This window comes from Mus caroli, unplaced genomic scaffold (assembly GCF_978045245.1).
Source record: "Mus caroli unplaced genomic scaffold, Mus_caroli_1 scaffold_14, whole genome shotgun sequence".
In the NCBI taxonomy this organism is placed as follows: domain Eukaryota; kingdom Metazoa; phylum Chordata; class Mammalia; order Rodentia; family Muridae; genus Mus; species Mus caroli.
The window spans coordinates 85,596,672-85,712,951 of record NW_028227269.1 but is presented as its reverse complement, the minus strand read 5'-3'; the positions used below and the strand labels follow the sequence as shown (position 1 = coordinate 85,712,951).

General features: G+C 48.5%; 2 protein-coding genes across 6 annotated transcripts; one reads left to right on the top strand and one right to left on the bottom strand.

Annotated features, from left to right (window-relative positions):
• Window positions 1-205: 205 nt before the first annotated feature.
• On the top strand, window positions 206-5,183 carry Ngb (neuroglobin). Its single transcript, XM_021179599.2, has 4 exons — window positions 206-551; window positions 1,965-2,076; window positions 2,646-2,765; window positions 4,237-5,183. Exons 1-4 carry the CDS (start codon window positions 463-465, stop codon window positions 4,369-4,371), a joined length of 456 nt encoding a protein of 151 aa, XP_021035258.1. The 5' UTR covers window positions 206-462; the 3' UTR covers window positions 4,372-5,183.
• Window positions 5,184-11,185: 6,002 nt separating this feature from the next.
• On the bottom strand, window positions 11,186-79,243 carry Tmem63c (transmembrane protein 63C). 5 transcript variants are annotated; one of them, XM_029484268.2, is made up of 25 exons: window positions 78,872-79,243; window positions 66,892-67,039; window positions 52,818-52,880; window positions 49,261-49,470; window positions 48,657-48,736; window positions 48,148-48,229; window positions 44,264-44,301; window positions 37,142-37,284; window positions 35,796-35,844; window positions 33,687-33,795; window positions 31,630-31,703; window positions 30,988-31,068; window positions 30,752-30,875; window positions 29,990-30,123; window positions 27,662-27,784; window positions 27,098-27,251; window positions 26,362-26,468; window positions 25,583-25,669; window positions 24,913-24,978; window positions 21,041-21,203; window positions 20,697-20,802; window positions 20,149-20,316; window positions 18,402-18,511; window positions 16,499-16,570; window positions 11,186-13,702 (listed from the first exon to the last, which is right to left on the bottom strand). In XM_029484268.2, exons 4-25 carry the CDS (start codon window positions 49,402-49,404, stop codon window positions 13,508-13,510), a joined length of 2,409 nt encoding a protein of 802 aa, XP_029340128.1. In that variant the 5' UTR covers window positions 49,405-49,470; window positions 52,818-52,880; window positions 66,892-67,039; window positions 78,872-79,243; the 3' UTR covers window positions 11,186-13,507. The 5 variants fall into 5 exon arrangements, with proteins under 5 accessions (XP_029340128.1, XP_021035085.1, XP_029340130.1 ...); XM_021179426.3 differs by having other exon boundaries at window positions 78,952-79,243; XM_029484270.2 differs by having other exon boundaries at window positions 16,499-16,567; window positions 78,952-79,243.
• Between the last annotated feature and the right edge of the window lie 37,037 nt (window positions 79,244-116,280).

Genomic DNA, 116,280 nt, shown 5'->3' with positions numbered 1-116,280 from the left:
TGTGGCACAAGCCAGTCCAGAGAAGCAGTCATATCATTACTTTTCAAGAGTAAAACAAGCCCAGAGGCTCGGCAATTTTGTGTTAGACTCTGAAGCCTGGACATTTCCCAGGCCTCGGGAAGTACCTTCCTAAGGCGGGTGTAGAGGGAGCGCGCAAGCCTCCCTGGGCCAGAGTGGGTGGGAGCCACCGTAGCTTTAATGGGCGGTTCTCTGGGAGCTTTGGGGTGTAGGGCGCAGCTGCCCAAGCGGGGTCCCCGGAAGCGCCCGAGGCCAAGCTGGCCGTGCGCATCCTCTGGGCTGGACCAGTAAAGGCGCAGTTGCTGGGCCCCACCCAACTAAGGCACTGGGCCTGGAGGGGGGCTCCCCCGCGTCGCCGAGGAGATGGCGCTGCATGTGCGTTGACTGCGCCCACGCCTCGAGGGTCCCATCACTGCGTCCTTCGACTCTCCTGGGAGAGAGAGCATGGAGCGCCCGGAGTCAGAGCTGATCCGGCAGAGCTGGCGGGTGGTGAGCCGCAGCCCTCTGGAACATGGCACTGTCTTGTTCGCCAGGTGAGAGCTGCGGGGCACTGGGGTGCGAGTGAAGGGGTGCCTAACCGTAGTGGGCTCGAGATTGCTTGGCTTGTCACTGATGGAGGAGAAACTGCCCGCCTGCTGTGGTGCTTCTGAGAGAGGGGTGTGTGCTCAGCGACAGGTGGTGCTGTCCCGGATAGCAGTAGCTCTTATCTGAACTGGTTGAGGTCCGATGGGGTCCTTTACCAGCACCCACAGTGTGGACAGGTAGATGCAATGCCCCGACTCTCCTCCCGTTATTATCTCAGTGTCCCGGGGCTAGTAAATGCAGGGCCACTCACAGGAGCTGGTCCGGTAGGAGGAAATGAGTGACTCAAAGGGCTAGTTAGGGTATGCAGGCACGTAGAACGGTAGAAGGGACCCCGTTCCCGCTCGAATGGAAGGAGACCATGTAGTCCTGGCCCAGGATAACTCAAGTCCAGCTACCAGTAAGATGAGAAAGCACAGGCTTAGGACCAGAGAAGCTCCAGGAGGGAGGCATCCAGTCTCACCCCCCCCCCCTCCGAGGGAGGGAGGGAGGGAGGGAGGGAGGGAGAGAGAGAGAGAGAGAGAGAGAGAGAGAGAGAGAGAGAGAGAGAGAGAGAGAGAGAGAGAGAGCCCACCCCACAGAAAGCCTGCTGGTTTTCAGCCTCACCTCAGGCTCTGTCACCAAAGGGCCACACTCCCTCATCGCAGCTCCCTAGGCCAGCTCAAAACTTTCAAACAGGACTTTACAAAGCCTCTCCCACATGGAAAGGGAATAAATTCAGTGACAAAAGAGTTACACAAAAATGCAAGCTCTCCCCAGCGAGGCTGAAGTTTTTTGGTTGTGCCAACTGTATTTTTCTAAACTCATTCCCCTGGATTCTGATACCCACTGTGGCTTTACTGTGTAACTTAAGGCAGCTTGCTTAACAAACTCTCTGAGCTTCTGTTTCCTCCTTTGAACTCACTGCTTAAATGTATGGGGGTGTGTGTGTGTGTGTGTGCTCAATCACAGTTAACCACATGGGAAATACTTAGTGCTCAGTAGTTCAAGGAGTGTGTTCTTGATGCTATTGCCCGTTTAAGCCGCCTTAGATACAAGGGCATTGAGAAGTTTTGATCCAAAAGGGAAGGTTCCTCCTAGATTTTGGTTTGAGATGCCTACCTGTCCCAAACTCAGCCTTCAATTGTTTAGGGAGGAGCTACTGTCTGCCAGGTAATGTGAGAGTCTGGGGACATAAGTGTGCTCTGTCTCTGGTCCTAAGCCTGTGCTTTCTCATCTGAGCTCTGAAGAGTGCTCAGAGAGAGGGGGGCATTGACTAAGCTGGTAGTGCCAGGCTGGGGGTGCACTGTGGCTTTCCTCTGGCCAGCCAGGGTCTGCTGCAGTTGCCGCTCACTGTGCTGATGACCTCTGCTCCTAACCCACAGGCTCTTCGCCCTGGAACCCAGCCTGCTGCCTCTCTTCCAGTACAATGGCCGCCAGTTCTCCAGCTCTGAGGACTGTCTCTCCTCTCCAGAATTCCTGGACCACATTAGGAAGGTGAGGGAGGGAGAGCCATGAGGTTTCAGATCTGCAGATCATTGTCTTAGCATAGAAAGAGGGACTTGGGATTAGCTTCTACACACACACACACACACACACACACACACACACACACACTGTGCCCTTTTCTCTGGGTTGGACCCAGCCTCCTCCCCAACCCTGTCTTCGAGCCAGCTGGACCCAGTCTAGTACTTTGCTCTCAGCCTTATCCTCTGGCTCCCATTGTATTGGTAGATCTTGACCCCTTTTGGGCTACCATCCTATGAAAAGTAGGCTGGGCTCATGATCCTCAAAGCACCTTAGTTTATCTTTGTTCCATGCAGGCAATATTGTTCTGCAGATATATCAAAGATTTTAAGATCCTCAAAAGAGAAGGGCTTCATGGGTGGGATTTCAGTAGTGAAGCCAGCACATACCGAACGCCTACTGTTTACAGACACTGGCCACCTGCCACCCTCTGATCCTGGACATCAGTGCTCTGAAAGCCTCCCTTGTTGAGAAGCCTGGGTGCTAGCCTGTGGTAGTAAGCAGGTAGGACTGTGCTGGGCCCTCTGTGTCCTTGACAGGTGATGCTAGTGATTGATGCTGCAGTGACCAACGTGGAGGACCTGTCTTCATTGGAGGAGTACCTGACCAGCTTGGGCAGGAAGCATCGGGCAGTGGGAGTGAGGCTCAGCTCCTTCTCGGTGGGTAGTGGGGTACTTTCTCATTCCAGAGCTCCAGACCTGCAGCTGCTGCTCTCTCCCAGTCCCAACCCATTGCCCCCTACCTCACGGCTGAGAGAAATACAGGGCTGTTCTAGTTACGTGCCCGTTATGTGACTGACTCAGACTTAACCTCTTTGAGCCTCAGAGTTCCCTTTAACATGGCTCCTTGAAGAACCATGAAGGCAGCTGGGTGGTGGTGGTGGTGATAGCAGTGACAGTGGCTGCTTTAATCCCAGACAGATGAACGTGTGAGTTTGAGGCCAGCCCGGTCTGCAGAGTGAGTTCCAAGACAGTCAGGGCTACCCAGAGAGACCTTGTCTTGCAAAAAGAAAAACCAAACCAAACCAAAACGACAACAATAACAACCACCACCACCAAAAGGGACCATGAAGGCTTAGCAGCCCTTGGCATCAGTTGGTTTGGTCAGCCTTCCATAGGTATCAAACTACCCTGAAAGTCCTCCCTTAAAGCAGTTTCTGAGTTCTGGTGGCTGGGCTCAGTTGGGCAGAACTTTTTTCTCTGGAGTCTGGTTGGAGTCATGTTTGTGTTGAGGTCAACTCCACCAGGGCTAGGATGTCTAAGGCGACCTGTGAGCTTTTAAACCTTCCTCATGCTAGCTAGGTCTCAGCAAGGAGTGCTACTCAGGCTGCTAACATGGAACATGAACCCCAGTGTTATAAAGCCTCTGCTGGCAACGCTGGCATTAATGTTCTTTTAATCAGAGCTGGTCACAAAGGTGACACATGTCACAGACAGCATCCTACCTCAGTCCCCTTATATTCTAGGCATGGCTTATGGGGAGCCCCTGCCTCGAAAGTCCCTAACCCCACTGTAGGAAATCTCTGTGTGTGGATGGTCCTGATTGCCTCTCCATCTGGGCATTTACACAATGCCTGGTGCTTAGGGGATATTCAGTAATATGTGTGGGATAAATAAACCTTGTGTGATAAGTCCTACTGTGTGTAGCTGCTACACTAAGTGCTTTTAACCAAAGCCAGAGTTTTGTTTTCTCTGTTTAGCTTATGAATCAGCTCAGAGGGGTAGGGTAAACTACTCCAGGTCATCCAGGATACGGAGTATTGGTTATAATCTTAACTCACACCTAGCTGGCTCCACAGCATGGGAGTTTTGATCTCATGACTGCTACTTTGCAATAAGGGAATCGGAGATCTGCAAGCACTGAGTTGGTTAAGTTGAGCAGACAGTATCCAGACAATGCGTAGGCCCCTCTCCTGAGGTAGTCACAAGTATCCACTGTACGTTATTTTCATATTAAGAGGGAAAGGTGGGCACAAGGGTGGCACTCAGGGCTTGCTTAACCAGCATGAGCCCTGCAAGGGAGAGAAAAGAACCCGTGTCCCTTTACTGGCATAGGGCTTCAGCTTTCTCACCTGAAAACGGAGTGATGCCGTCCTGCCTTCAGATGACTAGGTACCTCTTACCTCTGCAGACAGTTGGTGAGTCCCTGCTCTACATGCTGGAGAAGTGCCTGGGTCCCGACTTTACACCAGCTACAAGGACCGCCTGGAGCCAACTCTACGGAGCTGTGGTGCAAGCCATGAGCCGAGGCTGGGATGGGGAGTAAGAGACAAGCCAGTGCCCCTATCTATGTGTGTCTGTCTGTGATCTGCCTGTTGTAGTCTTAGCCTCTCCCTCAGGGTCTCTCTGTACCTTGGTCTTCATCCCCTTGGCCATCCTAGAGAGGTGATGGGAGAGGGTTCTGTCTCAGCTTCTGGTCAGCTGCAGGGAGGTGGATTTCCTTCCCTCATCCCCATAGATGTCCTGCTGCATGCCTGGTTAGCTCTCCCCAGGAGGCAGAACAATTTGGGTAGTGAGGTGGCATGGGGGTTCTTCTCGGAGAAGCTTTCTGCCAAGGTGAGGGAAAAGTGACTAGGCTTCTAGAATTTTCCACCTTGCCTGCCCAGTCTCTCTGATACTTCCCTGCCAAGCTGTTTACTTTCCAACAATGAAGAGGAGAGACTTTTTAGTGTTTCTGGGGATCTCAGGCAAGGGAAGCATAGAAGATGGCGTTCTTCAGTGGCATTGGGGCTCCCTGCTCAGACACCCCATACAAAACCTCTTGTGCTCTTGGTTCAGCATTTCTGGTGGAAGCACCCCAATATTCTTTTGGGGGAAACCTAACTGGCCAGCCATAATGGAGAGCCCAGAGGGCAAGGAGGAGGAGTGACCTCATCCCACATGGCCTGGAATTCTGGGGCTCTTCCTGCCACCTTATTGTAGCAGGGCTGAATCCTGTCTTCCCACCCTCTTCTGCTCACCCACCGCTCTCCAGCTGTGGGCCCCTAGCTCTGTGTTTAATGCTTGAGGTGGACTCGTGCCTGGGATGATGAGTGGGAGAGAATAGAGTAGGGAGGGCCCTTGTCCCCATCCCCACCCACCCACACTTTCTTGCTCTGTGCTGTGGCTTTATAAACTCACAAGAAATAAACATGTTCTGTGTGCTGACCCTACATGACTGGACCTTCTGTGGGCCTTGACCTGTGACCAGATGAAGCTACAAAGCACTGGGGCTAAGAACAAGATGGAGGAGGTGTAGGGTCAGCAGGCCCAAGGCCTGAGTGGGTGGGAAAGGAGGGGCTGGGAAGGGAGGCCGGGGCAATGGTGGTGGAGGAGCTGGGTACCTTGGGTCCAGACTAGCTACGAGGCCACCAGATCCAGTTCTTTTCTCTGGGCACACACCTGGACCAGCTTCCCTTGGAACATGTGGGACAGGGGACAGTTCCAACCTGGAGTCTGTGTGGCTCTTGAGACCATTTCCACACCTGCCACACGGATCTCCAGATAGCCACATGTTCCCCATGCTCAGACGTTCTCCATTAATGCAGAGTTCACAGTGACCTTGAACACGAGAAAATAGCCCTGGCCCTAAGTCGCCACTTAGAGAAGTCTCCCAGTCCCCAGCACTACCCATTTAGAACTTAAACGGGATCTAACCTTTTCTTGTGTTTGTGCTTGGGTGGTCAGTGCTGTGGTTTGAATGGGCTAGTTTTGAATGCCTGTTGCTAAGTCTACAGCAACTATTTTGAAGGCTGTGGGATCTGTAGAAAGTAGGGTCTGATTTGCCAAGGTAGGCACTAAGGGGTGGGCCTTTGTAGGTGGGAGCCTGCTCCCTAGTTCTGGTCCCACCCTTCCTGCTCACCACCTTCTGGTCACCACCTTCCTGGTCACCACCACCATATGAAGAAGCACCAGGACACGTACCATGGCCGTGAACTCTGCCATGATGGTCTGAAATCCTCCCGAATCAGGAGGCGGAATAAACCTCTCCTCCCGTGTTGTTTTTGTCAACAGAGTAACACAAAGATAATGAGCTATGACTGACAAACAGCACGTATTCCTTGAGGGAGTAATCCATGGGTCTAGGGTGTGAGACCCCACAGACCAGTGGTGACAGTGACAGCCTAGGGCATGACAGAGCAGCACAGCGTGAAAAATGACCATTGTCTGAGCACGTCGGTTAGTTCCCTAGAGGCTTCAAGGCTCCATGGATGGGCCTATAACTGACCTGGGAACAGAGTCTTAGGGTAGCTACCCTGGCTTGGGGGCTTCTCAGTGTAGATGGGTGGCAAGCTGGTGGCAGCTGGATTTGGTGGCAGCTGGGTTTTGCATGCTCTCAGCTGGGCAGTTTTTTCTGTTCAGCCTGGATGGCAGGGATTGGGGGCAGCGGGGCTGCAGACATTGTTCAGCAGCCTGCTAGGAATGTTGTATGCACTGTTACGCAGAAAGCATTTTCTCCAGCCAGCAGGCTGCAGCAGGGTGGGATATCGTCCCGTCATATAACTTAATGACAGCTTAGACTCTGTGATCTATGCGGGCCTAATGCTCCCAGGCATCTGATGCCCACACAGGTGACTGGGGTAACCCGCTTGGTAAAAAAACACCCTTCTCTGGCCCATGTCTTGAGCCACCATGTATATATAGGTGCTCTGCTTCAAATATATTACTATTCTCTCTCTCTCTCTCTCTCTCTCTCTCTCTCTCTCTCTCTCTCTCTCTCTCTCTCTGTGTGTGTGTGAGAGAGAGAGAGGGAGGGAGAGAGAGAGAGAGAGATAACTATCCCTCTTCCTTCTTTCTCCGGCTCCCACTCCTTTTTGGTTCCTTAGTTAGCAAAATTCTTCAAAAGAATAGCCTTCCAGCTGCTGAGTGGGACTCTACCATGGGCAGATTTTGTCTCCACTCTGCTCTGATGGAAGCCACCAGTGACTTCCATCTTCCTCGGTTTAGGAGCCATGCCTTCCGTAGCCTTCAGCTAGCTCTTCCTCTCAGCGGGACTGAGGGTTGATCACTTCTTCATGTTTAAACTTCTTAGGGAAAAATCACAACCAGCTGTGAAAAGCGGAGTCTCAAGTCCACAGGGACCTCATCTGGCATCACCTCGAGGTTGGCCTTGCCCTGCTTTCTCTTTGCTAGAGAGTCTCTAAGCAAGGGTCTGGGTTCTTCACCTTGCTGATCTTCCTTAGGTGTTTCTAGATAGACTGTTTACATTTGGACTCCAGAATATGAGAGCATCACCTCCTCCAGACCAGATTGGGATTCCAGGTCCCCTGAGGTCTCAGAGTCATGGCTCTGCATCTGGTCCATACTTTGCATTTGTCTAAGCCTTTTAAGTCTTTCCATCTCTGCCAGATCCTTCCCCTCTTTTCTATTCCATTGTCTCATGGGAGAACTCTGTTGTCTGTTGACAATAGGACCAGCATCCTCTACTTGGCTGATGCCCTGGGGTTCTCTGCTGTGAGTGGTGAGCCCTGAGGTTCCCTCCTTCCTCTCTGAGGCCCTTCTGGTACTCACTATTGCTTCTTCCATCTCCTTGTAGATGCTTCACTCCTCCTCCTGTTGGCTCAGCTTCCGAGCCTCCTCCTCATCTGAGCTTGCTCCCTTTCCAGTCTTGGTCTTTTCCTTGCTTAAATATCATCCCAACTGCCCCTGAGGTTTATTTATTTATTTATTTATTTGAGACAGGGTTTCTCTGTATAGCCCTGGCTGTCCTGGAACTCACTTTGTAGACCAGGCTGGCCTCGAACTCAGAAATCCGCCTACCTCTGCCTCCCAAGTGCTGGGATTAAAGGCGTGCGCCACCACGCCAGGCTGCCCCTGAGGTTTAAAGGTTCCCAGCCTAACTTCCTCATCCACCAAGTGGTATCTCAGATGCAGCATGAGAAGATGCAGCATGCTCCAGGCATCTATTCCCAGCCTTCTTTACTGCCTATGTCACTATTGCCAAGTATTCTGGCTAACATCTTAGAGCTGTCCTGGCTTCTGGATTTCTCTCTGACTCACCTCTCTCCACACATGAATCTTCAGCCCCGATGATGGCACATTATACCACTTTTCTCTTTATTCTCGGCTCTATCCTAGTTAAGTTACTATATCTCCTCCCACAGAGAGTCCCAGTTGGGATTTCTGCCCCCTGAGGTCCACAGTAGTCACCTCAGAACACGAGGGCAGCCTTGGTGACCTTGGAGCTGAGAAGGGGAAGAGGAGATACTGTTCTGTGGGTGCAGAGATGAAAGGTTGTGAATATGGCTGGAGTGATGGCTGTACATTATGGTAAATCTATTTGACAGCGCCTAGGTGTATACTTAAAGAGTGATTAAGATAGCAGGGCTTGGTGGCACACACTGGCAATCCTAGAGCTCAGAAGACTGAAGAGCTGAACTACAGAGCTGGGCCAATTGGAAAATAAAAAATGTGGGCTGGAGAGATGGCTCAGTGGTTAAGAGCACTGTTTGCTTTTTCAGAGGTCCTGAGTTCAATTCCCAGCAACCGCATGGTGGTTCACAACCATCTGAAATGGGGTCTGATGCCCTCTTCTGCCATGCAGGTGAACACGCAGATATACAGATTTTTTTTTAAAAAATGTGTATCTTATCTGATAAAATTAAAAATTACAAAAGATCACTCTTCTCAGAATCCCTGGTAGCCTCCCACATCACCAGGAAAAAGTCTGAAGTCCTAACAGAATCCCACAAGGACCCCTGCCCTCTCAGAACCTGCCTTGGCCCTCTCCTTCCTTGCTCGCTCTGCTCCCGCCCCTCCAGCCTTCTCACTACTCTTTGAGCCCTGTGCTTTGTCTTGTAGACCCCATACTCTTCCTACACCCCGTCCCCAGGAGCTTACCCTGGATTCCATAAGGGCAAAAATACCCTCCCGTCTCCAGTCAGTCCCTTCTCTCATCTTGTTCTGTTCTTTCTTCAAAGCACTTATCCCTGCCTGACATCCCATTATGTAACAGGTTTGTTTATTGCGCTTGGAACCTTCTATTGCCTAGGAATGGGCAGGCTGTCATGAAAACCACTCTGGGCTGTGTTTAGAGAAGAGAGAAGAGGCGATTCCTTAAACAGTTGCTGAAGCTGACAAAGTAGAAGGGGCCCTGAGGCCCAGGATGGGGCTCTTGGGACCAAATAACAGTCATATTTATTGCAGAGTAAGATCCACACGACAGGATTTGTGCCCTTCACTCACTCCTAGCCTGGGCTAATGAGGTCTGCAGGAGTATGCGGTGCCTGATACACTCAGCTAGGGTTTCTGTAACACAGAGGTCACCAGGGACCACCCCAGAACCTTTGGTCCATCTAGGAGACTCCCACTTGTAGCTGGCACGAAGGCTTGGGTGATGCTGAACTGCGCGTTGTCAGTGCCAAGGGGCTGGCAGATGTTCAGAAACAGTTTCGGTTGGGCAGAGCTGGGAGTTTGTCTTCTTGGAATCCCTGCTCCCCCATGTCCCAGGGCCTCCCACAGAGTGACCTAGAAGCCTGCAGCTGAGCCAGCAGGGATGTTCCTTAGGACAGACCTGAAGCGCCTGCAGAGAGACAGCAGGGGTAGGGTGGTCAAGAGCTGCTTCTACCTGTTCTGGGTTTGACAGCTTCTAGGTCTTCCTGCTCCTCTCAGGCTGATGGTGCCCAGTATGGCATGTGCCTGGGTGCTACAGTGCCCTGTGGGCACAGCCCAGTGACTGGCATTCTAGGTACCAAGCCTCCTCCCTCTTCCCTTGTTCTTAGTCCCACCCCTAGTCAGATACACCCATCGCCCAGGCCCCTCACCCCATCCCCCGCCCCGTCCTCTATGCCTGCTAAGTAAGATGATCTGATCTCGCACCCAAGCATCCCCCCCACTTTGGGCTACTCATCCCCCTCCATGCAATCTGTCTTCTAGTCTTTTGGTGTCCATCTAAGCAATGCCCCCTGAAAGGGTGGCAGACTCACCGAATGCCCCAATGTCTGCAAGCTGGAGGTTTGTAGTCCCCAAGAAGAGACCTCTGAGAAACAGTTGACACTACAGGAGTTTGTGGGATGCAGGTCCCTCTCTTGCAGCAGCTCAAGCCCACTAAGCATAGTCATCAGGCTCTGCCCCTCCTGCCCTTAACACCCCCTTTTCCTGAAATAGCCTTGAAAGCACTTGGTACACAAGGGATGGACAGGGACAGCAGGAGAGGGCCTAGACTCATGCCCTGACTCATGCTGCAGTGGGCTTTGAACCCACACCCACAGGTGGGTCAAGTGCTTAAGGAGATGGCTCTGTAGGAGTGGTGGCAGTGAACAGCTAACCTGAGATGGCTATAGTCTGTCTCCACGGGGAGCTGCCATGGGAGAGGCCTTCTCACCCCAACCTACCCTTGTCCTACCACAGTTGATTCTGCTCTACACAGCATGCTGAACTCAGGTCTTCCTCCTGGGAATGAAGTGACTCCCTAGTGTCAGCCACATGGGAGAAGAAGAGCAGCACTCATGTCTCCTAGCCCAGAGGTATGTTGCCTGGCAGGGAACTCTTCTTGTCACAAGTGCAAGAGCTTTACTTAAGCCACGGCTTGTCCTCTCCAGGCCTGCATGACTGCCTCCAACTCTCCCTGAAACCCACCATCTCTATAGATTACCTCTCTTCTGTATCCCCAGGTATATAGGCCTGAGCCCTGCTTGTGATTCTACCTGGGGGTGTCCACCTGAAATCTAACCTATCTGTTGGCCCAGCTCAGCCCTCAGCCAGGTGTATGACTGCTTCAGTGGTCTCTGGGGTGGCATTCACTTGCTGCACAGGAAGGAGGCAGAGTCACTTCCTGTCTCTCTCCAACCAACTGGCAAGTTATCAGTCCTTCCCTTCCTTCCACCCCCTCCACCTTGAGCTGGTGTCAGGAAGGTCCTGGGGCGGGTAAAGGGATCCCAGCAGAGTCAGCAATAGACTAAGGTAAGAGTGTAACCAACAGTGAGGTGTGTGCTGCCTCAGCCTGGTGACGTCGGGGTTATCCCTTAACAACTCTGGTTCCCTGTAGGTGGAGAAGGCCCTGTGGGCCCTGAGGCAGAGGCACAGGCCAGCAGAGGTTAGGAGGACTTGTTTATTCAAGGCACAGTCATACATTAATAACAAGAAGGTTCAGTATTCTGGCACATTCCTTTAGTGGTAGTAGCTGTGATTAGTCCACATCCTTCCAGGCCCCCCAGCCCCCCAAGGATGCAATGCTGTTGATAGGCACTTTGCTTCCAGAGGCAGCTTAGGGACAGGCAGGCAGGGGTGAGGCTGCTCTAAGCCTGGTAAGAGTCCCCACTCTGAGAGGCTCTGTGTCATTCTGGGTCTCCTGGGAGACATCACCCTCCAGAAGGGATCAAAGTGATGGACTGAGCATGGGGCCAGGGTGTGGTGATGACCAATAGGCTGGGATAGCAGATGCTGAGGAGAGCCTCTAGTGACCTTGCAAACTCAAGGTCTAGCCAGGTGGACACTCCTGGAAGAGCAGAGTGGGATCTACCACTTGCCCAACATTGGCATCAGAACCAGGCTGCATCTGACCCAGATTCAGAGGGGAAAGGCCCTCCAGCCATCCTGCCCTACTGTCTACAGGATCCCTTGTACCTGAAGCTTTCATGGACTACAGTGGGTCAGGGTAGGAGGGAGGGCCAGCAGCAGCAGAGAGGGCTGCAGGGATCTGGGGCAGGTGCCAGCAAGCAGCACCCAGAGAAGAGGCCCCGATCTAGGTTCTGGTTGCATTCCAAATCACTACATGCCAAATACACAATGTGGGGTGTGGGGGTGGACTCCCCACTTTGAGCAGAGCTAGATGTTGGGCCTGACCACTCAGCTATGAAGAAGTTCTTTCCCTCATTGATGAAATCCCCGGGGTGAGGGCCTCGGCATACTGGAGTGCATAAGGGCCTGGCTGAACATAGTTCTATCTTTATTCCAAGTTTGACACGGACTGGAGGTAGCCTCTTTCCCAGCTGACTCAAGCTCTCAGCAAAGATCACCCATGCTAGCGTGTGGGGCCAAGAACTGCGGTATGACTCTACCTGCTCCTTGAGCAACTGTTTCTGCTCTGGAGTGAAGCTTGGAACTGCCTACATGGCTGGAGTGGGAGCAGAGACCAGGCCAAGTGATCTGTTTTCAGGGCAGCCATGGGTGGAGACACTTGGAGCTGAATGAGTCTGGACGCACCTGCAGTGAATAGGCAGCAAGGAGGAACCCAGATATCTGGGGAGGAACTTCAGGGGCGACAGACCCCTTGGTTCAGGTGGCTCAGGCTCCATGGCGGTCCTGACAATGCTTTATTTCAAGAGGCAGAAGTTGGAACACCTCAGGAGGGGGCCGAGGTGCTGAGCATTTCCGGGGCTTGCTCCTCCAGCCAGAGGCTTGCCTATCAGAAGGGTCTTCTCTGTAGGGGGGGTGGGGTCATCCATCACTCCTCCCCTGAATAACCCTGGTAGGCCTGGGGTGACACCACCTCTGTGCGAAGCATCCATAATTCCTGAGCCAATATCACACTAGAGGCCAGGCATGGCAGCGTGAAAGAGGAAGAATCCTTCTGAGGGTAGGGGATGGCCAGTGCTTTCAGTTTGCAGCCTGTGCTGTCACCACTCTTGGCCATGCTAGAGCACAACACTCACATACATGGGGCAGAGGGTGTCTTGATGGCTACCTCTAGGCTCTGGGATCTTTTCATTTATCCTTGGGACAGAGAGATGTGTGTCTGATTTCCATGGCCCAGTTTTGGAGAGAAGACCTTGCTTCCTGAACTCCTCGATGCCACCCCTACACACACACACACACACACACACACACACACACCCTTAAATCAACCAGCAAGGATTCAGCATGGTTTTCTTTACCACATGCATGTAGGTCTCCTTTAATGAGCCTGAGTAGCTGTCCCAGCTACCATGATCAGTAGATAGCAGAGCAGAGAAACAGAGAAGGCCTCAGGCACTTCCCAGGCTTGTCCCAGCGGCCCCTTGATCAGAGGGTGAAGTAGAGTTTCTAGATGCTCTGTAGGGAAACCTGTGACGAGACAGCCACCGGTGCCTTGTTCACAAGGCCCAGTGCACATACCTTTTTCTGCTCAGACTGCAGTGGAGGATAGGGGTCTGGAGCAATCCTTGATGGGCAGCTGGAGTGGGGTAGGGATGGTGAACCCCCAGGAAGCTGTCAGTGGGCTTCATCCTACCTCTTCCCGTACGCACACTCTCATCAGCTTGACCCCAGCAAGACACACAGCAGACAATCTCTTGTGTCCTGGGCTTTAGATACCACTCCCAGAAACATGGTATAAGCCCCCTTCACCCCATTCTTCCCTTTCCGGCTGGTCAGCAGATTAGGCTCTGCACAGGACCACAGGGTGGCAGATGTCTCCATCAGGAGCTGCCCAAAGTCTGTGGAAGGAAACTCCTTACTGCCTCCCCCTGTCAGGCTCTCCCCTTGACCCCGGACTGGAGTCCTCATCAGTGACTCTGGCCCTCCAGTTCCAGCCCTTCCTGGAACTGGGCTGAGTCCAGCTCCCTTGCAAAGCCCCTCAGACCGCTCTCTTCTTCTCCCTCTTCTGGCTGGCTGTTGATGGTGCCGTAGGTGTGCCGGGCTGGGGAGGAGGCGGGGGTCAGGTTCAGCTCTGGCTCCTGTAGCACGGTGGCCACGTACAGCTGCTCGGGACAGAGAAAGGAAGGGGAGATGAGGCACTGTCATAGCAGAATCAAGGGTAGGGTACACCCTCTCTCCTCATATCCTACCTGGTCACCTCTTCCTGCCCTGCCCCCAGCAGGTTTGTTCTTTCTCTGCCTTGTTCTTTATCATTGAATGAACTCCAAGAGATGAAGCCTGTTCGCTACCTTGGAGTTGCCAGGGTTAGTTTAGTGGCAGGCAGGCTTCTTGACTCCTCATTTACACATTATCTGTTCCCAGGAGAAAATAGCCTCCATTGACCAGCTAGAATGTTTTGTTGCAGCTGCATGTCAGAGATTCAAAACTGAGTGTGCTAGCTGGCTAGTGTCACATTGAAGGCTGGTTTCAGGAATGCCAGGGAAGGCATCTGATTAGAGAGACACAGGGAGTACCAGGGGAAGGAAGGGGCATCCTGTCGCCTCTTGCAATGGCTTTTAATCTCCTCTCTACTTTTAAAATTCAGTAATTACAAGATAGACTGAAACTTTTTCCATACTCCAGTATAAACAGACAGCTTCAGGTGGTGAGGGGACAGTCCTGTGAAACACCTAGACACATGCATAGTGCCAAAGCACACACACCGTAGACATTTTGACTATAAAAAAGGAAATGGTAGCTGAACAGTGGAAAAAACCAGGTGGCATACCCAGTGGTCTCATCAGCGCCACCCACAGGAATGAATGGGATATTACATATCTCCAAGTTGACGCACTGGACTTTAGGATACATTATAGCTCCAGCATTGAACTTGGAGCCTCTCAAGCATCCAGCTTTCAGGGAATGGGGAAGGGAGGGAAAGGTGGGGGCATTCTGCAGGGCTGGCTGTAGTCTTTCCGAGTCCTAATCTAGCATAGATACTCAACAGGTTCTGGATCTAGGCCAGTTATAAAAGATGAGTAACGAGGGCTATGTGAATACGGGTAGTCAAAAAGATCAAAATTCATACATGTGGCAGCACACTGCCCATTGCACAGGTTATAAAATTGTATGTACAATGGAATTTCATTTTAACAAAAAATCCACATATACATATAGAATTTCATATGTGTATATATAAGCACAAACTATTTGGAAGAGATACACGCATCTATAGGTATCTCGAAAAATGTACAGCAGTGTCTCAGTGTGCATCCCTGGGTGATGGAGTCTGAACATTTGATTTCATTAGTCTTGCTCCTCAGGTTCCTCATCCCCACGGTTGCCTACCATGTCCCTATACCACTGTCGAAAGCATAAAGGATTTTTAAGAGTCTAAGTCTGGCACGGTAGCATATGCCTGTGTAGTCCCTGGACTCTGGAAACTGAAGTGGGAGAATCACTTGTGCTTGAAGATCGAGACCAGGCTGCCCACATGGAAACCCTGTCTCAAAAAATAAATACATGCATAAATAATAAGTTCTATCATTCTTTCTTTCTTTCTTTCTTTTTCTTTAAGCACAAATTTTATAGTCAAATGGACCTGGCTCAAACTCTGACCACACCCTAGCACAGGAGTGTAGTAGGTTCCTGGGGTGCTTATGCATAAGGCCGTGTGCTCAATCTCCTACACAGCAGCCACACAGAAAAATGGTAAGAATTAAGCTTGGGGGGGGGGGATGAAAAAAATCCCTAACGATAGGAGTTTATTCATCCAGAGAGGGAAAAACAGCAAGCCTTCCAGTTCTTATATTCCCCAGCCCCCCCCCCCCCGCGCCACCCCCCTAATAGCGAGAGCGATCCTATTGGCCAGAGAAAGTCTTCCCTGATTGGTTCTTCTCAAAGACAATTTGTCATTGGCTGTAAGGGTTTGGCTTTGGGTTTGGTTAATCCTTTCAAGTGAAGCCCAACCAGGGTTCAGACACATCTATTGTCTGTCTGTGTACATGGCCAGGTGAGGCCGCTGATGTCAACTCTGCCTACCCTGAATATCCATGTTGAACACTCTTCTTTTTTCCCCACAAACTCCAGATCTCTTCTGGCCTTTGCCCAGCCTCTTCCTCTTGCTCCAAAGCTCTTCCCGCACCCCGTTTCACCTGGCAACTTTGCCTCCCATTCCTCCGGTTGCATGATATGGTCACTTCCCCACTTGGGGAAGCTTCCCCAAGTGCCCAGGTCCACTGGCACCCTTCTTCAGTGCTTGTTGGAGGTGCCTAGCACTGGGGTATGAAGGACCCTGTGCCCAGCTTCAAATATGCATAGGTGATTGCATGGGCACATGTGGTAAGGATGAGGGCAAGGGCTCCTGCAATCCAGGCAAGCCAAAGGGCATGGGAGCCTCTACCCAGTCCACTGGTCACAGACTCTGGGGTCCAGCCTTGGCTCTTGGCAGGCTAGGGCTGACTCATCGATCGGGTGCTGCCCCTGCCTTACCATTCACTGGGTCCATCAATAGCTCCCTGCAGCTCTGTCTGCACCGCTCTGGAGGTGCAGCCTGTGCCCAGGAGGCAGCCTTGGGTCCTGAGGCCGAGCCCCAGCATGGCCCTGCGTCTACACGATTGAGGAGTCTGAGATCTGGCTCTCACTGATTGATCGAGTACGACAACTCTGGCTCTCTCCTCTCTGGGTGACTTCTATTGACTGTTGTTTTCACCCCACTCTTCAGCCAGGGCCACGGAAGCATTTGGACCTGGGCCAAGTCCTGCTGTATCAGAACAGGGAACCCAGGGGTCCCAGCTCCTCCCCAGTACCCAGGGCAAGCACTAAACACTGGTGCCCACCCCTCCCACATCATTGGAGTGTACCAGCCCTGCAAGGCCCCACCCTCCTAACTTGTCCCCAGGGTGGAGGCAGAAACTCACAAGGGAGGTGGGAGTGGAGGTGGTGCTGCTTGGTTCCACATCAAACACAGTCTCTGTTTCTTCCTCAGGCTGCTGTGGAGAGAGGAAGAATGGTCTGTCTCGGAATGGGGGCTGCCCTTTGCCCCCTCCCACCCTCTGTCCATACCATACCAGGGCCTCTGGCTTGCCACCATGGCCCCTCAACTTCTTTTTCCTTTTTCCTTTTTCCTTTTTCCTTTTTCCTTTTTCCTTTTCCCCTTTCCCCTTTCCCCTTTTCCCTTCCCTCTTTTCTTTTCTTTTCTTTTCTTTTTTTCTCTTTTCCTTCCTTCCTTCCTTCCTTCCTTCCTTCCTTCCTTCCTTCCTTCCTTCCTTCCTTCCTTCCTTCCTTCCTTCTTTCTCTCTCTCTTCCTGTCTGTCCATCCATCTGCCCTTCCTTTTTCCTTCCTTCCTCCACTTTCTTCCTCTCTCTCTCCCCCTCTCTCTCTCTCTCCCTCCCTCCCTCCCTCCCTCCCTCACTCCCTCCCTCCCTCCCTCCCTCCTTACTATTCACCCAAATTCTGTTTGCCATAGAACACACACTAAGCCACATTCTAAACTGGCCTCCTCCCTCCCTTCTTCCCTCTCTCCCTCTCCCCTCTTTTTCTTTTGGTGTTTGGAGATAGGGTTTCTCTGTGTAGTTCTGGCTCTCGTGGAACTTGCTCTGTAGACCAGGCTAGCCTCAAACTCACGGAGATCTGCCTGCCTCTGCCTCCCAACTGTGGGACTAAAGGTGTGCACCACCACCACCACCTGGTCAACTCTTTTTCTTTCTAGAAATTCAGACCAGCAGGCAGGGCAGAAAGCTCGGATTTATAAACAAAAACAAAAACCAGAAAGAGTTGGGATGCCAAGAATTCTTTCTGGAATGTTCTGTTCCCAAAACCACAAAGGGGGAAACAATTATAATAGGAATGGGTTTTAGAAATGAGTCTGCGCTGGCTGCTGTCTTTGTGTAGGGACCTCAATGAATCTTATCTATGTTCTACATGTGTGTTAGAGAAAAATTAGTTGTGGCCCTCCTCTAGCCTGGTACTCCAACCAGCAATAGTGATGGGTGCCTGTGCTCCAACCAGGTCCCAGATACAGACAGAGGGAGCAAGAAGAAATGCTTCCAAGAAGGCTTCCTCTGCGGGGTGTTGTGCCGCTTATTGTTCTTTCTTTCTTTCTTTCTTTCTTTCTTTCTTTCTTTCTTTCTTTCTTTCTTTCTTTCTTTCTTTCTTCCTTTCTTTCTTTCCATCATTCAGAAAGGAAACCCTTTACTGCTATAAACAAGTAGTTACTATAAAAAGTCATTTGGGGGAGATGAGTATAAAATCATGAAGTGCAAAAATTATGTTTTATCCATTGGAAATCATTCCAGTGTCGCAGCATGGATGTTTACTCTGAGAAATGCTGGCACAGATACTCAGCATTGCTGGCAGGGCTCTGACTTGGTGTGGGATGACTCTTATCTCCAGAGCCTGATGATTACACTGGGTACCCCTGCCAAAAAGCCAGAGGACTCACTAAGGGTACCTCTAAACAGACAGCCTTCAGTGCCCCATAGCCCAGGCTCCATTCACCACTATCCCATCCCCCTCTCTGTTTCTCCCTCCTCCCCACTCTCTGAGACCTTGCAATGGTGCTTACAGTGACTGGACCTGACTCATGTGGTGGGAGATATTGGCCAACATCAGCCTGTTGTTTGGAAGAAGTGTTGGAGAGTGGCAGGGAGCAGCGTCTTTGGATGGCATATGAACCCATTGAGCCCACAAACCTTGGGCTAAGGAAAAGGACACCCCCCCTCTTGTCCTGTGGTATTCTAGGTGCCTCTACCAGGATATCTCAAAGTTATGTTCTTAGAACCTGAAGCATCAGTAGTGTGAAGGGTAAACTGACGACTTACCTCATACCGTTGGGCAATCCGGAGCTTCCCCAGAAAAATGCCAGAAAAGGCAATGACCACAGAGATGATGAGGGAAGACATGGAGAATAAGGTGATGCTGTGGAGGGAACCTGTCAGGGATAAGAGAAGGCTGTGGGCATGCTGCTGGAAAGCTGCAGTGAGGTGGAGGCGGGGCAACAGAGCTGCTTTGCAGATGCCTGGGTCCACCTGCTTCAGAACCTCCATGGGACCACTGAGCTAGGGCAGAGAAACCCCTGCCCTCCCCCCAACAACGAGGAAGGAGCCTGACATAAGGTCAACCCTCCCTTCTTTTTGGCCAGTTTAGAATGTGGCTTAGTGTGTGTTCTATGGGAAACAGAATTTGGGTGAATCTAAATTACCCACGCCAACATCCAGTAAACAAGTCTCTCTTGATCTGTCAACTACCTGTTTCCATGGTTTCTCAAAGGAATCTTCAAGTTACTAGTTCTGCCTCCAGTCTCTTTTTCCTGCTGGCCTACTGCTAACCACACTAAAAGGCAACCCAACATTCAAAAGTCATTTACATATTTAACTCCTGAGCAGATCTCCATAAAAGCTGGTAACAGCTTTTTAACAGGGTCGGTATGGAAAATTAACTCTCTAGTCTCAGGTGACTGCCAAATGATGCTTACCGGTGCACGCCTACGCAATAGCACAAACCAGTAAACAGCCCCAACACCATCCAGCCACCGAGGGCTAACAAAAGCTGTAGCCCTCAATGTGTCTGTGAAAGGCATGCATTCAAACAGACTCTTGATACGTGAAGCCAGTCAGAGCAGAATGCACAGAAGAAAACCCAGGATACAAGACTGCAGGTTACAATGTGGATGGTCACGATTTTATAAACAGCAATAAACTAACACAGGCCCCCACTTTGCTCCCTCCTCTAAGCAAATGCCTAGCTAGAGTCAGGAACAAGACAAAAAACAAAAACAAAAAACAAACATTAAAATAAAAAAACAGCTCTAGATGGAATGAATTATGGGTAACAGCTTTTGGTCCCTGTAAACTTTTTTTTTTTTTTAGAAAAAGGCATTGAAGAGGGAAAAAAATGCCTTCCAGGTGGCAGGAGATGATATTAACAAATGAATATGCTGTGAATATAATGGAAGGTGTCACTCTGCTACAGAGCAAGAAAAACACACCACAGGGGATACGGTAAGTTACCACGGGAGGGAGGGCAGTGGGGCTGGGAACACTCTAGTGACATGAGTGACCCAGATGGGAGAGAGCTGAGGAGTACCCAGACTGGGACGGTGCCTCTGGGAGTACCCAGACTGGGACGGTGCCTCTGGGCTCCCCAAGACAGCAGAAGCACCTGTGTTGAACCAAAGTGCGAGGAAAGGCTAGCCACCGTTGCGGAATCTGACTCCCTTTTCTGGGTTCTGGCAAACCCGTGGAAGCAGGCTCCTGTACGGGCTCCCGGAGGAAATGTCATGGGAATCGAGTCCCAAGAGCTGTTCTTCTATTTTCTGCCCATCTACATTTAGAATGAAGGAATGTGACATTTTATACTCGAAGCCAAATCCACATCATTTGGACTTCGCCTTTGTCTCAAAGTTCTGCCAAGGCTAATGCATGCACAGTGGCCCAGGGCAGTCACTGGACTTGGCCAAATCCCTTGAGCAATTGCTAAGCTCTCCTCTTCTATCAGAGGCAGTCTCGGGGGACTCACAGGATGGAGGTCAGGCAGAGGAGGGACCAAAAAGCCAGGCTGGGCACCCACCTACTCGCAGGATGGAGAAGAAGAGCATCCAGAAGAGCCCCAAGAGTGGGGCAAAAATGGCCTGGTAGACAGCGGCCATGTGGATCTGCGCGTTGAGTTTGGTGGGCGCATAGGAGTAGTACATGTTATAGCGGTCTGTAATGTGCTTCATGCACAGATACAGCAGCCCTGGGGACCAGAAGACAGAGGATACACTTATTGGCTGCTCTAACCTAGCAGATCTGTGCTGCTCTCAGGTCCCCAGCACTGTTAGGGCAACAAGGACCCAGGATGGGCTGTGAAAGACCTATAAACATGATTTCTGTCACCTCTAGAACTGATTCTGCCAGCTAAGCGATGTCATTCATTCACACATGCATTCAACCGATACTCCCTGTTAGCAGCCATCCAAACAGTCCCATGGCTGGGCCCTGTTCCTCCCACCTCCCTGCCACAGTCAGTCCCAGATCGCCTCATGCTCTAGAAGGTAGCCTGATGCTATGGAGAGTGTTTCCCCCTCCTATTTAAGAATGTGTATCTCTGGGGTGGGTACCTTGTAGATGACTTACCAAACGGGACAATGATAGGGCACGTGATGCTATACGCCATCACCACGCTGAAGACGTTCAACATCCATGCATACTCTCGTCCAAACTGGAAATCCGTGGCTTGGTTCTAAGGCAGAAGGCAGGGGTCACCCTCAGCTTGCCCAGATTCCCCTTGTCTTGCATGCTTCTGGAATTCCTCTAGAGAGCCCCTGGCAGCTCAGTCCTAGAGGTAACCTTTCTTCCCACCTTGGAGTCCAAGAAACAGCCACCTATGGTCACAGGCCTCCACTGTGGGTCCTAGCACCCACCATGACCCTTTCCTTTCCCTCCCAGAAGACTATGCTTAGAGAAGGGCTGGTCCTCACCTTTCTGATGTGAACTCTTTCTGGCTCTGATTTGGATAAGAAGAGGCGGGTACAATATGTGCAGAGTGACCCCAGGCGCATCAGCTCCATGCCTGTCCCGAGCAGAGCCGCTGTGATCACGTAGTTGATGAAGAATGCACCGTTGTCTGGGAGGAACACGCACCTGGGCAGTGGAGGAAGGTGGGAGGTGGTGGGAGGACAGAGGGAAGAGATGTTGGGGGAGAAAAAGACAAACAGTAGGGAGAGAGTGAAGGACAGAGAGAATAAAGATCCATAAACAGACAACACCAGCTATCTCTCAAAGTCTTGCCAGAATCATTCTATGCACTAAGGGTTTTCGCAGGACAAAGGTTGCTTGGACATAGCCATACTTTGGACAAAGACTATGAAGATCTAAAAGATCCATGCTTCTCCAATCTCCACCAAGGAATTGCTGCTTGGGTGACTACCCCGGGAAAAAGGGGTTTCCTGTGCCAAGGTCCTCCTGGGTACAGTGGGCTGACCTATGACACTGCCACTAATTCCTGCGGAGGGAATGCCTGCCAACATGGAGGAAGCTACCATAAAGACCCCGAGCATCCCGCCTGGATCTGCCCTGCTGGATCTGCTGGAAGGTTCTGTGAGAGGGATCACAATGAGTGTGCTTCCAGCCCTTGCCACAGTGGGGCTGCGTGACGGGATGGAATCAATGGCTACTCCTGCGTCTGCGTGCCTGGATACCAAGGTGGTCATGGTGACTTGGAAGTGGAGGAGAGTGTTTCTGATCCCCGAGTGAAGGAGGCAGTCGGTATGCCTCAATGAGATAAGATACACCCATGTCTGTCCTCAGGAGTGTTCTGGTGGGAACTGTGAGCTGGAAATTCATAAATAGGGTTCTCAGCCATGTCTACATGGTGCCACTTGTCAGGATGCTCTTGGGGCTTACTTCTATGACTGTGAACCTGGATTCCTTGGCGACCACTGTGAACTCAACTTTGATGAGTGTGCCAGTCAGCCTCATCTCCATGGAGATCTATGTGTGGATGGAGGAGACAACTTCTACTGTGCCTGCACAGAAGTGAATGCACTGTGAGACTTATGAAAAAGTCACATGCACATTTGATGCCCCTTTGTTGGTCAAAGCCCTGTCATAATGCACAACATGTGAAGACACTGTTGACAGCTATATTTGTCACTACTGGTCTGGATACACAGGTGACCTGTGTGACATGGACATACATGACTGCAGTAGCAAGCCCTGACAATTTGGGGGTTGGGGTGGGGAATGTGCTGAGCCATGTGAAGGAGGCATCAACTACCTTGGAGTCCCAGGCTATGCTTGTATCTGTCATCTGGATTCACACACAGACAGGAACCTAGAATAACTGTTCTCTGAGAGGCTCCAGCCAGCAGCTGACCAAAATGGATGCAGAGACCACAGCCAAACATTACACAGAGCTCGAGAAGTCTTGTGGAAGAGTTGGGGGAAGGACTGAGGAGCCCAGAGGAGATGGAAAGACAAACAGAGTCAACTAACCTGGACCCTTGGGACTCTCAGAGACTGAACCACCAACCAAAGAGAATACAATGGCTAGACTGAGGCCCCACTGCTATATGTAACAGATGTGCAGCTTGGTCTTCATGCAGATCCCCAACAACTAGAGTGGGGACTTACCCTGACTGTTGCCTGCCTGTGGATCCTGTTCCGCTAATGGGCTGTCTTGCCTGGCCTTAGTGGGAGAGGATGTGCCTAGTCCTGCAGTCACTTGAGGTGTGAGGATGGGTTGAGATGCCAAGGAACACCTCCCCCTTCTCATAGGTGAAGGGAAAAAGGGGTAGAGAGAGGTGCCATAGAGGGAGAGACTGGTGGTGGTGGGTGGCTGCAATCTGGATGTAAAATGAATAAATAAATAAACAAACAAATGGAAAAGATCCATAAACAGCCACTCCGCATAACGGCATTTTTATCAATGATGGATCACATATAAGATGATAGTTTGTAGACTGCATGCCCTAGTGAAGTAGTGGGCACTTTACTCTGCAGGGACACCTAGAGGTGCAGTTCTCATGCAGACACATGAATATAAATGCATAGATACCAAGAACCCAAATTTAACAAGCAGCCTTTGTGAGCAGACATATGGATGGACTACATAAAATATGGTCTAGAGTGGACCAATTAGATGTTCAGCATCCAGATAGATGTGGAATTCTGAAGACATGTGGTCTTAGAAGAGAAAATATGACATCTTTTTTTAAAAATTAGGGATTTGTTTTTATTACTTTAAATACACTTAAGGTATATGTGTTTGTGTGTAAAGATGTGCCCATGAGTCCTCTGCAAGAATGATACATGATCTTGACAGCTGAGCTATCTCTTCAGCCCACATGTGACATCTTTAGTTTCACCAATCTCTAATTGAAATTTGCCATTTCTTTCCTTGGAAAACATCAGCAAAAAAACAACAACAACAACAACAACAAAAAAAACACAGGTCTTCACACACCTTCACACACACCACACACACACACACACACACACACAATTTTTAAAAAGGGGAACTTAAGTATGTCTGGCATTTCTCAGCATCCCCATCTACACAATTGTGCTATTGTTCTTGTAGAGAGAACTGTGAGCCTCTGGGCACGTTTCAGAATTTCTTCAAACACTATCTTAAGAGGTAGAACTGGCTCAGTGGTAGAAGGTTTACCTAGTGAGCACAAGATGGGGGTGTGGTTCCTATAGGAAGCCAAGGCAGGAGAATCTTGAGTCTAGTAGGATCTGTGTCTAAAAGCAACACTCTTCACGTACATTCTTCATAGTATTGAAGCTGCTTTCTAATTAAATAAACTGTATTGAAGACATGTGCCTAGCCAAAGATGGACCCATTCATGTTAGGAAAGACAGCTTTCTATGACTAAAATGTCAGTTTAACTATAGATAACTTGGAGGATCTTGGTCCTTGCCTCAAAGAGCAATATGTGGAAAGATAAAGTCATTTGTAATGTGTCTTTGAAAACTGGAGTTTTTAAATCCTATAACTATGAAAACCAAAACCAAAACCAAAACCACAACAGGACAGATTTTCAACATGATACACACATTGTCATAGATCCTGTCACCCCCAATTTTAATGTTCTTATTCAGTAGTTAGTCAGCCTTCACACTGATGTCTGCGAAAATAAACAAAAAACGTAACATTATATTGCTTCTATTTAGAACGTATTATCTTATTGATGGGTTAACGAAGACTGACACGAACTGTAAAGCATTTTGATAACTGTCTTTATTTTACTTTCAAGTGATGTGTGTGTCCACATGTGGGTCTGTACAGGGAAGTACAGTGTTCAAGGAGGCCAGAAAAGGGATCCCTTGGAGCTAGAGTTACAGACAGTTTTGAACTACTTAATGGGAATTGAACTCTGATCCTTGGGAAAATACTATATACACTCTGAATATGTAACCACTGAGCCATCTCTCTTGCCTCTGATAACAATGCAATCCATGTATGTTACACACTTATATATACCACTTAGTGGGTGGAAACTGGAGGCAACTTGATCAGCTTCGTGTATTGTACCAACACGAGGTTCCTGGGTCTTATATTACACTAGATTCATGCAAAATATTACCAGTGAGAAAAACTATTTGAAGACAGGTAGGGATCTCTTATTCTGTACACTTTTGTGGTAACTTCTTGTGAAACTACAGTGATTTCAAGAAAAGGTCCCTGGTCTTTACTGGATTGCCAAAGGGGACCACGACATAGGTTAATTCCTTCATCTGCATGTACCGGCTCCTGGGTGTCACTGATGCAGGGTTGGACTAGAAGGGTACACATACCCATGCCAGTGCAGACACACAGAAAACCCTGGGACCCAAGAATACTCACTGGAACCTGATGGTCGCATGTTCAAGATAGTAGATGTCAAAGAGCCATCGTAAAAACACATGCAGACTGGAATGAAGAACAAAACCAGGCCTTCAGTTACAATGTCATGTGCTACAGTGTAGAGTTCGATTCCTCTGACCAACTTCCTACTTTATGCTCTCCCTCAACAATCCTGAGTCCCTGGCTTGGTGCTAGCTGGCCAGTCACCCTGTCCCCTTGATCTTAATGCCAGGTCATCTGTGTCCCTCATTCTTGGCCTTACAGGTCAAGACCACTTTTTGCAACAGATCTTTGCCAACTATCTGTACAAGTGAGCTCTCTCTCTCTCTCTCTCTCTCTCTCTCTCTCTCTCTCTCTCTCTCTCTCTCTCTCTCTCTCTCCCTGCCTCCTCCCTCCCTCTCCTCCTTCCCTTCAACTTTCTATTTATGTTGGCTTCATTCTCCCCCCTTGGGCTGCCAGTCCACTGGCAAGGACATCTTGTCTTTCAAACTGGGGCAGAATTCACTTTATAGTTTGCATGATACCTGGCTCAAGCAATGCTTGTGACAGGCACAGGATTGTCATTTGAGGAGACTTTCAGCAACCATGGGAGGCCTATGGTATCTGAAAGAAGGTTTCTACTCTAGGCTGATCCTGGATGACACAAAAGGGATAACTGAAAGTGAGGTACCTGGTCAGCCCCATGGAGGGAAGAATGACCACCATAAACACCAGGAAGATGTAGCATTTGTGCACTATGATCAGGTTCTGACTTGATCTACAAGGAAATGAAGAGAAACACTTACCATGGTGTGAGACAGAATAACGATCAAAGATCTGAGGTGGGTATGGTAGCACATGTCTTTAATCCTAGCACTGGGGAGGCAGAGGTGGGTGGATCTGTGTGAGTGTAAGGTCAGCCTGGTCTACATAGGGAGCTCCAGGATACCCAGGACCATCTTTGTAAAGATCCTGTCTCAAAACAAAACAAAAAACAAGCAAAGAGAGAAGAAAGCAAGTTGGATGGACAGGGATCTATGGAGTGTCGTCCAATGCCCTTTTCACAGAACACTGTGAGTTAGCTGTGCTGTATCTAAGAACAGCAGGAACAAACAGTGTGATCAACTAGTAATGTCTGTCCTGAGCACAGGAAGGAAATGTGATCAACTAGTAATGTCTGTCCTGAGCACAGGAAGGAAATACAAAGCACACCAAATATTTGACATCTCTGTATCCAAAACACATTACCAATGATACTCAAATCTTGGGAACTTCAACAACCAACATGAGCCTTATCCTTGCCTATAGGACAAGTAAAGATTTCTATTATTAAGTATATAGTAAAGATTTCTATTATTTTAACCCTTAGGGTAGATAGAAGGCCCAAGTGGCAGGCAGAAAGGAAAGGAGAAGAGTCTAGGGAGAGAGACACATAGGGGAGGAGAGGAGTCGCTGACATCCCCAGCTCACCTTGTCCAGTGGGCCTCTAGGAAGGCTGATAAGTAGACCAGCAGAGGCATTGTCACAGTGAAGGCCCAGAGCAGTACAGAGGGGAAGAACTGAGTCACGATTGGGCTCTGGAAGGGGAAGGAGAGTAGGAAAGGCAGGAATTATCAGTACAGAAGCCCCTTCCCCATACAGGCTGCCCTGCATCTCCCAGCCCACTCAAGAACTAACTTGCTTTCCCTGAGGTTACAGAGTAGGTCTGACCTTCCTTTGGTGCCTTCCTGGCCAGATGTTCACCTAGCTAGAGGAGGCATGAGGGGCATCTATGCTCAGGAGGCAGACATAACACTGAAGGGTCCTTCTTTCTTCCCATGTCTGTGTTAGGGCTCATCCTACTCTTCCGTACCTACACTTACCAAGAACCAAAGAAGCCTGGTGAGAACAGAATGGTTCGTGCCTGCTGTGTCTTCCAAACCCCGTTTGAGTGAAAGGATCTAAAAGTACCTTCTAAGCCCACACTGGCTGGACCACTCATCCTCAGTCTCTCCGGAAGAACCTACCTGCATACTCTCTTTCCTCTCTAGCCTGTCCCTGAGATGGGCATGCCCCCCAGTCATCCTATTTAGAACCCAGGACACACAATGCCACCTGTGTCACCATGTAATCTCCACCATGCTGTTGATGTAAAAGTTCTAGATCCAGGAGTCCTGTCCCAGTACACCCCCCAACCCCACAGGCCCAGCCTGAGCAGAAGAGGCACCTGCAATTTCTCAATGGGGCGGGTGACATTGTATATGTCGATGGTGTTGATGATGATGGCAGGCGTGGTGAGAAAGAAGAAGAGGAAGAACAGGAAGGTATTGATGGCGATAAAGCGAGTCCACCAACTGAAGCGGCGGATGGACAGGTGCTTCCTGGAAAGGGAGGGAGAAGAGGGGCACACTTAAGCCAAGCCTCAGTCCACAGAGAAACCAATACTTTTTCCTGCATGCCAGCTGTGGGTCTGGGCCTATGCGCAGTGCTCACTGGGCTCTTTCCTTGACACCATCTGTAAAAGCTCAGGCTATGTCTCAGAGGCTAGAGAGACACTACAGTGAAAACTTTCCCCACGGTTGGTCCCTTCCATGCATATGGGGAAGGTAGGCATGGGGTGGGCAGGTACTATGATGAAAGTACATGGCAGAACCCAGCAGGAGCTGGGTTAGACAGTTCTGAATCTACTCCCCATGGACACTCTGTTGGGCAATAAAGTAGAGAGGGGAGGCTCTGTCCTGTGGCCTTCTTCAATCTCAGAGACAGAGATGGGGACACATAGAAAGCTTACCAGATGATGTCTTTGGGGTGAGGGGCATGAGCAACCCTCCAGTGGTAGTTTTTGACGATGGTTGTGACTGAAGACTGCTTGGGGTGTCTACCACAATGGATGTACTTGTAATCATCATAGATGCTGCAGAGATGGATCAGAGAGAAGATAGAGGTCAGGAGTAGGAGGAAAGTTTCAGAGAATTAGATACCCAGGATCCCAGGACCACCACAACATCTCGCCTTTGGGGACATTCCTCTTCTTGAGGAGTCTCAAAGCCTTTGTTAAGTCCCCCAGAACCTCAGAAATGGATACATCCTAAAGTACAGTATCTGGAGGGAAAGGGGGTACTGGAAGGGTCTACACTATCCAAGAAGAGGAGCAGGACACAGGGTCCTGAGCTCCTGTCCTCTCTTAGTGGCAGTAACAATACACAAATGAGCTCGTCCTTTGGGGTTGGAGAAGGGGTTAGGTTTAACTCATGTTAGCATCATAACTAGAGGTTCTGGAGTTCTTCCTGTCAACTTGGATCTGCGCTTGCTGGTGAGAAGATTCCTACATTGAATGCAATCTAGAAATAGTCTTGAAATGCAACTGGACAGGGGTACATGCTGGTGCGAGAGCCCAGTCTATGACCTCCTAATAACACATGCTGCTGAAAGGAAGGCTCATATCTTTGCCAACTGGTCGATGTTTTTAAGAAATAAACAGTCTTGCCTTGTATAAGGGTATTGCTTTATACAATGTACACTGATAACAACAACAACAACAACAACAACAGTTCCTTGTCAACCCACTGGGGAGTGAACAAAGCAGATATCAGTAACCAAACTGGACACTCAAGAAATTTGAAGGTTGCGGGTAGTCTTGCTTTTTATCTCAGCAGTTGGGAGGCAGAGACAGGCAAATCCCTGAGTTCAGGCCAGACAGGTCAACAGAGGAAGTTCCAGGACAGCAGAACTACACAGAGAAACTTGGCATCAAAACAAAGAGATAAGAGCGGAGGGGAGGGAAGGAGGGGAGGAGGGGAGGAGGGGAGGAGGGGAGGAGGGGAGGAGGGGAGGAGGGGAGGAGGGGAGGAGGAGGGGAGGAGGGTAGGAGGAGGGGAGGAGGGGAGGAGGGGAGGAGGGGAGGAGGAGAGAAGAGAAGAGAAGAGAAGAGAAGAGAAGAGAAGAGAAGAGAAGAGAAGAGAAGAGAAGAGAAGAGAAGAGAAGAGAAGAGAAGAGAAGAGAAGAGAAGAGTTGTTCATTGTTTGAAGGGCTGGAGAGATGGCTCAGTATTTAGGAACACTAGTTGCTCTTTCAGAGGACTATGGTTCAATTCCCAGCACCCACACATCACCCTCTGTAACTCTAGTCCCAGAAGATCTGATGCTCTCTGCTGGCCTCTTTGAGCACCAGACATATAGATGGTACACAAGACATATATGCAAGCAAAACACCCATACACATGAAATAATATAAATCTTTTAAAAAAGAAGTTTGAGGGTTTAAGTGACTTGGAAAATTGTGTAGCATTGTTTGTTACTAAAATCTAGGTTATAGATTTTTTGTTTGTTTTTTTGAGACAGAATTTCTCTGTATAGCCCTGGCTGTCCTGAAACTCACTTTGTAGACCAGGCTGGCCTCAAACTCAGAAATCCGCCTACCTCTGCCTCCCAAGTGCTGGGATTAAAGGCGTGTGCCACTAGGCCCGGCTAGGTTATAGATTCTTTTGTAGGGTTAGGTGGAAGAAGGGCACTCCACATAACACCTATGCATTATAAGGTTCCCACTGTGGAGAGGGGACCCCACAGTCCTTTAGAGGCCAGTTCTGTAGTTCCCATATAATTTTATTTTGGCACTGAAAAATCCTTCTAGAACATTCTAAATTGATTGGAATTGATTCCTTTGTTGAGATGAGACTGTTAAAGGCCAGGACAGAATACACAGGAGGCTTTATGGGAGGCCTACAACCGAAGGGAAGGAAGGTCAAAATGGCCTTCTCTCTCTTGGCTTTCTCACTTGTAGTGGTGGGGGGACACTATGTGTGTATGGGATGACGGAAAATGGCTATCATTCTTGGCAATAGATCATAGGCTATGCTGATACCCCTATACTAAGGTAAGTGAGGATAATTCCCAGAGAGCAGTTGAGGCCCACTATCTGGGGAACTGGTACAGCTATGTTGGGAACAGCAACGTGGAAGCTCCCAGAAAGGAGGGGAGAGCCACCGGTGTAGAACACAGCAGCTGGAGGGAGGCCTGATCCCCTTTTCCCTTAAGGTAGATGAGGATAAGGAAGTGGCATATACCCTTCCCCTTAGGATGAGCTACACTCTAAGTTTGAACCCTGGTCATCCAGCACCCACCGTCTCACTGTCCTGGCATCCTGGAAGGTGACAAAGATCAGGTCAAGCCTCTTCAGCTGGACACGATTAAGCTCAGCATTGAACTCGTCTGTCAGCTGCTCCTCCAGCTCACTGTAGTACTGCTCCGCATCTACCTGGGACAAGAGGAGGCCCTCAGAGCAGGAGAGGCCAGGGCCAAGGAGGCCTGGCTGGGCCCCAGGACTCTCTCATGCAGCAGCTCTTCACCCCCATAACAGCTACACGCCAAGTCTGTAATTCACCTCCTTGCCCTTGGATCTGGGGACACTGAGGCACAATGTGGTTAGTAGATGCTTCAGACCCAAGTGAACTTCAGAAAGACAAAAGAATGTCCATTTGTGCCAAAGGCTGAGCACTCTTTTTTAGTCTGGCTGAAAGAGGAGTCCAAGTGATCGAGACCCCTCTAGCTACAGTGGTCAGGGGACAAGGTGGATTCTGTTTCAAGTCTTTCTGCCCTGATGGCTTTGGAAGCCTGAGGCTTGGATGCCTCCTGCAGCCTACCATGTCCCCTCTGGTGTCTTCTAGAACCAGAAAGCAAACAAGAGCAAGCCTCCATGGTTGCCCTGGAGGGGGACCCAAGAAAGGTTTTAGCTCTTCTTTATATCTGCAAAGATAAAGGGTATAGCCTAGATGACCAGGCTAGACCTGAATGGGCCCTGAAGATTTGGACTCAGGCAAGGGACCATCCTGGAGCATATCTTCCCCCACCCTTTCTCCAGTGTTCCCAACAGCCTTGTCAGTTACCTCCTTGAAGCAAGTCCAACATTTGCAGAAGCACAGGCGGGAACAGGGATGTGTCTTGATCATCACCTTCCCAGTCTTCTTAGCCTTGGCCGTGTAGTAGAGCCTGCCCCGCATGGCATGGCGCCTGTCAGTGGTGGACAACAGAAGGAAAATATTCTAGTCATAACAAACAGAAAGCACTATCCTTTCCTTGTACCCCCCACCCCAGATGCCAGCAGGCCCCTCTGTGGGCTCACCTTTGATCATCCAAGTCAATCAGGTTCCTGACATCATAGCAGAAATGGACTCTGGTCACCACACACCCAGGATAGGCCTCACTGCAGTCACAAACAAGGATGCTGAACCAGCCTGTAGGGCTACTTGGAATCACAGTCCATGGGAATGGGACTCCTGAACTATCCTTGGGGCGTTTAAATCCTGGTCATCTGAGACTCACAACATCTTTTATAGATGATTCAGAACAGGGTATGGGTATGCTCCAAACTTTGGGGGCCTAGGATGAAGCTACTTTTGAGAGACAAGGAGTAGCATATCTGTGTCCAGAGACTTGGGGGACACCAAAGAGGTCTGGAGACACTGTACCTGAGATAGTTGGGAAGTAGGGTCTCCTTGGGCTGAGTAGCTGAAGCCACAAGAAAAAGTTAAATGGCCCTTCTTGCCTCTTACCCATGTTATATAAGGGCCTTTACAACTCGGCTGTAGCCTTGTGTGGGGGGGCGTCCTCTCCATTCTGAAAAGCTGATTCTGAGCTGACTCCAGAGAGGTCACCACCAGGAATGTTCATAGCCCCCACATCCTATGCCAACTCACTCATATGAGAACCCAGAAGGGGATCCTGGGAGGAGAGGATGCTAGACACAGCCCACCCTCCCACTTACTGGAAGTGCTTGCTGATGATCTCGGGATCCTGGATTTCAGTGGGTACATAGGTGATCATCAGAGTCCTCGTGAACTGGAGTTGGGAGAGACAAGGCTGTGCTTCCACAGGAGTGGTGGATATGTGGGTTCTTAGTGGCCCAGAGGCCTTCTGCTCATACTAGGCTGCTGGCTACCAAAAGCTTCCCTGCTAAGTGAACTGCTTGCCAGCTTCCTGGAGCCCAGAGATCAGCAAACCAGGTCTTAGTTATTCTCTGTGCTCTAGCTAGGGGCCCCTGTCAGACATCTGAGGTCAGGAAGGGAGGGCCAGAGCCAACGTGAAGGATCACATCTCCCCTTCTAAAAAAGGTCATGCCCACTTGTAGCTGGTACAGCACCACAGTGACTTCTAGTCTCCTTGAACTACCTTTTTGGTGTAAAACCTCACATTGCCAGAGAAATCCCTAGTATTCTAGGAGCCTGAAGCTGGGAGCAAGAGCAATGCTCTCAATCCAGGATATTTCCTAAAGGTCCCAGTGCCAGGTGGAAAAAGAGACTTTGAGAGGAGGCTTAGTGAGCGATCACAGGCAGCTGACAATGTGCCCTTACAGGGCACTGTGGCATGCCAACCTTCCTCTTCCTCTTTATTCGTTCATCTGCCACCTGGCGGTGAGTAACCTTCTCAAGACACATGCTCCTGTCAGTATGAACTGTCTCACCACAGGCCCCAAAGCAATGGAGCCAACTGAATATTTAATAAAACCAAAACCATGAGACAAAAACAAAAAACCCTTTCCTCCGTTTAGGTTGATTCCCTCAGGAACATTGTTACAGTGACAAAACGTGGCCTAAGACAGCAAGATTGAAGAGAAGCTGGGGGTGGAAGGGGTCCTTGCCCAAACTCCCTGTTAGACTCTTTGGGTGGCTGATGTTTTTCTGATCCATCAATTTCAAGATGACGGTCTAATAAACTACAAGAGACGAGTGACATCAGAATCAGCATCTGGTATCAAGGAAAGCAGAAGCGAATGGGTGTTCCGGTCTCTGTGCTTGCAGTGGCTTCAGGGTATAGGATCTACATCCTGAGGTAGGTTAAAGTGAGTCTGTCTTGGATAGGGTAGGCTCAGAGGAGTAGATCCTGCTGCCCCACTAAACAATGGCAGGCTAGGATGAAGCCACGGATGGTTATCCCCATGGGTGCTCTTTCCCCACAGATCACAGATAACTCAACACAGCTGTCCACTCATGGCTCCTCAGCCATGAACACTGCGTACCAGAGGCTATGCTCTACCTCAACACTAAGATTGCCAAATATTCTTCCCTGGCCTTGAAGGTATGAGTAGGTCAAGAGATGAAGACTCAGGCTGTGGGAAGAGGGGCTCAATGGGTTAAGAACACTTGCTGCCCAAGAATGAAGACGTGAGTTCAACTTCCTAGTACCTGCGTCAAAAAGGCAGTTGTGGCCAAGTCTGCCTGCAACCTCAGTGCAATAGGAGTCAGAGACAGGAGGATCACGGGGGCTTGCTGGTAGCCAGGTTGGTCAATGAGAGACCTTGTCTCAAGGGAGTAAGGTGGAGATGGAAAAATCAGGATACGTTATGTTCTGTTTTGGACTCTGTGTGGGCAAGTATACATATACGTATACATACATGTGAGCATACATGGCATACATCACACACACACTCACACACACTTAAAGGCAAGGAAATATTAAAAAAGGAGAGGTGAAGTTCCCAAGTGTAGCCCTGAGCCAGGGAGTTGGACAAGGGTAGAAATTATCCCCAGTTGCTCATACCCCTACACTGGGAAAACTTTAGGGTACACATTCTAACACAGCCCCTAGGCCAGAGTTTCTAGGGCAGCAGAGACAAAGGATGAGAGCAGCTACTTACCAGCCAGTGTGAGGAGCTCTCACCTTAGCAAGTGGGATACTAGAGCAGGGGGAAGTGAAGCAGAGAGCACCCACGGGCAAGGCAGCCAGGGGCTGGCTCCTGCTGCAGGCAGACACCCCTTCCTGCATGCAGGATGAACCAAGATGGTCCTTCTGTGACGCTGGGGAGAGGGTCCTCCACACACTTACGTGGAGGCTCTTCTTTGGCACAAATCCCAAGCAGTGATGACCCATGAAGGCGAGGTTGATGAGGAAGTACAAGAACGCAAAGAAGCTATGCAGCCACAGGAACTTGCTCCTGCGGAGAGAATGGAGCACAAGACTCATATTGCTGCAGGCCTCCGGAGCTCTACCCCCATCATGCCATCAGTATTCCTAGCCATCCCTCCCATGGAGACCATGTCTCTAGACTCACTCCCCCACAATAGGACTCCCAGGGAACCAGATCCAGGGGTGGGGGTGGGGGAGGGGTACTAAGCTCTTTTGTTTGTTTGTTTGTTTTTTGCATCTTCTCACCAGACCCTCAGGGTGGTTCTCTGACCACCCACTCTCATTTTATCCATAGGGAAAGGGGGGCCAGAAGAGTGGCTAACCTGCCTAAGGCCACAGGGAGAGGAGCCATAGTTGCCCATATACATAGACAGCCATCTGTCACCCACGGATGCCCAGTAGGCTGAGTGAGGAAGTACTGGGTCGTATGTAGAGAGACAAGGGCCACACAATCTCACTGCCTTAGAGTAGAGGGCTGGTGACCACTGGGCTCTGTGTCTACCCTTGCATGCACCTCACAGGATGCTGTCTCAAGGTATCTGAGCAGAATTACCATTTGGAAGCTTGAGTGTCAAGACTTGAGGAGAGCAAACCAGGTCTACTCCTTCTGTCTCAGTGCCTGACCAGCCACAGGCGTCCACCTATCTAAATAGATGGCTAGCCACTCAAATCCTGCACTGAGACAAGGGCAGGTTCTTCAAAGAGTCTGTCAGCACTGTGCAGTGTGGAACTGTGCGCGCCGAAGGCTCTATACTGCTTTATAGGATTCCAGTTCTTGGGAAGAGGCACGAGACACTTCAGAATGGCTCAGGGAGGTGCTGGTAGCTCTGGTTCTACCGATAACACTGAGTTGGGTAGAGTTGGCTGGTGGAGGAGGGGAAAGGCTTCCACAGCTACCTTCTGCTGACCAGAGAGCTCTAGCAAGGCTAGTCTGTTCTGAGGCCATAGGCAGGATGGGGTGGAGATGGGAGACAGGTGGGGATGGGGTGGGATGGATTCCACTGACACCTCCGGGAATGGCTTCTGAAGTTTGGTCAGGAATTTGGCCAAGCCACTTAGTGAACCTTAACACACACAGGCAGGGCCACATCTGGCTTAGTTCAGGTTGGTGTAGCTACCAGCTGGGCGGGTGGGGTCCTGGCTTGAGAATGGATATTACCCATGCTTAAGGACTGAATCTGGGGTGAGGCTTTCCTGAGATGCAGAAGCAGTAGGTGGCAAACCTATCCTCTGATTCTTCTGTCCTGCTGTGGACACCAGAAGTGCAGTCTGGTGGGTGGGTGAGTCACTCCATTAGTTGAGGGATGTCTTGTCAAGGATACTGCATCCTGAATACTCCACTCCCACCCTGCTCCAGGGTCTTCCCAGACACAGATTCACTAAGTGTGGTTGATTTTATGTCAACTTGACACAAGCTAGAGTCATCTGAGAGGAGGAAACTTCAAGGGAGGAAATGCCTCCATAAGATTCAGCTGTAGGGCATTTTCTTAATTAATGATTGATGGGGGAGGGCCCAGCCCATTGTGGGCAGTACCATCCCTAGGCTAGTGATCCTGAGCACGCCATGATGAGCAGCAAGCCAGTAAGCAGCCCTCCTCCATGGACTCTGCATCTGGTCCTGCCTCCAGGTTCCTTGCCTGTTTGAGTTCCTGCCCTGACTTCCTTCAATGATAGTGGAAGCATAAGCCAAATAAACCGTTTCCTCTCCAATGTGCTTCTTTGGTTGTGGTCTTGGTCCCAGCAATAGAAACCCTAACTAGGACACTATGCAAATAGGACCATTTCTATAGTCCTCAGGAATGGTCAGTATGGGTACTTCCACTCATGACAGATGGGGAAACTGAGGCATTACGAGCCCTGCCCCACCAGGAGAATGTAACTTCTGGCATCCCACTCGGGCCCTGGATTCCACAGACACCAGGCTTGCCTCGTCAGCACAGAGCTACTCAAGCCGGGCACCACACTGTGGCCCTTCTTTCCCTGCTAGCACCCAGCCAGTAGAATGGGAGTGAAAAATCAGGTACCTACTCTGTAGAGACATTGACAATGGTGGTCCGACCAAAGTGACTGTTCCAGTCTGAAAGCAAGAAGAAAGGGATAACCTTAGTCCTGGCCTCTACACTGCCGGCAGTTACGGTGGGGACAGAACTCAAGGTTTTGAACAAATGCCAAAGACGCAGAGAGACATAAAGCCTACATCTGCTTTTCCTTCTGGTCCCCAGACTTGTCTCCAACTTCCAGCAAAAACATTGTCCCCCCAGGGGGTGCTGACTTGGGCTCTCATCTGTGGGACCAAGTGTCTGTGGGGAATCCCCACAGCACAGCTGGCATGGAACAGACACCCGGCAAATTAGCTTTGAGGGAACCAGCTGGCTGATGACATTAGCAATGCTGGCCACAGTCCCAACAAGAGGCCTAAATTCCAGAAAATGGGACGTTGTCACATTGGAACAAAGTAGATCCTTTTGGCTACATGTATTACTCTGTCTGTCCAGACAGATCCAGGCTTCATAGACAATATAGGAATCCTGCATTACACTGTCACCGCCACGTTCGTGCTTGGGATGAGAGTCTCTTGTGTCAGGGACACCCCCTCTGGTGCTGCAATCCAGGGCATACTCAAAATGCTACCGTGGACTCATTCAGGTCTGCCTCTGGTTGAAGAGAAACAGGGCAAACCCAAGGAATGAGGTAAAATTGGCTTCCATCTGGACATCAAAGGAACCACCGGACACCGGCCTTCCCACAGCTTCATCCCTCCCACAGTTCTAAGGAAGACCCAGTTGCTGTTCCGTGAGCTTCCACCGAGTACTAGGTACTTGGAATACCTCTCTCTCCGTGTCTAAAACAGTGGAAGGAACAGATTCCAAGGGTGAGATACTTGGTTAGCTTGGGAGAAGGTATTTTTGTGGGCAGTAGATATGGGGAAAGGTGTGGAACCAGGCAGGGTCTTTCTAACTTAGGACCCAAGCCCTCACTCACAATGCTGCCCTGTTACAATGAGTGTGGGCAGAGGTCCTACCAGACAAATTCTACATGTACAGGGCTCTGTGTGTCCACCAGGGTACACGTGAGGAGAAGCAGGGTCTCAGAAGCTTCTCCAGTGAGCCACGCATCCTCCAAAGGCACGGGGGCCATTTATAGACAGCTCTAGGCTGAACTGTGAGCTTGTGCTCTCCCGGGCCTTGGATCAGACAAGGCTCCAGTCTGCACATGGGAGAACTGATGCATGGTTTGCCTAAGGACACATGACAGCTGCCTTCCAGGGAAAGAACTAAAAGCCAGACTTCTAGGCCCGTGGGGCCCAAGTTTTATCCACCAGCCTACTAAGCCATGAGTGGCTCAGGGCCAACATCCTGCTGAGCTCTGCCTACCCAGAACAGTTCCAATGTAGTTAATAGGCAAAATGATGCCCAGGGAGGGAATGCAGAGGATGAGCACAAAGATGATGAGGTGGTACTGGAACGTGATGTAAATGCGCGCATCATCCCCGCATTTGTTGATCAGGTCCCGGTCCCTGCGAGAGACAGAAACAAGAGCATTCCTCAGGTACCAGGGAGACCACTGCTTGTGTGGGGGTAGGCAGAGGAAACAGTGGGAAGAAGACCATCTATTCCCAAGTTTTCATCTTGGGGAAGATATTGCCCTTCTTCTCAATGCCTCAAGAGCGCCTGGAGGGTATGTCAGATCACAGGTGCATCAGAAAGAGACTGTGCTATAGGCACAGGAGGCAACCCAGAGCCCTGTGAACTCAAGAGGCAGACAGCCCTCGAATCCTTCTGCAAACACTCCAGGCTTGTGCTGCTGGCAATGGACACAGCACTACCCATGACGCAGGTGTGTCCCTTCAAAAAAAAGTTCTCTGTTTCTCAGTTCCTTCACCTCAAAGGCAATACCTAAAAATGACACTGCTAGGCTGGCCAAAAGAAGAAAGTAGACAGTGACCAAATGTAGGTGAGGGCAAGGGTGTTGGGGACGTTCCTCTATGGAAACTGAGTATATACATGAGCCAGAGAGCAGCTGGCCTTAGCTACTGAAAGAGAATGCACGTACTCTCTAGGACCTAGCAATTTTACTCCCAGGAGGCATCCAACAAAGATACAGCACACTTATCAAGGGCTATGGGTAAGAATCTATAGATTCATGATTTATAACTGCCCTGCCTGCCTGGATGTGATGTCAGAGCACTGTAGATGTTTTCTTGTCATCTCTGCAATTAGGAGGTAGAGGCAAGAGGATTAGGGGCTCATGGTTATCCTAAACTACATCGTGAGTTCAAGGTCAACCTGGGCTACAAGAGACCCTGTCTCAAAAAGAAATAGTAAGGACTAGAGAGATGGCTCTGACGTTAAGAGCACTTGCTGTTCTCCTAGGGAGCCAGGGCTCAATTCCCAGCACCCAAATGGCAGTTCATAATTGTCTGTAACTCCTGTCCCAGGGGATATGATGCCCTCATACAGATGTACATGGAGGCAAAATACCACATAAAAATAAATAAATCATTTTTTAAAGCAGAAGGATAAAAGCAACAAGTGCTTAAGTTGGAAAATATAAAGGAGAAAGAAGCTTCTACAATCTTATCAAACCTAAAATGATTTATAAAGATTTATTCATTGTGTGTATGTATGCATGTCTACATGAGTTTGTGTGTGGGGGTGTCCTTGGAATCGAGAGGAGTTGGGTCACCTAAAACTAGAGTTTGATGGGGAGTACTGGGTACCAAACCTGGGTCCCTTACAAAAAACAGCAGGTGCTATGATGTTAATTAAGCATTTTGGATGATTTCCCTTTGTTTCTTGTGCAAAGTTTTCTTAGTGACAGTTATGGTTTGAAGATGGTTTGTCCCCTCAAAAGTTGCTATGGAGTTTGGTGACCACCATGAATATGAAGAGTGGAGACTTGATAATACTGTTATAGTCGGGGCCTTTAGAGCAGGTGAGGAGCTCAGGGTATAAAACCATGGTAAAGTGGTCACAAGACACACCCATGTGGGTAGGTATGGGCATGAACCCCCACACATGCAAACATACTCCCAACCATGTGATCTCCTCGTTCATGGGTTCCCCACACCTACCTTCTAGGCAGGCTCATTGGTTCCTTTCAATTTCAAACATTCTAGTTTGAAGAACATTCTAGAATATCTAGCGCAGGATGCAGATTTTTTTTTTCAAACATTATGACAAAAAAAAAAAATGTACGAGCACCTCTTTGAGGTTTTCAGTATCTCAATTTAGAGACTTCCTCAGAGCTTCTGACTCTCTATCTGTGACTCCTTGCCCTAGACTTGAGAATTAAGTCCTAAGAATGGGGTCTTTGAGAACTGATGAGAAGCCATGGGAGAACGGGGACCTGCCCTGCTTCAGGCTTGAGATGCCAGATCTGATCTTGTGAAAGAAAATTGTATCTGAACTGTGGATACAGTGGGGGAGGGAAATGGAAGGGGGAGTATCCAGGACTTTCCCCCACCCCCGCAAAGGTGGACAGAGTGGAGGGCTGGACTGGACAGGACTAACAAGATTCTCCTTCCTGGGTCAATCATCCTGCCTCCAGCTCAGGGGCTGCCTTTATTCTTTCTATTACTCACCCAGTACGAGCTCCCATGCCTTTCTCCCATGCAGTTAATTCTGTCTGCTTTAATATCTTTCCTCCTTTCCACTGGTCTTGAAGACTTGCAGCCTCTACTGTCACCTCTTCTGACATTCTCCTCTCTCTACACCCACCCACACCTTACTCCTTACACTCCCACCAGGTTCAAGCCTGTGTATGTCACTGTAAAATAAACCAAGCAACTCCCTCAAGCACCCCATCTTGTCCCCCCCCCCCGTTCTCTATACTATCTTATTTCCCTCCTCTCACATGCCTCTTGGGAAGTAGGCTCTGATCTCCATTTCCACACTTCAAACATCTGCTTACTCTAGAAATGCCTCCTCAAGACAGACCCAGATCACTAAGGTCAACAGCCTCCTCTGACGGTTGTCAGCCATGCCTGTGTGGACTTGTGTGATCTCATAGCCTACAAGAGTCCCCTTCCTCTTCCCCTCTCACTGAGGCCTCGAGGAACCTTTGCTGATCCTGTCCCTTAGGTGATCCAGCTGTTTCTGTCACTTCAACTTCAATCTCTAAGGCTCCATCTGTCAAGGCTAAAGCCTCCATTCTGACAGCTTTCCTAAGCTTTACTGCTGTTGTTTCAACAGCTGGCTGGTCACCTCACATGCTTGCCTGGGCCACAGGCCCTTGTTTTCCTTCTCCCATCCTCTCCACACAAACGAGACCTCCAAATCTCCCTTTAAAAGCAGGCCATGGGGGCTGGAGAGATGGCTGTTAGGTTAAGAGCACTGACTGCTTTTCCAAGAGGACCTGGGTTTGATTCCCAGCATCCACATGGCAGCTCACAAGTGTCTGTAATTCATGTGTGTGGTGCACAGATACATATATACATATACATATACATATACATACACATACACATACACATACACATACACATACACATACACATACACATACACATATACATACACACATATATATTATATTATATATATATAATATACATATGCAGGCAAAACAATACACATAAAATAAACGGGTTTAAAAAAAAACCTTGGCATTTTAAGCTGGGTGTGGTGGTGCATGCCTTTGATCCCAGCACTTAGGAGGCAGAGGCAGGAGGCTATGGCTAGCTTGATCTACAGAGTGAGTTCCAGAACATCTAGGGCTATGGAGAGAGACCCTACCTCAAATAAACAAACAAACAAACAAACAAACAAATAAATACTGATAAATAATAAATAAATAAATTTAAACTTGGTATTTAAGCTAGATGTGGTGATGCATGCTTTTAATCCCAGCAGTTTGGGAGGCAGAACAGAGGCAGGAGGATCTCTGTGAGTTCAAGGCCAACTTGGTGAGGTCTACATAGTGAGTTCCAGAACAGCCAGAGCTATGTAGAGAGACCCTACTTCAAACAAACAAACAAACAAACAAACAAACAAACAAATAAGATTAATCCAGCCATCGCCTACTGGCTGTCACCAGGTGATTCCCTCCTGTGTCCCTGACCACTTTCCCAATCCAAGTCATGGCCACCTTTTACCTGGGCCACTGCAGTAGCTTCCTTAGCGCCTTGACTGTGGACTCTTTCTGCTGCTGTGCCCTCTCACATGTCTGCCTGTGGATCAGTCCCCAGAGACTCCATACCCAGGCACAGTTCCTCCGGATCCTTTGGCACTGTTCTCTTCCTGCTAACGTTACCATGGAGCCCTGCTCTTAGCTACACCAGAAGATTCCCCAGTACCAGTCACTCTCTACTCACCTCTGTCCCCAACCTGGCTCACATTGTCCTCTCCTTTTCATGTGACCTCCACAATTGCTTCTTTGGAGATTTTTTTTCTATCCTTCAAATCCCAGCTCAAAAGCCACACTTTTCCTGAACCCGTTGGTGAGACTTCCTTCTCCTTTTTCCAAATGTTCCTTTGCCTGGCAGATGGCAAGCACCCATTATAAAGGAGACAGAGAACTCTGCTGGCCTTTGCTTCTCTGAGTAGAGTAGACTGCACAGGAGGCAGCACTCAGGGACTCTGGCTGAGCTATCGCTGCTCAGTGAAATGTCTAACTGTCATCTACTGCTCCCGTGGGTGTTAGATGTGATACAAAGCCTCACTTTCCTGCCTTCATTGATGCTGTGATCCCTGTGATCCTACATTCCTCTGGTAGGAGCCTTGGGGTGGGGTGGGGTGGGGTGGGGGTCAAGATGAACATGAATACACAGAGCTTGCACAGTGACCTGCAGGCTCAGGCACTCAAAAGCTACACATAGGAGTGCAGTAGCACAGTGACTGTACACACAGATGTGCAGCAGCACCATGCCCTGAATCTTGCGCTCTCACTGACGCCACAGAGACACCCACCATGTGAAATCTTGTTGTTTTACCAATACTCCATCTTCCCATCACTTTCTCTTTCCCTATACATACCCATTGTATTTGTGATGGTCAGTTTGATACAATCTAGACTCCTCTGGGAAGGGAGTCCCAAAGACGGACTGTCTAGATTGAGTTTAGGCAAGAGCATGTCTAAGATTGTCTTGATCACATTGATTAGGCGGAGAGACATGCCCTCTTTAGGTGGCACCATTCCTTAGGCAGGGGATCCTGGACTGTATAAGACTGAATAAAACAAGCTGAGCATTAGCCTGCAGCATCAATTCACTGCTTCCTGCTCTTACTGTGGGTGTGATATGACTAACTGCTTCAAGTTCCAGTTGCCTCCACTTCCCAGCTGTCACCTGAAATTGGGAAACAAATTAACCCTTTCTCCCTCAAGTTGCTTTGGCAGGGTACTTCAGGTTTGTTAGGAAACAATCCCAAGATTACATGCCAGCAATAGAGAAAATCCAGAAAGTTGACTTCAAAGTCCCTCTGGGGGTTTCCTCTCTCCATCCCTGAGGATGTGGTCAGTTGAGTGAACCTACCCATCCCACCTCTCTTCCTTTCATTCCCATGCATAGGAATGACAAATGTCCCACGATGCTTCTGCCTGTGAATTTGCCAAACCTACAGACCTACATCTAGTATGCACTGCCTGCCGGGGGAACAGATGTTCAGACATGAGCTATGGTTTGGATGTGGTTTGTTCTCCTGAGGGTTCCTGTGTTAGATGCCCGGTCTCCACTATGTTAAAAAGTGGTAGAGCTATTAAGAGAAATCTGGGAAGTATTGCTTCCAGAAGGCAGCTCTCACTGGAACCCATACATTATTTCTTGCAAGGATCAGTTATAAAAGCTTGTCTCTGGGGCTGGAGGGGCTCAGTGGCAGGATGAATGCTGCACAGGGCTCTGGGCTGGACTCCCAGAACGATTTTCTAAAAAGAAGGCAAACCTGCACCAGACTTCTGCCTTGTGGTCTGGCTTCCTGCCTTAAGACATGATCTTGCCAATGTGTGTGACACCATCCACACAGGGGCCACACCAGAGCTCAGCAATGCCAGCACCATGCCTTTGAATTATCAGAATTTCTAACTTCATATGCCTCTTTTTTTTTTTTTCTTTAAAGTTACCTGGCCTTCAGTATTTCATTATAGGAACAAGAAATATATTGATTAAAATACAAAAGAAAGCTAGGCATGATACAGGTGCAAAATTGTAATCTCAGCAATTAGGCAACTGAAACAGGAGGATCATAAGTTGAAGGCCAGCCTGGGCTACACAGTGAGGCCTTGTCCTTAAAATATGTCTATATCTATATCTATATCTATATCTATATCTATATCTATCTATATCTGTATCTATAATAAAGATCCAGATCTTTGAGGTGGGAAAATCCACCTTTAATCTGCTTTAATCTGATTAAATTAATCTGATTAAATTTATATAGGCTGCTGACAGCCTATATAAAGGATATGGAAGAAGGAAGCTTTCTGTCTGTATGCTTTAGTGCTTGCTAGCCAGCCCATTCCTTCATTGGTGTTAGAGCCTACTTCTTCAGGATTCCAGCATATACTGAAGTCCAGCAGAGAGATCTAGCCTCATGGACTGAACAACTACTGGGTTCTTAGACTTTCCATTCATAGGGATCCATTTTTGGATTAGCTGGACCACAGTCTGTCAGTCATTCCAATAAAGCCCCTTTATATAGAGAGATTCACTCTATAAGTCCTGTTACTTTAAAGAATCCTGGCTAATGCAGTCTTTAAGGAGTGGTGAGGCTGCACCAGGTATAGCAGGTGTCACCTGGCAAGAAAACATACTGGCGGAGGATCAGGAGATGGGCAATATTTAGAGAGAGCCTGGAATTATATATGGCTCAACACAGAGGCAAGGAAAGGCTGAGTACATGCATGCATGTGTGTAAGTATGAATAAGTATACATGTCAGTGCATATGTGTGTGTATCTGTGTGTGTATATGAATGAGTCTTAATGAGTGCACTGCCTCTATGCATGATTGTACATGCCTGTACACATGAGAACACATATGTGTGCCTGCATGTCTTTGCACTAAGGGTGTAGCCAAGGCTCACTCTAATAAATGTTTGGCATTGGAGAAGTGAGAGAGAACACGTGTCTTGTGGTCTGGTTGTACAGAAATCCAGAAGGTGAGGTGGGCAAGGTCCTGCTTTTGCCACCCAGGCTCAGGGAAGGGACATCTGACCTTCTGCTCCAGGTATTTGATCCTTCTTCACAAATATGGTGTATGGTGAGCACAGAGACCAAGCGGGTGTGCAACAATAGCTTTTCCTGGAGTCCACAGACTTGCTTTTGTATTCATGGGAATAGTGGTTCTGCTTTAACATGGGGTCCTTCCCCAAGGGGGAAGACAGGAGTCAGGGGCAGAGTGCTGTGCTCAGTACTCATGTACTGAGCTACAACTTGGGAAAGGACTCTGCCTACACTAGGAGAGGCTGTCCTCCAAGGAGGGTCTACCGATCTCTGCAGCCCCTTCCTATCTCACCTCAAACCCTGGACAACACTTTCCGAATCTCCAAGAGTGGCACTTACCTCATGGTTAGGCTGTTGAAGAACCAGGAAGAGAAGCCCTGGGGGAAAAGGAGAGAAACTGAGAAAATGCCAGCTTGGGCTACTTTGCCCAGTTATGGGGACCCAGAGAGCAAAGGATATGTCAGAGGTCTCCTCCCATAGAGGGGACTTTCTGGCATGGGGTAAATACTGAGGGACATGTCTCCATGGAAGTGAGCGGACATCTTTGCCATTCTGATACAGGGAATGGAGCCTGGAAGGAGGGCTGGACAGACTCCTGGATGGATGGGTGCTGCTCCTTTCTGTCACTGTGGCTTCCTCCTGAGAAGTCCCCGTCCCCCTACACATGAGGTCCAGTGCTGTTCATCATTGAGTTTACCTTCAATGATCAACTGGCCAATGGGGAAATGATGCAAAAGGAGCTACTTAAAATTCTCTTAAGACGATGGATATGGGTGTTGGCAGAGAACTCTGCAGTGTCTTAGCGCCATCTCTGGTGCCACATGCAGACAGCATGAGAACAAGGCCAGCTCAGATGAGAGTGGACTCCAGAGGGGCCCTATTGGCAATGCTGGACTTCTGGTATCTAGGTGTACCCGAAGCAGCTGTTTCTCTTGAATTCCCCTAAAATTGGGCCTTAAATGAGCCCTTCATTGTAAAAACAGTTTGAGTGAGCCTGGGCTCTTGCACCTCAGTGTCTTGTTTCGTTGAAGAGGCCTTTCTCCTGGATCTTGCTGTCTGGAGTTTCTAGGTATCAGGGGGAAACAGCCTTAGCTGCAGGGAGGTTGTGGGGAGCCCCAAGAGGAGATTCAGATTGGGAAGGGTGTCTGTGAGGGTGCTCTGAGGTCTATGGCTCTCAGTTGGCAGAGGTGATAAGTGCCTTCATGTGTTTAAGTCCCTCCAGGGTCACAGAAGGTTAACAAAAGCTTGGACACGGTTGCATCTCTGGACTGGCTCTGTTTTGGTTGTGTATATCTTTTCTGTGGCAGGCCCGCTTGACAAGCAGATCTCTAGAACCAAGGGAGTGGAGAAAGATCTTCCCTAAAAGGGAGCAGAAGGACAGGCCAAAAGAAAGTCCATTGTTCCCTTGGCACAAGGCCCAACTTCTAAGTTTGAGTATAAAGTGACATTCCCCTCCCTTTTAAAGACTCCTGCGTTGAAGGCTTGGTCCCAGCTGGTGACACTACAAAGATGTGAGCATGATAACATCATTCATGGCTCAGTCCATTGCTGGTCACAGGTGAATGAGCTGTTACCAGGTGCGGAGAAAGTAGGTCAGTGGGGCACACTTTTGAAGAGTGCATCTTTTTCCTCACTTCTCTGTCTCCTGCTCCTCAGTAGGGCAGTCAGCTGAGCACACATTTGAGCCCTCTGACTCTGAGCCTGAACAAACCTTTCCCCCTGTGGGTTGTCAAGCTGTGACTAACACGATGTCCTTGAATCCAACACCTTGCAGAAATGTCAGTAACTGAAATGCAGCCAGTGAACAAGACGCTTCCTCTCTTCTTAGCCCACCCTACAGGGAAGGGCCACCAGCTGCCAGGAGCCCACTCAGCTGATGAGACTGAGTGACAGCTTAGCACAGTGGATATGACTCTGTCCCTATCCTCCACATCCTACGACATAGGGGTAATAACAAATGCCTGGTTTGCATGAGCACTCCAGGGGGACCCACTTGGCTGAGAACCTTCACTGCTGTAATGATCACCTCCGTGCGCCTGCTCCCCTCCTGCATAATGATTGCCTTCTTACTTTTTCTTTTTTTCTTGTTTATTTAAGATAAAGTCTTACTATAGTTCTGGGTGGCTTAGAACTTACTGGGGTGTCTAGACCGATGGCATGCTTCTTAGTTTTTTAAGAAAGAAAAATAATCTTTTTAGCATTGCAAAGCATACACACATAGGCACAGGGCAGCATGTCGGGAAATAGCCTGTGTACAATGCAAGGCCAGTGCCACTGTCCCCTTTGACCCTGAGCCTCCCCTGAGGATTGACACATTGGATGGGGCACAGCCTGACAAGAGGAAGACCTGGTCTCTTGAAGGGGTGGGCCACAGAAGAAATGTGCTTCCACCTACCACGCACAACAGGTTGGTATTTACAACATGGGCTTGACTGGGATGCAGGGGTCACTAGGGGAAGCAGACACCGAGAGCTGGTTATGCAGGTGAGGGGGTCATTCCAGACAGGGTTAGGGATGTTAAAGGAACGCTTTCTCCTTGAGCAGAAAACACAAGTTCTGGACCTACACAGGTTGGTCAGGATGCCGAGGTGAGGAGACTCAGAAAAGGGCCACTGGAGAAGGAGAGGGAGGAAATACACAGGAGGTTCTGAGATGGGAAAGAAGCAACATCCACCACTGTGGAGACACAGATGGGATACGGGGCAAGGGAGCAAACCGCCAGGCCATGGAAAAGAGACATCTGCAATGGATTGCAAAAGCATTAGGAAAAACTGAAAGCAGGCCTAGGAGAACCTGTGTCTCAGTTCACAGGCGTGGCTCTGGATGCAGATGGGAGATGGATGAGATGGGAACAAGGGAGGATCTCAAGGGATCACTTAGAGCCGCTGAAGCCACCCAGGCAAGAGGCTGGGGGAGTTGGGCAGGGCTGGTTGGGTTGAGATGATCAAAGCAATGTAATTCAGGAAAGGAACCGGTCATGCTCAGGTGCCTGGGTAAGAGCGAGGTGGGGCAAGGAAGGGCTGAGCTCAGGGATTAGAATGGGGTGAAGGGTGTCCTGGGACTCTTTGAGCGTATCAAATTCCTGCAGGGTATTTGTGCTACCTTGAAGGTCACTGAAGAGGACAGGCTAGAGAGGCCTTCAGGACTAGCGGGAAGGAAACGTTTAGAGGTAGCAGTGTGGTGATGTCAGCCAAGGTTGGAGAATGGAAGTCATGTCTCAGAGACAGAGAACATGGAGGGGACTTGGGATAGACAGGGGACTACAACATTGGAGGACTCTGCAAATCAGAGGTAGGAGAAAAATAAAACAGCATGCCATAGACCCAACTGGATCAACCTGCTGAAGGCAGAAAGATCCAGCACGTGTGACAACCTCTTTTGACACTGTGGTAGAGCACTGCCATCTACAAATCAGCCGGGCCATATTCATAGCTACCCGGGGACACGTGCGACCCTCAGTCCACAGTTTGGACACGCCTCTCTTTCTGAGAGACAGGCTAGGATGAGGACTGAAGAGAGACCAAAGGACTTAGAGGCAGTGGCCGAGGGCCACGATTGGGCTAGGGGCGCTGGTGGCGTCAGGGGGTGATGAGGTATTTGAGGAGTTGGGGAGGACAGAGAGGGGAGGGAAAGGCTGCTGTCCGATGATGATGCTGATCACACAGACAGTGTGGTGGCCCTGAGGGATAGAGTTGTCCGTTGCTTCTTCTCTTCTCTACCAGGTTTTTGCTCAGATGTCATGTTCTGTCCAGCACCATCCCTGACCACCAACCACAATGCTGCTCTCACCCTGCACTATTGTAAGCCTCTCCTGTCCCCCTTTCCCACCATGCATTCGTCCATGTCCTGTATACTAACTACCTGCTTGTCTCCCAGCCCTGGAAGAAAATACCATGAGGCACCACTTGGTCCATGGTGTCTATTGTCCATCTCCTGGTCCCACATACCACAGGTACCCACAGAAACTGGTCAAATGAACGGCAAGGTCGGAAGGCCACAGAAAAGAGAAAACAGGACACAGGCTATGTTGGGCAGGGCTGGACAAGATTGAGAATCCCCGCATGATGAACGGAAGGCATTCTAGGATCTAGGGGTGGTTAATATTTCCATATTTCTGGTGGGAAAACTGAATCTGGGAGGGTGAAGAAGCAGTTACTACCCTGAGCCATGACTGCCTGACCAGTCTGGGGTCCCTTGGGGTCCAGACCACTCTCAGCACTCACCCTGTCCCTGCGTTCCGCCTCCAAGGAAACCTCTGAGGGAGATGACTTCTCACTTTGCTCCCCGTAGATCAGCGAGGTCAGGCTGGCCGCCAGGAAGGGAGGCAGGGAGATAGAAAGAGAGAGATGAGGTTCTCAGGCACCTGCCCAGCTCCCTATAGGTTCTCGCCGTGAGGGACAGCGGCTGCTCTTTCCCATAGCTGTGAGCCACAGGCCTTAGCTTTAAGCTGAATGAGCAGATCTGGGTATAGACAGAATCCCTGCTGTCAGGTGTATAATGAACTTTGGGAGTCGAGCCATGGGTTCCAGAAAGTCAAAGACCAGACACAAACATGGCTTTGTGCCCAGTGATGGCTGTCCTTCACAGTCCTGTGCCCTCCTCGTGGTCAGTGCAGGGGCAAAGGCAAGGGACAGGATGCCACTCGCTGATGAGACACTTCCTGCAGCTTCGGCAGGAGACCAGGCAGTGTCTCCTAGGGGAGTGGGGCTCCCACCATCGTGCCCCACTTTACCTGTCATTGTGTATCAGCAGTGCCAGCCTCCCGTAGTCCCACGCAGCTTTCCGGAGGAAGGAATAGAGCAGGACAACGAACTGCAGACCCGAAAAAGCAAGCGGAACGGGAGACTTCGCTCACATACGCCTTCTTCTGCACCCCCCCCTTCATTCCCATGGCAGGGGGAGAAACACCCTATCCCTAAAATCTACAGAGCCCACCATATCAGATAATAAGCTGTCTTGGGAGGAACTGTCCCTTTGAGCTGGGCATCTCCTGGCACAGAGTAGATAGATGGTCAGCTTGTTGAATGGAGGAGCTGAGGGTGTGTCTGGCGTAATTAAAACGAGAATACCCCCCACCCCCGTGAGAGAACCAACAAGGGGACAGAGAAGGAAGGTCCAAAGGAAATAGACTTTTCTCCGATGGTGTAGAGGGAGCCTCAGAAATTCTGCCTGCCTTCCAACCCCAAAGCCCTCCCACCTGGGCCACCTAGGCTGCACCATTACTGTGGCTGGTGTGCTTTGAACTGGGACTCCCTACTGTATCCCTTGTCAGAGCTGCACAGCGTGGATCCTGTCTTAGACCTCCCCGTGTCTCTCCCATGGCACCCAAGACTTACCACCCATAAGATGATGTTGAGTACGAGCACGGTGGGGATCCCCCCAAAGGGCTGCCCCTGGAGGACAGTGCTCCGCGACTGGAAGCACTCATTCACCGTCATGTTATGAAACTTCTGGTCCACGCTGTCTGGAAAGGCAGACATCCTGGGCACACGGAGGCTCCCAGCCAGGCAGAAGGTCTCAGTCAGACTCTGGGACTGCTCCCCACTCTGCAAAACACACAAAGCTGCTGGGGAGTATGGGGGCACGCACCATGGATGCCAGCCAATCAGACTGGGGGACATGTGGAAACCCAGGGGCCAATGCTAGATTTAGAACTATCAAGGGAGAAGAGCTGGCCCATTCAGTGGCACCAGCCATCTACCATGAGGTTACAACAGTCTAAACTTCATGGCTGTGCAAACAGAGTAGTTCCAACTCCCCGGGTGATTCCTTATTTTGTACTGCTTGACCTAGGAAAAAGAGGACCCTGGGGATGCAGAATGCCCAGTGCAGGGGATGGCTCAATAACTCCCTGTCTAATGTAATTTATTATGTGTGTGTATATTGGTTGGTGTGTATGTGCGCATGTTTGAGTGTGTGCGTGCCCGCAAACACACAAGCACATGCCAGTGGACAACCTTAAGTGTCATTCTCAGGAATGGTTTGTATCTTTTGAGACAGGGTCTCTCACTGGCTTAGAGCCCATCAATTAGGCTAAACAGGCTATCCAGCACATCCCACGGGTTTCCCGTTTCTGCCTCTCCAGCGTGGGGATTGCAACCACAGGTCACCACACCTGACACTCTTATGTGGGTCCTGAAGATTAAACTTGCGTCCTCACGCTTTCTAGGCAAACACTTTGCTGACTGAGCCATCTCCCTAGCTGGTAAGCTCCCTGTCCTACCTTGTCTTGGAACCAAGAAGACCAGCAACTGCTGGGGTCCACACTCATTCAGTGAAGCTGGGCGTCCTGGTAAGCCCTAGATACAAAGCCAGTTACAAGCAGACCTTACCCTACCCAGAGTCTTTTGGCTCTCGTTCAAGAGAAGGCATAATTAATTAATTAATTAATTAACTCAAATACTTTGTGATCAACTGCCTTGTGCCACACTCGTACTGGCTGTATGACTCCTCGGTGACTGTGGAGAATAAAGAGCACTCCTTCCTTGTAGCCTAGTGGGGAGACGCATACAAGGGGAGGATCAGTAACCACTGTAGGTACAAGTCACCTTTCGCGTGTGTTGGAAAGCACTCTCCTAAACAGAGGCAAAGGTCTCCCAATGTGTTGAGGGACAGACTCTGTGGCTGGGCAAGGGATGAAGAGGAGAGGTCCTAGAGGCAGGAGGTCACCTAAGTTTTAAAGAATCCTTTTAATTGAGGATACAGTGATAGAGTAGGGACAAATAAGCAAAGAGAGGACCCTTGGGGTCCAGATGGTGGGAATCTGGGCAGGGCTGGCCTCGGGAGGGTTGTGAGGGGCAGCTGGACACTTTGAACACCGAGTCAGTAAGAGTTCCTAGCCAACTGGATGGTGAAGATAAAAGGTGGTGAGAAGCCAGGATGATCTTGAGGGTTCTAGCTCAAGAAACTGGAAAAAATAGAATGGAGTGTCGGTCATTGGCTGGAAAGATGGGGAAGAGGGCTGGCAGCAATAGTTTGGCTGGATGAGTTAAGACAGTGGGTGCAGATCCAGAAGACAACTTGGAGGTATCAGCATGAGACAAAGGCTGTCAGCATGAGCAGCTCTCAGAAGCAAAGGACCAGATCACTGAAGGAGAGAAGAGACAAGAGAGGGGTCAGGGCAGAAGCCAGTGACTGGGCAACAGTGGGTAACTGTCCCGAGGAAAGGTACCACAACCCAAGACAGGGCTTCAGTGGGACCAAGGAAGGGCCAGGGAGCTGTAAGGAAGAATGCAAAGGATTGCTGTCCACCACAGGCCACTGCTGGGGAGAAACAGCTGCTCTGAGGGGCTGCTCAGGAACTCCAGGAGATGAGGAGGCTGAGGGACTGGGGCATCGTTGCACTCTGCAGGTTCTGTGACACCAGAGCTCAGCTCTGACAATTACTCCATGCCCAGTGATCTTCAGTAAGGCACCAGAGGTCTCCATGCCTTGGTTTCCCCGTCTGTCACATGAGGATGGTGACAGCAACTGCCACGCTCTGCGGCGCTGTTGGGAGTCTAGAGAGATGAGATTCGTGGGCCCTACAGAGCAATGACTGGAACGTGGGAAGCGGCTTGTAAAGTCTGTAACAGGAGCTGTGGATGTGAAGTCCCTGGAGGTCCAGGGCTGTCATCTCAGGAGCCAGGAAGGATGGGAGGTGGGGATGAAGGAGAAAAGAGAGCAGAAGATGAGGTGGTCTGGGAACTGAGCTGACTAGCAAAAGTAGCTGCAGACCATAGATCAGTGCTACTCTGAACCTAGGGGGAGAAGCTTCCTTTTGCAGTGGGCAGCAGGCAGCGCGGCCAGAGTGCTGCTGGCCACTGAGCCCTAAACGGGACATTTATATCAACTAACCCACCCCTCAAGGTTCAGGAAGCATTGTAGAAGATGGGATGGAAAAAGTAAGAGCCAGAGGATGGGAAGGGGGCTGCAAGATGGCCAGTGTACCCATCAACAATCAACATTCCGGCATGCAGGGCTGGCCTCTAGTTAAGGCTCCTGGAAGAGGAGAATCATCTTTTCTCAGGGGCGTACCTTTTCTCATAGGCTGCCCATGCTCTGGTGAGCAACTCCATGCCTGTGCATATGCAGGAAGCAGGGATAGGGCTCAGGCTTTTGTTTTTTGTTTTTAAAAAGATTTATTTATTAGTATATCTAAGTAAACTGTAGCTGTCTTCAGACACCCCAGAAGAGGGGATCAGATCTCATTACGGATGGTTGTGAGCCACCATGTGGTTGCTGGGATTTGAACTCATGGCCTTTGGAAGAGCAGTCAGCGCTCTTAGCTACTGAGTTATTTCTCTAGCCCCAGGGATCAGTTTTTAAAAAGAGGATATGAAGGCAAAGAAGGGAGGTTTTAAAGGGTCCCAGAGTGAGCTGAAGGGGATTTGGGATCAAGATACAGTGTACACACATGCAAATTTGTCAAAGAATAAGTAAAAATATTCTTTTAAACAGCAAGGGTTGATGATACAATGAGGTTCGCCTTGAGAAAAGAAGGAAAACATAAAAATTTCACATTCCTACCCTCCGAGTTAGTGCCTAGCAGAAGCCCAGTGCCCTTCATATCTTCTGCTTCCTTCTCATTCTAATGGGGTGTCTTGGGTTTTAATGTCTACTCAAGCTCAGCTGCTAATCTATCGTAGTTGACACTGAACACGAAGCATGTCCATCATAAGGCTGAACAGCAGCCTGACAGCATAGCATCCCCAGGGTAAGAGGAGCAGCCATGTGAACCATCCCTAGCTCCAGGTCTGCTCCAGCAGGAAGCTGTAGTTCTGAAAATGGTCACTTGGGGGAGCCCACGTCAAAGCAGAAGGTACTGGAAGTTGACACCCACCCACCACCCACCCGACCACACACACACACACACACACACACACACACACAAGTCCTAGGCGACATTTCCCACCTGAGGCAGCTCTCCAGGGAAGGTCCACGTCAGATCTGAGGCATCTACTCAGCGACAGCTTTGCTGTGAAAGAACAGATGTGGTGGAGAGATCACCTAAGGTCTTTTGCTCAAACCCCTATATTCGGGATGTCTTGTACCATCTATTGCCTGTCTTTCCATCTCTTGGTGTCTTTTACTTATTCATTTTAAAAATATTTTTATAAATTACAGGGGACATATTTGTGCACAGGAGTGCAAGTGCCTGTAGGCCAGGAGCAAGCGTCAGATCCCTTGAAGCGGGCGTTACTGGCAGTGTGACATCTCTTGAGATCCTTGCTGGTTTCTTTTAAATGGAGAACATTTTTTACTTTTGACAAGATGACCTCCAAGCCGAGAGGTATAGGTGCAGGAGTTAGCACCGAGCAGTGAGGAGGGGTGGGCAGAGGGGACCACATTGACAAAGACCTGTGTGGGAGACTGAATATAGCATTTTCAAGAAGTTAAAATAAACTCTGGCTAGAGAGTGGGATGGGTCACTGGTTTGCCCATCAACCCATCCAACAAGATAGCTCTGAGGCTAGAGAGATGGTTTCGGGGTTAAGAGCACTTGCTATTCTCCCAGAGGACCTGCACAGAAGCCCACAAGCGTCTGTAATTCCAGTTCAGGGGGTTGGACAGCCTCTTCTGGCATCCATAAGCACCAGGCACACATGTGGTGCACGGATATATATGCAGGCAAAACACTCATACACAGAATATTAAAAACACATACAAGATGAATCTATCTAGTCAAACAACTACTCTTGCCTGGCCCCAGGCAGACCCTGGTGGTTCAAACATGGCATCCTCCTCAGGGAATGTATAGCCTTTAGGATTTGGAGAGAGGATTGCTGTTGGCCTAGCGATGGGAAGACCCTCAGCTTTGAGGGTTCAACATAAGCCTAGGGAGTAGTGGGGGTTCCACCCAGCAATCTGGTCAGTTAAAGGTTTCAGCTCCATCTGGCTCTGGCCTGCAGGGCAGGTGTAGGAGGGAAGGAGAGAATAGTTTACCTCTCCCACCTTGCCACCTGAGCTCTCAGGCAGCAGGCAGAGGCATCGAGGAGGCTGTTGCCATGGAAACCTAAAGTCGCACCCAGCCTTTCTCCATATACTGCTCCACCCTAGACCTGCTTTCTTACTTCATTTCATTTATAACCCAAAGGCAAAACCCCACCCAGATGTGGCTCTAAGCTAGCTCTGGAGTGCATGGGAGAGATGCAGAAAACGGAAGGGTTAGATTTTTGGATATCCATGCATGGGCCCTGTTAAGAATGAAAGCTTGAGGGCCTGGAGAGATGGCTTAGCAGTTAAGACCACTGGCTGCTTTTCCAAAGGTCCTGAGTTCAATTTCCAGCAACCACATGGTGGCTCACAACCATCTGTAATGGGATCCAATGCACTCTTCTGGAATGCATGAAGACAGCATAGACGTGTGTGTGTGTGTGTGTGTGTGTGTGTGTGTGTGTGTGTGTAGTCATATATATAGTCATATATATAAGATAAATATACATAAATAAATCTTTAAAAGAGTTTTAAAGACTGTACTATGTATGTATATAGCCAAGACTTAAAAACAAAAACAAAAAAATGAAACTTGAGCCAGGCGGTGGTGACTCATACCTTTAATCCCAGCACTTGGCAGGCAGAGGCAGGTGAATCTCTGTGAGTTTGAGACCTGCCTGGTCTACAGAGTAAGTTCCAGGACAGCCAAGGCTACATAGAGAATCTTAAAAGGTGAAAGAAAAAAGAAAGAAAGAGAGAAAGAAAGAAAGAGAGAGAGAGGAAGGAAGGAAGGAAGGAAGGAAGGAAGGAAGGAAGGAAGGAAGGAAGGAAGAGAAAGAAAGAGGGCTGGAGAGATGGCTCAGCGGTTAAGAGCACTGACTGCTCTTCCAGAGGTCCTGAGTTCAATTCCCAGCAACCACTTGGTAGCTCACAACCATCTGTAATGGGACCCAATGCACTCTTCTAGTGTGTGTCTGAAGACAGCTGGAGTGTACTCATATAAATAAAAAATAAATAAATCTTTAAAAAGAAAGAAAGAAGAGGAAGAGGAAGAAGTAGTAGTAGTAGAGGAAACCGTCAGAAGATGCTAGAGGAACATTCGGCTGGGACATTTGGAGCATACTTAGAGTAGCGGGTATCGAGGACCATGACTCTTTGGACACTAATTTCACAGCACAGAACAAAGAACTGTTCAAGGGAATAGAGAGAACTTGGCTAGCTGAAGCCAGAACATCTAATTTAAACTGGATCTGTCATAGTGACCACCAACGGCACCCTTAACTCTCTGAGCCTCAGGCTTAGCACCTGGAAGGTGGTCGTAACGCCAGCACAGCTTCACAGGGTTATCGTGACGATGAAGACATATGGTTCATACATCAGCCCTCAGGATCACACAGTGCCATCGTCAAACCACTCCCTATCTGAGATGGTACTGAGGAATCTCTACTGGGCCATTCTTGCCATCCATTCAACTTGGGGACAGGAATGAGGAGGTGTTCAGGGAAGAGAGGGTCCATTATCCCTTAAACTGCAGTCATTGGCAGCCATTGTCTCTATCCTTTCCATGAACAAAAAAAACGAATTACACCTTTGATTTGGGTCAAGGAGGGACAGGAGGGGTGGTGAGAAAGCTGGTCTGTGAGGCGGGTCTCCTCTGTGGTCACACACGTCATCTGGTGGGAGAGGAACTAGCTCTCTCCTGCCCATGCTCCCCTCTCTTGCCTTCCACTGCCAAAAGCAGGACGTGCTGTTTTTCTGAGTCTCCTAACTCTGAGCCATCCTCAGCAACTCAGCAACAGTGCCCAAAGGAGCTAGTTTCACCTTCAACCCCACCTTCCATCCCTCTCTCCCTCCCAGGCGTCCAGGCCCACTGCTGCCTCTTGAGCCAGGCCACATCTCTGCTCTCCACTTCCAGATGATCCGGACATTGGAAGGTCAAGCCTCAGGAGTGATTTGAGAATTAAGGTGGTCTGGGGGGAAGAAGGGAAGGCTGGGGGAATGGCTCAGGGGTTAAGAGCACTCGCTGCCCTTCCAGAGGACTAGAGTTCAGATCCAAGCCTCCACGTTGAGTATCTGACAACTGTTTGTAACTCTACGGGATCCATCTCCCTCTTCTGGCCTCCACAGGACCTCAGACTCATGTTCACATTCCCATACACAGGTACACACAAGTACATATAATTAGGAATAAAATATATTAAAAAAAAAAAAGATGGTCTAAGGAGTTCTGTGGAGGGTCAACTTATTGCTTGCTAACATTTCTCGAGCATTAGCTCTGGGTCAACCAATTCCATTTAAGGAACACTTCACTTCACCCTCATTGAGACCCTAGGGCACTAGGACCAGCCATCCAGGAACAGAGACAGCAAAACCCAGTGAGCTTAAACAAGTCAACCAAGGCCATGGGCCTACTAAGAGGCAGAGCTGACCCTCAAGCCTGACTGTTTCATTACTGCCCACTGGGATGGCTGTATCAACAAAGATGGCAAAAAGGGGATGACCTTGCCCGATCCCAGTCTAAGAATACAAAGGCTTCCCGGACTTTCAGGATGCTGCAGTATAAGCATGGTGAACATGACCAAGGGTCTAAGCTGGGCCCTGTAGCCATCCAGCTGAGTCTCCCAGCACTGCCCAGGGCTCAGTCACTATCGCCCTTCCCACACCCAGTGAATCAGCAGGATCCAGCCTATAAGGCCAGCCCTTAGGTTTTGATGAGAATCGCCATAGTCACAAATCAGGAGACACACACACACACACACCAGCACTACCACCACCAGGTGCACAAATTTGTACACCTTCCTGCCTTCCCCCCACCCACCACCTGACCTTCTTGGTCTTTTCAATAACTATTACCTTTAGCTAACAAGAGGAAAGATTACCCTCCCCCACTCTTCAAAACAAATTCCTAGCTCCGCTTGCCTATGGATCTCCCCCCTCCCCTCATCACCCTTTTCCAGGAAGCTGGCTTGATGCATTAGGCTTGCTCTTGTTGATAGTAGGAGCAGAGCTGTAGGGGAGTAACAGGAAGTAGGGGTTCTACTTCACAGCCCTGCACACCTTCTTGCCAGCTGGCCGTGAATCTCACCCGGAGTTGAGCCTGTCCTTGCTCCAAACTGTCCTCTGTCTCCCAAGACTTTATGACTAAGGACGGTGTGTTCAGTGTACAATGTGGTGGAGCTGAATCTCCTGAAGGCTCACTCAGACACTTACTCAAACCTGCTGGCAGGAAGATTTGAGGTGAGAACCTGGGCCCTCTGACACCCCATTCAGGGTCTTCAGTGGCCTCTCAGTCTTGTGGAGCTGGCTAAGGGCTCTGAATCAGCTGGGGACATGTTGAAGAACACAGAGACCCCTGACCTTACCAATAAGCCAGTTTTTGTGTGCAGCACATATGTAGGGACACCCCCAAAGATTCCCTTAGGCTGGGTTGTGTTCCTTGGTGAAGAGGGAAGGGACCCTTTGCAATAGATTCAATGCCAGGCCTTGCCTCCTGGGGAGAGTGGGGTACAGAGAAAGGCAAAGTGGGGTACAGAGAAAGACAAGCATCACAAAGAAGCTTCCTAGGTTGGCGGGGAACAGATGGGGAGCCCAGGGGCTCCAGGAACAGCCCTCCCGACAGACTTGCTTTGTCTGTTGGGTCAGTTCTGCCCTTCTGAGCACCCACAGTCTTCCATCCCAGTCATTTGGGAAGCATAGGGTGTCTAGTATTAAATCCTTGTTTGGATTTAATATGCATACGTATTTTTTTTCTAAAAATCCTGAAAATTCTTAAGAGTGTTTTTATGTCCTGCATCAAGGCCCAGTAGATTCTGTTCTGTCATCTGGAAAGGAAGAATTTTGAACTGAAGAGCCCAAGGGACTGGCTAGGTCAGGGAGCTAACGGCAAGGGATGGGAAATGAGCCCTCGGGGAAGGACTTGTCAGCCCCTCTGAATCATGCTGCTATGAACCACACTTGAGTCAAAACAACCTTGAAAAAAACCCAGGCTCAAGAAGTTAGTGGGGAAAGGGAAAGCTATGCTGGAATCCAATTCCAGGTTTGAGTGGGTGTGGCTTCAGATGGAGAGGGAAGGAGAGGGCAGGGACTTGACAGCCCAGGTGTGAGCTTTCTTCTAACTACCGTTCACTCTTCGCAAGTAGCCTAAGAGCCACAGCCTAAGCAGCAAGAGTCAGTGCTCCATTCTACAGGTAGATAAACTGAGGTTAAGTACTAGCCCACAGTTACAAAGCTGGAGGGAAAACAAGGCAGCGAAAGGGATGCAGTGGCCACTCAAGTCAAGGCTGGAAGTTATGGGAAATGACTTTCCATCCATCTCATTCTGGGGCCCTACAGGGGTGCCTCTCCCTGATGGAAAGGTTCTCTCTCTTGTCCTCAGACTCTTGTCAGTCCAACCTAGAGGGCCAAAGGCTTTCCGTCACAGTGAGCCATTGTGGCCATGTCCAAGTTGGGGTTATCACAGACACCAGATCTCCAGAGGCTGGACAGCAGCTTGGGTGACAACCTGCTTTGGTCTGCTTGTGTTCATATGTCTACTTGTGTGCATGCATGTGTGCATGCGTGTGTGTGGTGTGTGTGTGTGTGTGTGTGTGTGTGTGTGTGTAGAGGGTGAGAAGGGAGAGGGAGAGAGAAAGAGAAGCAGAATGCTGGTGATGATGGTGCACGCCTTTAATCTCAGCATTTGGGAGACAGAAGCAGGTGGATCTTTGAGTTCAAGGCCAGCCTGGTCTACAGAGCATGTTCTAGGACAGGCAGAAGAACTACACAAAGAACCCCTGTCTCAAAAAGACTAAATAAATAAATTAATTAATTAATTTAAAAAAAACAACCAAAACCCCAAACAAAACAAAAGAATAGCAGGGTGTGCTGATGTTCTGAAACAGAGAGTCCCGATTTTTGGTTTTTTAATTTAAGGAACAGAGAGCAACAACAGCAAACCCTTAAAATTACAGCACGCTCTCTCAGTGGTCTCTAGATCTTTTCTGATTAAAAAGCAAAAAAACAAAAAACAAAAACAAAAACAAAAACAAAACCAAGCTAAATGAACATGCCCTCTGGTATACAGTATTTTGAAGAGAAGCCTTGGTTTTTCTAGGCACAAGCATTGTTGGCGTCCCTTCATCAAACCCCTTGCTGACCCTCAGGTCCTCTAACTCTAACAGATCTAACTGTAACTTGTCAATGGGGAAGGGGTCTCTGTGCAGGCCCCTGGTGGCTTTATGAAGCTGTCCGCTCAGGAAGATCGAGTCGGGTCAAGCTACCATCTCTTCTTTCCACCAGGATTGCCTCTTAACTGGTTGACCCTCTGCTCTCAAAGGCCTCCTGTTCTCTGGCCCTTGGTTGGACTCTCCAGCCCCATTAAGAATGCCCTGTTGGAAGTCAGACCAACTCTGCACTCCCAGGCTGCCCTCGTCCTGGAGGCTCCCATGTCTCCTCTATTCCTACAGCACTCTATCCTGAGTTCTCCCCCATGTAGTGCTAAGAAGAAGATGTCATGTTCTTTCTCTCACCAAGCTCACTGCAGGAGACGCTTGAGACAGATCTTGCTAAAAGGAGCTAGCTGTCTGCCGTGTGTGCATAGCTCACAGACAAGGGCCACTGAGTCCAATCTGGAGTGTTTTTCCTGAAGAAGGCAGCGAGGGAATCCCGTCGAAGGGGTTCGGTTGCTTTCCTTCCTCTGGCTGCTAGAGATGGCTCTGCCTGATTTACTGGCTTCACTTGTTTTCATCCATTGTCTCTCAGGTCCTCTCTCCCAGCCCCAGGGCCTTGGCATATCCTAGTGTCTCTGTCCAGATGTTCCCCGTACCAGCACTAATCATTTTGCCACTAACCTCAGTTCAATACACCCCATGTTCATGCCCATGCCCATGTCCCCTACCTCATGGCACCTTGGGAGGCAGACACAGTGCAGCATGTCATTGTAGGTCCCTAGAGCTGGCTTCTTTAGGTTTGACCCTAGCTTCTGCTATGTATTAGCCCCATGACCTTGAGTAGGGGTCTTCAGTGTACCTCAGTTTCCTTGTTTATAAAATGGATGTATTAATGTTCACCTCCCCTGCCACTGAGTACCTGTGAGGACTAAGGGAACCACGTGAATGACTCACACACTGTCCAGTCCATTCAGGAATGTGTTGATTTACCGTGTGGGGAGCTAGTATGGTCACTTAGAAGCTGACCTTGCACATGACTGGCTACTCCAAGGAAAAGCCAATCCCTAACGACATAGTCTGAGCCCTTGTTCATTATTACCTCCTCTGCTGCCTGAGTAAGGCTGGGTGCTTTGCTAATATTTGTTGGAGATGAGGTAGTCACGAAACAGGACAGAGGGACTTATTTGGCCTTGTGATGTCAAACCCAGAACATATGGCCTTGTAAGAGGCCTTAAAAAACAAAACCTCTGTCATCTAAGATGCTTCTCTCACATCTGCTGGACTGTGTGCCATAGGTTTCCTATCTCAGGCTAGGTAGCGCCTACCTATCCCTGTCCCCTGCGGGTTTCTTGGAGGCTTCTGTTTTGATTTAAAGAAAGAGAAATCCGGCACACCTCCCATCTGAGGGCGGTAGAACAAATGCAGTCACAACTGGGCGAAGCTGAGCCTCCAGCACGACCCTGAGTTATCCCTGTAATTCCCATCTCCATGGCAACAAGTCTGGACTACACTTTCAGCCAGCAAGACTGGGCAGCTGCTCAATTCCTCATCCTCAGGGGGTGGGTAAAGACTCCAGGGTGTGGTTCTCTTCTCAGCCTCTACCTCATTAATTCTTCAGCATGAGTCCAGAGGGGGCAGTGGGGAGGAAGGGTGAAAATGGGAGGGGACTACAAGCATGCAGTGAGATAGGGCCCTATCCTAGACTCAACCCTTACTGCAGAAGGATAAAGGCTGCCAGCCCAGAGGTAACCTGCAGCAATCAGCTAAGCAGTCAGGTAGATGCTGTTGGTGATACCCCAGCTCCACCTCCTTCTGCAGCCAAGATGAGCTCTGATCATTCAAGGCTCTACAGTCAGAGGCTGAACCCTCATCTCACTGAGACTCAACCAGTTGTTTACAACTCACTCATATCCATAGAGATCTTGCCTTATCAATCATCTGGTCTGTGCCACACTGAGCTAGGAACTGAGGTGCAAGGACCAGCCACATATGGTAGGACCATTAGTAAGCATACTAGTCGGGTGAAGGGAGCCCGAACCCCATAAGTAGGCTTTCAGGTTTGAAGGTAGCAGCTGTACAGTCTAGAGGGCAAAGCACAGTACAGACAGCACACAGAGAATGCTGTGTCCTGAATGTGCCTACCTGGGCGGGGCCCCGTTTTCCCTTGAAGCATACATAAGAAATTGCTGGCAGAATTTGCCTTCAGGGAAGAGAGGTAGGTGGCCACAGGTGCAGCACAAGGGACTCGCTGGTCAGTTTTGTCCTTGTCACTGTTTGAATATAGTATGAGGTTTTAATGACTCGTTATTCAGTTGTCATTGAATCACTACAAGTTCTGGAATGGCAGGTTTGGGAGTCAGTGTCTCTAACAAGTCCCTGAATGGTGTCAATACCACTGGACCATGCTTTAAAATTTGACCTGTGGAGGCAAAGTCCATAGAAAGAGGTGGGAGGTCCCCCTACAGCCCTGAAGCTGAGCCTAGACAGTGGAGTAGATAGCCTGGCACAGCCGGTCTGGCTCTCAGGCATGGTACATCTCTCAGCCGCACAGCTGCCAATCACAGAATCGCCTGCTATTCAGGCCAGACTTGGCTCCTGAACTTAAGGAACCTATAGCTCAGGCTCGCAGGTCCCAAGGGTGTGGAATAAAGGAGATCCAAGGTGTGGGGATCACAGAGGATAACAGCTGATTCTCCCAGAAAGGATACACAAAGGCTAGGCTGGCCAAAGGTGGCCCTTAAATCTAGACAGTTTATCTCCTACGAGCTGACAGCTTGCTAGCTGCCAGGCACTCTGCTCAGATTCTACAAGCACAGGCATTTTAAACCACCCCCAACAATTCAAGACAGGATCCCTGCCATCATGTGAGCTCTGAGTCAATAGGACAGCCACATGTCCTTAAGGGCAGAAAGGCCTCCAACGTCGGCATGACATTCCAAGAGCAGACCACTGAATGCCTAAAAGCTGAGAGGGAGGCAGGGGAGGAAGGCAGTTGTGGGTCCAGATTGTGTTCAGGCTCCCTGGGGAGCTTAGGTCCCTTAGATGGAAATATGCCACCCTTAGATGAGAGGAAGGCCAGGGTGAAGCCCATTCCTGGGCTCGGGCTCCATCTGTCTAAATAGGCCGGAAGCCATGCTGACTGCCTCGGGGGTGCTCTGAGAGCAGCTGCCTGCTCAAAGCAAGCTGCTTCAGTGATGGGTGGTGGAAGCCAGATGGTTGACGATACTGGTCTAGTTTGCACAGCCACCTCACAGGGCCCGTGGAGCAGCAGAGTCAGGAACTCATGAGGGTCCTGAGACTCTCTTCTACAGACCTAGTGATAAAGCCCAGTCCTGGAGGGAAGCAGAACCAAATGGTTAAGGGACTACAAGAATTGTGGTTACACCCCACATGGCAGTCCTCCTGTTCCTGTATGACTCTGCAGGGAGGGGAGGGGTCACTGACATCAGCCAGAGCTGGATGCCTGCCCGCCCACCCGGCTTTGCCCTTCCTCAGTGTGAAGTTCAGAAAAAGTACTGGGACCCAAAGATGGAGCCAGAGAAAATACACTCTGCCTAAAGCTAGAGGCATTCTAGTTAGACACAAAGAAATACTAGCCTGGATTGTAGAAGGAAGTAGTAGCTATTTCTGGAGAAGAAAGACCCATCCTTCTGCCTGTGATGATCTGAGAAGAGAGTGATTCCCTTCTCTCCTCTCCTCCATCTCCCTCCCCTCCCCTCCCCTCCCCTCCCCTCCCCTTTTTTTTTTTTTTTTTTTTTTTTGTCTGTTCACATTTCTCTTCTGCCTTTTGGTGTCCAAGTAGATCAAAGGCTCACCCTGTTTGTCCTACTGTGAAGGGGGCTTGTAGGCATGGACACAGTTCAGCCAGTGTTTACTGAGCCAACACTTGCTGGAGGTGGAAGAGGCCAGGCCAAGGTCCCAGCATGTACCCAGGTGGCAGATCAGACAGTAATTCCAGGCCAAAGGCAGGACAAAGCAAGGTATAGGCTGAAGCTATGAACTTGGGGATGATAGAGATGCCCAGGCCATAGGGATAAGCAGGGAAAACTTCTGAGGGTCTCATTTGTAAGTAGAGAGTCTACCGTGATAGAAACCAGTAGAGGGGGGTGGAGAGGAAGCTATTAAAAAATGAGTCTTGGCTATGGAGGCCCAGAGAAAAGGGTCTGCTGAAATAAAGGCAGACTAGACAGAGCACAGGGTCCTAAGACAGTGTGGTTGGCCTGTGCTTTATAGTGTAGGTAGTGGGGAGCCACAGAAATAGTGGAAAAAGGTGTGATGTTGTCTGGGACTGGGATTAGAAGAGTTTCTAGACCTTGCTCCTGTCCTAAGGCCTTAATTTTGAGTCCTGAGCCCCACCAGGGACTCCCAAGGGAAGCAGTCTCAGCGATCACAGTTTTGTCAAGATCTGCCCTGGTGGCCCTAGTTTTGTGAACTAAAAAAATTTTTAAGATTTATTTATTTATTTTATGTATGTGAGAACACTGTCGCTGTCTTCAGACACACCAGAAGATGGCATCAGATCCCATCACAGATGGTTGGGAGCCACCGTGTGGTTGCTGGGAATTGAACTCAGGACCTCTGGAAGAGCAGTCAGATGATTCTTAACTGCTGAGCCATCTCTCCAGGCCTAAATTATTTATTATATTCAAAAAATTTTAATTTGGATATTTTAAAAATTACATCAGACAGTAATTCACAGGTGTCTGCCCACATGTGACTGTGTGCACATGTGTACAGGTGTCTGTGGATGCCAGAGGCATCAGATCTCCTGGAGCTGGGGTTATATATAGTTTGTCAGCACCTCTCATGAATCCTGGGAACCAAACTCAGGTCCTCTGGAAGAGCAGCTAGTGCTCTTGACTGCTAAGGATCTCTCCACCCCCCTGAAGGCCCTATTTAATGACACAGCTCTGAAGCATTCTTGAGACCCCTTTCTTTCTCTGGGTTTTTGTTTGTTTCCATATTACATTTTCTCTCTTCCTAACGTACTTCATATATAGACTTTATATTGCTTTACCAGGCCTCATGGTATACTCCCATAATCTCAGCACTTGAGAAGCTGAGGCAGGAGCATTGACACAATTTTGAGGCTAGCCTAGGCCATCAAGCGAGGCTCTGTCTTTCAAAGGGTAAGACTAAATAATAGGAAAAAAAAATTAAGAACTTAAAGTGCTTATGAATGTCCTGCTATTCTCCAGCAGTAGAACTGAGACCGAGGAGGACAGGATTGTGTCTACTTCACATGTATCTGGTCTCAGTGCCCAGCCTACAGCCACAACCCAAGCACAAGCATCCTGGTGTTGAGCTGGTGAAAGGAAAGCCTGCCCTGTGGGAACCAGCACAGCGTGGCCTGCTCCATTTCTGGCACCACACCCTTACTTCCTAGGGCTTGGCAGTGCCTGAGCCTCCTGGTGGAAAAATCTCAGAGAAAATCAGACAGAACTGTGTCATTTCCCTCCTTGCCTCTCACCCTGCCAGGAATCTTGGAAGCTTTGGACTGATCCTCCTTCGCCCCCGTCTGATCACCATCGTCGTCTGTCAACTTGGAGGGAAGCCCATAGCCTGCAAGGCACAGTGCACCTAGGGAAAGTGAGCAGGCTGCAGGACACCATGCTGAGAAGAACAGCTTTGAGATGAAGCTGGCCCTGTGCAAAGGTGCTGGCTGGCTGCCCCACTGTAGGGGCCTCTACCCTCTGTAGGGAAAAATACTCTCTCCATTTTACAGATTGACAAATAGACTTAGAGAAGCTCATGGTTGTGGCCAACCAACACCTCTGCATTTGAAAAAGAACTTGGTTTTAAATGCTATTCCACCAAGCTCCAGTCCCTTCCTGGTGTGCAGCCTCTCTTTCATGGAGATGCAGGGAAAAACAGAAGGAGAAAAAGGAGGAGAAGGAGGAGGAGGGGGAGGAAGAGGAGGAGGAGGAGGAAGAGGAGGGGAGGAGGAGGAGGAGAAGGAGGAGGAGGAGGAGGAGGAGGAGGAGGAGGAGAAGGAGAAGAAGAAGAAGAAGAAGAAGAAGAAGAAGAAGAAGAAGAAGAAGAAGAAGAAGAAGAAGAAGAAGAAGAAGAAGAAGAAGAAGAAGAAGAAGCAGCAGCAGCAGCGTAGCATTCTCTGTCCAAGGTGCTGATTCTGGGTACTTTCTGCCAACTTCCAGCAGCCCAGAGCTAAGGGAGCCAAGGACAATGACTTCATGTCTGCTGCCTGGCCTGAACTTGAAAGAGTGTTGAAGTCCTTATCTGCCTTGGGCAGTGGCCATCTGACCTCTCCTCACTCTGATGTGGACAGAGCTGGTGTCTAGAAAGGACTTGTACTTGCAGCCTCATGGACCCAGGCGAAACCAGAGCCACACTTATCCAGTGGACCCTGTAGTCTATATCCATCCAGACTTGTTCATATCTGGGCTATGGTCAAGAGGCAGAACTTGAATTAAACCTTCAAGCTGGGGTGGGTAGCTGCAGGTGGCTACACCCCACTCCTTGAGAATTCAGTACACCTCCTTGAGGATGAAAATCCTGTCTCAATAGATACTGTTTCCTTATACGTGTATAACATAAACAAGATATATCCATTTTCCATTTTCAAGACCCTTAAAAGCCAGGTGATGGTATCATTATTAAGCAGGCCACAGGGAGCCATGGGTAAGATGGCTAACTCAGCACTTTGGAGAAATAATTCACCAGCAAAGTATGGCTGGGAGAAAACAGGCTTTCGAGATGAGCAGAGCTTACTGAATGCTAGGTGCTGTTTCGAGCATTTTACAGATATGAGTCTATTTAACCCTAAGTGGCCTTAGTGTTCTACTATTTACCCCAGTTTATGGGTAGAAATGGAAGTACCCAAAGATGGTAAGGCTGGCAGCTTTCAACAATGTTCAACAATGTTCACAGCTGCTCTCCACAACCACCTAGATAGGAGGAAGTTGGACAGTGAGACCTAAAGGGGACAGAAGTAAGTGCTGCCTGCAGCCAAGGCTGCCTGCCCTGGAGAGCTCTCCTGGGAAAAGAAAGTCACAAGGGCTACAAAAAAAGTCACTGAGCACTTTGCACAGAGAAAGAACTAGATCTAAGATGACTTTAATGGATAATGACAGAAGCCGCAACACTCTTGGCCAACAGCACATACAGGACAGCATTTTCTCCATGAAAGAGAGAGGCCTTAGACGCTCTCAGTGGGAGAGCTCTTACCAAATTACAGCTTCCCTGCTTAGCCTCCAGGGCTGCATCATCCCCTCTCCAAGATTCAACCAGTAGCGTTTCCATTTCTGAAATGGCCAAGTCCGACAGAGGAGAGGAAGGGTACCCAGAAGAGGCTGGGCTGAGGCCAGCAGGGGGGAGGCGGCTGAAACCGAAAGCTTCCTAAGCGGAGTTGATGAGATTATACCCAATTCCTCTGAGATACTCAATACCAACATCTGGATTCTCTGTTGATACTAACCAAAGCTCAAGAAGTGAAGGAGGATTGGGACGGATTAGCCTAGCTCAATAAGATTCCTTCCAGTCCCTGAAGTCTGAAGATCTGTCTTAATCCTTCCAGACAACAGGGTTCCCAGAGTTAGGGAGTGCTCAGAACATTGCTTGGCCCTGCCCTGAGCCTGCTCCCCATACCAGAGCAGCTGGGCAAGACCCTCAACGCAGAGGTCCCAGCTAGGAGCCCAGCCTGCAGTATTGCCAGTGAATGGAAGACAAGCTACCCACAGCTCTCAAGTTTCCCTCAAACCTCAGGAGCCTGAGCCACCTCTGTCCTGTGCAGAGGGTTCAGGTCCCTGCTGGTCCCTCCAATCAGGCTGTGGTTAAGGGCCTTTTCTCAGCTGCTGACTGACACACCCCAGGCTATGGGATCACCATATGGCCACATTTCCCAAGGTTGCAGTGCTGGTGTTGAGAGAGGGTGACAGGGGCACCTACCTGGGGCAGCAGGTGTTGGTGAGAGCTCAGGTTGAAAGACTTGCTCCCGGGCCTTCCAGTTGTCAACCAGTCTCTGGGAAGAGATGCTTCCAAGTGACCCTACAGTCTTCCACTAGTTCTTGATGACTAAAGTGGTTCCTCCAGAGCTCTGTGGCATAGGGACAATAGAACACTCTCAGGATAGGCAGGCAGGGATCCCAGTCCTCTGAAAACAGCTCCTCCTCAAGCCCAAGCTGGCCAGGCCCCTCCTAGATCCAAGGTGCTTGTCAGCATCTTCCCACTGGGCCAGTCTGGGGAGCTCTGGTAGGGTGAAGGGCATCTCGGAGGCATGGCCTGAGTGAGCTATCTCAGCTGAGCAGAGTCCCGGGACAAGGAGGAGGACAGAGATGGGACAGTACACTGGGGTTTCAGGCCACTGTGGTTTTGACACTTGTCCCCTAGTGAAGTTAAAGCACCTTGCTTTCCCTCATTGTGATGGAAACTTTAGCCTGGATATAGTTAAAGCCGGCAGTGCTGAGAAGAGAGGAGGTCACATAGGGCCACAGTCATCTTCCTTCAGAGTCATCTGAGAAGACCTTATTGAAATGCCTACTGAAGGGCCCTCACCTGGCCCACTAAGAACAAATGTCCAGGAAGGTATGCAGGGATCTGCACATCCACATCTTTATAATAGAGGTACGGGAAGTAATACTCAATGCATATTCTGGGAGAAACCAGACAAGTCCACGGATGAGACTTGTGTGGCTCACACAGCATCCTCAGCTCCTTTCTTATTTATTTATTTATTTGTTTATTTATTTATTATATGTAAGAACACTGTAGCTGTCTTCAGACACTCCAGAAGAGGGATTTAGATCTCATTACAGATGGTTGTGAGCCACCATGTGGTTGCTGGGATTTGAACTCCAGACCTTCGGGTGCTCTTACCCACTGAGCCATCTCACCAGCCCCCTTCATCTCCTTTCTTAAAAGCAACTTCAGGGGAGCCCAAAGCCTGCAGAAACCAGCAGCATCCCTGGGTAGCTTGGGTGACACATCTCTAGATTTGAATTTTCCTCTTAGAGAAAAATGAAAGGAGGGTTAATCTCTAATGGACCCTTAAAGATTTGACATTGCCAATAAAAGAAGAACCCACAAAAAGGGAACTTAAATGAAAATTCAGGGCCGATGTCCTTTGGTGACAGAGCACTTGCCCAGCGTGCACAAGGTCTTGGTTCTGATCCCCATCACTGGCAACAAAGGAAAAGAAGGAAGCTTGGGGTGAAGCATTTGAAACAGTTTTCTCCCTGGGCAAGTTTTCTTCTAAAATGCTCCTTTTAGATTCTGAAAGCAACATGCTATGGAAAAGGCCCACTCAAGGTAATTACACAATGGGCATGGGGTTGGGCATGATGCCCTTGCCTTCTTCCCAGCACTCTGTTGCACTTCTGGGCATAGAGATAGTTAACGCTCCTGCTGTGGTTTTCTCTGGGCTTCCCCAAACATGGACGAATGTGTGCTCATTCCAGGGTCTTCACGATCCTGCTGCTCTCTGCTCTGTTCCTTAATACACGTCGCCCATCTCTGCATCCAACATCCTCAGATTTCAGTAGTGCTCCACCGAACCAAGCCCTACCCTTCACACCATGATTCCAACCTCTGCTGGATGCTTAGGCTTTCACCCCTTCCTGTAACTGTGCCTGACCTTGAACTCGCTGTGGAGACCAGGCTGTCCTGAAACTGGCCATCTTCCTACTTCAACCCCTCCAGTACTAAGATTATAGATGCTGCGTTCATCCATGCCTAGTTTGTTTCCCTGTTTTTCATGCAGGAAGCTGCAATAAGCATTTCTGGAGTTAACTGTAGGTTATGCGTCTAGGTTGATGGTTATGCGTCTCTTAAATTCTAATATACATAGCCAAGTTGTCCTGAATAATGAAGCAGCTTGTGTATCCCAGCAACATGTGCAGTTGCTGGTGTCTCTGCACCTTTAACAGCATGGCTAACTTTGTAGACCAGGCTGGCCTTGAACTTGCAGAGATTGGCCTGCCTCTGCTCCCAGGCACTGGGATTAAAGGTGTGCAGCACCACACCAGGCACATAGTCACCTTTTAAAGAACATTTTTCAACATACCATCTATCAATTATTTTAACTAGCATATTTGAATATCCTAGTTAATATGGCAATGCTTTTAGGCACACCATTTGTATCTAGCTCACTCCTATCACCTGTTAATCTCTTTGGCTTTGGCAATTTGGGTTGAAAAGCCATTGCTTCTCAGTTCAGAACTCTTCGTTGCCACAAGGACAGATATTTCTTTCTCTCTCTCCCTTCTCTCCCGTGCCCACTCTCTCCTCTCTCCTTCTCCCTATCTCCTCTCTCTCTCCAATCCCCTCTGCCCCGTCTATCTCCTCTCTACTCTCTTTCCACTCCCCCCCCACACACACACCTGTCTCTCTCTTCTCATTCCACCCAGCAGCTCCTGAATACACACTTTCCAAGCACTCGTGGAACATTCTCCAGCCAGAATACATCATGTTTTGGGTAAACTGTGTAGAACAATGTTGGGGATGTACACTCCCACACATATGCACAAACACTCATGGACACACACACACACAACATTAAAATCAAACGCATATCAATTTTCATCAAATACCCTTTAGGCCCTTGCCAGGTGTGGTGTTGTACTTTGATAATTCCAGCATTCAGGCAGAAGATGGTGAATCTGAGGATCTGAGGTTCAAGATCATCATGGGCTATAGAGTGAGTTAGCCTGGGCTACGTGAAATCTTGTCTTCAAAGGTCAAGAAGAGGGGCTAGAGTGACAGCTCTGCAATTAAGAGTAATTGTTGCTCTTGCAGAGGGCCAGGGTTTGGTTTCCAGCACCCACCTGGTGGTTCCCAACCATCTTTAACTCAAGCTCCAGGCACGCCCTCCATGGACCAGGTATGCAGATGGTGCACACTCAGACAATCGGGCAAAACACTCAGATACAGAAAATAAGACAAATCTTAAAAGATTAATCAAGAGCGGGCTGGAGGTGTGGCTCAGTGGTTAAGAGCTCTGGTTGCTCTTCCAAAGGTCCTGAGCTCAACTCCCAGCACCCACATGGTGGCTCAGAACCATCTGTAATGGGATCTGATGCCCTCTTCTGGCCTGCAGGCACTCATACAAATAAGATCTGGAATGGTTGGTGGTGTTTAACTACCTGAAGGTTCAACAGACACTGTCTAAACTTGGCTGTTTTAGGGTTTTTTGAGGACTTGGTTCCTTCTATAATTATTGGTTTGTTTGGGTTTGCAGCTCTTCTGAGTCAATCTGACAATTTACACTTTTCAGGAAACTATTGTTTCAGCTAGCGTTTGATTGGATTTGCACATGGCTGAACTCAGTGTTCTCTGAGAACTCTATTTTCTCTCTACCAGTGGCTATTTCCTTATTTTAGTGTGGAACTTCATCTGTTTGCCTCACTGCTTTGTCAGCCCTCGTTAGGTTAGCTAGACTTTAAAAGGGATCAAATTAGGGATGGAGAGATTGCTCAGTGACTGAGGGTGTGTACTGCTGTCCCATGGGACCTGAGTTGGGTTCCCAGCACCCATATCAAGTGGCTCACAACTGCCTATAAATCTAGTTCCAGAGGAAGCTGATATTTTTGGACTTCACAGTATGCATGCATATATATATATATATATATATATGTATATATATACATACATATACATTATATATATATATGTCTCTGTGTGTGTGTGTGTGTATATATATATATATATATATATATATATATATATTCCTTTACAAACACCACACACACACACACTCATGATTAAAAATAGTAGAAATAAACAGACAGTGGTGGCTCACGCCTTTAATCCCAGCGCCCAAGAGGCAGAGGCGGTCGGAGCTCTGTGGGTGGGTTCAAGATCAGCCTGACCTATAGAGTGGATTGCAGGACAACCAGGGCTACAGAGAGAAACCTTGTCTCATAACAACAACAACAATAAATATAAATAAATCTTTAAAATAAATGAATAAAAGTCCCCCAAATAACAGAAGACAGTTCTCCCAGTGCCCTGTTTTCTGTGCACACAGCCCAAATACAGAAGTGCTGACATCACGGGGGAGGTGGGAAGGTGCTGAGGAAGAGGAACACGAGTCATTCAGCAAGCATTTCACTGGCAGCTGCACTTCTTCATCACCCAGCACTGGACCCCCCACACTTCCTCTCCCTAGCTCCCTACACTGGTTACACCTGCCACTCACTCTTCCTTCAGTCCCCAGTGGTCACCTCCTCAGGACCCTACCCTGCCTCCCAGGAAGGAGTTGGTGGTTTTCCTATGGGAAAAAAATAAATTTAAACACTAAAAAGATAAAAGAATAGAATCAACCTAATTAACAGATATTAACAACCCATAATTTTCCCTTTGGGTCGTGTGTGTGTGTGTGTGTGTGTGTGTGCGTGTAACAAAGTGTTCCTGATAAACCGGAAATCTTTCCCCTGAAGTCTCAGCTCCATTCCCCACAGACCACCACAGGCTGAGCTCCATAGGTGTAGCTTGCTCATCTCTGTTAATCATAAGATCTTGTTTTCATAAGATGAAAGGATGGACCATCCAGAGACTACCCCACGAGGGACCCATCTCATAATCAGCCACCAAACCCAGACACTATTGCAAGATTTTGCTGAAAGAACCCTGATATAGCTGTCTCGAGTGAGGCTATGTCAGTACCTGGCAAATACAGAAGTGGAAGCTCACAGTCATCTATAGGATGAAACACAGGGCCCCCAATATAGGAGCTAGAGAAAGTACCCAAGAGCTGAAGGGGTCTGCAACCCTATAGATGGAACAACAATATGAAATAACCAGTATCCCCAGAGCTCGTGTCTCTAGCTGCATATGTAGCAGAAGATGGCCTAGTCGGCCATCACTGGGAAGAGAGGTCCCTTGGTCTTGCAAACTTTATATGCCCCAGTACAGGGGAACGCCAGGGCCAAGAAGTGGGAGTGGGTGGGTGGGGGAGCAGGGTGGGGGGAGGGTATAGGGAACTTTTGGAATAGTATTTGAAATGTAAATAAAGAAAATATCTATAAAAAATGAAAAAAAATCTTGTTTTCATGTATTTATTGATCATATATTGTCACTAATCGTATTGTTCTGCAGTCGCCCTTTACAACAGCTTTTAAGATTTATTCATGACAATAATATATATATATATATTATATATATTATTATATTATATCAAGATATAATTTAAAGAAACTAAAATTTCCAGTTGGCTGTAGTGTATATGCCTATAAATTTTGGCATTTGGGGGATGGAGGCAGAAGGATCAGGAATTCAAAGGCATCTTATGCCTAGTGAGTTTGAGACCACCCTGGGCTTCGTAGGACCCTGTCTCAAAAAAAATCAAAGTAAAATCTTCAGACAGGAGTGAGTGATGGTGCATGTTTTTAATCCCAGCGCTCTGTAGGGATAATTTTTTGTGCACTATGTAAATGCATCACTGTCGATAAAAGTCTGATGGCCAATAAGCTGAGGCAGGATTAGAAGATGGGACATCCTGAGAGAGGGGAACTCTGGGAAATAGGCTGGAAGATTTGCCACTCAAACTCGGAGAAAGTTGGATGTATGAAACTGAAGAGAGGTAACCAGCCATGTGGCAGACAACAGTAGTATAAATGGGTTAGTGGAATTATAAGCTAGTCATAGAGCAAGCCTAGCGTAACACCTAGGCATGTATCGCTAAATAAGAAGCCTCCATGTCATTATTCAGGAACTGGGGTGGTTATAGCCTCAAGAGGCTGAGGCAGGAGGATAGCTACAGACCAACCAGAGCTACATAACAAGACCTTGTCTCAAAAAATCAAAACACAATAAAACAATAAATAATAAGATAAACTCCCCCCTATTCTGCTTGTATGAACTAGCAGGCGTCACAGCTTTGGTTGTCTCTTCCAATATTGTCAGTGTCAAAGCTACGGGGCCAAGACCTAGTTTTTGCATTTTGGGTATTGCTGCCCTAGATATCCCAGAGACTGTCAGCTTCTGCACAAGCACGAGTGTCTCTAGGTCATCGCACACCCTGATGTGAAACCACCAGTCATAAAGTACTGCAACTGCACAGCCACACGCCCTCGTCAGAACCTCCCATCCCTGGCATTCTACATTGCTGTCACTACAGAACGTAATTATTGTCATTTCCTTCCTTCCCCATGAGTTACGGGGAACATGCACGCACGCACGCACACGTGTGTGTGTGTGTGTGTGTGTGTGTGTGTGTGTGTGTGTAGCACTCAGGGAACACTGGGTGAGTAAAGCAACAAGCTCACTGTCTAGCAAAAGGGGTTCGATGGGTCAGGCTTTCAAGACCTCTTCTAGCAGAGACCCATGGAGGGTTTCATGGAGGTGGTGTCAGGTTCATTGTGTTGTAAAGGGACAGGAAAAATAAACAGATGAGAATGGAGACCAGTCTGGGGTAGTCTGGGGCAGTCTGGGGCATGGGTCAGGAAGCAATCTCTTCTTTCTAGACCCTATTTTGCCAAAGCCGTACTTCTTAGCTGAGCTATGAGTGGGGTGTTGGCCATGAGGGCACACAACCTCAGTCACAGTATTTGGGAGGCAGAGACATGTCGTAAGATCACTATGAGTTCCAGGACAGCCAGTTCTACACAGCAAGTCCTTGTCTCAAAAAAGAGGGAGGGAGAGGAAGAAGAAGAGATGGGGAAGAAAAGCTGGGGTTAATTTTGTGGAAACTTCAATGTGATCATATGTGGAGGGGGGCCTCTGAGGCTGAGGGAAGGCATGGGGTGTGAGGAGTGACTCCAACATTGGATAACTTCTCACTGGAAGGCTCTGAGGCCAGTGAGGAAGGCTCAGGACAGAGGTGGGTTCAAAAAAAATGACTCATTCAGTAAGGAGGCAGAGCCACTGGGTGCCTAACCTTATCAGGCCTACTCTGAAAGCCTGCTTTCCCCAACATGGGCAGACCAGGGATTCTCTGGCCTTTTCCTAGACCCACTGGAGGGCTCTAGGACAGGGCTCCTCCTCCTGTCCTGCCCCTCTCAGACCAAGGCTACTGTCTACAGGACCTGTAGGAGCTGGTGTGGGTAAGAGCAAAGTCTAGGTGTCTACCTCCTGAGCACGTGGGGGTGGGGGGTGAGGCAGGAATCCTATCCTTCCGTTTCCTTTGCTCTTGTGACAGAAACTGTCCTTCAGCTGCCCCAACTCTGGGCACCCTGCCCAGAGTGGAGGGGAAGGGGACAAACCAGCAACCTTCCCTTCCAAGTCCTTGGGTCTTAAGCAGCTTCAGCAAAGCCAACAGCACAACAGAGGTAAGTGCTGGACGTGTCTGCCCGCTGGAGTCAGATGCCTGTGTGTAGGAGACAGATCCCTGTATGCTGGAGTCAGACCCCTATATGCTGGAGACAGACCCCTATATATAGAAGACAAACTCCTGCATATAGGAGACAGACCCCTGCATATAGGAGACAGACCCCTGCATGTAGGAGACAGACCCTTGTATGCTAGAGTCAAACCTCTGTACACTGGACTCAGACCCCTGTGGCCACATATGTAAGACTATGGTTCACACTGCCTCCCACAGCCTCTGTTTTCTCCTCAAGCGAATGTTCATTTGATTCACTTCTCTGGAGCCTAGGGGAGGTTTCAGAAGTCAAAACCAGGCACACAAAACCACAGAGCAGCAGGACCTTAGGTGCTGATCCCTGGTCTGCGCTCGTCCCAGGCCTGGCCTGGTTCATACCTGGACACACATGACTCTGGCCAGGAGGGGTCCCTGACTTAGTAACACTGTGTAGTATCTCCTCCTACCCTGCCACCCACATGCCTTCCGATTCCTGAATGACCCCCTTCTCTTGGCCCTTCCCAGACCTGATGCTCTTCTGAAGGGAATAGCTCAATTCTAATGGTGCCTTGAGGAATTTATATAGCTAATCATCACTGGGCACTTTGTGGTACCAACGAAGCATGGCCTGCCATCCCAAAGCTCCCTAGAGAGTTGATGGAAAGGGGACTTAGTCACCAAGCACCACCACACAGTCACTTCCCTCTACCTTCCTCTCCATCTTCCTGAGGCCTCTGTACAGGGTTTCCCAGAACTGCACATGAAGACTAACCTCATGGGAATGAATGAGTGGGTAATGATGTGGGTGGAAACCTAGCACCAAACAACCTCTGGACACTGTGTCACATGTGACAATTCCTCCATGCCTAGGTCCTACCACACATAGCCCACAGGGCTTTGAGCACATACCCAGCTGTTCTTTGCAGCATTTTGGTGCTATGGCCAACTGTCACTTGGACATCTAAGGTGACAACGGCCCATGATCAATAACCCAAGCACATCCTTGATTGGCCACAGGACTGTGCTGCTCCCCTGAATCTCCAAAGACCTTAGAGTCCCTTGCTCTTGAACCGGGGCATGGCCTGAACCCAGTTTTCATCTGGCTGGGCACAGTTCCGAGAAGATCCAGCTACAGTGTGAAGGCGTCCAGCTTCAGGGCCTCTTCTCTTGACCAGTCTACTATAGTAGCCAGTGGCCATGGATGAGAAGGGGACGGCTTGGCTTTCCACTGGGAGCTGGCATGGTTCTTTCTGTCTCTGACCCTCTAAGGACACCAGAGGTCCTGACTCAGCAGGAACAAAGGCACAGAGGCACGCCAACCCTCATGCACTTCGTTCAATAGCTAACCTCTTGAAGGGACTGGTATAAGATAGCAGATGGATGGGTAGGAAAAGTGTAAGCCAGGGTCCTGGGAAACCTGGAGCCAGGTCCTCATTGTCTAAGTGGGTCTGCACTACTTCTTCTGTTTTCCGGAGGGAATCACCAATGACCAGACGGAAGCAGGAGGTGGTGATGGGGTGCACCCCCTTTGCCTGGCTTGGCATGTCTCAGTCCTAGCCTTAGGGATGCTGGCAAGGAACATGGAAGCTTGGATGCATAGCCTGCTCTAGAAACACAGCTTATGGACTTCTAGTCTCGGGATGTTCCTAAGAGCTACCCTCAGTTGGCCCTGAGAAGTCCAGATAGCTCTAAAACAAAAACTCATCTTCCACGCTATGCCCACATGTTCACCTCAGTGGCTCATCATAGCTTCTACCATGGGTGGGAAAGTAGAGTTCTGGGTGTACACTCCTGCTGGTGGGCAAGTACGCTGTTCAAACCCTAGCTCTCCCTAGAGAGGGGAAGGAGAGCATGTGGGGCCCCAGGTCAGGCAAGATAGGGCACTTAAAAGCTGATCTCACCCAATTGCTCAGCACTTCCCCTAAGCACTTTCATTACAGCTCAGTGAGAGCCTGCCCACAGCCTGGATACCACATGGGTTCCCTTAGCCTGGACATTGCAAAGATATTCAGACCCTTCCCATGCATTGTCTCTATGGCTCTTCGACCAGATGACTCCCAGAAAGGGCCAGCAGGGGGGTAAAGTTCTGCAGGGAAGCCCAGTGTGTCCCTAGACATCAGCCACTCTGGGTAGCAACCCTGCTAAGTATGTTAATAGTAGTTACCTGAGGAGGAGGGAAGAAAAGCCCTCAAAGGGCAGAATATAATTGGAAGTGGGCTGGGGGGCGGGGTGGGGCAGTCTAAGACTGGAAGAGACCCTAGACTGGGCACAGAGCACGAAGAAAGGAGACAGCCTACATAAAGGGAATGGCTATAGTTCCTCCATCAAGATAGGAAACAGATGGCTTCCATGTAGGCCAGAGTATCCCAGAATAATACTTTCTTTCTGTAATAAAAACTTTTCAAAGCCCTCCTACCCATTTGGAGAAGATAACTTGGTGCCCAGCTGTAAGGTAACTTGGGACAGAGCGCCAGCAAATAGGGGTTCTTGGTCCAGAACAGGCCCTCAGTTCTACAGGCCTGATTCTTCTTCCATGACCTAGGGATAAGATGGGACCTTTTGAAGCCTGACCTTTCATGGCTAGGCTGAGAGAGAGCTTCCTACACTGTGAACAACTGCCTTTCTCCTAAAGAAGGGCCCCAGCGGAGGTGCCAGGGGAGGTGGGTGGGTCCTTCTGGCATCATATTGCCACCCCACAAGCACCTGGCTCCGGTATAGTGTTTTTAGAGAGTCCATCCTTTCCCACAGATCACCCCCAGTGACCATCTAGCAGTCCAAAGCATGGTCCCTTCTCTGCAGCCCAACTCCATGGGCTCTGTACCAGAGGGCATCTCCGGAAAGCAGCCGGGCACACAGTAACACCTTTTATTCCACAAATGCGGAGTCAGAACCTCTTGTCCTGTTGGGCTCCCAGAGAGACAGCAGGTCCCCTTGTGTACAGTTCACAGCTATGTTCATGTTCATAGCTACTCTTACAGTTCCATAGGCAGGACAGCCATCTGTCTGTCCAAGACAGTGTACCTCTGTGGGGACATGGTGGCAAGGTGATCATGTGATCTTCACCTCCACCCTCAAGCTACTTCCTTACCAAGTAACTAGCAGACATCCCTTGAAGGAGGAGAGGACCTGTAGGAACTGCTCATATCAGCCCTACCTGTCAGGGGACATTCACACCCTCACCTCCCAGCACCAGGGCAGTGGGGGGAGAAGGAGAAGCAGAGAATAAAAGCTCTTCAGCCTGTCCTGAGGGGTGCAGGTGGGAGAAATGGGACAGCCCATTGCTCCCACTGTGTCTCTGCGCACAAGCCTGATAGCTAATTCTGGCTCTAACATACCAATGCTTGCTCCCTGCCTCAGTTAACCAGAAGAAAAAGACATTTTGCCCCAGGGAAAGGGAGGACAAGATGGCTTGAGACAATCAACTAGGAGGGCAGCAGATTAAATGGAGTCTTCTTGGGGGGTGGGGGTGCACTGATCAGAGAGGACAAGAATAGGAAGGAAAGCTATGAGACCGAATTCCCCACAGATGATCCCATCACCCATCTGGGAACAAATGCCACAGCCTCTTGAAGTTCATCCTGATCCCTTCAACACCATCCGTTCCCCTAGGAACTTTCCCTGGGCCTCCAGCAAGGCCGGCACATGGCACAGACACCGAAAAACTTCCTCTGCTACTAAAAGCCACCTCTCATTATTTTCCTGAACCCACAGAACTGACCCATCACCCCTTCTACCCAGCAGTTCTTAGCAGTTTCCTCCTGACCGATTCCAGACCCCTGCAGGTGTCTACCACTCTGGCTCCCCAAGCCTGCTGAAATTGTAACTCCCTGTATCCTCAGGGATGAGGAGAAAGGGATGCTGGGTGGGAATCCACACCAGAGAGGATCAGGGAGCTACAGAGCAAGACTAGCCCCTGTTCCCATAACCGGGGTTGGGGATGGGGGGCTAGTGATGAGATTATGCCTGGGAGGCCAGCTCTGTGTAATGACCAAGTGACTTCTGGCAAGTCAAAAGTACCCCTGGACCTCAGTTTCCCCAGGATCTTCAACCAAACCCAAAGTTTCTTTCAAGTTGAGATTGGAAGCAGATCCTGACTTTAAAAATAGAGAGAGAAAGGTGGCGTCCTTTGCTTCCAGGAACCTGCCGCCTTGAAACTCAGACTGTCCATCTTAGAACCGGACCCACACACAATCCATCACTGATGCTGTGGTCACGGAAACGGTGAAGTAGATCGCCTCCTCCCAGCCCTGCCCATTGCGTGGGCAGCAGAGCCCTGGGGAGTCCCTAGATGGGTGGGGGTGGAACTGCCCTGAGAGGAACTCCCACCTACTCAGACAAGAGGCAGGGACCCCCCCCCTCCGCCCCAGACAAGCCTCCCGCCCACCTCCATTCCGGCATCCCGTAAAGACAGGTCTCCTAAGCCAAGGCCCTTCCTAGTGGGCGTCTTAGCCCACCCTTCCTTAGGTACATGCCGAGAGACAGCCAATGTGCTCCGCATGTGGCGCAGTCTCCCTTACTACCATCTCTCCAGTCCAGTCCCAGGTCGCCGAAAGCTCTCAAGCAAGCTATCCCTCCCCGCCCCCTCCCTGGTCCAAGACCCGGATTCTCTCATTCCTTCTACCGGCAGCTCACCGTATCTGCGCCCTCACGGCCACTGCCAACCCCAGGCGAGGAGCTCGGGCTATCAGGATCAGTGACAGGCAACACTATACCTGAGAGGGGACTGCGGGTGGGTCCTCCTCCTCCTTCTTTTTAGCGGCCTGGTAAAGCCAGCTCCACCTGGCAAGGGACTGTCAGCAAATTCCCCTCTGCATCACCGCGGGAGCGGCATCCCGGCTCCTCCCAGTAGGAGTCAACCTTGGCCCCGCCCAACGCTGCTCTGACCTGTGGGGGAACCCGGGCTAGATAAGCAGGGGCCAAGGCTCTGCCCTGGAAATCCTGTAGTTATCAGAAACCATGACCATCGCGAATGCACAAGGCTGCCGCTCCCTGGCTGCGGTTTGCAACAACTGAGGTTCTCTGGGCCTTGGCAGCTGCCTTGTCCACCCACCTTCTCCTACGCCTCAAACTGTCCTCTGAGGCCTCCTAGCCCAGCTAGTCAGAAGCAAGGAAAGGCATTCAACCTCACCAAGGTAGCACTGTGCCACACCCTAGGACCATATCCCAGCATGGCTCAGTGCTGACTTCTTCTTCAACAAAAGAAAGGTTTATAAATTGACTAGAACCCCACCCAGGAGGCCCACAGGAACCGGATAAGTCTGGTCCATTCTGTCAGGATCACACTCCTCAAGTGGATCTCAGGCTTCACCAAAGACCTGCCTACCATGCTAGAGAGACCGGCTTTTTTTTTTTTTGGGGGGGGGGGGCGGTTGAGACAGGGTTTCTCCGTATAGCCCTGGCTGTCCTGGAACTCACTTTGTAGACCAGGCTGGCCTCGAACTCAGAAATCTGCCTGCCTCTGCCTCCCAAGTACTGGGATTAAAGGAGTGTGGCACTACGCTGGGCTTGAGACAGGCTTTTAATTGGGGGCGGATACCATGTGTTTACCCCAAGACCACAATGCAAAGTAAGGGCTTAGGCAGCAGCATCACCCCACTCCTTCTCTGGGTCAGGGCTCAGGCACACTTATTTAGTAAACATTTTATTATGGAGCCACTACTAAATAATGTTTTATAATGGTGGAATATTGTCAGAGCTGTTAACAATATGAAAGACCACGGAGGAAGCATGTGAGACAGGACCAGGAGACATTGGAGGGGAAAGAAGATATCTTCTTGGGTTTTCATAGCCTGTAGCACTTATATCCTTGCCAGCCTGTGCTAGGTCTCCCCATGCCATGTTCCTGTCTCCCCACCATCAGCCACTCCCTGAGAGCTCAAGGCTGAGAGCTCTAGACAGGCTCTGTCGAGGTGTATCCTGGTGTGTTCCCGCCCATTCATTTGCTTATCCCCTCGAGGGCGCAGGAAAGCTTTGACCATCGCTGATTCTACCGCTGCTGGGATCTGAGTTCTAACCCTGCCTCTGCTGCCGTCCTGCTGGACTGTGGTCAGTAATTCATCCCATCTTTGTCTTCCCTCTGCAAGAGGACACTGCTAGTTGAGGTCTAAGTCTCTCTACTCTAACAGTCTCAACGGGCTTCTCAATAAGGGGTAATGGGTACAGAGACAAACCAGGTAAGTATAAGAATCTTGTTTAGGGCTGGTGAGATGGCTCAGTGGTTAAGAGCGCTGACTGCTCTTCCGAAGGTCCTGAGTTCAAATCCCAGCAACCACATGGTGGCTCACAACCACCCATAATGAGGTCTGCCTCCCTCTTCTGGTGTGCCTGAAGTCAGCTACAGTGTACTTATATAATAAATAAATAAATCTTTAAAAAAAAAAAAAAAAGAATCTTGTTTAAGGATTCTTGAGCTGGGGCTGGAGGAATGGCTCAGTGGTTAGGAACTCTAGCCGTTCTTCCAGAGGACCTGTGTTCAACTCCCATACATGCAAATGGCAACTCATAACCATCTGTACGCCTGTTCAGACAGGGGATCCAACACAAGACATGCAAGAAGGCAAAATAACAATGCACATGGGTTGGTGAGATGGCTCAGTGGGTAAGAGCACCCGACTGCTCTTCCGAAGGTCCAGAGTTCAAATCCCAGCAACCATATGGTGGCTCACAACCATCCGTAACGAGATCTGGCGCCCTCTTCTGGAGTCTGAAGACAGCTACAGTGTACTTACATATAATAAATAAATAAATCTAATAAATAAATAAATGAACAATATATATTTAAAAAAAACAATGCACATAAGATAAAAATAGTTATTTTTAAAGATAAATATTAAAAAATAAAAAAGAATTCCCAGGATAGATTACACCTTTACTCCTAGCACTTGGGTGCCAGAAAAAGGGGGATTGCGAGTGTGAGACACCCCCCCAACACCTCCCCCCCCCCCTGTCTAAAGGAAAAAAACAGTCCTCAGTGTCTGAACTCGGGTCCCAGCTAGACCGCCTAAGCACAGGGCTGGACCTCTCTGCAATTCTCATTACACATGTAGAATGGAGGAAATAGTAATGACCTTATTATTTACAGGGTCCGTCATGAGAATTAATTACATGTTTTGTGAACAGTGACTGTCATCATTGCTCCCTCATCATTGAACTTGCTATTGCTAGGTCATACAAAAACAAAACGAACAAAAAACACATAGCCTATAGCTGAGAGACCAGCTAAATGTGAATCAATCATGTGACAGGGGAATGAAATGAGAGCCACATTGACAGCAGGCAGACACATCAGAAGAAGAGATGACTGGGTATCCCCAGCCATGCAAATACCAGCCGACCAGGTGAGGGTCGAGCGTGTAGAAGATTCTTAGTGAAGATGTGTGGCAATGACTGGTGGGGGATTTGGCATTTAATGCCTGTATACTGAAGATGCAGATGCTGTCACTCTTGTGGGTTGGGGTGTGCTTTTGACCTGCACTGTTGTCTCTGAACCACCACAGATGCAATTGTCTTCATAATTGTGTTGCTAAATTCCAGTGTTAATCTAGGGTGAGTGAGAATGATATTAAGAAGCAAAAGGATTCTCAGTAGCATAAATGAAACAGCCTGGCTAAGTCAGCCGCTTTTCCTGCACAAGAGCACCTAGTATCTTCAAATGGAGCCCATCATCATTTTTCCAGCTGATGTGCTTGGATACTTGGTCTGCAACCCGTGGCACTGTTTGGGGACATTGTGAAACTTTTTTGGAAGACTGCCTAGTGAGCAGAGCGGCTGGCTGAGGGTGGGTCTGGAAAGCGCTTACCACCTTTGTTCTGCCCTGAGTTCTCTCCTCCATGGTTTCCACCAAGGTGTGAACAAACTATGTGGCAAGCCCCCCTCCCCCTCTCTCCATCCCAACCCACCCTGGCCACAGATAGAGTCTTTCCCTACCAAGACAGACTGGCTAGTCTCTGCAATCCTGAGCCAAAACTAATCCTTCCTTTCTGTCAGATATTCGCTTGCAGCAATGGTAACAGTAATCAAACACATGGCCACATTGTTTCAGCAGATGCAGGAGGAATGGATGCTAGGAACCAGAGCGAGCCCTTTCCTTCCCTCTCCCTTGTGACAGAAGAGCTCTGAAGTTTGCAACCTGTAGCAAGTGTGCCAGAGACTACACACCACAGCTGTGCCCCACACTCACTCTCACCCCAGCCAGGTGCAGCTCTAGACCAAATCTTTAGCCAGTGGGGTGAAGGTGAAAATGAGTCTTTAAATGGAGCTGCCTGCTCCTTCTTCCTTTTCCCCTTTGTGAAGACTGAAAGAGACAGAGAGGTGATACTGGGACATCTTTGATGCTGCTGGCTAGGGCCAGTTCCCAGGAAGAGCCTGACTCTAGTGATGACCTGGAGTAGAGTCTAGGCCTGGAATGCTGGGCTGTTTTTGCTTGTTTTCTCTTGTCTATGAAATAGGGAGAAAACCTGGAAAAGGCATTATCACTGGGTCTCTAGTCTGACCAGGCAACCTAACAAGTAAGTAGGCCTGGTCTTCACACCCAGGGTGGATAAGCAGGTAGAGAGCAGGCAGAGAAAAGCCTAATGCAAGGTAAGAATAGAGCTGAGCAAGACGGCTCAGTGGGTGAAAGCAATCGCTATGGAAGCCCATGTAAAGATAGGATGTCTTAACAGAATTGTCCTCTGACTCTACACATGCCTAGTGCACTTCTCTCAGTATAAGTAGGTTTTATAAGAGAGGGAGGGAGAGAAGGAGGGAGGGAGGGAGGGAGGGAGGGAGGGAGGGAGGGAGGGAGAGAGAGAGAGAGAGAGAGAGAGAGAGAGAGAGAGAGAGAGAGAGAGAGAGAGAGTCACCAACAGCAAGAAAGGAGCTGGAACTGAGAAAGAACCTCAGAGATGTGGCCTTATTCACAGTCTTATTCCAGGGTCTGGGAGGGCAGAACGGTATTGTAGGATCCTACTGGAAATGGGCTCGGAGTAACATTATCTTCCTCACTGAGACCAGGCTAAATCAATTGCCGGAGTATTTTCTTTTAAGAGGAGAGCAACAATATATTTAAGAAGTAATCTGGGGGGGGGACTAGGAAGAGAGTGGGAGCTGATATTGGGATATAACATTAATAAATAAATAAATAAATAAATAAGAAGTAATCTCAATGAAGAGAACTTTAAATAAAGTTTGTATGTTAAAGAGAAAAAAATTCAAATTCGGCGTCCAGAAAAACTCACTCACCCAAAGCCACACCTTTCCTTGGTGGGTCACAAAACGGAGGTTTTGACTCATTGGTTTTCACACCAACCTTCACAGGATGAGGACTTTTTATGTCTAGTGTCTAGAACAGTACCTTGGTGACTAAATCTTTTCTCTGGCTGTGAAGATGAAGCCCACACCCTCTTCTTAAGATCTCCCAGGTGATCTGGGACACTAACCAGCGAAAGTGAAGTTCCCAGCCCAGCCAAGGAAGAACTTCAGGAGCTGGGCTTCACCACCAGAGTGTCCTGTGACCCTTGTCAGACCTGGCAACTGACCTCTGATGTCTAGAAGCCATTGTACCTGCAACATGCAAGATCCACATATCCAAAGACCTTCATTGTAGAAATGTTTGTGATTGCCATAATGAGGCATGACCATACAGGGCCAAAGTGACTTCTTGGTAATGCTCAGAGAAGAATGGAGAGACCCACAAAAGTAGGCTAGGCACACTAACTGCATGCTTTTCATAGCGTCACACCAATGGTTTTAGGTTTAGAGGTGGGGGAGGCATACAAGGGTGTCACTAATGCCTCATGGCCTGGGGCTAGGCAAAATTGCTAAGCAGGGGTCTGGAAGTCGCAAGGGTCAGGACACAGATCCTACAGGACCCAGAATATGAACTTATAGTGCTGACAGGAACAATATTTTCAGGTTGGAGCCAAGACAACATTTATATCCCAAGGGACAGTCCCGTTATGCAGGGTACCCTGTCCCCAACAGCCAAATGTCCATCCAGTAAGAGTGGTTTCCTATCAATGGATTAGGTTTTGTCTCATATTCCAACCCATCTTGACAGGGGAAGGGAATTTGATTTCCTGAGAAGGTAAGGGAGCAGTGTATTGAGTCCTGTCTAATCGGACATAGGGTTTTAGATCTGTAGTGAACTGAAAGTCTGGGGACTAGGTTTACACAAATGACTATATGCCCCTTAGGAACTGCATGTCCTGGGCTGGGGACCAAAGTGGAAGACACTGAGAATCACTTGGTTCTTTCTCAGTGGGGAACTCCAGCCTCTCTCTTCCTAGGGCAACCTTGAACTCCATCCCTAGCTATTTTTCCATGACCCCCACTCACCAAGGCCACACCTAATAGGTGCTCTTAGCCAGCAGCTGCCTCTTTGACCTATTCTTCTGTCCAGGAAGAAGGGACAGCCACTACCAATGATCAATATTAGAAAGTCCTGGTGGCTGAGGCCAGAGGCAAGTGCTGGTGACATCACAAAGGGCGTGCACAATTTCCTCAGAATTCAGAGAGGGCTCTCCACCTGGAATGAAGCCAGCCTGCTTACCATTAAGCAGGTCTGGGGGTGAGTGTTCTGCGTCCTCCAAACTCCACTTTGACCCCCAGTCAATCATGGGATCGTGCCACTAAATGTGGGTGTGGATGCTGATATTTTATTGTAGATAAAGAAACCCCTTCTCCACAAGCCAGTCCTCTATGGAGCAGAAATATGGCTTTTTCCTTGGGCCACCAAGTGAGGATTCCCTTTCTGTGACTCAGACTCTTGAGACCAGCTCTGTCATGTTTGTTTCTCTGAAGGATGGATACCTGTTTAGTAGTGAACATTTCCTTTGTTTTATAACCTTGTGGAAATAGCGTACAGACAGAAAAACATATCTGAAACCCAGATGAATACTAGCCTGAATACTTCCAAAGCAAACATTGATAACCAGCAGCCAAGTCTCCCTGTGGGGTCTCTCAGCCTCATTCATTTCTTCCTCTCCAGCCCTTCTCCTCCCAGTCACAGCTAGAGACCAACTTTCCTGATGGTCCCTCCTTGCTTTGCTTTATTGTTGGACCAGTTGATTATTCATCTCTAGTTGGTATGGCTTGTTTTGTGGTCTAATTTTAAAGTATATATTAATGCAGTCAGAAAATGCACACACACTAGAGAGAGACAGAGAGAGAGACAGATAGACAGACAGACAGAGACAGACAGAGACAGAGAGAGAACCATGGTATGGTACATGCTTGGAGTTTATCCATTTGTCAACTGGTCTGTGGTGCTCTAATTTTGCTATAAATTCTTTGACCATGATTGATGTCTGTTTAGTTATTTCTGATTTCTTTTTATTGGTATATTAGTCTTTGGCTGACCCATTTGCATATTCACCAGCTACGGAAGAGAGTTCCCATTGCTTCACACCACCAGCAGCATTTGATGTTGTCAGTGCTATAGGTTTGGGAGATGGCAATAGGTGTGTCCTCCAGGTAAGTAGCAGCTCGTTGCTGCTTTAATGTATAACCACCTAATGTTGGAGGATTTCCCGTGTTCTTATTTGGCATTTTATTGTGTTGATGTGCCTATTATTTGTACTTTGAAAATGTGTCTATTGTTTGTTTTAATTGGTTTCTTGATTTTTTTTTATTGCTGAGTTTTAAAGATTCTCTATATATTTTGGATAACAGTGCTTTATTAAATGTGGCTTTTACAACTATTTCTCTCATTCTGTGGCTTGTCTTATCCTTTTGACATTGTCTTATAGAACAGACGTTTTAAATTTTAATGAAGTCCAGCTAGCCAGTCAATTATTTCTTCCATGGATTATGTCTTTGGTGTTGTCCCTAAAATGTCATCACCATACCTAAGACCATCTTAGGCTCCCCTGAGCTGCCTTCTGGGAGTTGTAGAGTTTTGTATTTTACACTTAGGTTTAAGATGTGTCTTGAGTTGTTTTTGTGAAAAGTGTAAGCTCTGCTTTGATTCCTTTTTTTCCAGCACGGTGTGCTGATGACCATCTTCGTTGTCATGTGTTGCTTGTGTTTCTGTGGTCATGTGTGTCGTGGCTTGGACGAGAATGATCTCTGTAGGCTCAGATCTGTGAAGACTTGACCCTCCGTTGGAGGAACGTTTAGGAAGGATTAGTGGGTGTGGCCTGGCTAAAGGAGGTGTGTCACAGGGATAGGCTCTGGGGCTTCAAAAGACTCCCAGAATCCCCAAAGTGTTTTCTCTCTGTTTCCTATTTGTGTATCAAGATATGAGCTCTCAGCTGCTGTTCCAAATACCTGTTGCCATGCCTTTTCGTCGCCATCCAAGACTCTAGCTCTCTGGAACCGTAAGCCCACTTAAACTTTGATCGTCTTGGTCTTGTCACAGAAATTAAAAAGTAATACACATATAGAAGTGTATCTGAATTCACCATTTAATTTATGTAAACATGAATTTTCTACATAGACAATCATATCATCTAGGAACAGAAATAGTGCCCAGTCCGCGTTAAATTATTCCCTTCTCCTATGCTGCACTAACTGGGATTTCCAGTGCGGTGTCAAAAAGCTGTGGGTTTAATTATTTTTCTTGATCTTGTGGGAAAGCTTCAAGTATCTTACCATTAAGTTTGATATTAGGTGCACATTTATCAGAGATGTTATTTACAAATTAAGGATGTCCCCTCTGTTTCTAGTTTGCCAGGAGTCTTCATTTTTTTAATTTTAAAAGGTTTTAAGTGTGTGTGTAAAAGGTTTTTTTTTTTTTTTTTTTTTTTTTTTTTTGGTTTTTTGAGGCAGGGTTTCTCTGTGTAGCTTTGGCTGTCCTGGAACTCACTTTGTAGACCAGGCTGGCCTCGAACTCAGAAATCCGCCTGCCTCTGCCTCCCGAGTGCTGGGATTAAAGGCGTGCGCCACCACGCCCGGCTGTGTAAAAGGTTTTAAGTGTGTGTCTGTGAAAGATTTTAAGTGTGTGTGTGTGTGTGTGTGTGTGTGTGTGTATGTATGTAAACAAATTCTGGAAGTCAGTCCTCTCCTTCCATCATTGGATCTGAGGATCAAATCTAGGTCATGGAGCTTGGCACCAGGCCACCACACCTGCTGAGCCATCTCACAGGCACATGGCAAGAGTTTTTCATCACGAGTGAACACTGGATTTTGCTAACTGCTTTGTTAGTACTGCTGTAGTTTGGGTCTTGAAAGCCCCTAAATGTCCACATATCAGTGTGGCTCTCAGGACGGCGCTATGGGAAAGTGGTAGGACCTTTGGTGGGTGAGGCCTAGCAGAAAGAAGTCAGGTCATTCCCTAAAGGGAATGTTGGAAGCCTAGCCCTTCCTCTTCCCTCAGTTTATGCTTCACCACTGCCATGAGATGAGCTCCTCATTCCTCAGTGTGCACCCCCGTGTACTGCCTCACCACAGGCTGGAGAGCAATGGAATTGACCATGGACTGAAAGCTCTAAAACTCTAGGCTGAAATTACCCCATTTTACAAAACGATTTATTTTATGTATATGTATACGTGTACAGACATGGTTGCTGTTTTCAGACACACCAGAAGAGGGCATCAGATCCCATTACAGATGGTTGTGAGCCACCATGTGGTTGCTGGGAATTGAACTCAGGATCTTTGGAAGAGCAGTCAGTGCTCTTAAGCACTGAGCCATCTCTCCAGCCCCTTACCTGTTTTTGCTTTGTTGTTTTGTTTTGTTTTGTTTATTTTTTGGTTTTTCGAGACAGGGTTTCTCTGTGTAGCCCTGGCTGTCCTGGAACTCACTTTGTAGACCAGGCTGGCCTCGAACTCAGAAATCCGCCTGCCTCTGCCTCCCAAGTGCTGGGATCAAACGCGTGTGCCACCACGCCCGGCTGTTTTGTTTTTTTAATGTTGAAGCACTCTTGCAAAGCCGAGAAAGGTTTCCCTTGATATGTGTATAATTCTTTTTGTAAAGCTGTATTTGAATTGCAACATTTTACTGTGATGTTTTTGTCTATGATTTTAAGTTTTATTAATATCTTTGTGCTTAGTATCAATAAAATGGTAGTCATAGAATAAGTTAGGGCGTTTTCTTATGCGTCTATATTCTGGAATAGATAATGAAGAAATTGCCTATTTCTTCCTTTAATGTTTGATGAGTTCACTAGTGAATCCATCTGGTCCTGGTGTTTCTCTTTTGGAAGGAAATTGATTATTGCTTTGAAATATCTAGCAGATATAGGACTTTCCAGATGGTCTATTTCTTCTGGTGAGAACTTTGGCAAGTTGTGTCTATGGTGGCATTGGCTTGTTCCATAGAGGCTCCCAGGTTGGTGGGCATAAAGTTGTCTGTAATATTCATAATCACTTACTATCTTCTCACTCTCTGAAGAATGTGCAACGTAGGCTCCAGGTAGATATTTTATCTTTTAATTTTGTTTTCTCTCCTTCCCTCCCTCAGCCAGATTCTTGTCAATTTAAGATATAGATATAATAGATAGATATAGTTGGGGTAAAACACATATAATATAGAATTTACTATCTTGTAATTTTTATTTATTTATTTTTTTTGTTGCATAGTGGTGTTGGGAAATTAACCCAGGACCTCTGAGAAGCCAGACAAATGTTCTGCCACTACTAGTCTGTGTTCCTGTAGCTCCAGTCTTTTTTTTTTTTAAATAACCAACTTGTATTTTTGACATTGTACTCTGAATGTGACTTAGTTTGGGACCTCAAACATGTGTACCACACCCTTCTTAGCCTCCTTTATTTTGTACTTCATGGGTATGAATGTTTTGCCTACACGTCTGAGCTGTGCATGTGCAGTGCCTACGGGGGCCGCAAGAGGGCGGTAGATCCTGTGGAATTAGAGTTACCGATAGCTGTGAACCATCATGGGTGCTAGGACTAGAACCCAGGACCTTTGGAAGAGCAGATGGTGTTTTTGTTTTGTTTTTCAATTTTTTTATTAGCTATTTTCTTCATTTACATTTCAAATGCTATCCCAAAAGTCCCCTATACCCCCCACCCCGCCCTGCTCCCCTACCCACCCACTCCCACTTCTTGGCCCTGGTGTTCCCCTGTACTGGGGCATATAAAGTTTGCAAGACCAAGGGGCCTCTCTTCCCAATGATGGCCGACCAGGCCATCTTCTGCTACATATGCTTTTTTTTTCAATTTTTATTAGATATTTTCTTCATTTACATTTCAAATGCTATCCCGAAAGTCCCCTATACCCTCCCCTGCAGCTGGTGTTTTTAACTGCTGAGCCATCTATCCAGCCTCCACCCCCCCACACACTTCTTAAATGTTTTCATTCAATATATATTTTGATGTTTTTCTCCAGTCCCCCCCCCAGGTCTCCCACTTTCCTATCCACTCAACTTTATGCCTACAAACACACCAAAAACTCCACCAAAAAGGTAAAAAACAAAACAAACAAGCAAAAAGACCAATAAGACAAAAAGTACCCAAACAAAGCAAAATGAAACAATGTCTTTTTTTTTTTTTTTTAACGCATTATTGCCTGCGCTTTTGTTCCCCTGGTAAGAACACACTCAGGGCAACCGGAATCTTCTGCAGCACAAGCTTTATTGCTTACCCCATCAGGAGCCAGTGGAGAAGAGAGCCAGAGAGAGAGCCAGAGAAAGAGCCAGAGAGAGAGCCAGAGAGAGAGCGAGAGCGAGAGCGAGAGCGAGAGAGAGAGAGAGAGAGAGAGAGAGAGAGAGAGAGAGAGAGAGAGCGCCAGAGAGAGAAATGGCGGAGCCCCATCCCTTTTATGGAGGACTGTTCTCCGCCTCGGATATGTCGTTCATTGATTGGCTGCAGCCCATCGGCCAGAGTTGTGCCTCGGACATGTCGTTCCCTGATTGGCTGCAGCCCATCGGCCGGAGTTGTCGTCACAGGAAGGGAGAGCACATGGGGTGGAAAGCTACCCAGGCACATGCGCAGCTTGCTTGTTTACTACTTAGAACACGGGTGTCAGTGCCATCAGCGCCATCTTGTAATGGCAAATGTGAGGACAGCTCCTTACAACACATTACCTTTGTTTACATGGAGGTGGGCACATGTGCCACATCACACACATAGAGACCACGCCATACGTGTAGAGGCCAAGTCACACACATGGAGGCCAGGTCACACGTGTAGAGGGCAGAGGATGACTTGGGTTTCTCTTCTTCCACCACGTGGGTCTCTGGAACCAAACTCGGTCAGGCTTGGCAGCAAGTACCTTTACCCACCGGGCCATCTCAATGCCCGCCCCCCCAGTTCTGATAGTATTTTGGAGGGAAAGGGGACGTTGAGACATGAGACAAGGAATGTAACTCAGGCTAGCTTAGAACTCACTAGCTAGCCCGGGTTGGCCTCCGACTCCCATGCGCTAAAATGACAAAATTGAGTCACCATACCCAAGTCTTAACCTTTTTTAAGTTGCATAGTTTCTAAGTTCACAATATTCCACAGCCATCAGAGCCATTCACCTCTGTGTCTCTTTTCATCTTGTAAACCTGAAACTCTAAGACCACTAGGCAGTCATTTCTTACCCTCCCCTCCCCTCCCTTTCATCTCTGAAAACAAGGATTATACTTCCTGTATCTGATTCTGACTAACTTCTTTTAAATTGCTTTTAATTTTTTTTCACCTGCATTGGTGTTCTGCCTGCATGTATGAGGGTGTTGGATGCCCTAGAATTGGAGATACAGGCAGTTGGGAGCTGCCATGTGGGTGCTGGGAATTGAACCCAGGTCCTCTGGAAGCGTTAAGGGCCCTTAACCTCTGAACCATCTCTCCAGTGCCCTTCTTTATTTATTTTATCTTATTTTATAGTGTTGGCTTGCATGTATGTTTACCACATGGTCACAGTACCTGCGAAGGTCAGAAGGTGTCAGATTCCTTGGGACTGGAGTTACAGATACTGTGGGCAGCCATGTGGGTGCTAGGAATTAAACCTGGGTCCTTTGCAAGAGCAACCAATGCTATTAACCACTGAGTCATCTCTTTTGTCCCCAGACTGACTTCTTCATCTCAGTAGACTCAGACGGTGTCTTTTACTATTGTGACTGACTTATTACATTTAACATAATGACCTAAACACACTGCTCCAGCTGGGTTCCCACAGGAGTTTCTGCCGTGGTTTTTTTTGTTGTTGTTCTTGTTGTTGTTTTGTTTTGTTTTTTGTCCTCCCTGTCTCTCTGTCTGCAGCAGAGAGGCTGCCGCTTGCCTGGTGACCTCCCTTCTCTTTCAGAGCTCAGGTGGGTCACTGCTTTTGCAGGGTACTTGGTTTTTACTCACTAGGACAGTGTCTTAGTCAGGGTTTCTATTCCTGCACAAACATGATGACCAAGAAGCAAGTTGGAGAGGAAAGGGTTTATTCAGCTTACTCTTCTATATTGCTGTTCATCACCAAAGGAAGTCAGGACTGGAACTCAAGCAGGTCAGGAAGCAGGAGCTGAGCAGAGGCCACGGAGGGATATTCTTTACTGGCTTGCCTCTCCTGGCTTGCTCAGCCTACTCTCTTATAGATCCCAAGACTACCAGCCCAGGGATGGTCCCACCCACAAGGGGCCTTTCCCCCTTGATCACTAATTGAGAAAATGCCTTACAGTTGGATCTCATGGAGGCATTTCCTCAACTGAAGCTCCTTTCTCTGTGATAACTCTAACTGTGTCAAGTTGACACAAAAATAGCCAGTACAGACAGCCTGCCCAATTCCAGGCTCCACACTTGCCTGCCCAGGAACTGGACATCTTGGTTTCCTTGGGGAATGTATTCATTGAGGTCTCCCGTCCACTTTTCTGTTGTCTGCCCTCTCCCCGTTGATTTGAAGCCTCATATTTCATCAGTTTTAGATGCTGCGATGACCTGCCCCTGCTCTGTGATGTGCCTCCTTATTGTCTTTACAGCCGTCCTGGGTGAACCAGTTCTTGAATGTTTAATGTGGTAAGATATGCTAAGATACGTCTCGTCCTTTTTTGAAGGTATTCTAGGTATTCTTTGCATCATGACTAAGAAATGTTTCCAAAACAGGCATAGTAACATATTCTTTCAATTCCAGAATTTGGGAGGCAGAGCCGGGTGAATCTCTGTGAGTTGAAGGTTAGCCTGGTCTTCAGAGTGAGTTCTAGGAAGCCAGACCTACATCATAAGACCTGTCTTAAGACACTGTCCTAAAAGGAAAAAAGTCCCTGGCCTTGGGAAATAACTCCATGTTAGGCCAGCAAAGCTGATGTCCTGATTTTGGGTCTCTGGAACCCACAGGGGAAGACAATTGACTCCCATACGTTGCTCTCTGACCTCCATTTGTGTGCCATAGTGTGTATACGCATACACACACAATATACTTGTTTCTGTTTGTTTGTTTTTAGTTTTTATTGGTTATTTTATTTATTTACATATCAAATGTTTTCTCCCTTCCCAGTTTTCCCTCCTATCCCCTCCTCCCGCCCCCTGCCTCTATGAGGGTGCTCCCCTACCCTTCCACCCACTCCTGCCTCAGCAGCCTAGCGGTCCTCTCTCCTGGATCATCAAGCCTCCACTGGATCAAGGGGCTCTTCTCCCAGTGATGCCAGATAAGGCCATCCTCTGCTACATATCCAGCTGGAGCCATGGGTCCCCCCATGTGTACTCCTTGGTTGGTGGTTTAGTCCCTGGCAGCTCTGGGGAGTCTGGTTGGTTGATATTGTTGTTTTCCTTTGAGGCTGCAAACCCCTTCAGCTCCTACATTCCTTGCTCTAACTTCCCCATTGGGGTCCCCGCACTCAATCTAATGTTTGACTGTTTATATCTGCATCTATATTGGTCAGGATCTGGCAGAGCCTCTCAGGAGACAGCTGTATCAGGTTCCTACCAGCAAGCACTTCTTGGCATCCGCAGTAGTGTCTCTGGGTTTGGTGTCTGCATGTGGGATGGATCCCCAGGTGGGGCAGTCTCTGGATGACCTTTCCTTCAGTCTCTGCTCTACTCTTTGTCCCTGTATTTCCTTTAGACAAGAGCAGTTCTGGGTTAAAATTTTGGAGATGGGTGGGTGGCCCCATCCCTCAACCAGAGAGGGCCATACCTAACCTCTGGATATGGTCTCGACAAGTTCTCCCTTCCCTTTGTGGGGTATTTCAGCTAATGCCATCCTGTGGGGTCCTGGGAGGCTCTTGCTTTCCTGGCATCTGGAACTTTCTGGTTGCAACCTCCTGTTCCCCATGCCCCATTGCTCCACACCTCTGTTCAATGTTCTGACCCTCTCTGTACATCTCCTCCATCCCCTCCCATACCTGATTCTTCCCCTCTTTTTCCCCTCCCCCTCTTCTCTTCCTCCCAAGTCCCTCCCACCCTCTACTTTCCTTGATGATTTTGTTCCCCCTTCTAAGTAGGACTGAAACATTCATTCCTTGGACTTCCTTCCTCTTGTGCTTCATGTGGTCCATGGGTTGTATCATGGGTATTCCACGCTCTTTGCCTAATATCCACTTATCAGTGAGTACTTACAATGTGTGTTCTTTTGTGACTGAGTTACCTCACTCAGCATGATATTTTCTAGATTCATCCATTTGCCTGCAAATTCCATGAAGTCATTGTTTTTAATAGCTGAGTAGTACTCCACTGTGTAAATGTACCACATTTTCTGTATCCATTCCTCTGTTGAGGGACATCTGGGTTCTTTTCAGCTTCTGGCTATTATAAATAAGGCTGCTATGAACATAGCAGAGCATGTGTCCTTATTACAAGTTGGAGCATCTTCTGGGTATATGCCCAGGAGTGGTATAGCTGGGTCCTCAGGTAGTAATATGTCCAATTTTCTGAGGAACTGCCAAACTGATTTCCAGTGTGGTTATACCAGCTTGCAATCCCACCAGCACTAGAGGAGTGTTCCTCTTTCTCCACATCCTTGCCAGCATCTGCTGTCAGATGAGTTTTTGATCTTAGCCATTCTGACTGGTGTGAGATGGAATTTGCATTTCCCTAATGACTAGGAATGTTGAACATTTCTTTGGGTGGTTATTAAAGAATAGTGATTGCTACTCTCTGTTGTTTTTGTTGTTAGAGGTGGAATTATGTTTGTGTGGTGATCTTTTGGGTTTGTTGAAAGATTATTTTCTTGCTTTTTCTAGGGTGTAGTTTCCCTCCCTGTGTTGGAGTTTTCCATCTATTACCCTTTATAGGGCTAAATTTGTGGAAAGATATTGTGTAAATTTGGTTTTGTCATGGAATATCTTGTTTTCTCCATCTATGATAATTGAGAGTTTTGCTGGGTATAGTAGCCTAGGCTGGCATTTGTGTTCTCTTAGGGTCTGTATGACATCTGTCCAGGATCTTCTAGCTTTCATAGTATCTGTGAGAAGTCAGGGGTAATTCTGATAGTTCTGCCTTTATATGTTACTTGACCTTTCCCCTTACTGCTTTTAATATTCTTTGTGCATTTGGTGTTTTGATTATTATGTGACGGGAGGAATTTCTTTTCTGGTCTAGTCTGTTTGAAGTTCTGTAGGCTTCTTCTATGTTTATGGGCATCTCTTTCTTTATGTTAGGGAATTTTTTTCCTATAATTTTGTTGAAGATATTTACTGGCCCTTTAAGTTGGGAATCTTCACTCTCTTCTATACCTATTATCTTTAGGTTTGGTCTTTTCATTGTGTCTTGGATTTCCTGGATGTTTTGGGTTAGGAGCTTTTTGCATTTTGCATTTTCTTTGACTGTTGTGTTAATGTTTTCTATGGTATCTTCTGCCCCTGAGATTCTCTCTTCTATCTCTTGTATTCTGTTGGTGATGCTTGCATCTATGGCTCCTGATCTCTTTCCTAGGTTTTCTATTTCCAGAGTTGTCTCCCTTTGTGATGTCTTCATTATTTCTATTTCCATTTTTAGATCCTGGATGTTTTTATTTCATTCCTTCACCTGCTTGGTTGTGTTTTCCTGTAATTCTTTAAGGAATTTTTATGTTTCATCTTTAAGGGCTTCTAGCTGTTTACCTGTGTTCTTCTGTATTTCTTTAAGGGAGTTATTTATGTCCTCCTTAAAGTCCTGTATCACCATCATGAGATGTGTGAAAGACTCCATTTCAAAATTGAGGTTGAGAGTGATCAAAGAAGACACTCCATGTTCATCTCTGCCCACCCCACCCTCACTGACACACATGTTTTTACTGTCCCCACCCCCAGCCAACAACAACAAGGAAAATAGTCTTCCTGGACCAAAGAGATTAAACAATCATATTAAAAACAAAACAAAACAACAACAGCAACAAAACCATGTGGCTATTACTGCTCTGTTCAGGGCTGATACAAGACATGAGGGATGCAGTCACTAAAACCATTGTCAGGCAGGGGTGGGACTGGGGAACTCACAACAACAAAGGCTGATATTCAGCTGGTGTCTTTACTGCTTGCTTTCTTTGGTTAAGCCTTTCCCTGGCTGATGCCAGTGTTGTGGTTCCACAAAGGTCTGCTCTACCAGTGTACTTGGCACGTTTGTGAGTCTTTGTGGTCCTCCTGCCTCTGCCTCTTCAGCACATCCTTCTGGGGTTTGTTAGCACAACCAGCCGGGAATAGATATATCATATGGTGTATTTTGACTTAATAAAAGCAATCAAATAATCAAACCAAGACCTCCAAACAACCACCACAGTTACTACCAAGAAAAATCCTACAAAACTCAACAATAACCGCAATAAAAAAGCACAGCTTTTAGGAGACCCCCAGAAAAGAAAAATATTTCTTTTCTAATTAAAAAACAAGTGGGCTGGTGAGATGGCTCAATGGGTAAGAGCACTCGACTGTTCTTCTGAAGCTCCGGAGTTCAAATCCCAGCAACCACATGGTGGCTCACAACCATCTGTAACGAGATCTGACTCCCTTTTCTGGAGTGTCTGAAGACAGCTACAGTGTACTTACATGTAATCAATAAATAAATCTTTAAAAAAAAAAAAAGTATGCCCGGGAGAGATCCTTCCGGTTTCTGTCTGTGCCCCGGACCTGACTCTGTGCCACACAGCTCTCCATACCCAAATCCCGCTGAGAGAGAGCTGGTCTCCCAGGAGTGCTGACACACCTGAGCACAGGTAAGACCACCACTTCTGTTCAAATACCTGGCCCAAAAGGGACCTGCCTGGAGCCCTCAGGACACAGGAACAGTTCCCTAGCCTGGCTGACAGAGCTCTGGGGCCTGCCTGTCTTTGTCCCTCCCACATCCTGCTGTTTGTTGTCACTTTATATGGATGCTGTAGACTGAACTCAGGTTGTCATGCTCGGTGGCAGCCACTCAGCTATTTTCCTCCTGAAGCCGAAGCCAGCCGTCTTCCCAGACTCTTCCTCCCCATTCTTCTCACATTCCCTCACTTTGCAGCCAGGCTGGTTGTGAGTGTCGCATCCTTCTGTCTCAGCCTGCCACGTGCCTGCCGGCCGCCTGGCTGGGCTTGCTGCTTCATCTCACCTGCCTGGGAACTGTCTCGGGACTGAGACTCTCAGGAGACTGGAACAGGAAGATGTATATTTTGAATTTAACCTGGGCTACATAACAAGTACCTATCTCAAGGCTAGCAAATCGAGGTGCTTTGAGAAAAAGTGGGTTTAAAATTTTATGTTATTTAGCATAGTATGAAAGTAACTGTTTCCTTGTGTGAAATCTTCAGACCATTCAATGCTGCATTGTGAATGAAAATTCTCCTTGCCCCAGTACAGACAGCATTTCAACAGTTGCGTAATATGTTATTGTATAGAAATGTCATAATATTAAACCAGCCCTGTTTCTTCCTTTCTTTGTTTCTATTATTAAAAATGCAATATTGAAACTTCTTCCATATTAACATTTTCTCTTATTCTTCTAAAATGATATTTTAATAACCTATGACTATCATGGTAATGTGTCTATTTTTTTTTTTTTAGTTCAGAAATCATAAAAACCTTTAAATCTGAGGCCATTGGGACTAGTAGATGGCTGATTAATCTTTAAAATATGGCAAAATGGGGCTGGTGAGATGGCTCAGTGGGTAAGAGCACCGGACTGCTCTTCCGAAGGTCCAGAGTTCTAATCCCAGCAACCACATGGTGGCTCAGAACCATCCGTAACGAGATCTGGCGCCCTCTTCTGGAGTGTCTGAAGACAGCTACAGTGTACTTACATGTAATAAAATAAATAAATCTTATAAAATAAAATAAAATATGGTAAAATGAACACTCATTAGAGAAGAATTTTAGGTTGCACCGTTTGCTACCTAGACTGATCTGGAGAATAGAGAGAGGAACAAAATGTCTGTGTGCTTTCTGTAAACATGTGTGTGTATGTGTGTATGTGTGTATATGTGTGTGTATGTGTGTATATGTGTGTATATGTGTATATATGTGTGTATGTGTGTGTGTATGTGTGTATATGTGTGTATGTGTGTATGTGTGTGGTGTGTGTGTAGGTGTGTATATGTGTGTATGTATGTGTGTTTATGTGTGTGTATATGTGTGTATGTGTATGTATGTGTGTGTATATGTGTGTATGTGTATATGTGTGTGGTGTGTGTGTATGTGTGTATGTGTGTGGTGTGTGTGTATGTGTGTATGTGTGTGTATGTGTGTATGTGTGTGTATGTGTGTGTATGTGTGTGTATGTGTGTGGTGTGTGTGTGTGTGTATGTGTGTGTATGTGTGTGGTGTGTGTGTATGTGTGTGGTGTGTGTATATGTGTGTGGTGTGTGTGTATGTGTGTGTATGTGTGTATATGTGTGTGTGTGGGTGTGTTATAAGTTCAGATACCCAGAGAGTCCCGAAGAGCGCTTCAGATCTTCCTGGGCTAGAGCTATAGGCAGTTGTGAGCCACCAGGCGTGCATACTAGGAACCAAACTCAGGTCCCTGCCAAAGCAGCAAAAGCTCTTAACTGCTGCGCCATCTCTCCAGACCCCATGTCTGCATCACCCTGTTTGAAGCTTACAGAACACAGAATACAATATGCAACAACCATCTCGCATATATAAAAAACAACTCACCGTTTACAAGTCCCCCCCACTCCCCACCCCATCCTGGCTACTGCCTGTGGATCTGTGCTTCGGGGCAGAGTTCCTGGGCCGGGCTGCGGCAGATGGTTTTGATGTGTCTCTCTGGGCACACCCACCCCACAGGAAACATGCAGTTTGGAAGCAATGCCATGAAAACATTTTTTCTCCTCTTCATCGGGCTTTTATACAATGTCGCAAATGTTCAAGGAAACCTGTTTAGTCACTAGCTGATCCATTCAGCCAACAGAACAGAGACTTCAGGGGACATACACAACAATACAATGTGTAGTTTAAAAATTAGTCCATGGAAGGCACTGCACAAACCTTCAACAACTATAACAAGTGAACTAACAGATTCTGGGGTGGGGAGAGTTGCTACAGTACAATAGTTAGATGTCCACCTTACAACAACAACAATAACAATAGCAAGCAAGATATGAAGAGAAATTAAAAAAAAAAAACCTGGCCCATAAATAGGATGGTAATGAATAGAGGTAGTCTGGACATTGGCCTTGCTTTAAAAGGGCTCGGGCTACCTTTTAAATTTTGTTCTGTGTATGTCTAATGCTCCCCTGAAGCCCTGAACAATTTTATATTCCCATGTCTGCTGCCAATCAAGTCTCTGAACTAGCGCCTCATTCTAGAGTTTCCCCCTTTGCTGTGTCAACGGTGTGATGCTGTTGTCTTTCGACTTCTGTTGTCATTAGTGAGGTCAGAAGTGTGATTATAGCCGGGCGTGGTGGCGCACGCCTTTAATCCCAGCACTCGGGAGACAGAGGCAGGCGGATTTCTGAGTTCGAGGCCAGCCTGGTCTACAAAGTGAGTTCCAGGACACCCAGGGCTACACAGAGAAACCCTGTCTCGAAAAACCAAAAAAAAAAAAAGTGTGATTATCAGGGCTGAAGAGATAGCTTGCTCCGTGGCATTTGCAGAGGACCTGGCTTCTACTGCCAGCCCCCACGTGGCAGCTTTCAACCATCATAACTCCAGTCCCAGGAGACTGACCCGGGTGAGCACTGTGCTGCACATGGCACACATATATACATGCAGGCAAAGCGCGTATATACATAAAATAATACGTACGGAACGTTTCTAAGAAATTCAACTAGCTTTCCCCCTCGTGTGTCTTTCTCCCCGAGTCACACCAATTTTCTTCTTTGTATCTCTGGGGTTTTTTTGTCGTTTAAAGACTATTTGCTTTGTGTGCTTTGCACTGGACTCTGCGTTCCTTCGTATTTTGGGGTCTGTGGATTTATGTTCTGTCATCAAATTGGGAAAACAATATCAATCATTATTGTCCCAATACATCCCTATTTCTCCAAGAGTTTCATGACATGTGGGTTACTCTAAGTGACACTGGCTGCAGTAACTCACATCTTTTCAGCCTTTCTGTCTCTTTAGAAGTCATCTACACCTCCTGGGGAACCCCAAAGCCCTTCCCTGAAGAGTTCAATCTCTGTAAAACACTCCCACACACACACACTATTTTTTTTTTTAACTTAGGGATTTATCTGTACCTTTGAGAAACATGAACAGTCTAGAGATATGAATGCGCTGGGAGCTATAGATACATGCCTAGTACCTTTGAAGCTTGGGTCCAAAACACACACACACACAGAGAGAGAGAGACAGAGAGAGACAGAGAGAGACAGAGAGAGACAGAGAGAGACAGAGAGAGACAGAGAGAGACAGAGAGAGACAGAGATGAGAAACAGAGACAAAGACAGAGACAGACACAGACAGACAGAGACAGACAGACAGACAGAAAGAGACAGAAAGACAGAGAGACAGCAGGGTTAGGGGGTGTTACTTCTTGTGGACAGATGAAGAAGGCAATGAGAAGCCTACCAATAATTTAACCGTACTGTGAATATTTTATTTCTTAAACTGGTGGCAAGATAACAGACAAGATATTTTATAAGGCTTTGGTTTTAATTATCACATATTTTAAAAACACATAAGGCCCTGTTATTTTAGAGACATTAGAGTCTCTAAAAGCAAACAGGGAAGTACTGACATAAGATATTTGGGCTCAGGAACGCTTGGGGTGTAGGTGTGAACCCTAACACTAGCCCTGTTTTCCAGAGATGCTCTCGTGTTCCACAGGCACAGCTGAAGGGCCCCAGTGCTAGAATGAGCGGATGCAGGTTGTTGGCTGCCGATACCCACAGGCCTGTGCTTGGTCCAGCACCTCTGACCTAGGCTGGCATGACCTGCTCATCATACTCAACCCTGCCCTTGTTTCCAGGATGTTATCAGTGTGCGGGAAAGTCTGGGTAATCGTTGAGAGCCTTTGGGCTGTGGTGAGATTTGTCTTGCTTTATTTTCTCCCTTTGGCACAGCAATGCTTAGTATGCTCAGCTTTGCTCCCCCTGCCCATCAGGATCTTTCCACTCCCCAAAGAAACCCCTCCTTGCCTCCAGGGCCTCAGAGCAGGGTAGCTTCCAGCCTCAACCTTTGGCAAGGCATTTCCAAATGACAACAGCAGTAATAGTTATCTCTACTATGGAACTCTTAATATGCATTGATCCTTCCCATCCAATAGGGCAGTGGTTCTCAACCTTCCTAACCCTCCAATACAGCTCCTCATGTGGTGGTGACCCCCAAACCATAAAATTACTTTCATTGCTACTTTATAACTGTAATTTTGCTACTGTTATGAACCATAATGTAAATATCTGATTTCCGGTGGTCTTAGGCGACTCCTATGAAAGGGTTGTTCAGTCTCTGAAGTGGATGTGACCCACTGGTTATGAGGAGCCTCTGCAATAGGAAGACATCATTATTTTGTTGAACTGTTTTCAAGACAGGGTTTTACTCTGTGAGCCCACGGTGACCTCTAGCTCTTGACTTAGTTTGCCACGCTCCGGGATCCTAGGTGCGAGGCAACATGCAGAGCTTAGGAAATAACTTGTTATAGTTCTCCTTTGACTGTCTGTATGTTGTCTCCAGCGAGGGACACGCGGCTGCTGTCCTCACAGATGAGGAGACTGAAGTGCGGTTAGTTGGGCTGGAGGTCACACCACCAGGCAGTAACCCAGCTAAGCCTGCACCCCAGATTTCTCTCTGTATATGAAAGAGGGATGAGTATCTGAAAGGTAGCCAGGACACAGCAAGGAACAATGAATTACTGTAGCTTTAAACATCTGGGTTTGGGGGAGTTTGCCACGCATTCCTGTGCGCCTGAAACGCATGTTGGAAAATTAGATTGCAGACGAATATTTTGACATGAAAATCTTCAGTGTATGAAGTGGAAAAATAGAGGCTCCAAAACAGTATTGCCCTAGGATTCCTTTGCTGTTGAAGAAAGCACACGAGGCCGTTGAGAGCATGAGCGGCTCTTGCAGGGGACCAGGTTCGGTTACAAAATAGAGGTAACTATTACTGCTGCTGTTGTCATTTGGAAATGCCTTGCCAAAGGTTGAGGCCAGAAGGTTAGAACCACTTGTGATTCCAGCTCCAGGGGATTTGATACCCTTTGGGTGGTGGATGCTATTAATTGGAGTCCACAAGATGGCAGAGTATCAAACATGGCTCTCTCTAGAGAGAGAGGCAGGAATCTCTCTAGACCACATCACCTCATGGGACATCAGTGCACCAGGACCAGAACCAGAACCAGAACCAGGACCAGGACCCACTCCCATTACTCTGCAGGTCACCAGAATCCCTCCACTCCTGCCCACAGCAGATGAGAACCCACAGAGCCAGCACTCACAACACAGACAAGGCCATGCACGTGCTATGAAGTAAGGCCCTGCTATAGAGATGAATGAATGTCACATTGTTCAAAAATTATGGATTTTAAGACAGCAGATTAATACAACAAACAGAAGACCATTCTGAGTCTGGAGCCCTATGGGACCACCTTTCTTTCAAGCTTCTCTGACCCTTTTTGGAGGAGTCGGCTGCTCAAAGAGAGAGGCAGCCTAGCGGGGAAGAGCAACATCCCCGTAGCCCCGGGAACGGGAAAGATGAAAATGAAGAGAGGTAATTAGGCTAGCCAGGGTCAATGGATGGGGTCCTGTGCTGACCTCTGCCAGGCTAGGGTGCAGGCTTCTCCTGTGGGTCCAGTAAAGGTCACTGTGGAGGAATGTCAGTGGAACTGAGAGGGTATTGGGAAAAGTACAGCCAGAGCCTCCCCCTTTCCATGTCCCCATGAAAACTCAACCACACCCCCCACCCAGGGGCTTCCCACAGAGCTGCCGGGGCTGTGCAGTCCAGGCCCAGGGAGCCAGACCTCTGCAGCTCTCACCCACCCTCATCCTACCCCAACCTCCAATGCTAAAAAGTGGAAGAATAAGGATAGAGGGAGAAACAGCAGCCCCGACTCCCTTCCTAGTCTTGCCTGATTCTAACGCGTCAGGGAGGTAGCCTATAATTGCTTGTGATATTTGGTGTTCTAATTGGACTAAGCTAATCTGGATTTTTAATACCTGAAGGTGCCCAGAAAGCTGGTAAATCTCTCAGGAATATTGCTCAGGGACAGAAGAGGAGATTTAAGAAAATATAGTTGAAGGCTGTGATTACAGACAGAGGGACAAGGGTTCTTGCTGGCATTTGCTGTGGGGCTTTTCTATAATCAGGGCCTGTGGATGGAAATACTCCTAAGAAGATGTGTGCGGGTGTCTATCGAACAGCAACTAGACGTGGAGATTTTATACTGACAAAAAGCAGCTTTGACGAGAGTAGTCATGACATCCACCATGCAGCTGCTCCCGGAGTCCTGCTCACTGGGTCATACACACACAGGCAGCTCCTGTCTGTGGATCAGCCTGGCTCAATCTCCCCCAACCCCATACCCCCAGCACAAGGCCAGACTCAGGACCACTCTGGCTCAACCTGTTCCCACCTCCCATGCCCCCCTCCCCCATATCCGCAGGACAAAGCCAGTCTTGTGTATACCTCCCTATCGGAGCTCACTTCAGAATCAGGACTGCAGGCACATGGGAGGGGATGCCCTTATGTTTAGATCTGCCCACTGTCCTGGGAACCTGCTGGTGCAGTGTCATTCTGAGGTAACCACAGGGGCAGGATAGGAGAGAGAGAAAGGATCCTGGGAATGGGACTGGGGGCGGGGGATGGAGAAACAGCAGAAGGAGAGTGGCCAGCAGTGGTTTGCCTTTGTATCTGTTGGGGGGGAAAACTGCTCTCTGCTGAGAGGGGCTTCATTGCCTTAAGCTAGAAGTGAAGGGCGCATGTGCACGCACGTGCGTATGCGTGCGTGTGTGCGTGTGCGTGTGCGTGTGCGTGTGTGTGTGTGTGTATCTGTGTGCTGTATGTGTCTATTTGTTGTGTCTGTATCTGCAGATGTGTCTGTGTGTGCGTGCATGTGTGTGCATACTTGTATGTATGTATATGTCTGACTATCTGTGTCTGTGTGTATCTCCCTGTCTGTCTCTCGGTCTCTCTGTCTGTCTGTCTCTCTCTCTCTTTGTGTCTATGAGTGTATGTCTGTATGTGTCTATTTGCTATGTCTGTATTTGCAGGTGTGTCTGCGTGTGCATGCATGTGTGTATGCACATGCTTGTGTGTATGTATGTATGTATGTGTCTATGCCTGACTATCTGTGTCTGTGTGTATGTTTCTGTCTCTCTGTCTCTCTCTGTCTGTGTGTGTGTGTGTGTGTGTGTGTGACACACTCATTCACTCTCCCTTTCAAAGTCAGCCTGGCTCCCTCCCTTGGATACTTAGTGGGAATGATTCAGCAAGAAAGCCAGCCTGCTTCCCACGCACCTGAGGCTCCCTCACCTCCTCCCAGGTGCACCCACACTGGCTGGCATAAGGACCTGGATCGCTCACCAAGAACTTAAAGGCTGTGCCTCTTACCACCAGCCTTGAGGAGGGGCTGGTCCTCCCACCAGCCTTGAGGAGGGGCTGGTCCTCCCACCAGCCTTGAGGAGGGGCTGGTCCCCCCACCAGCCTTGAGGAGGGGCTGGTCCTCCCAGACAGCGTGAAGCTTCCCCTGGCTCCTTCCAGTTGCCTGTTAAGAGGATTCCCAAGTTACCTGCTCACACTGGATCTCTTCACTATAACCTTCGTGGGTGCTGTGCTCACCTACAAATTTAGTAAAGGGGGAGAGGGAGTGCTGGCCCAGCACTCATTCACCCAGATGTGACAGATGTGCATGCCCACATGGTCTCAAAGGTCAGAGCTGGGACACTGTCTAAAGGACCACAGGAAGCAGGGATGAAGAGGAGCAAGCTGCAGCTGGAAACAACCTACGCTCATCTGGGAGAACATAGTACATTATATAAACGACGGTGCAGATATATGGTGGGGCACGGTGCAGATATCCAATACACAGGACTCCAGTGCATGCAAAGAGGCGGGGCAGTCACAGAGGAGAGCAGCCAGAAAGCAGAGAGCTGAGGCTGGGGGGCGGGGGTCAGGGCGTGCACGGGCTTGCTTATAGCCAGCCCTCAGGGAGGGAGAAGAAACTGAAGGCCATAGTTGCCCCTAGTGAGGGGAGTAAGAGACGAGGGATGGAGGGGGAAGACCTGCGCTCCTGGGACCTTTCCATGCACTGGAGTGCAGGCTCTGAAAGAGAGAAGCCATCATATTGTTAAAAATCACATTCAGACCGGAGAACTCAGACTCCTCACCTAGCCATACAAGGGCACTGCCTCGCTGCTGAGTTCTGAGCTCTCCTATGCTGGGAACCTACCCAGAGCTTCACACAGGTTAGACAAGTGCTCTGCCCGTGAGCTATATCCTCATTTCCCTCCCCCAACTCCTTCTACCCCAGATAGGCCTCGACCTCTCGGTCTTCCTGCTTTAGCCTCTTGAGTAGCTGTGGGATTTCAGGCTTGCATCACTAGGCCTGGCTTTTTACAGAGTTTGAACTAAGGTGTGCATATATGTATAGAGATGTGTGTCTGTGGATGTGAGTGGGATTGTGCATGTGTGTGTGCATGTGTGCACATGTGTGCGTGCGTGTGTGTGTGTGTGTGTGTGTGTGTGTGTGTGTGTGTGTGTGTATCCCACCATCATGGATAAAACATGAAGGCATTATGGGCCTTAGAGTCAAAAGTCTGATTCCCAGAGATGCCAGCCAGGAGCTGGGAGACAGAACAGTATACGCCTTCAGCTTCCAGGCTCCTCCTGTCAAACAGGCCCTAGGACACCAGAGGTGTGGGGCTGGCCTCAGGGAACATGGAAACCCATCTGTGAGAATCAGCCACTACTGGGGTCATCCCTTTACATATACCCTACAGGGCTAAAGTCCAGACGCTGTAGCAGGAAGGAGCCACCAGCAGGGACCTAAGTATTCTGAAAAAGAAAAAAAAAAAGAACAAAGGACCTGGTGGGGATGGAGTCTCTCACCACGAGCTATCATAAGCAAGGAGAAGGCGTGTGGCAGGTCAGGACGCTATGACTAAGAGCAGCATGGAAACCACCTGTTCAGCTCACCAAGGCAACCATAGTCGCCTGTCCCTGCTGTTGCCAGCACAGCACCCCCAGCCCTGGCAGTGACAGGAACTGCATTTCAGTGAGAGAGAGAGAGAGAGAGAGAGAGAGAGAGAGAGAGGCAGTAATGAGAGAGGTGTCCCTGCTGATACAGAGATGCCACTCAGGGGCTGGTAAGGACAAGACTGCAGGCTGCTTAGGCCAGAGTCCAGGCTATGAGACACTGGCCATGGTGACAATGGTGACATATATTTAAATGCAGAGTGGAAATGGCCCAGGGTTCTATGTGAGAAATTCTTCCTCTGTAATGTTTTAATTATCGGGTTCTTGCTTTGTTAATTTACACCAAGGGGTCTGGGCGTAGAAACACAGGGATTCTGTAAGCAGGAGGTGCCACCTCATCGGCAAAATGTGGCCCATCCGTAACCACTGTCCTGCTTTCCCAGGAGCAGACTTGGAGATTTCAGCTAGGTTTAGGAGTGAAGACCCATTCATCTCAACCATTGCTATGTCTGGGTTTGGTTATTTGATTAAATCTCAGCCAGTGGCAGCCACATGGGAATGACATGAACCAGAAAGGGGTGCCCTATCAGAGGAGAGACAGCCCTTGCCCCTCTTCCTTGTGAGCAGCCTTGAGGACTGTGTGTTGGAAGCTATGACAAAAGAATGCCAGTCGCTGCATAAATATGTGCAGGCTGCCTTCTGATGCAAGGAGCTGGGAAGCTTAGACTGGGGACGGGACGGGCTGAGGTTAGCCCTAGGTCTAGAACACTGGCAGAGGCCCAAGAGAGTCACCTGATGGGCTACACGGACAAAGCTGGTGCCTCCTAGACACACAGCATGTCCTCCCAGGGCCAGCAGAGTGACTTTGCATGTCCCCCCTCTCTAGAGGTGGAGGTAGATGGGATGGGGTGAGAAGGAGGGGTCTTCATAGCTAGTGATAGCTGGGCTAGCCTTTGCTCCTCACATCCCAAACTCAGGGAGTATGCTGCATCCTGCTGAGGAGAGAATACCAGGATCCAGAGCACAGAAGTCACTTGCCGAGGGTCAGTCACTAGAGAGTGCAGGAGCCCAGCCTTGAACTGAGGCATCTGTCGTTCTTGGGATCAGCAGGTGCGATGGGGATAGTCTGGCTTTCAGAGCATCCCTCTTCTCCTGAGGCTCACAGCCAAGCACTGAGGCTCTCAGGGTGGGGAGTGAGGAGGCTGCGAAGAAGTGGATGTTGGGCAAGGGATGGAAAGACTGTCAGACAACCTCTCAACGGTGTGGAAGACTGGTAGACAAATTGCCCAGCTCAGCCCACAACCCTGAACACACACACACACACACACACACACACACACAGAGAGAGAGAGAGAGAGAGAGAGAGAGAGAGAGAGAGAGAGAGCGCTAGAGAAAGAGAGAGAGAGACTTTACTGCCATCTACTGGGAGTCTGTCATCATTGTAATCATTCAATTTAATGTTAAGTGTAAGGGAAACAACAACAACAAAAAAAAATGCCTCCTGGAGTCACAAGAGTGCAGTACCTGGACAGCTCTAGGCCCTAAAGACACCTTTTCTTGCCTGAGAGACTGGGGAAAAGTCACTGCTACTAGAATGTCTGCTCCCTTCTTTCCTGTGTCCTTGGCTGAGAGTCCACGGCAGTCTGTCCTACACACACACACATACACACACACACACACACACACACACACACACACACACACACACGTGCGCACGCCACACACACATTCGTTTCTCTACCTGTAGAGACCACTCTCCCAACACCGGCAGGCACTGGCCCATTCACTGTGGGCTATTGGTGCACTCTTGGGGTTTTCTTACCCCTTTGGTTCCTCCTCTGTTGGGTATCTTAGTTGGCAGCTTAAGACGCAAGTGGAAACACAAAATCCCTGGCACATAGCCAGTGCTTTCCCTTGCCCCCAAGGGTGGATTGTTAACAGGGCTGTGAGATTAGCCAGCCAACATTTGGCCTGCTCCTGGAACTGTTAGACCTGAGTCACACGGGTACACCCTAGGAGGTTCCCCTATGGGAGACCAGATACAATGTAATTCCCCTTCACAAGCAACCAGCAAACTCTGGATACTGTGTGAGCACAAAGTGAGGGTGTGGTACAGGCTTTCTTGCTGGCTAAGTAAGCTCTGGTCTTCTCTTTCCCTTTTATCCCTGGCTGGAACCTGATGCTGACTGGGAGGGGCTGAGGGTCCTTGTGTCTCCAGGATGGCTGCAAAGTTGGTGTCATGGAAACCAGGCATGGCCACTTTCATTTACCAACAAGGGAAAGAAAGCTTGCTGATAGCACTTGACCATGGTCCCTGGAAATTTCTATTAGGGCTCAGACAGGACCATCCAACCCTCTGAGATTCTGTTCATTTGTGACATGAGGCCATCATATTTACTTTGCACCATTGCCCATGGATTAAGATGCAAGAGGGGGGCTGGTGAGATGGCTCAGTGGGTAAGAGCACCCGACTGCTCTTCCGAAGGTCCAGAGTTCAAATCCCAGCAACCACATGGTGGCTCACAACCATCCATAACGAGATCTGGCACCCTCTTCTGGAGTGTCTGAAGACAGCTGCAGTGTACTTACATATAATAAATAAATAAATCTTTTAAAAAAAGATGCAAGAGGGAGCAGAATGAACTGCACACTGCATACAAACACACACTGCATACAAACACTGAAAATAATGGTAAGCACAAAATGTGCACAGCTGCAGTACCAGATATTGGGCCCTAGGAGGCGCCAGCAGCTGGCTGAAAGATTCACTTCATGATCAGATCGCCTACCAAGCGCCAAGGGGGGCGGGGGATGAGCACACAGGTCCTTAGAGCCAAGCCCCTCCCCTGTCTCACTCTATGGAGGCTGGAGGAGCTAGGACACACTTTCTGGAGGCTGCTTGGACAACAGCGTTCCTTCTGACCCAGCCATTTCATTTCTAGGAATTCAGCCAAGTAAACAGTCATAAGCCTCATGGTGTTGTTTGTACTGGGACAGTCATCCCAACGTTACTAATAATAGTGAGACATTAGGAAAAATCTAAAGTTAGACACGCACTTCACATTCTGAGTGAAGGCCAGATGGTCAAGTGCTAGGACCCGTGTTCAGCAGAAGCCCAGGTGATATCCTTTCTGGTGTGGCCACGTATGCTTCACAGTTTAACGTAACAGTGCAAGGGGTGCAGGAGCGCAGCCTTCCCCGCCTGAGCAGCGGCTGCGCAGGCCTAGTGCTGTGGGCCGTTCACATTTGTGTTATAGCATTGATGCTTACAGTGACTGTCACTGGTGTCACCTCATTTTCTGATCACTTTTCTTCACATTCTATATTCTATATAAATAGCCCCGCATTGGGTTAAATGTGATTTGCCATCATTGGTGTGCTTAGGGATTTTCCAACCCTTCTGAAATCATGAAGCTGAAATCATTAACCTACGTTCTGTTTTCTCTTTATGTTTACAAGATGTCAAGAATTATAAACGAGGTTCTGGAGCGATGGCTCAGTGGTTAAGAGCACTGGCTGCTCTTCCAGAAGACCTGGGTTTGATTCCCAGCAACCACATGGCAACACATCCACATGTTAACTCCAGCTCCAGTGGGATCTGATGCCCTCTTCTGGCCTCCACAGGAACTGCAAGCATGTAGCACACATACATCCACCCAAATACCCATACACATTAAATAAAATTAATTTAAAAAAATTAAACTTTAAATAAAGAAGAATTATAAATGAAGTTTTAAAAAAAACTTTATGGCATAAATAGAATAAAATGATTAAAATTTGAATTTGTTTCTGAAAGCTGCTTTGCTTTGTGTTGTGAAACAATTCTACATGGATGGAACGTTGATAACATTTAATGTCTACCCCTTCTGCTTTCTATTGGTAATTTTACATCATTGTCTCACAACACTTCTTTTGGAAGTGTCCAGCCAGCCTGTTCCTTCAATTTTCATGTTCACTGTAATAGCTTTCCTTCTTTAAGTGCTCATAGCTTTTAATTATTTCTGCATGTAAGAGGAACCCACGAGAGGCCAGATCCACACTGTGACAGTCTAACAATAGAAGATATAGATTCACACCTTCTGTGACTGATGAAATTGCAACAGACTGGAAGGAGACGTTTGTTGCAAGCTGATCCAGATTACCTACATTTGAAAGTTATTTTTTATTCTTATTTTTATTTATGGGTGGTATGTGCATGCGTGTGTGTGTGTGTGTGTGTGTGTGTGTGTGTGTGAGGCTGTGCAGGGACAAGAGACACTGGATCTCCATGGAGTTGGAGGTATATGTGTTTGGGGATTCGGGGAACTGAACATTCCTCTGCAAAAGCTGTAAGTACTCTTAACTGCGAATCCACCTCTCCAGCCCCTTGAACATTTTTAACAGTAAAGCAAGAAGGGCATGCTCAACTTGTATGGTGGTTGTCAACAGGCATTGCATGTGAAGGCACGGGGCACAGTCACAGGGTCACAGGATCGTTGGCTTGCCAAGTCCAGGGAAATAAAATCTTTAGAATCTTTAGGGGACCAGGCCTAGCTAGAGAAAGTGGGTCACTGAGACATAGATCTTAGGGGGCTATACCTCTGCCTGATTCCAGCCTGGTAGTGTCTGTCTGTCTGTCTGTCTGTCTGTCTGTCTGTCTGTCTCTCTCTCTCTCTCTCTCTCTCTCTCCTTTCTCTCCTTGCTCACTCTCTCAATCCCCCCTTCCTCCCTCCTACCTGAGCATCATCATCAAGCACCTCACAGCCATACCTGGAGTCCATTCCCATCACCATGCCCTCCCCTCTAAGATGAACTGTACCGTCAAACTGGGAGTCAAAATGAGCCCTTCTTCCTTTAATTTGCCCCTTGTTAGGTATTCTGCCACAGTGATGAGAAAAGCAACTATACACCTATCTGCCACTCCAGAAAAGAATATGAGCACGATGAATAAGAATAAGGCACACTTAACTATTCTAGATCATGAGGCAACAGAAAGGGTGAAGCAACAAGATGGAGAGAGTCTGCGTCTCACCTCCTCGCACCCATCCTAGACTGGCCCCCATACCATAGAGTCAGCACATCATCCTAGATTGGCTTCATACCATAGTCAGCTCTCATCCTAGACTGGCTCTATTAAACCTCCCCCTTAATTTAATCACTGTTTTCCTGCTATTGGAACCCAGTTATAATTACAGCAATAACCAGCTAGCACATTATGCAGCCCCTCTTCCATATACTCTGCACGGATTTAAACTATGCTTAATCTACGTGACAATCCCATGAAGCCAGGGTTGTTACAAAGACCTGTCTTTTGGATCCAGAAGCTGAGGTGCAGAGAGCTTAACCGATGCATGGTTTAAACAGGCTCTCAGATTTTGTGTGCTGCAAGTTCACTCCTCCCATTCATCGGGGTCAAGAGGTATCTAAGACAGAGGCGGCTTAATATACTTGTAGACTGATGGATTGGTGAGTTAATAGGAAAGTAGCCTTATGACAAAGGAGAGTTTTGCCTGACCCACCGCTCTGTCTCACCATGAGACACACTTCAGTGTACCCCAGTGCAGCCAGAAGCTACACCCAGACACCAGCATCATGCTCTTGAATTTTTCTGCCTCCACCATGAGCTAAACAAGCCTCTATTCTTTGCAAATCATTCAGGCACAGGTATGTTGTTATAGCAACAACAAAAAAAAACTGGGCTAAGACAACTGATTTTTGCTCCAGACTGTATAAGGAACGATGCACAGAGCTGAACTTGAATGTCAACATTTAATCCATAGAATTTTTTGTTCCCTCTCCTCTCTTGCCTTCTTACTGTCCTCTGGTCCAACCTACTTCTCCTCTCCGAGAAGACACTTACTCTCTCCCACCCTGTTTCCCTGGGAAAGGCTGACCCACACTACAGTATATGAGGGAGGCCATCGTCAGCACAGCATATAACCTCTCTATAAGAAAAGACATGGTTTGTTTCTGCATCCTGTGACACTGGTGTGTGAGACGCATGGGGCCATGTGCCATGAAGCTTGAGCTTTGGAATCAAGTGACCTGGATTTCATGCCTGCTGCCAGTAAGCGACACGACCTTAGCAAGTCTCGGGGCTGCTCTGAGCTTCTGTGATCTCCTCTGTGAAACTGCTGGAGGCTGGCTTGCTTTAGGCAGGGCTGTGGCAAGGGCTAAGTGCAATAAGGAGGGCTAGGCTCCAACCCCACTGGCCAGGCACGAAATAGAAAGCAGGAAATATACACCTATGCTTGGGTTCTGTTGACTCGTTGCTCTCTCAAGCCTGCATTTAAATAAATAAATAAATAAATGCATTTATTTTCATTTCATGTGTATGAGTGTTTTGCTTGCACATATGTGCCCATGCAGTGTGTACCTAATGTTCGTGGAAGCCAGAAGAGGGCACTAGATCTCATGGAACTGCAGTTAAGGATAATGTGAGCCACCATGTGGGCACTGAGAATCTGAGTCCTTGTAAGAGCAGCCATTGCTCTCAACCACTGAGCCATCTCGCTAGCCCCTCAAGCCCGATTTTTTTAAAGTACCTCGGATATTGAGGTACAGTTTATTATTTATTTATAACTGTACTTATTTGTAATTCATTCAAATATTTAAAGAGCTCCTCACTACCCTCAAACTCTGCGTTTGAATATAGGCTACAAAACTGCTGCCAGGTAAGGCCCTGACAGTGAGGCTTTTTGACTGAAAGAAGCAATACGCAAAGGTAAAGCAGCCAGTGAAGAGGTGCATGCCTTTAATCCCAGCACTGAGAATGCAGAGACCGGGGGTTGGAGGATAGCCTGGTCTACATAGTGCATTCCAGTCTGGACAAAGTTTCACATGGTGAGACTGTCTCAAAAAGAAAGGGAAAAAAAAAGAAGTGGGGAAGACATGGCATATGAAAGATACCCATAGTAAGTGCCCCAAAGCAGACAGGATTATATGGAACAGTGAGGTAGAGGCCATGTTGGGTAGAAAGGAAGCTATTCCTAACATGACTTCTTTGCTGTTTAAACTCAGAATGGTGGCTAGAGATAAGGTGTAATTGATAGAGTGCTCGCCTGGTGTGCAAGAGACCCTGCATCTGACCCCCTACATCATGTACACCAGGCACGGTGTGGCACCTGTGACCCCAGCACTCAGAAGGTATGGGCAGGGATGTTGTGGGTACGAAGTCATCTTCAGCTACACCAAGTTTGAGGCTACATTTATCTCAGAACTAATAAACAAATAATAAAGAATGAATGACTTAAACTCTGGGTTGGTTCACATGTCCTGGAGATGGCAGTGGAGGCTCAGGGAGGCAGGGGAACTTGCTCACCAAGGTTAGACAGTAAGTAAGAATAAAGCCATTCAGTCCGGGCCAGTGAACACCATCGAACACCATCGGCAGACCATACTGCCTCTCTCGTGAGCCCTGCACTCTCTGCTGGGTCAGATGAATGAGGTGTGGGAGGGATCAGGGATGTGAGGTATGTGCAGCCTGCTGTTCTAGGGCCACAAGGGCACAGCCAAGTGGTCTCTGAACTGCTAAGGGCACTGTGGTGACCTCATTGCTCATGTCTCCCCTCCCTCCCCTTCTAATTGAGATGTCAGCTTCTGCCTCATTCCTTCCCATTCTGGACACCTGGCATGGGAGGGCTCTCAGTGGAAGCCAACGGTTCCCTCCTGTGCCTCCAGAACCTCCTTCATCATGAAGACATAAACTGTGGGGTGCCAGACAAGCACAGTCTCGCCACCCCCATCTCTACTCCTTCTCCCTCTCCTTGCCCCTTTTCTCTGCCCTGCCCTCTGCCGCCGCCTCCTCCTCCTCCTCCTCCTCCTCTTCCACCCGGTTACTCTCCCACCTCCTGCATGCTCCGAGATGAAAGGGCCAATTAATCCTGCTACCACCCCCAACCCAGGAGCTGAGCTGCTTGCTGGTCCCCAGCTATCAACATCCCTACCGGGGCTGCTTAAGTGGTCCCAAAAAGCATGGCTAATGGGAACCGATTTCATGCATCCTTCTGAGGCCTGAGCACGGCAGAGAGGGAATCTTCCAATCTAAACAAAGATTTTCCCCCTGAGCATCCTATCATCATAGAGGGCTGTGGGCTTACCTGTCCTCCAAACCTGATGTTTCTACCTTGACATTTGGGTCTGGCTGCTGGACAGCTATGTCTGTGTCACAGCCACCTTCTTAGCACCATGGACAGCAGAGCATTTGCGGACATCAGGCCAGTGGGTCTGTGTCCTGCCTCGGGTCCACTCGGTTGGGCAGCTAACGTGTATTGAACACTCACTACACACATGACACTGCACTAGGCACCGGGGACACAGAGTGATAACTCCCAGAGTCCACATAGTGCTCTCAGGGAGTTGGCATTCTAATAAAGAGGGACAAACAGTAGACAAGTAAGATCAAGTGATGTGAGACGTGTGTTTCAGAGCAGGTGGGACATGGATGAAGAACAGTGCAGCTTTAGATAAAGGGGGATGGGGGGATGCATTTGCTCTGAAGAGCGTTTGACCTGCCTGCTTACTTTATGCAAATGTCATGTTCCAGAAAAGGCAAACATTGGTGAATCACATTGAGGGAGGCTCATTTATTGGTTGGCTTGTTGCTTTGATTTTGGTTTTTTTGAGATGGGCCAGACAGGGCGGAGGATGGATGGCCTTGAAGTCCTGATTCTCCTACTAACACTTCCCCAGTCCCAAGATCATAGGAACGCATCAACAAGCCCAGCTTTTCCAATGGCATTTTAAATCTGACACAGGAGAGGCTTATGGGTTAGCCTGCGGCAAATCTCTGAACCTCAGTTTACTCAGAAGAAAAAGGGGTTTAATATTGCTTTCCCTCCCAGCTATGGGGCTATGGAAAGACTTGTGGAGTGAAATTTTAATTTTGTGAAGCTACCACCCTATTACATCAAAGTAATGCAGTTGCTGCTCAAATGAAGGCAGTGCTGGCAAAGTGAAGCAGCACCTCTAGGCAGATATTCTGTAATAATCCAATTCCGATGTGTTCCGCTGGCTGAGATGAAGATCACATTAAGATGGCTTCCAAATCCAGGCGGGCAGCGATGTTTGTCATCTTATTAAGCTTCCTGAGGCTTGGAAGCACTTTGTGGTTGCTCGTGGTTGTGGTTAGTTGTCAGCTGTAGAGAGCATCCTGTCTAGGGATATCTATTACCATCTTCATTTCAGGCCATTGGTTAACCTCGAGACCCCAGTTCCATTCTCCACAATCTACTCGTGCTCGGTGCACAGAAATGAAACATTACCCATCAGCTCCTTGCATCAAGGGACAGCCCCCATCTAAACATGTGGGGAGCCTGACAGAGATGGGAGGGAGGGGTCTGTCATCCTAGGGAGAAGCGACTGCTCATTTCATGGAGTCTCTTCCTCTGGATACTACATTTATTTTTCGGTAAAATGGAATGATTGCCACTCGGAAGGGATTTTATTTCATTCAAATAATATCCGCTAAATTGAAAGATTTACAGCACACATCTCCAGGGGAGTGCTTAGCAGCAATCAGGTGCCTGCCTGAGTCTCTGCCCCCCTGGGGGAACCCCTGCAGATACCATCACAGCTCAGGTATGAGAGCAGATGAGAAAGGAATGAGGAATGTGGTCCAGCAACGACTTTGGACACCGTTTGTGGAGAGCAAGACTATCACCAGGGTGGGTGGGGGGCCGGATGGACGATCAAGGCCAAATGTGTCTTCCCAGACATTTCAAAACCTCAAAATACAGTTGTTGGATTTTTTTTTCTTTTCTTTCCAGACAGACCAGTATGGATTCGTCAGCCAGAATATTTACTCTGGTCTACTCATGGCAAATCAGAGACACCCTCCACTCTAGGAAGGAGAAGACAGGATAAAGATGGGAGCCTAGAAGAGAGAAGGCAGGTGCAGAAGACTGTTACAGCCTCTCCCTGGGCCTGGCCTCCAGCACAGCATGGCCGCCCTTGCAAGCCTGGTCATTGTTCTCCTGTTAAGGATAGGATGCAGAGTATAGAGATGCTAAAGCGCCTGTCTGGGTTCAGATGGCTGGTCAGGGACAATGATGTTTTCGCTGCTTAACTCAGGGCCAGTACCAAAGTGAAGTTTCAAGTTGACCTCCCTACGGGCCTCTGTCAAGGGCGAAACCTTGACTATTCTTTCTCTCCTTCTGTTCTTTAAGGGGCCAAGGAATCTAGGCTTAGACTTCAGCTCTAATGTCCTTTCCTGTTGGTGAGTTTGGTTTCTAAATAAATAATTATCCTGTCCACTCCTGTCTGAACCACCCGTCTCCTCCCTCTTAGGTGATTACTCCCTTCCCCCACTGACATCTTCCCACATCGCCTAGCTCCTTCTTTTCAACCCTCACACATGAATTCAGACACACACACACACACACACACTCACCTCCCCCCCCCCACGCACACACCACTATGCAAAATAAAATTAGAAATACGCCCAACTCCCAAGGTATTTAAGGAATAGAGATATTTCAATCAGTACGGCCCCTGACTGAGCCCTTAGGCCCCCTCCATCCCAGGCCTGTGTGAGAGGCAGGCAGAGCTTGTGTAAGGGGCCAAGCAACTTGTGACTCAAAGCTTCAGTAGAAGGAGAAAGACCTCTTGTGCTTCTTCGTGTCTGTCCTGGGGCCACGGGAGTCTCAGACGCTGCCTCCCGGTGTGCTGCTCTTCCTTTCAAATATAAGATTCTTTTAGAACACGGAAAGGTTTCCTGGCCCCTTTTTTATTTTTATGTATGCTGATAAAATACAGAGAAAA

What these genes read in the sequence shown, in the direction of transcription:
- Ngb (XM_021179599.2), top strand. Translation starts at nt 463, where the DNA reads ATGGAGCGCCCGGAGTCAGAGCTGATCCGGCAGAGCTGGCGGGTGGTG. An exon ending in TCCTGGACCACATTAGGAAG is followed by an intron (nt 2,077 to 2,645) that starts GTGAGGGAGGGA and finishes TGTCCTTGACAG; the next exon opens with GTGATGCTAGTGATTGATGC. An exon ending in TGAGGCTCAGCTCCTTCTCG is followed by an intron (nt 2,766 to 4,236) that starts GTGGGTAGTGGG and finishes TTACCTCTGCAG; the next exon opens with ACAGTTGGTGAGTCCCTGCT.
- Tmem63c (XM_029484268.2), bottom strand. Translation starts at nt 49,404, where the DNA reads ATGTCTGCCTTTCCAGACAGCGTGGACCAGAAGTTTCATAACATGACG. An exon ending in GTTGGACTTGCTTCAAGGAG is followed by an intron (nt 30,124 to 30,751) that starts GTAACTGACAAG and finishes CTCTTGTCCCAG; the next exon opens with GTAGATGCGGAGCAGTACTA. An exon ending in CATGCGACCATCAGGTTCCA is followed by an intron (nt 21,204 to 24,912) that starts GTGAGTATTCTT and finishes TCCACTGCCCAG; the next exon opens with GTGCGTGTTCCTCCCAGACA.